The 144,179-nt window shown below is 36.6% G+C and overlaps 1 protein-coding gene and 1 pseudogene across 2 annotated transcripts; both read right to left on the bottom strand.

The window, feature by feature from the left end:
* Positions 1-50,686: 50,686 nt before the first annotated feature.
* LOC106136353 (allatostatin-A receptor) lies at positions 50,687-121,148 on the bottom strand. Of its 2 annotated transcripts, XM_013336878.2 has the most exons (6): positions 120,815-121,148; positions 95,561-95,592; positions 79,896-79,953; positions 62,845-63,700; positions 52,790-52,945; positions 50,687-51,352 (listed from the first exon to the last, which is right to left on the bottom strand). In XM_013336878.2, the coding sequence occupies exons 4-6, from the start codon at positions 63,667-63,669 to the stop codon at positions 51,248-51,250; spliced, it is 1,086 nt and encodes a 361-aa protein (XP_013192332.1). In that variant the 5' UTR covers positions 63,670-63,700; positions 79,896-79,953; positions 95,561-95,592; positions 120,815-121,148; the 3' UTR covers positions 50,687-51,247. The 2 variants fall into 2 exon arrangements, with proteins under 2 accessions (XP_013192332.1, XP_060802986.1); XM_060947003.1 differs by lacking the exon at positions 95,561-95,592.
* An 18,146-nt stretch (positions 121,149-139,294) lies between these two features.
* Positions 139,295-140,081, bottom strand: LOC132902331 (uncharacterized; annotated as a pseudogene).
* Positions 140,082-144,179: the final 4,098 nt, after the last annotated feature.

The following is a 144,179-nucleotide window of genomic DNA, read 5'->3' as shown; positions in this document are numbered from 1 at the left end:
AACCCGTCACTATTTAATTCTCAATTCTATCATTAAGCCAAATAGCTGAACGTGGCCTATAAGTCTTTCAAAACTGCTGGCCCTGTCTACTCCGCAAGGGTATTGACGTGATTATATGTACGTATACATACATATGTATGTATGTATTATGCTGTTTTGAGAGCAATTTTAGGGCAATAATTATGGCGACAAGCGTTCATTAATTATGATTAACACGGCCTATTTCATTCCGGTTAGCGATTTATCGCGTGGTAATAGGCAACCTTTAGTGTGGGAAACTTGCGTAATATGTCAAAATGTTATTGTTGCCTACAGTTAAGTAAAAGTAAATATATAAAATAGTAAATAAATACATACGGGACAAATTAATTCAAATAGTGACAGGTTGCTAGCCCATCGAGTAAAAAGGGAATCCCAAATTTGTAATTCATTTTTAGGTTCTATAGATTTTACCAGGATGAAAGGTACACTGTAAGGTCTATCATACGGTTTTAATTGCATAGTTATATTTATATATGCCGTGTGGTTACCGCCACCAATAAAAAAAGAATAGGACCACTTCATCTCTTTCCCATGGATATCGTAAAAGGCCACTAAGGAATAGGCTATTTAATTTGGGATTCTTCTTTTAGGCGATGGGCTCGCGACCTTTCACTATTTGAATCTCAATTCTATCAAGCTAAAAAGCTAAAAGCAGTCTAGCAATTCTATCAAGCCAAAAAGCTGAAAGCAGTCTAGTCAAGACTGTTGGCTCTGTCTACCCCGCAAGGGATATAGACGTGACTATTGCTATGCCATTTGAGTGTGGAGCCCTTATAAAAAACTAAACATATCGCGACGTCTTTATAATCACTGTGAATTAGCAACAAGTCTGTGGACGTAGGTATAAAATTGCACTATTGTTTAATACAGAACTATTTTATGATCTTTGTCGGACTTGTTTTGAAAGAAATTAAAACTGCACTTTCTGAAATAACTCACTGAACTTATATTTGGTTTATATGCATATGGTTACGTCTATATCCCTTACGGGTTAGACAGAGCCAACAGCCCTGAAAAGACTGAATGGCCACGTTCAGCTATTTGGCTTAATGATAGAATTGATAGAATTGAGATTCAAATAGTGACAGGTTGCTAGCCCATCGCTTAAAAAGAATCCCAAGTTTGTAAGCCTATCCCTTAGTCGCCTTTTACGACATCCATGGGAAAGAGATGGAGTGGTCCTATTCTTTTTTGTATTGGTGCCGGGAACCACACGGTTGGTTTATACATTAGGTATTAAAATCCATGAAATTATAAAAAGTGAACTAAATTATATACATTTTAACATTGTAACATACGCTCTTCGGTCTTTTTAAATATTTTGTGGCAATATTCTATTTTTGTTCTTTTTTTTTTCTTAACGGCCAGCAGTACTACTTTCAAATTACTGTACATGTACAACTATATCTAACAAGTGTGGTTCCCGGCACCAGTACAAAAAAGAATAGGACCACTCCATCTCTTTCCCATGGATGTCGTAAAAGGCGACTAAGGGATAGGCTTACAAACTTGGATTCTTTATTTTAGGCGATGGGCTAGCAACCTGTCACTATTTGAATCTCAATTCTATCATTAAGCCAAATAGCTGAGCGTGGCCTATCAGTCTTTTCAAGACTGTTGGCTCTGTCTACCCCACAAGGGATATAGACGTGACCATATGTATGTATGTAGAAGGGTTCGCGTGTCTATAAATCGCACTTGTTACATGGCCGCCGACATATTTATGACTCGAGTTGCGAGTTCTGAAGTTTGTCTCTCGCGATTATGTATTACTTTCAGTATGAAACATAGAGCAACGAACTCTCATACAAACATCACATATCCTTTGAAAGAGAGATATTTCTTTTGAAATAAGCAGAATCTTACATAGGTACGGCCCTAGAAAAACCGTATTTTTTATCTTTTTTTTTTATTTTACTCTATAGAATATTACCACATTTATTGTTAATGGTATTATGAAAATGGAACCTTATTCCTGGAAGGTTGTGGGGAAAGTTCAGCTCAGACAAGACAAGAGATACACATACATAGTCACGTCTATATCCCTTGCGAGGTAGACAAAGACAACAGCCTCGAAAACACTGAAAGGCCACGTTCAGCTGTATGGCTTGATCATGGTATTGAGATTCAAATAGTGACAGGTTGCTAGCCTATTGCCTACAAGAGGAATACTAAGACAAGCCTATCTCTTAGTCGCCTTTTACGACATCCATGAGAAAGATATGGAGTGCTTCTATTCTAAAGTAACGGAAACCACACGGCAACGCTGGGTCTAAGGATTTGAAATTTGTCATTTTACTGGAACTCCTGTTGGTAAGGAAATTGGAATAGAATAGATTTATATTCAAAATTGGATACAACTACTGCCGCTTCTAAAGCACATGTGTAAAAGAAGCGGCGGAACAAACTACACTCCAAGACCAAGACCAAGGCCAAACAAAAAAATGGCCGGAATTCGAAGCCCGGTAATAAGAAAAAAGTTTTAAAAAAATCTTTTTTTAAGGCGATGGTCTAGCAACCTGTCATTATCGAATCTCAATCTTATTATTAAAGCTGTACAGCTGAACGTGACCTTTCAGTATTTTCAAGACTTGGACTATGTATTTAATATTTGTTATTACCTTCTTTGAGATAATTTAGGAAGATGATATTAGAAAAAAGACAAGGAATAATAATTTTTATAGCAGTTCAGTTTCATTTCAGTCATTTAAGACCGTTGGCTCTGTCTACCCCTTAGGGTCAAAGACGTGACTCTATGTAAATATTTGAACTTATTTACATAGATTTATTCATAGATTAATTGATCTTGCAAATTGCACTTTAAAATCACGTGATAAACTTTGCCCCAATAATGTTGGAACAGTGCTGAGGATTCCCTCATTATCTGCAGTTTGTAAGGATTCCGAGAGCTGGATACTAGACTTCGTGTAATTTTACATAGTTATATTTATGATAACATTGCGGGTGAATTTTATATCGGTGTTATTTTTAAATTGTTATATTTTCTAAGATGTTCATTGAAATTAAGTTATATCAACGGCTAGAAAAGAATATGTTTAAGATTTTTTTTTCAAAATTGGATACAAGGTATCACTTATTGATGTCACATCACTTAAATCTAATTATAACCACTACCGCTTCCAAAGCGCATGTGTAGAAGAAGCGGCGGAACAAACTACACTGCAGCATTTTCATCGGACGTCAATTTACAAATATAGATCTCTTAAATCTAAATCGTGGACGAATGCACATTGTATACATTAAAAAACATGAATGAATGTAGAACTAATTAGTAAGTCAGGAAAAAACAGCGTTTTAATATTAATTTAAAAATTATGTATGCATATTGTAGAAAAGTACTTAGAATAAATATATGTATAATTAATCGGTGAATTAATATGAAAACGTTATTTACAATTAATTCACAAACACGCGCGAAATTTAGATTAAGTTCGTTAACGACACAATCTATATCTATCTATATCTATCTATATACTTATAATAAATCTGTAGAGAGGTCAATTCTGTACATGGAATATATTTTCAAAATAACTATCAGGGGGTGATTAGTGATCGATACTGATGCCAAAAATGCAATCAGTAAAATTTTTGTCTGTCTGTCTGTCTGTATGTTCTTTATAGAAACAAAAACTTCTTGACGGATTTTAACGAAATTTGGTACAGTTATTCTTCATACTCCTGAGCAGGTTATAGTATACTTTTCATGACGCTACAATCACTAAGAGCAGAGCAGTGAAAGGAAATAGTGGGAAAACGGGAGAAATTACTTGATTTTTTAAGCTTCCGTCGCGTGTGCACCCTTAATGGTTAAAGATACAGCGAAACCATGTACTACGGAAATATTCTACATAAAATTATTAAAAAAATATCCCAAGACAGCATAAGTCTATCTTCTATGGTTGACTCACAATAACTCGTGTAATTCCTAATAGCTTAACAGTTCGGAGATTTCTGATTATATTTCTTTACTCTGATGTTTATAATACCAATAACACTCACACTCATTCGTAATTCTTAAAAAATAATATAAGTACCTATTCAATAAAAAAAGAATCATCGAAATCGGTATAGAAACACCAAACTTATACACGTGTGGCGACATCTCTACGCCACTCGCCGCAACATCAAATCACACAACAACTGTCAATCATCGCGAAGAAATTGACGCGCTCAAACAATAGCAGCGAAGAATCTAAGACGCGATTTCAAAGACCTAGAGGTTAGAGACCTAAAGGTTAGAGGCATAACACCTAGCCTGGCGGAAGTTCTTCCCTTTGGTGGCGGTCGAGCCGAATCATCGCTCCCGCTACACATGAAATAACCCTAACAAGCCATTGTTTTTGCGTAACGGTTGCCGCGCTCGACTCGGCTAGCGGCGGCAGGGTATAAAAGGGGCAGGAGGTGAGCGCAAGTTTCATGACCAAGGCAGCCAGGGGGGCACTTCACGCAGTTCTCTCCTCCAGCCTCCCCCTGAGGACGAAGCTCGGGATCTACCAAACGTACGTCAGATCCTGCCTCACGTACGCGGCCCCAGCGTGGTACGCATTCAGCTCTGAGACCAACAGAAGAAGACTCAGAGCCCAAGAGAACCAAAGTCTCAGAGGAGTCGTCGGAGCCCCGCGCTACGTGAGGAACTCGACGATCCTCAGGGACCTGAAGTTGGAGACCTAGATATTCGAGAGGGCGGACGCGTCATCACACAGCCACCTGCGCGGCATCGCGCCGCTCCACGCCCGCCCTCCGGGCCGTCGGGTGAAACTCTCCCCTCGCTGCCTTGCGGCAGAAGTCGTCGACCAGTGACGACGCCGCCGCCGATGGGAACTCCCAGTGTATGAAGACGTGAAGACCCAGGCCGTCACGGCCGCCCCATCGACCTGCCTACAGTCGTAGGCAGCGATGATGCCATTGAAGAGGGCCAAAAGCCCTGACCAATCTACTCCGACTCCCCTAAGGGAGTATGGGAAGACCCGAAGACGGCAAGATAGTATTGCACAGGCGTTTCAACTTTATTTTCATTTATTTTTCTTTTGTAAGTTGTAGGTACATATTTATGTTATTAGAATATATTTTTTAGTTTAAATAGGCACTTAGATTTATCTATACTAATATTATAAAACTAAAGAGTTTGTTTGTTTGTTTGAATTTGTTTGCTAATCTCAAGAACTACTGGTTCAATTTGAAAGATTATTTTTGTGTTGAATAGACCGTTTATCGAGAAAGGCTTTATAACGTCTAGCTGCAACTATTAGGAGCGAAGAAATAATGGAAAATGTGAAAAAAAATCGGGGAAGGAGCATCCTTGAGGGCTTTAATGATGCCCAAAATAACTATTCCATGTGGACGAAGTCGCAGGCACAGCTAGTTGCAAATATGGCCGACCACGCTTTGCAATTAGTACCTGGGTGATCGAGCGGTGCTCGGTGGACAACCATACAAAGTAGTGAACTCAAAATCCCCTTGAAATATGTTCAAATAAGTGATCTCTCGAATTTTATATGGGAACATGTCATTGCATGCATGCATGCATGCATAAAATCACGTCCATTATTTTCAAGACTCTCTCTCTCTCGTCTTTTCAAGACTGTTGGCTCTGTCTTACCCGCAAGGAATATAGCCGTGATTATAATTATGTATGTATGTAAAAGACCTGCGCAAAAATAGATTTCGAAGTTCAATTAACGGGAGTCGCTTTGTATAAAAACCTGACTTACCCAATTCAGAATCTTGGTCGAAGGGGTACACCGGGCTTCGCTAGAAATGCTGCACTGTACTTTGTTCCGCCGCTTCTTTTACACATGCGCTTTGGAAGCGGTAATAGTTATAATTAGATTTAAGTGATGCCTTGTATCCAATTTTGAAAATAAATCTATTCTATTCTAGAGGTGTGAACGCCAGTTATAGTCACTGATAATAATTCTTGGAGACGAGGTGTGATTTAAAGTATTACACGATTAAATTAAAAATTACCCCTTTTTATACCAAGTATTGAAAAAAATGTTTGAAGTTCCCAACAGAGTTTGTCTTAATCGTGTAAAAGTGATGGCACTTTCAGACGCTGTCATAGCCGTTTTCCTTCGGGATTCATTGGATTTTTAAATTGCATTTTCCTCAAGATGTTGTGTGACGTAAATGGGATTCTTTCTTTAGTGTCACAAATTAATGAGCGTTACAGAAATGACCCGACATCAACCTTTCAATTATATTTACAAACTATCTACAATAACTTATACAAAACAATAAATACAACAACTTATATATAATCACGTTGTCAGAAATAATACCAGGGTGTGATTTTTGAAAATGTTAATGTAAAAATAAGATTCTAAGCACATTGCAATTGTTTGGAAAACCTCCACTATTTTTGAAGGTGTGTAGGACCACTTCATCTCTTTCCCGTGGATGTCGTAAAAGGCGACTAAGGGTTAGGATTATAAACTTGGGATTCTTCTTTTAGGCGACAGGCTAACAACCTGTCACTATTTGAATTTTAATTCTATCATTAAGCCAAACAGCTGAATGTGGCATTTCAGTCTTCTCAAGACTGTTGGCTTTGTCTACCCCGCAAGGGATATAGACGTGACCATATGTATGTGTGTATGTATGATGTCATATTCCTTTTTTGTATTGGTGCCGGGAACCACACGGCACTACTGACATCATACTTTTCTGTAATCTGGTTATTCTGTGTTTACGCTCGGACTGTGCCTCGGTCGCGTTAACTTTTAATCCTATTTTGCCTTTTAAAGCAGGATTAATTGTGGAAAAATTAAACTAGAATATAATTATTTGCATACGTTTTTAACTTTACTGGTTATAAGAGCTGTATTAATTGGTCGAGCTTATGATAAATATAGATTTTCTTAATCTAAGATCTTAGGTTTAAAAAATTTATTCTCATAAAAAGATTACAATAAATCTTAGTTTATATGAGAAAAGAATTTACCAATATGCTTAAACTGAGATGCAGTCACCATATCAACATTTTCGACGGCCTCTGTGGCGCAGCGGTAGTGCACTCGTCTGTGTCACCGGAGGTCCCGGGTTCGAATCCCGGCCAAGGCATGATGAGAAAAGAACTTTTTCTGATTGGCCTAGGTCTTGGATGTTTATCTATATAAGTATTTATTATTAAATATAGTATCGTTGAGTTAGTATCTCGTAACACAAGTTTCGAACTTATTTCGAGGCTAACTCAATCTGTGTAATATGTCCCGTATATATTTATTTGTTTTATTTATTTATCCCTTTTACACACACATACATAACGCCGCCTTTTCCCTGGAGGGGTAGGCAGAGACTACATCTTTCCACTTGCGACGATCCCTGCATACTTCTTTCGCTTCATCCACATTCAACACTTTCTTCATGCAAGCGCCGCCGCTAGCATGAAGTGTTTGGGTACTTTAGAACCTTTTAAGAGTTCATAACTGTCGGCTCTGTCTACCTAGCAAGGGATATAGACGTGACTATATGTATGTATTCTAATAATAAATGATTCAAAGTGAATTCTCAAAGTTTGACGTGTATCCAAAATGCGCGTTAAAATCGTGACAATTCAGCGAATATTGAGCAGCATTTATTGTCATAAAATACATGTAAATATTTTTGAAAAGCGATCCCGGATGTGAATGATCTCAGGAGGATGATACATCACAATCCATCGCTTACGTACCTGAGAGGTCGGATTGTCGAACCTTTTCAACGCATTCAAATTCAAAATGGGAGAAATATTTATGAATTTCGGAAGGAGAAACAGGTAATAGAGTTTTTGGTCGTGGGAATTTTATGGATGAAAAGTAGCCTTTGATGCTCCAGCACCCGTAGTATGAGACGCGCGACGCCGTTTTCATCGCTCGAAAAACTATCGCTGTCCCATTGCACGTCTTAATAAAAAGTGAAATAGCTATAGTTCTTCGTTGGGGGTTGCAGGTCAGTTTCATCATTGTGTTTAATTTTAGCATTATAGGTCAAATACTTTTTGAGTGAAATACATATAGTCACGTCTTTATCCCTTACGGGGTACACAGAGCCAACAGTCTTGAAAAGACTGAATGGCCATGTTCAGCTATTTGGCTTAATGATAGAATTGAGATTCAAATAGTGACAGGTTGCTAGCCAATCGCCTAAAAAAGAATCCCGAGTTTGTAAGCCTATCCCTTAGTCGCCTTTTACCACATTCATGGGAAAGAGATGGCGTGGTCCTATTCTTTTTTGTATTGGTGCCGGGAACCACACGACTCTTTTTGAGTGTACCTATTAACAATTTTTTACTATTGTTATAAATACATATAGTCACGTCTTTATCCCTTACGGGGTACACAGAGCCAAGGATCTAAAAAGACTGAAAGGCTATTATTACCCCTTATCTTTTCGCTATTTTTTCTTCTAAGTTAATCTCAAACAAGGTAATAAATAATATTAAGTACATTTAAGGTTGCCAACTCCTGCAAAATGGCCGACCTTTTAAGAGCCGTACACGCTGCGTTATTGCCTAGTACCTGGGTGACAGAGTTCAGTTCAGTTTTTTTTGTTAATTGTCTTAAATAACATCAAAAAAATAAAATAACAATGTAATAGCTCCACCTCCTGCCGAGACCTGTTCATGGACATATCGTCTATTGATATGCCCGGGAACGGGTTTTGGCAGGAGAACAACATAACATCAACTTTTCCAAAGGGCCTCTACGTGTTAGATTTATATCCCCACGCAAGCCTCTCAAAACATCTATACATATAATAAAATAGTAAAAATATTTTGTCTGTACATTTAGTATTTTTGACTGAAATGGATAGAGGGACACTTAGAATGAATAATATAAAGCAAAAATTTTTTTTTGGAATTTCTTGTCTGTCTGTATGTATGATCACGATTATCTCCAAAAGTACTGAACCGATTAACTTCAAACTTCACCAATTGCTTTGTTTTAACTCAGAAGAACATTTAAAGTTTGTTTCATCAAAATCGGTTCACTAAAAAAAAAGTTATCGACATTTGAATGAACACAAGGCATGAGTTTGCCTGCAAATAAGTTGCGAAATTTAAAATTCAAAGTCATTTATCATTATACGACAGCATTATACCTATAACATATAAATATAAGTGAAAGGCGACTAAGGGATAGGCTTACAAACTTGGGATTCTTTTTGAAGCGAGCATCCTATCACTATTTGAATCTCAATTCTATCATTAAGCCAAACATCTGAACGTGGCCATTCAGTCTTTTCAAGCCTGTTGGCTCTGTCTACCCCGCAAGGGATATAGATGTGACCATATGTATGTAGTCTACTGTAATTTCGACACCACCGCAACGGCTTCGATGGTTCAGTGGTTATCGCGTGAGACTGAAGTTGACGGTCCAAGTTTGAATCCCAACAAAAACAAGATATGTACTATTTTTTATTAAAAACATATTTTTTTTGTGTTATTTGAGTATATTATTTAAAATAAACTGAAAATCAAAATACTACATATAATCTAATAATACGGTAAAAATATTTTGTCTGTATATTTCATATTTTGACTAAAGCGGATAGAGAATTTTTTTTTTCATTTTTTGTCTGTCTGTCTGTATCTGACTGTATGATTAAGATTCAATTCAAACTTTACGCGTACGAAGTCGCGGGCAACAGCTAGTAATAAAATAAATAAGATCTTTTAGAAAACAAATAACTGAATACTGCATATAGTTGGGAATTGAACTCGGAACGCCAACGTGACAGGCGAACACTTTGACCACTAGACCGACATACAAAAGATACACGCGGAAAACCTAACCCTTTTTGTGGTCGGGACAAAAACCGTATCATCTTTTCCCGACCCAAAATTGAACCGGGCGATTCTTGACTAATAACCCAACCTCTTAACCCAGCCTTTACGTGTATTAGAAATCATTTTGTATCCGAAATTGTGCTCATCTGAGAGTGAAAGCCTCTCAACAGCTCTCAAACCACTTCACTTTCTGAAACGTCGCGATATCAAGAGATTTCGAGTGTCTCTCGGAATAATGGATGAAATGCTATTATGAGATCATGTAGATGGATTTTTCTTTTAATTACATACATATGTACATATAATCACGTCTATATCCTTTGCGGGGTAGACAGAGCCAACAGTCTTGAAAAGACTGATAGGCCACGCTCAGCTAGTTGGCTTAATGATAGAATTGAGATTCAAATAGTGACAGGTTGCTAGCCCATCGCCTAATAGAGGAATCCCAAGTTTATAAGCCTATCCCTTAGTCGCCTTTTAAAACATCCATGGGAACGAGATGGAGTGGTCCTATTCTTTTTTGTATTGGTGCCCGGAACCACACGGCACTAAAGTACATAATTTAGAACAGTGATTGGTGCAAGGCCGAGGGCCGCTTTAGAATTGAACCTGTGCCTCATCTATTTGACAACAACGTACACAATATTCAACAAGATATTTTCAATTATTGGAATGAAAAAAAATTTTTTTCCGTGTGGTTCCCGGCACCAATTCCAATAAAGAATAGGACCACTCCATCTCTTCCCCATTGATGTCGTAAAAGGCGACTAAAGGATAGGCTTACGAACCTTGGGCTTCTTTTTTTAGGCGATGGGCTAGTAACCTGTCACTATTTAAATCTCAATTCTATCATTAAGCCAAATAGCTGAATATGGCCTATCAGTCTTTTCAAGACTTCTGGCCCTGTCTACCCCGCAAGGGATATAGACGTGACGTGATATGAATGTGCATATGTAAAAATAGCTTTACACCATAGATCTTAGACAGAAAAACTAATTTACGTCAAGATAAATTATTCCGCGCTCTACGCACAATTATGGCGTCTCAATTAATCACTGTCAAATTTGCAAGCGTCTGCCTTTGCGCACCGCGGATTGATAACCACAAAATTCAAAAATTCAAAAAATTCAAAATTTTTTATTCATTATTATAGGATATTATTATATCGCTTAATAATTGTCGTATGGTTTAACAACTTGGCTGACGTCAAATAAATTACTTAAAAACTAAGTTTACTGCCGCTTCCAAGGCGTCAGTGCAGAAGAAGCGGTAACAAACTTCACTGCAGCATTTTCTTCAACAACAACAACAATTAGATTAAGTGTATATGTGGTTACACCCTTAGGTAACATGGTAAGGAATGCTGTACATTAGGGCAACTAGATTTAAAATACACATAAACACGTCTATATCCCTTGCGGGGTAGACAGAGCCAACAGTCTTGTTAAGACTGATTGGCCACGTTCAGCTGTTTGGCTTAAAGTTAGAATTGAAATTCAAATAGTGACAGGTTGCTAGTCCATCTAGGCGATGAAAAGAATCCCAAGTTTATAAGCCTTTCCCTTAGTCACCTTTTACGACTTCCATAGGAAAGAGTAATTCCATTAGTAAGCCATACATACAGATGAGCGTGTTACAGTCAACTCTGCCTTATAAATACCTTTCGGAGTGGAGTGGTCCTATTCTATTTTTTTATTAGTGCCGGAAACCACCCAGCACATTACATTTAAAAACATGATCCAATATGGGTTACGGAAAGTTTGCTCAGGTCATACAGGAGACAGTGTATTAACGCGCGATGCTGTTTTTATCGCGCTATATACTATCGCTGTTTCACTTTTTATTATGACGTGAAACGGGGCAGCGATAGTTTATTTATACTAATATTATAAAGATGAAGAGTTTGTTTGTTTGAACGCGCTAATCTCAGGAACTACTAGATCGAATTGAATTGATCGAGGAGGGCTTTAGGCTATATAACATCACGCTGCAACTATAAGGAGCAAATAAATAGTGGAATATGTGAAAAAAAAAACGGGGAAAATTATTCATCCTTAAGGGCTTCAATGATGCCTAAAATAAATATTACGCGGACGAAATATAGTATCGTTGAATTAGTATCTCGTAACACAAGTCTCGAACTGACTTCGAGGCTAACTCAATCTGTGTATATTGCCGTGTGGTTCCCGGCACGAATAGAAAAAAGAATAGGACCACTCCATCTCTTTCCCATAGATGTCGTAAAAGGTGACTAAGGGGTAGGTTTATAAATTTGGGATTCTTCTTTTAGGCGATGGGCTAGCAACCTGTCACTATTTGAATCTCAATTCCATCTTAAAGCCAAACAGCTGAACGTGGCCTATTAGTCTTTACAAGACCGTTGGCTCTGTCTAACCCGCAAGGGATATAGACGTGATTATATGTATGTATGTATGTGTAATATGTCCCTATTTATTTATTTATTATTTATTTACTCATCGCTCCGTTGTGGTGTAGTGTAGCAATTAAATGTATTCTATACTTCTATACTCATTATATTGTACCACACGTGTAACCTCATTTTAACTCTATTTAATCTTAATAATCATCAATAAATGATCAGTCATTATTCAGCTTTCTTTGTATTAATTCTCCTCCTAATACATCCCGTATAGTGGCATTGCGTCAAGAATCTATCATCGTCACATCTCAAGGGGTCTGTGTGATATCAATAACATGTCTACAATAACCCACATTGCCTAGGGGATACGCAAGCTAACTCTTCATTCACTCCGGGGAATTGTGACTTCGATACGAGGTTACTTCGATACGAGATACAATCTATATTCGATTTATTTTATTTAGAAAGAAGTGCCGTGTGGTTCCCGGCACCAACCCATGAATGTCGTAAAAGGCGACTAAGGGATAGGCTTACAAACTTGGGATTCTTTTTTAGGCGATGGGCTAGCAACCTGTCACTATTTGAATCTCAATTCTATCATTAAGCCTAATAGCTGAACGTGGTCATTCAGTCTTTTTAAGACTGTTGCCTCTGACTACCCCGCAAGGGACATAGACGTGACCATATGTATGTAGAAAGAAGTTACTGTAAATGTAAGTGTTTAAAAAAGGTTAAAAAAATTGTCATGTGATTTCTGGTCCCATGTATGTTTATTTAGCATCGTGAAAAGCGACTAAGGGAATATGCACATTCGCACACATGCCAATGATGCGAATGCGCGGATGTGTATCAGTCATTTTGAAACTGTTGGCTCTGTGAGCGATAAAGAACTGATAAATGTAATCATGTTAATATTGTTATTGTAAAAGTTGACAAAAAATACTTTAATTTATTTCTGGTTCTCCAAAATTCTCATGGAAAAATGGGCATCAGAATGTGATGATTTTATCAAGGTTCCCTTCGTGCCGTGTGGTTCCCGGCACCAATAGAAAAAGAATAGGACCACTCCATCTCTTTCCCATGGATGTCGTAAAAGGCGACTAAGGGATAGGCTTACAAACTTGGGATTCTTTTTTAGGCGATGGGCTACAACCTGTCACTATTTGAATCTCAATTCTATCATTAAGCCTAACAGCTGAACGTGGCCTATCAGTCTTTACAAGACTGTCGGCTCTGTCTATCCCGCAAGGGACATAGACGTGATTATATGTATGTATGCATGTTCCCTTCGTCTCGGCCTTCCACTACCAATATGGTATTTCTTTTATGACCTTAATTTAATACTAGTTTTACTTCGTTTCAGTCTTATATCTCGTCCGTGGGAAGTGAAGCCATTACTAGGACACATCTCCCACGGGATCCTGTAGAAATAACAAGATATTGACCATAAATTAGATCACAAGATTAATATGACGATGTAACAAAGTTTGAGTGCCGTGTGGTTCCCGGCACCAATACAAAAAAGAATAGGACCACTTCATCTCTTTCACATGGATGCCGTTAAAGGCGACTATGGGATAGGCTTATAAAATTGCGATCCTTTTTTTTAGGCGATGGGCTAGCAACCTGTCACTATTTGGATCACAATTCCATCATTAAGCTGGGCAGCTGAACGTGGCCATTCAGTCTTTTCGGAACTGTTGGCTCTGTCTACCCCACAAGGGATTTAGACGTGACCATATGTATATGTATGACGTATCAAGGGAACTTAGCAAACAAGTAATTTAGTATTGTTTTAGTTGCAATGTATGTCTCAATGTTTTGGCAAGATATATCGTTAACTTGTTTGTTAAACATTTGAGTTTGCAGAGATAGAATAATGTCTTTATGACCTCGTATGAATACATACATATATACATAAAATCACGCCTCTTTCCCGGAGGGGTAGGCAGAGACTACCTCTTTCCACTTGCCACGATCTCTGCATACTTCCTTCGCTTCATCCACATTCATAACTCTCTTCATGCAAGCTCGGCGGTTTCGGGTACTTTTGACCTGACCCTTTACCAGGACGTCCTTAATTTGATCAAGATACGTTTGTCTAGGTCTTCCCACTCGTATCAATAATTAGATTCCTGTCTGGAATTTTGACTTGGTAGCGAAAGTAGGTTTTAAAATAGTCTTTGACTGAAGTTTTTGCGTTGTTTATTCTTCTTCCTCCTGGCTTTAGTCCCGGTTGCATCACCTCTCTGGAGAGGAGCCCGGGGTATGCCTTTGACCATGGACCCTGGATTGGGTGAGTCAGGTTTTTACACTAAACGACTCCCATCTGACCTCCACAACCTTAGCAGGTAAGCCTAACCCGTATTGGATCGATCATGGTTTTACACATCCAGTTTCCTGAAGGAAGGTTTCCTAAGGGATAGGCTTACAAACTTGGGATTCTTTTTTAGGCGATGGACTAGCAACCTGTCACTATTTGAATCTCAATTCTATCATTAAGCCAAATAGCTGAACGTGGCCATTCAGTCTTTTCAAGACTGTCTACCCCGCAAGGAATATAGACGTGACCATATGTATGTATGAATGTAGTTTCCTGAATGTGTAGGTTTCCTCACAATGTTTTCCCTCACCGTAGAGCATCAGTTAGTATTCAAACTAATGTACATAACTGTCGAAAATAGTCATTGGCACATGGCCGAGGTGGGATTTAAACCTGTGACTTTCTATGCATCACGCATTTTGAGCAACTTTCCGATCTGCCCACCTATGCTCTGATGATAAAGCAGTATTTATGTTTAACTAGAGGCCGCCCGCGACTTCGTCCGCATCGAAACCCTGTCGATCCCGCTGGAACTCTGGAATAAAAAGCCTATAATGTTCTTCTGGGTCTTCAGCTACCTACATACCAAATTTAATCGTAATCGGTTCAGTAGTTTTTGCGTTAAAGAGTAACAAACATCCATACTGACATACAAACTTTCGCAATTATAATATTAGTAGGATAATGATGCTATTGACCACTCCCGAAGTCCATTGATTAAGATGGACGACCCACAAACCGCACGCTGAGTTGAATACAAACTTGTTGACAAGGATCCAAGAAGGTTGGGTACATGGATAAGACGTACATACATACATACATACATAAAATCACGCCTCTTTCCCGGAGGGGTAGGCAGAGACTACCTATTTCCACTTGCCACGATCTCTGCATACTTCCTTCGCTTCATCCACATTCATAACTCTCTTCATGTAAGCTCGGCGGTTTCGGGTACTCTTGACCTGACCCTAGGATAAGACGTGTTCAACGCAAATAACACAGGCCTCGATTTATTTTCAGCGCCATCTTATTAGTAGCTATAGTTTTCTCAAGTTGATAAAAAAATATTTGAAAACTAGGCACTGAACCTTTGTAATGGTCAACTAACTTGCAAAATTATTGCTTCTTTCATTCATTCATTCAATCATTCATTAACCTTGCAAGGTACTAAGAGTCAGCAGTCTCGAAAGACTGATAGGTCACGTTCAGCTGTTAGGGTTAATGATAGAATTCAATTTGAATTGATTTAAATAGTAACAGGTTGTTAGCCCATCGCGTAAAAGAAGAATCACAAGGTTATAAGCCTGTCCCTTAGTCGCCTTTTACGACATCCAGACAGAGATGGATTTATGATATTGCTTCTAAACTACAAGATTTCATCAAAATTAATACCTGCCTTTTATAAGATCTTTTGCCTCACCGTAAGAGTGTCGGTTAGTTCTGAAACTAATGTACGTTACTCACTAAATAGTTATTGTAAGGAAGAAAATGTATTATGCCTTATCCATATGTTAGCTAACTTAAACTTTTAAATCCTTATTTAAAGACAACAAATAATATCTTGTTTTCGTCGACGACGGGCTAGCAACCTGTCACTATTTGAATTTCAATTCTATCATCAAGCCAAAAAGTTGAGCGTGGCAATCAGTCTTTTCCAGACTGTTTGCTCTGTCTACACCGCAAGGGATGAAGACGTGACTATATGTATGTATCTAATTAATTTCGTTTCATTACACGCCACTCTACTTTACTCATTATTTCTCTTAAAATTGTTAAGGAAGAAAATGTATTATGCCTTATCCATATGTTAGCTAACTTATCCTTCCTCACGGTAAACTTTACAAGCGGTCAGTCTAACTTTAGGGCGAAACTGGTGGGAATTTCACCATGTACCATCTTATTGGATTAAAAGTTGTTACATGCGTAGAAGTTTAGCTATGGAAGTTTAATATTATGAGAATACATACATACATATAAATGTATAATAATAAATATATACGGGACAATTTACACTGATTGAGTTAGCCTCGAAGTAAGTTCGAGACTTGTGTTACGAGATACTATCTCAACGATACTATATTTTATAATGAATATATATTTATAGATAAACATCCAAGACCCAGGTCAATCAGAAAAAGTTCTTTTCTCATCATGCCCTGGCCAGGATTCGAACCCGGGACCTCCGGTATCACAGACAAGCGTACTACCGCTGCGCCATAGAGGCCGTCATATAGTCTTTATACCTTGCGGGGTAGACAAAGCCAACAATCTTGAAAAGACTGATAGGCCACGTTCAGCTGTTTGGCTTAATGATAGAATTGAGATTCAAATAGTGACAGGTTGCTAGCTTATCGCCTACAAGAAGAATCTCAAGTTTATAAACCTATCCCTTAGTCACCTTTTACGACATCCATGGGAATGAGACAGACTGGTCCCATTGTTTTTTTTTATTGGTGCTAGGAACCACACGGCACTCACTATGAGGGAATTATAACATCATTTTGCAGACAGTGTTTAAGAACATGAAAAGGAAAATTAAAAAATATGTTATTACGTTTACATATTACATGTAAGAGTGCTGTTAAATTAGATTTATTATGACACTGCACTGATTGAAAAGAATTCACGTAAATTGAAGGAGGTTATTGTTGTTTATACGATTTTATACATACATACATAAAATCATGCCTCTTTCCCGGAGCGAAGCGAAGGAAGTATGCAGAGATCGTGGCAAGTGGAAAGAGGTAGTCTCTGCCTACGATTTTATAATATTTTTTTATTTGTTATTAAAATTTCATATAAATAGATTAATCTGAACAATGTATTCTCTCGTCCACATTTCTATTCTAAGTTTGGATAATTGTACATTTGATGTTATTGAAGAAAATACTGCAGTGCAGTGTATTACCGCTTCTTCTGCACTGACACTTTGAAAGCGGCAGTCAACTAAGTTTTTAGTAATTTATTTGACGTCAACCAATGTTGTGAAATCAAAAGATTGAAGTATTCTATGATAATTAATTTTGTTCTTATAAAGATCCCCATATCGATTTTCGGGCAATATAATTCAGGACAGACATCGATCACTTAATATTAGCTGACTAAGTTATTAAAAGACTTTTTTAATATGTTTGGTTTTGAAAAAAATCTTTCAGAATCTGGCATTATATCAGCGAGTGATACAAAGGTAGGAATTTTAATCAGTTTCGCTCTTATTGCAAAAACAGGAGGAGTGAGAGCTTGAGAAGTTCAGAAAGGAAATATTTCATTAAAAAGTTTCTCACAATCTGTTCCATTTTAAGCGTCAGAGTTCAGTTCGCTTATGTCCATTTTTTTTAAATTTGTATCGGCAAGATGTTAAAGAATATTTTATTTTATAAAAAATGCAACAAAACAGACGCTAAGTAATATTATGACATGGTTTATTACGCCGGTAACGGTTTATAAACTTGGGATTTTTTAGGCGACATGCTCGCAACCTGTTAATATTTGAATCTCAATTCTATAATTAAGGTTAACAGCCGAACGGGGGTAGACAGAGCCAACAGTCTCGAAAAGAACAAAAGGCCACGTTTAGCTGTTTATCTTGAGATAGCAAAATCATTAACTATGCACGCATTCACTTGTGATGAATAAGTTTCATATTTATTTATTTTTCAATTTCCGCTGTTAGTGCACAAGACAAAAATTATAACAAGCTCACAATCACGCCCCTTGCGGGGTAGACAAAGAGACAAGTCTTGAAAATACTGAAAGGCCACGTTCAGCTGAATGGGTTATTGATAGAATTGAGTTTCAAACAGTGACAGGTTGGTAGCCTATCGCCTACAAGGGGAATGCCATGTTTATAAGTCTATCCCTTCCATGGGAAAGGTGTGAAGTGGCTCTATTCTAAAGTTTCGAAAACCACAAGGCTGATTTTAAAATATTTATAATACAACTAAAGGCTGCCCGCGACTTCGTCCGCATGGATACTCCGCGGGAACTCCGGGATAAAAAGTAGCCTAAATGTTATTCTGAGTTTCAGCTACCTACATACCAAATATCATTGTAATCGGTTCAGTAGTTTTTGCTTGAAAGAGTAACAAACATCTATACTGACATCCTGACATACTCACAAACTTACGCATTTATAATATTAGTAGGATTTCCGCTGTCAATTTCAAATACAAAAGTTGTAACATTTTTTCCTGACCGTGTTTCTGTCCGATGAATTTTGTTACCGTTTATACAAATATTCTGAAAGTCTAATTTTTTGGCAGGAAAAGTGATCGGGACAAAAATTCAAGTCATAACTAACACCTGACTCTATCCAGATTGGACGAGGAACATGTCGAAAATTTTAAAATGTCGCGTCTTACACAACTTGAGCCATTTCTAAAGTTTAAAGTAGATTTTCGAAGTGAAATTTTGTAGGTCTGTCGAATAAAAAAGTCCACTTTTGCAGCGAAAATGCAGAAAGTACCTACGTAACAAAAAAGAACAATGGATGCCCAAAATAACTATTCCACGCGGACGAAGTCGCGGGCACAGCTAGTATAAAATAAGTCACATGATTGTCCCGACATAATTTATAAAATATTAATTTCCTTCAACTCTTTTGATTCCAACGTGAAAATTGGCGCTTTCTTGAAACATTTCAATATTCTTTTCATACCTTACAATGCTGAAAAGCTCAGGTAAGTATCAATAGGCAGCTATTGAAGCCTGAATAAGCTATTGAGGTGTAGTTTGCTAGCTTGGCAACCGGCATCAATCATTCTTGTATCAGAGGTTAAACTGCAAATTATTGTAAACACACGGTTTCCAATTTCGGCGAACAAGTTTTCGAACATATTGGCCGTGTATAACATTTTAACACTCCGTCCGTTTAACACCCTTGGAATTATTACACGAAATATTTTGTAATATTGTTTTATAGTCACGTCTATATCCATTGCGGGGTAGACAAGCCAACAGTGATTTTTTCCTTTCTTGTAAATAGTGTCAATTTATTATTAAATACATCGTTAGTCAGTCACATTGTTACTTAAAACCATGACACTTCATGTAAATCAGGTAAGATATATAACCGACCTGTCTTTTTGTGAGTATCATTTTAATGGATACGGAACACTAAAAGAATTAAAAATAATTTATAACAAAACATACAGAGAGATCTGGTCCAAAATAATTTGCAGGCTGGTGTTATAAGATGCCTGCTTACTTAATTGTTCTATATTTTATAACAAATATTTATAAAGATAAACTTCAGGAATTTTCCTCTCCTCAAACAATATAGCATCTGCTGTGACAGTCACTGTAACGACGCTGTAACAATGACAGAATATTATACTGGAAAAAAATGATAATAGGATATCGACACCCCAAGAAGAAAATTAAAGGCCAACTTTTATAACTTAGAAATCGAATTCAAAATTAAGTTGGGGCAAATTATATTGTTCGTTACAATTCTGTCTCGTATATTTCACAGATTAAAAGATTATTACTGGATCATTAAGTAGGGAAGGCGTCCAGGCGTCCTGGGTGATTTATTGACCATTGATCCTGGAATGGAGAGGACGTGCGAAGGGTCCATAAAGATCCTTTATCCTTAGAAATATCTGAGGTGAAAAATATGCAAGTTTTATTTATTGTTTCGTTTTTCGGGAATAGAAAGAATAGGACAACTCCATCTCTCTCATCTCCCATGGGTGTCGTAAAAGGCTAATAAAACTTGGGATTCTAGTTTTAGGGGATGGTTGCTAGCAACCTGTCACTATTTGAATCTCAATTCTGTCATTAAGCCAAACAGCTGAACGTGGCCTATCATCCATGGGAAAGAGATGTAGTGGTCCTATTCTTTTTTATATTGGTGCCGGTAACCACACGGCACAATGTATGCAAACGGCTAAATTAACGCAAACATAGTCGTACCAATTTTTCCTGATGTTCCACACCGACCGTGTTGACAAATTTCATAAATAACAAAAAGAAGAAGAAGAGATCCCTTCATGGGATAAGTCCGCCATTGCAAGTGATTTGTTTCTTTTATAAATATGTACTTACTATTTTCTTGTTACTGTGTATTTAAGAAATTACAAACAAACAAAAGCAGTATAAGTAATTCTTGCAAACAAGCAGTCTTCATACAAAAATGACGCTTCAAAACTGAAATTACCAAGCAAATATACTTATTGTACGTACATTCGGTTGAATGACTAATATAATAAATTGTTTTGCCGTCCGTTCGTTCGTTATCTTTCCCTTTGTGGCCTCTCCACGGATTCATTGTTCGTGTTTAATGTACTTTTTTTGCGTTTCGTTTCAGCCGATTCGCATTTCGAGTGAGTGCGAAATCTGACATTTAATGTGATTAATCTTTAATACATTTGAATGTTTTGTACTTTCAGATATAAAGGAGAACCTTAGCATTTAGGCCACCCTATCTTACCGTAACGTTTTTGGCATTAACACACTCCATTTCTTTCCAATGGATGTCGTAAAAAGCGACTAAAGGATACGCTCATAAACATGGGATTCTGATGGGCTGCCAACCTGTCATTATTTGAATCTCAGTTCCATCAATTTAGCCATACAGCTGAACGTGGCTTGATTATATCTATGTATGTATGGTGTCATTGTGTTTTTGCGTACCTATACCAAATCATTAAAATTCGGAAATATGCGAAAATAAAATACAAAAGTAAAAAAGACATGTCATATTCCCTTGATCGCTTCTACGTTGTACAGAATTGAAGGTGCAGACAATCTGTTACTGTTCCAGCCTGCATATATCACTGTATTGGTGCCCGTTGGCTGTGTGATTGCTGAGAATGCAATGCGAGACATACGGGTGAAAATTACGCAGAAAACCGTTCGTTTATGTCGAAACTGTCTTTGCAGTTTACCGGTTAAAGATTTAAACATACAGTCATACATTAGTGTACTTGGAACGTGAAACAGAAGATATTTTTTCCAGTTAGAAGATTACAATGTTAGGTTTTGATAATAATGTGATTTTTTTTAACAAGCCCTCTCGCCCGCAGCTCCAGCCGCGTTAAACTAAAATTCTTGGTCAAGTAACTTAAGTCCTTTTTCAAGGTGTAAATTATATTTTGCCAAGTTTCACATTAAAACATAAACGGGCTTAGTTAGCTTAATTTTTTACACAGCTTATATTGGAACATACATCTATGTAACTTTCTGATGCCTGTCTATTTTGTATTAGTTTATCTGTATGCAAACGGGAATTAACGCGAACATACCGTATTTTACATCATTCATAAAGCCATGCAGCTGAACGTGGCCTTTCAGTCTTTTCAAGACTCTTGGCTAGGCTTTTTAATTTGACTTTTATTATGTGCCAAAAACTATCAAACCAGACTTTGAGCGTCGGAGGTCGAATTAGTAAAATGCCCTGTTAAAACGCGTGTTACGCATAAAGGCACAGGTTCGAATCACACCGCGGCCATGTACCAATGACAATTTTCGAAGTTATATAGGTACATTAGTTTAAATACTAACCGATGCTCTCGCGGCGAGGGAAGACATCGTGAGGAAACCTGTACATTCAGGCAACTGGACGTGTAACAATATGATCCAATACAAGTCAGGTTTCCTGCAAAGGTTACGGAGGTCAGACGGAAGTCGCTTCGTGTTAAAACCTGACTCACCCAATCCAGGGTCCATTGTCAAAGAGGTATGTCTTTGACAATGGACCCTGGGTTCCTCTCCAGAGTGGTGAGGATGCAACCGGGACTAAAGCCAGGGTTGAGAATACTATTAAACCAGACTACAGCAGTCATGAGCATTACATCACCCCGTATGTATACCTACCCTTCTAAAGTGACTACTCAGAGTCTGCGGTATGAAAATATGTTGTTCAATATATCTGTATGTTACTGTCACTGATTTAATGCTCTCAAGGTGGGGATGTGCCTTGAATTATATATGTGTAGAGAGACCACGATATTAGGTTTGAGACGTGATAATATGCTTCGTGTTATCATATATGATTTCAACATACTAAGAGTATTATCAATCTTTGTCGACTTAAAGCTAATAGCATTATCTAACATTCTACCATTGGGTTAAGCAGAGAATCTTTCTGTGGGTAATAAATAATATATAATAAACATAATATCTATATTATCCTAATAATATTATAAATGCGAAAGTTTTTTGAGTATGTCAGTATGGATGTTTGTTATTCTATCACGCAAAAACTAGTGAACCGATTACGATGAAATTTGGTATGTGGGTAGCTGAAGACCCAGAACAACTCATAGGCAATTTTTCATCCCGGAGTTTCCACTGGATTGATAGGGTTTCCATGCGGACGAAGTCGCGGGCGGCCTCTAGTATATACAGGGTGACTTTTAATTCAACTGCATAAATTTAACTGTCAAGTGTACTCATCTAAAGGATATTTAAAAACGTTAAAAGAAAATTATCGGTTCATATTTCAGAAAGTACGAAAAAAATAAAAGTATCAAAATCCACGATCCTAAATACGTCATATCACCCCGGCCGGCGGAAAAGCGACGCGTAAGATTCAGAGGTCAACGACACAATTCATTCAGCTGAGCGATCTCGACAACTCTGTACTTTACTTGATCTTGATACTAGAAAAATAATTTATTTTTCAGACATTTATTTACATGTTTAGTTTTAATTTCTTTTTGTAGTATTGGTTTGTATAAAAGCGTGTGACGTAGTTTTTGAGGGTATTTTAAATGTGAAAATGATGACGTTTAATTTAAATAATAAAAATAGGCTCAAACGGCTCAGAAGCATGGGTATAGTCTATGTTTAAAAGGATGCAGTTGTTTTGAATGTCACCCTGTATATTAGCAGCAGATTACATACAGAGATTATTAACTCTCTCATGCCTGAGTCATAAAGGTTCTTAGATAAAAGTCAGTTAAGTAAATAATGTTAAAATATGTTTATGTGTGCCGTATGGTTCTTTAGAATTGGACTATTTCATACTTTGCGTATGAATATCGTCAGAGGCGATTAAGGTAAGGCTAATAAATTCGAGATTCCTCTTGTAGACGATGGGCTAGCAACCTGTCACTATTTGAATCTCAATTCCATCATTAAGCCATACAGCTGATCACGGCCTATCGATCTTTACAAGACTGTTGGCTCTGTCTACCCCGCAAGGGATATAGACGTGATTGAGTGAATGATGCAGAATTTCACACTATTCTTAGAAATTTTCTCTAACACAATGCTTCTCAAACAAGAGCTTTCATTTAATACATCACGTGCGATACTCCGGAGGTAAGTACTGGCTTTAAAGAGCTTTTATTTTATGGCATATAGTCGTGCTTTATTCACAAACTTATTTATGACGAACGACGCAGCTTTCACGTGCCGTGTGGTTCCCGGCACTAAAGAATAGGAACGCTCCATCTCTTTCTAATGGATGTCGTATCCCATGGATGAATAGAATAGAATAATTATAACTACTATAGCTTCCAAAGCGCGTGTGTAGAAGAAAAGGCGGAACAAACTACACTGCAGTATTTTCACCGGACGTCAATTTACAGATATAGATCTCATCTCGCATTTTACGATATCCATGGGAAAGAGATTGTAGTGTTCCCATATTTTATTTTCTATTGGAACTACACGGCACACCTGTTAATTAGACCTGTGAATGCATTTAAATAAATCTGCAGCTTAACGGCTGCTGGAGAGAAGCCAGCTGGAACATCTGGGCCACTTTTTATCGGAGACAACTTAACTGAACAGCATTTTAAATAAACGACCAACCAGCATACTCTATTCAAAAAGGAAAAAAATATTCTATTCTATTCATCCATGGGATACGACATCCATTAGAAAGAGATGGAGTGTTCCAATTCTTTAGTGCCGGGAACCACACGGCACGTGAAAGCTACGTCGTTCGTCATAAATAAGTTTGTGAATAAAGCACGACTATATGCCATAAAATAAAAGCTCTTCAAAGCCAGTACTTACCTCCGGAGTATCGCACGTGATGTATTAAACGAAAGTTCTTGTTTGAGAAGCATTGTGTTAGAGAAATGAAATTTCTAAGAAAAGTGTAAAATTCTGTATTATTCATTTAATCACGTCTATATCCCTTGCGGGGTAGACAGAGGCAACAGTGTTGAAAACTGCTAGCTTAAAAACTGCTAATATAATTATTTTAAGAATATTTTCATATAGATCGGTCGAAATTGAATTTCTTAGTATTCCCGCGATGTTTTTTGATTCTCAATTCTGTAAGGACTTGTTTGAAAGAATCTCTTTGCGTCAAAGTGTATGGAATCCCTATAAATGTAGCTTTTCAGTAAAGTCACTGAAATAAAATTATTGGAAAATAACCACGTCTTGTTTGAGTAACATAAGACATACTTAAATTAAAATATTTAGGTACCTACTTCTTGTCAATAAATACATACATACATATGATCACGTCCTCATTCCCTACGGGGTAGACAGAGCCAACAGTTCCGAAAAGACTGACAGGCCACGTTCAGCTGTTCGGCTTAATGATAGAATTGAGATTCAAATAGTGACGGGTTGCTAGCCCATCGCCTAAAAGAAGGATCCCAAGTTTATAAGCCTATCCCTAAGTCGCCTTCTACGACATCCATGGTAACGAGATGGAGTGGTCTTATTCTTTTTTTATTGGTGCCGGGAACCACACGGTACAAATGATATAAATATGACACACGGTCAATAAATGATATAAATATTTTATTGAATGATGTACATTATATTAAACCTTTAAATATCCAATATATATAGGTAGCCAATCAGAGAAAGTTCATTTTTCATCATGGCAAGCGTACTACCGCTGCGCCACAGAGGCCGTCAAAACAAACAAAACACTATTAGCTCGACATTTAGGTTAAATATGCATTATCAGTATTTTAAGCATCGTTGAATAATAAACCAAAGTCTGCCGCGCTTCGGCCAACATTGCTCTTGATAGTGATGGGAAATTGATATTTAAATGTATCGATAATTACGTTTCCACTACTAAAATTAAACTTCATACTTATCCTAATAATATGACGGAAACAAAATTTTGTATTATAAATACAATGTTTATGTGTAAGGTACTCTATCACGCATAAACTACTCGTGGATTGAGATTAAACAAATAATATACCTTTAACTTCGGTATAACACAGGCTCTTTTATACACAAGAATGAAATCACGAACGAAAGCTACATACATACATATTATCACGTTTATATCCCTTGCGGGATAACAGAGCCAAAAGTCTTCAAAATACTGATACGTTCAGCTTTTTTGGCTTGATGATACAATTGAGATTCAAATAGTGACAGGTTGCTAGCCCATCGCCTAAAAGAAGAATCTCAAGTTTATAAACCCATCTCCTAGTCGCCTTTACGACATCCGTGGGAAAGACAAGGAGTGGTCCTATCCTATTTTCTTTATTAGTGCCGGGAACCGCACGGCACATAACAGAAATAATAATGCAAATTCCTCTTTACTGACCTCAACCGATCCGCGAGAGTGATGTCCCTTTTTCTCATCATTCCTGAGTTTTGTGCAAATACCATGGCAGATATTGTTCCGGCAAACAATCGATATTAAAGGGCCGTAGGGCGATTGATCAAATTCACAAATTCGATGAAATTTCATAGCTAATTTCATTTGGAGGAATTCGGTTATGTTTTATCAATCATTAACTGACTGACGGGGAGAATGATAAATAATCAAAATTTGATAGAAACGTAACATTGATTTATATGAAACGATTCCTGGACTGTAAATGAATTATTGCTTGCGAGATTGCCGATGTAATTAATGGCGGATTTAAAAATTCATACAATTGTATAACGTACATACATGATCAGATCTATATCTCTTGCAGGGTAGACAGAGTCAACAGCCTTTACATATAAGAATACCTCTTTCATAGCTCTGTCTATCTATCTCTGTATAGATTTATTTTAAAAACTAGCTGTGCCCGCGACTCCGTTCGCGTGGAATAGTTATTTCGGGCATCATTGAAGCCTTCAAGGGTGAATAATTTTACCCGTTTTCCATTATTTCTCCGCTACTAATAGTTGAAGCGTGATGTTATAGCTTACAGCCTTCCTCAATACCAATACCATTTATTGAATTCCATGAATTGATTCTATTCAACACAAAAATAATTTTTCAATTTCAACCAGTAGGTCCTAAAATTAGCGCGATCAATCAAACAAACAAACTCTTCAGCTTTATAATATTAGTATAGATTGGATACATGGTATCACTTATTGACGTCAAGCCACGTATGTCTAATTATATCTACTAAGTTCCGCTTCTAAAACATATGCGTAGAAGTAGCGGCGGAACAAACTACACTGAAGCATTTTCACCGGACGTCAATTTACAATAGTCGTAAAGTGTTAAAATTAATTTTATATCAACAAGAACGCCATTACATTTTTGTAAGGGTATAAAACGAATTGAGACATTAAATTAATTAATTACAAAAATGTTATGTGTCATAACTTTATAATCACTCAATTACGTCACGAACGGAAAATTAAATTTATTGAAGTATAAAGTGTGTTATTTAATTTCATGGAATTTTTGAATTACGTAAGCGTGTATGTATATTGAAATGAGAGATTAAAGTAGTACGTGTGTTTTTGGTTAAAAAGATCGAATTAGAAATAACGATGTAAGATAAATGTGTGTTGTGAAAGAGAATTTGTAGCCAAAATGAAAAGGATATTGAGTTGAGTTTGAAATATCGAGAGAATGGATATACGAAATTTATAAGGCGCAGAGCTAATTATAACACGTTTGGCGGTATGCATAGCTTAAAGATAGAATTACATATAGTGACAGGTTGCTTTATTTTGCAAATTATACTACACTATTTTATCTATAGTAGCAATTGGTTTTGGAAATAAAATACGAAATACGTAATTACATTCATTCACATAGTCATGTCTATATCTCTTGCGGGGTAGACAAAACCAACAGTTTTAAAAAGACTGATAGACACGTTCAGCTTGTTGGCTTAATGATAGAGATGCTGATTGAGATTGAGATTCAAATAGTGACAGGTTGCTAGCCCATTGCCTAAAAAAATCCCCAGTTTATAACTTATCCTTAGTCGCCTTTTACGACATCCATGGAAAAGAGATGGAGTGGTCCTATTCTTTATGGTATTGCTGCCGAGAACCACACGGCACATAAACGTAATATTTAAGCGCAATAGAGATGTGTGCGAGAAGGAGAGGGACAAACAGACGAACAAACAAGCTTTATCTGAAAACGTGTCTAAGATAAAAGAAATAATTTGTAATCGTCGGCCACTTCCAATCATTTTAATTGCATAAAACCGTTCCCTGTCAATCCAGATATCGCTGATTACACCCAAAATACAATTCTCTGGAATTTTCTGCTCCGAATAATGTATAAAACGGAATGTTATTGAGTTATAATGTTAATAATTATATTTAGATCAATGTACCTATGTAGAAGGTTGGTTAATTTGTATGTACTACTTTGATTTGTATTGTATTTGTATGAAATTTATATTAATTTACCGATTTATAAATAATGTAACGCGTAAGTTTTAAATCAGTTAAGATACTGTTATCTATGGGATAGGCTTATAAACTTGGGATTCTTCTTTTATGTAATGGGCTAGCAACCTGTCACTATTTGAATCTCAATTCTATCATTAAGCCAAACAGCTGAACATGGGGCCTTTCAGTTTTTCAAGACTGTTGACTCTGTCTGCTCTCCAAGGGATATATATATCTATTCTTTTTGCGCTTTTGATGGCGCCGTGTGGTTACCGGCACCAATAGAAAAAGAAAATAAAAAAGAAGATAAAAAAATACTGTTCATCTAGAGGTTATAACATCTATGTACGGCTTGCGGGAACAAACATTGTGTGATGTTAAGCGACCGAAGTAAAGAGGTGAATGTGTACGTTATATAAGGGTAAAGCTGGCATGTTGCGGTCTTCTCAGTTTCATGAGACAAGCCCTTATCCCGCGCTTTTGGTCCTGTGGGAATATTTCCGTTTGACCTGAAGATATTTCACATAAATATATTTATTGTCAATTGGTACATTTAATAATTTATTACGATGAAGAAATAGTACTCGTATATGTATATCTCAATTCTATCATTAAGCCAAACAGCTGAACGTGGCCTATAAGTCTTTTCAAGACTGTTGGCTCTGTCTACCCCGTCAGGGATAAAGACGTGATCATATGTATGTATGTATGTATAAATAGTAATCGAGCGTGAATTTGAAAAAAAGAAGTCTGTCTTTTTGTATGTTTGTTTTTACACACTAATCTCCGGAATTACTGAACGGATTTGTATGAAACTTTTTTGTTGTATAGCTCTGGTCAACATATAGGGTATAATTAATTGTGGTTCCCGGCACCATCAAAAGAAAGAAGAGGACCACTCCATCTCTTTCCCAAGGATTTCGTAAAAGGCCACTTAGGGATAGGCTTATAAACTTAAGATTCTTCTTCTAGGCGACAGGCTAGCAATCTGTCACTATTTAAATCTCAATTCTATCATTAAGCCATACAGCTGAACGTGGCCATTCAGTTTCAAGACTGTTGACTCTGGCCACCCCGCAAGGGATATAGACGTGATTACATGTATGTATGTAACAGCTGATGTCGAACTATAACAACTCAGCTAAACTAAACTATACTGTATATTGCAAGTATGGAGTGTCATCCTTACAGTACGAAGTTTACCACTAAAAGTTGCTAATATTTTGTTAAGTACAATCGTAAAAAAAACGTGTGCCGTGTGGTTCCCGGCACCAACATTAAAAAAGAATAGGACCACTCCATCTCATTTCCCATGGATGTCATACGAGGCGACAAAGGGATGGGCTTATAAACTTGGGATTCTCGTTTTAGGCGATGGGCTAGCAACCTGTCACTATTTGAATCTCAATTCTATCATAAAGCCAAACAGCTGAACATGGCCTACCAGTCTCTTCTGGACTTTTGGCTCTGTCTACCCCGCAAGGGATATAGACGTGACTAAATGAATAGAATAGAATAGATTTATTTTCAAAATTGCATACAAGGTATCACTTATTGACGTCACATAACTTAAATCTAATTATAACTACTACGAATGAATATATACATATGAATATGATATGTAAAAAAAGAAAAACAGCCCTTGTAAGAATACAACTTACGATATGATCCCGAAATCCCATCCCGGGACATTGCAGATGTAACGCATCCGCCGGGAATCGCATAAAATTTTACGTTCCCAACCCGGGAAGCTTAAACGGCATGCCTTATCTGCGTATATGTGGTGCTGCTTATATGTAAGACGTTAACATTTTCAAAACCTTTATTTAATATCATGTCTATATCCTTCGCGGAAAGACAGAGCCAACAGTCTTGAAAAGACTGAATTTCCACGTTCAACTGTATGGCTTTATGTTGGAATTGAGATTCAAATAGTGACAGGTTGCTAGCCCATCGCCTAAAAGAAGAATCGCAATTTTATTTCATGGAAAAAAGATGGAGTGGTCCTATTCTTTTGTTTTATTGGTGCCGGGAACCACACGGCACCAATACAAAAAGAAAATAAATATATCGTAAATTATGTCGTAATCAATTCACAAATTTATATTACAGCTTTATTATTGTTATCTTTGCTAAACGGGTATTTTGCGATGAAGGGTCTGTTTACCTTAAACACAGTTTGCCTACCACAAAGCAAAGAACCCGAGTACCTGGCTTACATGCTCTGTGTTCGGTACAAAATGATAGTCACCTCGCTTCTACTCCTTTGTTTCAATGTAATCTGTTAAAGAACCCTTTATTACAATTACCGTTAATGTATTAGACACTTTACTGAAAACTTAAAACCTTTAAGCCTATAAATACTAGTTATATATGAGCGAAATTTACCGTGTGGTTCCCGGCAACAATATACAAAAGAATAGGACCAGTCCATCTCATTTCCCCATGGATGTTGTAAGGGACGACTAAGGGATAGGCTTTGAATCTTGAATGAAATGGAGTGGTCCTATTCTTTTTTGTATTGGTGCCGGGAACCACACGGCAATTGTTGAAGCTCCTATTCATCCTCTTTTGAGTCGCATTGACGCAATGCACGCGTCCGATTGTTTTTTGTTTTTTTCTTTTCCATTTACGAATTATAGTCAAATTTTTATTCAAAAACAGCTCCGTATTTTTATTTTACAAATCCCAAAAATAATAAGCGACACTTCAAGACATGGTCCAGGATCGTAGCCGGATACCATTTTAAGGATCAGCTATTTATATATTTATTGGAAAAATCTCCATCAAGACTGGAAGTTTGGACGGAAAAATTGGCCATTACATACAATCTGCGGAGTCATTTGCAAGGAAATATTTTGTGTGGTGTTGAGCGTATTCATAAATATAGGTAGTATAACCCAACACTCTAAAGGTATTTTCATCCAGCAGGTTAGTAAATAAGTTTTTATTAATATTATATAACTTATTTAGGTCATTTTATTTCATTCAAATACCCATTACGCTGTGAACAAAAATCAATTTTGTAGTAACTTTGTTCTACAATTATTTCGTTGAATTAAGACTAAATTGTACTTGAAATAGGTATTGTGTGCATAAAAGCAACATTATTTAGTTTAATTCGTTATAAAATTTGCGAAATATTGATAATTTATATTGTTTGTTCACATTTAATTTTCGCGCGTGGGTTCATATTTTTTCGCATTCCGTTCCAATTTCAAATCAGTCTATTAACATAAATTTTCTATGTGTTGCTTAATTACAGCTGTTTTATTTTTTAATATTATCTAATTTGTGTTTAATGTCAACATAAATTTCATTGCCTCTTACGCAAAGGTAAATAAAAAAGTAAAAATTAAAAAAATATTTTACTATTCAATTGTAATAAAATGCAATATTAAGTTGCTAGGTATTTACATACTATTTACCTTGTAATAATACAGATAACTAAGTACATACATTGTGCAGTTTGCAGTTTTATAATACAGTTTTCTTTTTTACTTGATGACTAATTGTAATAATTAGATATTCTCGTAAATTTGTATTATATAACGTGATTTGTTAGCAGCTGTATAGTGATTAGTATACGTGTACTTGTGATCTTATTTATCTTTTGCATTGTATAAATTCCAGGTTGACAACACTCGTTTCCCAGAATGACGAACGAGAAGGAACTCATTAAAAAGCGAGCTAGCTTTAAAGGGCGTTTGACTTCATTTATAAATTACTTGGATTCGCTTAGAAACATTACTTTGGATGATGCGATCGCCAGAGAATTACAGTTGCGTATTGGTAAGATGGAATCGTTGTTTGAACAGTATGAATTACAATTAGAATGTGTAGTTGATAATCCTGAAGCCCAGTTTATTGAGCGACAGGAGTTTGAGTCTCAATATTATCGAGAATTAGGTAGGGCTCAAGGTATATTGCACGCGCAAACAAACTCAACGCCGCTGTTGAGCGCAGGCAGCGAGGAAGGTTCTCGTGCAAATCGCCGTCTTGTGAAGTTACCTACAATACAGCTTCCAAAATTTAGTGGTTCTTACGATAATTATTTGGAATTTCGAGACACTTTCACTAGCCTCATACATGATAACGATGATATTGATGAAATAAATAAATTTCACTATTTACGCACTTCTCTGGAGGGGTCCGCTGCTGTGGTAATCCAATCAGTTCAATTTTCCGCAAGCAACTATGCAGTTGCATGGAAGATTTTGTGTGATAGGTTTGATAACAAACGTCTTTTACTACAAAATCACGTCTCAGCTTTATTTAATATTGAATCTATCACAAAAGAGTCATCTGTTATGTTAAAGCGATTAATTGATCAAGTCAATAAAAATTTGTGTGCGCTTGAGTCTTTGAACGAACCTGTTAGGCAATGGGATACTCTTTTAATTCATATCATCACTCATAAATTAGATCAAAAGACATACAGAGAGTGGGAGGAATACAAGGGACGTATGGATCAGAACAGGTCCATTACTTTCGATGATTTTTTAACATTTATTCGCAGTCGTGCTGATTTATTAGAAACACTGGAGTTGTCACGTGGTTACCAGTCATACAATAAGTCTACACCAAAAATTAAGTCTATGGTGGCGGTACCAGGTAACTCTAATCAGCAGTTGAATGCTGAAACAACCCAAAGGACTTGTCCTATGTGCAAGGGTTATCATTTCTTATATAATTGTTCTCAGTTTTTGGCTTTGACTGCTGAGGCCCGTTTGAACTTGCTACCTGGCTATAAAGTATGTTTTAATTGTTTCCGAAGAGGGCACTTTGCCAACTCGTGTAAGAAACCAGGTTGCAAGGTATGTAAACGACGCCATAATACACTTATTCATGTAAATCAGCAGGCACGACAGGGAAATAGCTCTCCATCTGAGACATCATCGTCCGCCTCTCCTCCACAGCCCGCGTCTAACAATACGAATGACGTTGCGTTGTCAGCAAATGTACGTAACGGGCATTGCGAGGTACTGCTGTCTACTGTTTTAATTAAATTATACGATAACAATAATCGTGAGCATATTGTGCGTGCAGTGTTAGACAGTGGAAGTACATCGAGTCTTATGACTGAAAAACTGTGTCAACAGTTGAACTTACAGACTAGTCAGGTAACTAGCTCAATCCTAGGCATAAACAATTCTGTTTCTACAGTAAATAAAACGTGTCATACGCGTATGGCATCATTAGATAACAGTTTTTCTTCCGAAATTAATTGTTTCGTTTTGCCTACGATAACTAGTAGTGTGCCGCGTTCTGAAATAAATAATTTTAATTTTGAAATTCCGCCTAACATTTGTTTGGCCGACCCTATGTGGTATAAACCTGCCGAGGTTGATATATTAATTGGTTGTGATCTATTTTGGGATTTATTAGGTACACAACAGTTACGGCTAGGTAAGGGGAAGCCAGTTATATGTGGGACAAAGTTAGGTTGGGTTATCTCAGGTCCTATTTATGATAAGTACATCACTAGTAGTACGCAAGCATGTCATATCAAGTGCAACTTCACACATGTTGACTCTGAAACTACTCAATCTGCAGTTGATATTCAACATGATTTAATGCGTTGGCAGTTAGAGGAAGTAAGTGCAAAGTCACCTAATTATTCGCCTGAGGAACACATGTGTGAGGAACACTTTATCGAGAATACATCTCGTCTTAAAGACGGTAGGTTTTGCGTACGTATACCTTTAAAGGGTACTCCTGAATCTTTATGAGATTCAGTATCACGAGCAAAGCACTGTCTTATATCTTTAGAGCGTAGGTTAAAGAGAAAACCTGAATATTATTTACTTTTAAATAAGCAGAGTTTGCCTAATAAAAGTCAACTCATTAAATTAAATATTTATATAGATGAAAATAATATCATGCGAGTTGGAGGTCGCATTGAAAACTTTGATTTCCCTATTGATAAAAATCACCCTATACTTATACAGACCACTCATGTCTTTACCAAATTATTGTTTGATTATGAACACAAACGGCTTCTGCATGCAGGTCCCCAATTATTATTATCGTCTATATGGGAGACTTATTGGCCTATTGGTGGTCGAAATTTAGCAAAAGCTTGTTATCATAAATGTGTTATGTGTACGCGTATGAAGGGTAAAATTGTTACACCTTTGATGGGAAATGTACCACAGCAGCGCATCGTTCCAGACGGTTATCCATTTCAAAGTGTTGGAGTAGACTATGCCGGTTACTCATGTGTGCTAGTCGTCAAGGTCGTGGATGTAGGTTAGTGAAAGTGTATATTGCACTATTTGTTTTACCACCAAAGATAGTTGATGACCTCACAAGTAACAATTTTTTACTCGCATTGCGTCGATTTATTTCTCGTAGAGGTAAACCTACCGATCTTTATTCAAATAATGGTACCTCGTTTACTGGAGCTTATTAAGAAATTTCTGAATTTCTGAAAAATAACTGTAATTCTTTGAGTGATAGTGCAGCTTCTGCATCCATTCACTTTCATTTTATACCCGCGCACGCGCCCCATTTTGTCGGTCTCTGGGAAGCGGGTGTAAAGTCGAGTAAGTATCATTAGCATAGAGTGTTGGGCAATTGTAATTTTAATTTAACTTAGGTATGAGGAATTAAACACTACGCTCACACAAATTGAAGCTGTATTAAACTCCCGGCCGATTACACCGCTCTCATCGGATCCAACTGATCTGTCTCCGTTGACTCCAGGCCATTTTCTTATTGGACGTCCTCTTACATCCTTACCACAAGATGACTACCAAGGCTCGTTGGAGCAAAGAATATATAGCTGAACTTCAGCAAAGGACAAAGTGGCGTACTAATCAGGATAATCTGAAGCTGAACACTTTAGTAGTGGTGAAGGATGATAACCTCCCGCCGCTAAAATGGAGATTAGGACGAGTCGTGGCAATTCACCCTGGACTTGATGGCTTCGCGCACGTCGCCGATATAAGAACAGCAGCTGGTGTGATCCGCAGGGCATTTAGCAAAATATGCCCATTACCAGTATTTTCTTTGATGGGTTGAAAGCTCGAACCTATAGCTTTCAACGCCCGGGGGCATGTTGAAGCTCCTATTCATCCTCTTTTGAGTCGCATTGACGCAATGCACGCGTCCGATTGTTTTTTGTTTTTTTCTTTTCCAATTACGAATTATAGTCAAATTTTTATTCAAAAACAGCTCAGTATTTTTATTTTACAAATCCCAAAAATAATAAGCGACACTTCAAGACAGCAATCTTAATCCAAACAATTTATCAAATCTTCCCCATTCAAGATAACTATACACCGACAAAATAAAGATGTCTCATTATTATTATGGGCCTTGTATGGGCCGTATCATAACTTGACTGATAACATGCTGTGTGTGAATATGATGAAACCTGAGGGGGTGAAATTTGTCGTGTCATGATATAGAATGAGTAGGTATAATATTTTAGTAGGGTTTTACCTTACCGACGAGCTTTGGATGATACGAAAAATGTATGGATGGATCGTGGTAAGTAGGAAGATGTCTTCTTGACCTACCCCTTTTGGGAAAGATGGGTAATGTTTTATGTGACTGAGGGATCAATGCGAATTTTACAACATATAATCACGTCTACCCCTAGCGGGGTAGACTAAGCCAACAGTCTTGAAAAGGCCACGTTCAACTTTTTGGCTTGATGATAGAATTGAGATTCAAATAGTTACAGGTTGCTAGCTCATGAGTAGTCCTACATATATATGGTCACGTCTATATCCCTTGCGGAGTATTCGGAGCCAACAGTCTTGAAAAGACTGAATGGCCACGTTCAGCTATTTGGCATGAAGATTGAATTGAGATTCAAATAGTGACAGGTTGCTAGCCCATCGCCTAAAAAAGAATCACAAGTTAGTAAGCCTATCCCCTAGTCGCCTTTTACGACATCCATGGGAAGGCGATGGAGTGGTCCTATTATTTTTTTGTATTAGTGCCGGGAACCACACGGCCTATAATGAGTGCTACAAACTACAAACAACTTTCATCTCTTACACACACGTGTATTATAGGAAAATTTCCGGTCCAACAAACTAACTGCCTACCTACCTAATATATTACGTGTCATCAGAAATATTTCCATCTATATACAGTCATTACTTACCGCTGACACGCGATCTCTATGATTCCGGGAAGATATCTAATAATAATCTCATAATAGAGTTATTAAGAGGCTGGTATATATAGAAAATTCGTATCTGCGTTAATGAATGATTCATTCATCTGCTCGCTAGATTTTAGATGTGGCTTCGTTTGCAAAAATTACCATTTTCTTCATCATCCGGCACTTTGGAATAGAATCACTATCTTAACCATGGATGTCGTAAAACGCGACTAAGGAATAGGCTTATAAACTTGAGAGGCACAGCTAGTAAAATGTAGTATCGTTGAGTTAGTATCTCGTTACACAAGTCTCGGACTTACTTCGAGGCTAACTCAATCTGTGTAATTTGTCCCGTATATATTTACTTATTTATTTAATGGTACCCACTGTGTTGATAGATGACTTAATAGCCATTTGCTTTTATGCATTCATATTTTACGTTACAACAAACTTTTGTGTCTGAAATATGGTAAATTGTTGTTTTTAATCAACCAAGCGAAACGCATTGTACTTGGTCCCAACAATAGTTCATGAGAAATGTGGGACAATAAACACGGGCGGAAAACGAGATACAACGATAAAATTGTATAAAATTACAACGATGTATTAGTTATGTAGGTATCTTGATCAAATTTAGGACGTCCTGGTAAAGGGTCAGGTCAAAAGTACCCGAAACCGCCGAGTTTGCATGAAGAGAGTTATGAATGTGGATGAAGCGAAGGAAGTATGCAGAGATCGTGGCAAGTGGAAAGAGGTAGTTTCAGCCTACCCCTCCGGGAAAGAGGCATGATTTTATGTATGTATGTATTAGTTAATTCTTTTTACAAGTAAATTGTTAATTATTGTGCTGTTAGATTCCTGGCATTATAGAATAGGATATCTTTCCCATGGATGTAGTAAAAGGCGACTAAAGAAAAGGCTAATGAACTTGTGATTCTTCTTGCAGTTGATCGGCTTGCAACCTGCCACTATTTTAATCATAAAGTCATACAGCTACACGTGGCCTTTCAGTTCACGTCTGTTGGGTCTGTCTACCCCGCAAGGGATGTAGACGAGATTGTGTGTGTGTGTGACTTTTTACATACATACATACATACATACTCGTATAATCACGTCTATATCCCTTGCGGGATAGACAGAGCCAACAGTCTTTTAAAGACTGATAGGCCACGTTCAGCTATTTGGCTTAATGACAGAATTGAGATTCAAATAGTGACAGGTTGCTAGCCCATCGCCTAAAAAAGAATCCCAAGTTTTAAAGCTTATCCCTTAGTCACCTTTTACGACATCCATGGGAGAGAGATGGAGTGGTCCTATTCTTTTTTGTATTGGGGTCGGGAACCACACGTCACTTTTTTTATTTGTAATTTGAGTGCATTTACCTCAATCTGCCTGATGGCAAGTAAGATGGTGCACGTAAGTTCAAATAATCTTACTACTATTATAAAGGCGAAAGTTTGTATGGATGTTTGTTACTCTTTCACGCAAAAACTACTGAACCGATTACCATGAAATTTGGTATGTAGGTAGCTGAAGACCCAGAATAACACATAGGCTACTTTTTATCCCAGAGTTCCCGCGGGATTGATAGGGTTTCCATGCGGACGAAGTCGCGGGCGGCCTCTAGTGCCTGTATAGTCTTGCCTTGAAGATCCTGAAGTTACGTATCAAGGAACAGGAATGTCGGGAGGGAATTTTAGAGTGAGAAAAGTTAGTAAATATATACGGGACAAATTACACAGATTGAGTCAGCCTCGAAGTAAGTCCGACCCTTGTGTTATGAGATACTAACTCAACGATACTATATTTTATAATTTTATAATATTTATAATATAATAAATACTTATATAGATAACCATGCAAGACCCAGGCCAGAGAAAGTTCGATTCTCATCATGCCCTGGCCGGGATTCGAACCCGGGACCTCCGGTGACACAGACAAGCGTTCTATCGCTGCGCCACAGAGGCCGTTTATTCAACATCAAAAATAATGACCTTATCGCGAATGCCTCATTCTCATTTCTGGGTTTGTCGGGCCTCGCAAAATCCTTAAAGTACCTGAGGCGACATGATAACGCTTTCTGAAGGCGCCGTGGGTTAATTTTAATTTTATTACAACAGGGGTGAGACTTAACTTAAGAAATATTCTCGCAAAAAGCCGGGGAAATTAAGACTGTGTAAAAATATATGTATTCTTTTTTTAATCAAGATTATTATTAATATAAACATTATTTTTTTTTCAAGACGACCTTTCAGTACAACTTTAAACATTAACAGCCTTATTCATAAACGTTACTTAAATTTTAAATAACGCTTTTAGTCATATACTTAATACAAAATTCGTATTCATAAATGCTGCTTAGTGTTAAACATCTTCTTAAACAGTTTTTTTTAAATTTAATAGCTGTCAAATTAAATAGCTTCGGACGCTTGTTTATGGGATAAAGCAACAAGTTGGACCAGCCACAGCTGATAACATTTGACGTCGATAACCATTTCTCTTTCATCTGGCATCTCTCATTGAGATATTTGACGGCCTCTGTGGCGCAGCGGTAATAAGCTTGTCTGTGACACCGGAGGTCCTGGGTTCGAATCCCGGTCAGGGCACGATGAGAAACGAACTTTCTCTGATTGGCCTGGGTCTTGGATGTTTATCTATCTAAGTAATTATTATAAAATATGGTATCGTTGAGTTAGTATCTCGTAACACAAGTCTCGAACTTACTTCGAGGCGAACTCAATCTGTGTAATTTGTCCCGTACCTATATATTTATATTTATTAATTTGTTTATGATTATGACGAACAGACGAACAAACGAACAATTGCACACAGCTGTGGTGACGACCATTGCCTGTTCCGCTGAGGATGATATCACAAAACACAGTCAAGGTAATCCCTTAACAACCTTTAACGAATTCGGATCAAATATTTCACACGTCCGATTACAGTGTCCACATATTGTTTGCAAAAGGATAGTCGGCGAATCATGTTCGTCGTGTAAAAGGCACGCGCCGTTTGATTTGACGGGTTCAAATCCAGCGTAGACATACAGTTACGATAACTCAATTTTCAAAGGTTAGGATAAAACTATTTGGTGCCGTGTGGTTCCCGGCACCAATACAAAAAAGAATAGGACCACTCCATCTCTTTCCCATGGGTGTTGTAAAAGGCGACTATCGAATAGGCTTATAAACTTGGGATTCTTCTTTTAGTCGATGGACTAGCAACATGTCACTATTTGAATCTCAATTCCATCATTAAGCTTAACAGCTGAGCGTGGCCTATCAGTCTTTTCAAGACTGTTTACCCCGTCTACCTCACAAGGGATATAGCCGTGATTATATGTATGTATAAAATCCATCCACTCCAAAGTTTTAACAGATTTACATCATTATATTATGACTAAACCTAGTAATGACCATAATATTGAAGTATCTAGTTATTTATTCAAAGCACGACCGCGCCGCCCGCGGCACTAATGAATTTAAAGCGAAATCCTTACTCACCTGCCCTCCCTTGGAATTTAAAATACTATTTCATGATATTATTTATATAATTACTAGCTGTGCCCGCGACTCCATGCGCGTGGAATAGTTATTTTGGGCATCATTGAAGGACTCAAGAATGAATTATTTTCCCCGTTTTTGTTTCACATTTTCCATTATTTCTTCGCTACTTATAGTTGCAGTGTGATGTTATATAGCCTAAAGCCTTCCTCGTTAAATGGTCTATTCATCGCAACAATATTTTTTTAATTCGAACCAGTAGTTCCTGAGATTAGCGCGTTCAAACAAACAAGCTCTTCAGCTTTATAATATTGGCACAGATACAAATTTAAATGATATAACTAGGAAAAATAAGACCACTTCATCTCTTTCCCATGGATGTCGAAAAAGGCGGCTAAGGGATAGGCTTATAAACTTGAATTCTTCTTTTAGGCGATGGGCTAGCAACATGTAACTATTTGAATCTCAAATCTACCATTAAGCCAAACATCTGAACGTGGCCTTGCAATCTTTTCAAGATTATCGGCTCTGTCTACACCGCAAGGGATTATATGGTATGTACGTCTTTTACAATATACGCGGGGAGAGAACCAGCTGGTATTATTTTGTTATTTATACTAAGGAGTTATTCCCCACTTACTCAACGTCAGAGCCTTCTTAAGATGATTATTGGAAAGCGATAAAAATAAATAACATCCGTTTGCAACTGAGCCAGCCATTAGAGTTCGGATGAGGAAGATTGGAACCCGAGATCACACCATGGATTTAGGGTTCCGTAGGTATCTTAATAGGGGACACATTGAGGACTTGAAATGTAAATTCTGTCGATCTTTGCGTGTTTTTAGATATGCTCTCTGCAGCTATTTATATATGTATATCCTATCTGATAGGGATTTTTCTTAGCGAGTGTCTACATCATAGTACATACATATACTTACGTATATTTCCCTTGCGGGGTAGACAGAGCCAGTCTTGAAAATACTGAATGGCCACGTTCAGCTATTTGTCTTAACGATAGAATTGAGATTCAAATAGTGACAGGTTGCTAACCCGTCGCCTGAAAATAGAATCCCAAGTTTGTAAGCCCTTAGTCGCCTTTTACGATATCCATGGGAAAGAGATGGAGTGGTCCTATTCTTTTTTGTATTGGTGCCGGGAACCACACGGCACAAGATAGTTTTTTTTTTTACTATTTGTACTGTTCTCTCTATCCTTCTAATCTTCTAATCCAAAGTTAAAATAGAAATGTAGACGAGAGACTCCTACGGGAAATAGGCGTGCTTTTGTTTGTTTGTTTGTTTGTCTGTAATATCTTTATTGCATAGAAAATTTACACGGTAACAAGAAAATAGTAAGTACATAGTTATTAAAAGGAACAAATCACTTGCAATGGCGGACTTAGCCCATCCCGTTCCTTATGTATGTATGTATGTTATTTAGCTCGGTAACATTCTCCAGAACCTTTCATTGAAATCGTTTCGTGCTTGTCTCACCTGATTCTATAATGTTTTCTTGATTGCAAAAACGTGTCGCCAAGTCGATGTCGATTTAAATTTACGTTTTTTTTTCGGGCGTATAAATGTATTGTGCCGTGTGGTTCCCGGCACTACTAGAAAAAAAGAATAGGACTACTTATGTCTTTCCCATGGATGTCGTAAAAGGCGACTAAGGGATAGGCTTAGTAAGTTGGGAGTCCTCTTTTAGGCGATGGGCTTGTTTGTCTGTGTGCTAAATATAATCGAAATAGGTCCAGTAGTTTCTGAGTTTATTTATTACAATTAAAATAAATTAAAAACTTAATTTTAAATTTTATTGCACAAAATAGCACAACAGGCGGACTTAATGCTAGAAGCATTATCTACCAGTCGACCAGAGAACTTCATTTTAATAAAAGTAGTATGAACTAGACTTTGGACCGTGGCTTCATTTAGAGCTAACACGGACATTTTCATTCAGCCACATCATAGCCTATAATACAAAATTTTATAAAAAAATTAGTAACAAAACATAACAAAATTTCGAGATTCGAAAACAATGAAACGCAAAATTAACTAACTTAAATACTCGTAGTATATACAATTTTTCAAATACTTTTGTAACATAACAAAATTTCAAGAACTGAAATCAATTAAACGCAAAAATGCCGTGTGGTTCCCGGCACCAATACAAAAAAGAATAAGACCACTCCATCTCTTTCCCATGGATGTCGTAAAAGATGACTAAGGGTTAGGCTTACAAACTTGGGGTTCTTTTTTAGGCGATTGCCGAGCAACCTGTCACTATTTGAATCTCAATTCTATCATTAAGCCAAATAGCTGAACGTTCAGTCTTTTCAAGCCTGTTGGCTCTACCCCGCAAGGGATATAGACGTGACTATATGTATGTATGTGTATGTAGTACAATTTTTTAAAGAATTTTGTAACATAACAACATTTCGAGATTTTAAATCAATTGAACGCAAAATTAACTAAATTAAACAAAGGGGATGTTAAATTCCAACCAAAATGATCGAGTTAAGGTTGAAAAATATGAAAACCAATTGAACGCGAACTTCGAACCCTTTACAATACAAGCAAACTCCCAAAGTTCCAAGTTCGGATACTTAAAAGCTTTATTAGATACCGCTTAAGTAAGTTGTTCAGGATGTCCGGTGCTATAAAGGAAAGCTCTTAAGATATTGGCGTGAGCTTTTAGCGCGAACTGCTTGACTTTTTGTTTCATTTTGTCGAGGCGTTATAATGGCCTTGTTTTTTATTCTAACGAAATGTGTTGTGTGGTTCCAGGCACTAATAGAAAAAGTGTAAGACCACTCCATCTCTTTCCCATGGATGTCGTTAAAGGCGAGTAAGGGATAGGCTTATAAACTTTAAAATTTTATATATATACAAGCTATGCCCGCGACTTCGTCCGCGTGGAATAGTTATTTTGGGCGTCATTGAAGCCCTCAAGGATAAATGATTTCCCTTTTTTTCACATTTTCCATTATTTCTTATCTTTCTATCCTTATAGTTGCAGCGTGATGTTATATAGCCTAAAGCCTGCCTCGATAAATGGTCTATTCAAATTCAAGAATTTTTCAAATAGAACCAGTTGTTCCTGAGGTTAGCGCGTTCAACCAAACAAACAAACTCTACAGCTTTATAATATTAGTATAAATATATAAATATATATATATTATATTGTTTCCCGGCACTGAATCACTTCTTTGAAGCTTGGTTATTGAAGAGAGAATTCTTATTTTAAATTGCAATTTATCTTCAGCTGTTATGATTTATGGTACGCGTCCGCGCGATAGCTTCAGTTATAATAGGCATTAAGTATTCAATTTGAAAAACGGTTAAAAAATTACAGTCTATTTGAAGCCATTAAAGTTTTAAACATTTTTCATTCATGTATAAGTAATTTAGGGTTATAACATCCAAGACCCAGGCCAATCAGAGAAAGTTCGTTTCTCATCATGATCTGGCCGGGATTCGAACCCGGGACCTCCAGAGTCACAGACAAGCGCACTAACGCTGCGACACAGAGGCCAGAGGCGAGAACCACTCTTAAAAGGCAAATAAGGGATACACTGTTAAACTTGGGATTCCTTTTGTAGACGATGGGCTAGTAACCTATCACTATTTGAATCTCAATTCCATCATTGAGCCGTACAGCTGAACGTGACCTTTTAGTCTTAGTAAGATTGTTTATTCTTTATGAGATTCTTTTTGTTCATATTGAAACCATTAGTTTTATACCCATTCACAGTTTTTAATGTAGACAATGTGCATTCGTCCACGATTTAGATTTAAGAGATCTATATTTGTCAATTGACTTCCGTCGAACCTGTGACTTTATGATTAACCGGGCACCTTACCGATTAAACTACTGACGCTCTATTTGCCTAGGGCTTTGTCCACATTGTAAGGGGTTAAGACGTGACATATTGTATGTAATAAATAATTGTAGTGTAGTTTGTTCCATCGCTTCTTCTACACATGCGCTTTGGAAGCGGTAGTAGTTATCATTAGATTTAAGTGATGTGACGTCAATAAGTGATACCTTGTATTCAATTTTGAAAATAAATCTTTTCTATTCTATTCTATTGATAAGTCACATTATAAGAAAATTAAAAATTAAAATCGAGAACGTGTAAAGGAAATGTTGTAAAGAAAAGTGCTATTCTACATAAAACGTGTATTCCAGAACAATAGTTTTTCATTAATTTTAATGTCATTGTTAACTTTGAACCTAACCTGACTGTCGTGGTTTGCCTTACAAAGGTCAAAAGATAAGGGTTTAAGTTGTTGTAATTAGTTGGCTGGCTTTACTAACCTCACACAGAGTATATACAGTATCCAGAGTCCAAGCCACATTTTTTTTTTAATTAATTTTGTCCACACTGAATTTCTATAAATTTAACTTACTATGTTATTCCAATGTCTACGCTAAATTACTGCGTAAAAGAGTTACAAACACACAGACGTCCTTACTTTTGCATTAATTATATAAAATATGATAGGTTATGGTGTCAAAGCAGGAATTCATAAGACGACCGAGCTCTAAAGTAAGTTCGAGACTTATGAGATACTCATCGCAACTAAAGAATCCCAAAAAAAAAATGACTGCAATTCAATAATCAATATATTTTAGAATCTTGTGTAAAACTTAAACAAACTAACTTTTCCACTAAACCGAATCTTAACAAAATGTCCTGTGCGACGACGGACATCAAATTAATAGGGTTAATTATCTTTCTTTTTATTTTGACTTTATTGTACAAACTATGTTTTGATTTGATGATACCACTCCATTCCATTCCTATGGCTGTCGTAAAAGGCGACTAACGGGTAGGCTTATAAACTTAGGATACTTATTTAAGGCGATGGGTTAGCAACCTGTCAGTACTTGAATTTCAATTCTAACATAAAGCCAAACAGCAAAACAACGTGGCCTATCAGTATCTTCAAGACTGTTGGCTCTGTCTACCTCGCAAGGGGTAAAGACGTGACTATATGTATTTAAGTGTGTGTGTGTTACATGAAATTAATCGTGGCTTGGACTTCGTATTGAATTCTCCTCTGTCCTCAGAATTGTGGGACCGTTTTTATTATGTAAAGCCTTTTGTCAGGTTTAGTCGCCAAATGTCCTGGATTAGTTTTGCTCAACTGAATTAAAACGAGTATTATGTTAAGAATGTGTTTTCTAAATTTCTAAGTAACTGATTTGCTCCCGAGAGAATATTTTGAAACATCCTTCTTTTTTTTTTTTTTTTTTTTTTTTTTTTTTTTTTTTTTTTTTTTTGACAACCTTCCTTCTTTAGCTACATATAATACAGTATGTACATAGGTACATATTATTACGTCTATATCTTTTGCGGGGTAGACAGAGCCAAAAGATTGATAGGCCACGTTCAGTTTTGGGGCTTAATGATAGTCAACTTTTACGACATCTATGGGAAAGAGATGGAGTGGTCCTATTCTTTTATGTTTTGATTTTAATATAAATTTTATTATATAATATTATATACGCAAAACTTCATTCAATTTGGTTCAGAGAATAACGCGTGAAGAGAAAAAGAAACCAATAAACTTACTTTTGCATTTATACAATAGGCTATTTGACAAAGTTCTAAAAACTATCTTAGGGTATTTATTTGTTTATAAGGAGCCCTACAAAAATACTTTTCTGCCTTTATTACAGCTATTTTATTAAAAAATCGAAAAAGAAAATGAAATATTCAAATATGCCGCCAAAACGCGACTTTTAGCAATATGGCGGCCATGGCATGCAGTGACGTAAATTTCGTGTAAATATCATACAAAGCTTGTTGGTGTTTCGAAAAGTTTTGATTGTCTCTTGTTTTATTTAACTTGTGCCACGTCATATGTGTGAAAATTATTAAAATGAGTTCCTATAAATGTTGTGCCGTGCCTCAATGCACTAATACAACAATAAAATCTCCTACGAAACTGTTTTTTTCTATGCCGATGGATTTGAATATTCGTAAGAAGTGGTTTCAGATCATGATCTCAGATCAGTGGTTACCAAGATATACTTACATTGATGTTTTCACATTCCTCAGTTCGGCAGCATAGAAATCTGGATTGTCTTTGAAGAAGACAATCCAGATTTCATCTTCCAACCATTATTGCGTCCACTTTTGGTAGGTTTCAACTGTCAGCTTTCGCGGAATTGGTTTCCATTATTAAATACCTATGTTATCTGAGTAAACCTGAGCGATCAAACACTTATAAAATCTTGAAAAATAATAGCGAACACTAAGGAACGGTACGATCCACAGTCTGTTTATGGATAATTGACGTCATAATAGAAATAGCCAATCACGTTCGTTTTTAGTCACGTGACAGCTGCATATAAAAACCTAATTTTCTGAGACGGATTTTGTTTAAATAATGCAATATTTTTATCTCGCGTTATTACAAATCGCTCCACAAAAATAATATTAAGACTGATGACATAAAAGAAATGTATATTTTTAATACAGTCAAATAGCCTATACTAGAGGCCGTCCGCGTCCGTTCACCTTCCACGGACCTTAAGAAACTGATCCTTACCAAACATCCAATTCATCACTCAAGGTCTGACGGGCATTACAAAAACGGGTCAAGGCGTTTTGTACCCTCGGTACTGAATAATTGAAACTGATGGACCGTATGTAAATCTACTGGAATCACTTCGGACCCTTTAAGTGGTATTTTGTGTGTGCCGGAGTTCTGATACTTAGTTCTGAATTGTATACTAGGGTAGAGTATAGTATGATGTGTGTCTATCTTTATTATAAAGCTGAAGAGTTTGTTTGTTTGTTTGAACGCGCTTATCTCAGGAACTACTGGTTCGAATTGAAAAATTATTTTTGTGTTGAATAGACCATTTATCGAGGAAGGCTTTAGGCTATATAACATCACGCTGCAACTATTATCCCGGTCAGAGCATGATGAGAAAAGAACATTTTCTGATTGGCCTGGGTCCTAGATGGTTATGTTTATATATAAGTATTTATTATAAAATATAGTATCGTTGAGTTAGTATCTCGTTACATACACAAGTCTCGAACTTACTTTGAGGCTAACTCAATCTGTGAAATTTGTCCAGTATATACATATAAGTGAAAAAATAATGGTAAATGTGAAAAAAAAACAGGGTAGTTAAATTATTTATCTTTGAGGGCTTCAATGATGCCCTAAATAACTATTCCACGCGGACGAAGTCGCAGGCATAGCTAGAAGTAGAATATAGTATACCTATTTTATGCTAATACACGTGTTAAGATAGTTTTCTTACACGTTCAGCTGTTTTTGAGATTCAAATAGAGAATGGTAGCTAGCCTATCGCTTCAAAGAAGAAGTTTATAAGCAATCCATGGGAAAGAGATGTCGTGGTCCCATTTTTTTTCTATTGGTACGGCATCTTACCACGATCAGGACTGATATACGTAGTTAATATGCTTTCATTTATAGCTTACCTCATTATTCCTTCAAGGCGCATTAGAATAACTAAAAAGGCTTTAAAAAGAACTTCTCAACAATCTAAAAACAGCCTTAAAGTCTTTCTCGATAAATGGTCTATTCAACGCCAAAATAATTTTTCAATGCGAACCAGTAGTTGCTGAGATTAGCGCGTTCAAACAAACAAACAAACTCTTAAGCTTTATAATATTAGTATAGATAAGAACAGTTCGTACCACAAAAGTAATAATAATCCCAGAAAAAAAGTCAAATTCAAAATACTTAGCTCTTTAATATTTTTGCAACTATTCACGCCTCTTTCTGAGATTTATTTGAAATCTGAGTATTTATTGCCAGATTTACAATAGCGCAGAAAATTGCTTTCGATGCAAGACGATGACAATTCATTCGTATTGTTTCATTTCTTTCAAAACACAGACAATTGTTACGCATTTATAAAATTCAATATCAAATCATACATACATACACACGTCTATATCCCTTGTTGGGGTAGACAGAGCCAACAGTCTTGAAAAGACTGAATGGCCACGTTCAGCTATTTGGCTTAATGATAGAATTGAGATTCAAATAGTGACAGGTTGCTGACCCATCGCCTAAAAAAGAATCCCAAGTTTGTGAGTCGCCTTCCTTAGTCGTCTTTTACGATATCCGCGGGAAAGAGATGGAGTTGTCCTATATAATATCAAATCAAATCAACATGTTTCTCGCGTGCTGGGAATCGAAGCCGGGACCCCTCTTGAAATTAACTGACGCGATTACATTTACTGTAAGCTTTCCGTGACAACTATTAATCTTGTACCGTACCGCCCACGCCAAACTCGAACAAATTACCGATTTAGTTAGTTACATATTCCTTATGCACGCGATGTTTTGAACTGTAGCGCAGAGTGGTGCCGTGTGGTTTCCGGCTCTAATAGAATAAAAAGGATCACTCCATCTCTTTCCCATGGATGTCGTAAAGCGCGACTAAGGGATAGGCTTACAAAATTAGGATTCTTCTTTTAGGCGACGGGCTAGCAATTTGTCACTTTATATAAATCTCAATTCTATCATTGAGCCAAACAGCTGAACGTGGCCTATCAGTATTTTCAAGACTGTTGGCTTTGTCTACCCCGCAAGGGATATAGACGTGATTATATATATGTATATATAGCAGAGTGCTCAAAGTATCTGACTTGAAAGCGAGAGGTGTTGGATTTGAATCCATATACATATGGTCACGTCTATATCCCTTGCGTAGTAGACAGAGCCAATTGTCTTGAAAAGACTGAATGGCCACGTTTAGCTATTAGGCTTAATGATAGAATTGAGATTTAAATAGTGACAGGTTGCTAGTCCATCGCCTAAAAAATAATCCCTAGTTTGAAAGCCTATTCCTTAGTCGCTTTTGACGACATCCATGGGAAAGAGATGGAGTGGTCCTATTCTTTTTTGTATTGATGCCGGGAACCACACGGCACCGCCGGGAACCACACGGCACCGGTTTGAATCCGATTGCGATTATTCTATTATCTATGCATTGGCTTCCATGCTTCCGAGCCCGGGGTAATCATGATTCTCTCTCATTTTTGCGCAATCTCAAGGTACACTATCCAGCACACCTTGTGCTTCGGATCCTGACCTGACCTGAGCACATGCCGGGGTAAATTTAATATAGAAAATCTGTGCCGTGTGGTTCCCGGCACCAATACAAAAAAGAATAGGACCACTCCATCTCTTTCCCATGGATGTCGTAAAAGGCGACTAAGGGATAAGGGATAGGCTTACAAACTTGGGATTCTTTTTTAGGCGACAGGCTAGCAACCTGTCACTATTTGAATCTTAATTCTATCATTAAGCCATATAGCTGAACGTGGCCTTTCAGTCTTTTCAGGACTGTTGGCTCTGTCTACCCCGTAAGGGATATAGACGTGATGATATGTATGTATGTATGTAGAAAATCTGTATTTTATTCTCGGCCCGTTCACTCCGCCTTTATAGTTTCGTGCGAATTCAGAGTCATCGCGTGATCAACAGAACATAAACTAATGTCTGCGATTAAAACACAATTTCCAGTTATTACGAACGTATATTAGTTCGAGTGGTTACTACATAATGGAGATTTTCGATAAGTTTCAGTCGTGGGGGCAATTTATTTTTAATTATGGCAAACGTAATATTATGTACGTACCTATTAAGTTTGTCTTAATTAAAAGAATCTTACTAATATTATAAATGCGAAAGTTTGTATGTCAGTATGGATGTTTGTTTCTCTTTCACGCAAAAACGACTGAACCGATTACCGATTGAAATTTGGTATGTAGATAGCTGAAGACCCAGCATAACATAGGTATAGGTTTTTGGGTTAAGGATGAGTTAGGCGGGAGACGCTTCGTGTAAAAACCTGACTCACCCAATCCATGGTCAAAAGCATACCCCTGACTCTTCTCCAGAGTGGTGAGGATGCAACCGGGACTAAAGCCAGGAGCAAGGTTTTGTTAAGTTAGAAGTATAGTTTATCCAATATGGGTTAGGTTCCCCTATAATGGTTGCGGAGGTCAGACGGGAGTCGTTTCGTGTAAAAACCTGACTCACTCAATTTAAGATAATATTAAAAAGACGCACCCTGGGCTCCTCTCCAGTAGATGAGGACGTAACCAAGTTCCAGGAGGAAGAACAAGAAAAATGAACATTTTTTCCCTTAAACACCTTTAACTACTTCCGTGTTAATAAAAAATTAAACCAACAACTTTTATAATAAAAACATTTAATTTATATTAAAGCATGTCACTTAAAACATTATCGTATAACACACAATTATATTGTTTAATTATAACTACAAATGTTTATAATAAGACTTATTCAGAAATTTATTGTTGAATCTCAAAGATCAACATCTAAGTCTAGCTAAATATTTGAAGAAAATCTAGGTTTACATTTGTTATATCATATAAAGCTATGTATCATATACACATGACTTAATTATCTTTGATATTTCGATGTACAACTAACTTATTATCTTACTTTTTTATAGTATGCAACATTAATTATATAAAATTATGTTATGCAACATTTTTTATTCCTAGAATTATAAACATTCAAAAACATTATGTACAACCGCAAATTCGTCGCTTTTTTCTATATTTGGGCTCAAATATAGAAATTAGCGAGAAATGTTACAATAATAATTATAAATGTTATATTACAGCTAACTATTTACATCGCAGTACATTTATTTTTATATAATATTTATATATTCAAGTATTCGTACATCTTAATTTATTTTCAACAACTATTTTTTTATTTATCTGTTAAAATTTTAACATTAAATCCTAAATTTTAATGTTAATCCTATTCATTTATCATTAAATAAATAAATAATTTATATCAGGGTTACTTTTTTTACAGATATATAATATGCTATATATGTATATTTAAATATCGCATAAAATAGAAATTTTTTACATAAAATATTTGTGACGAAGGAAATATATTCTATATTTCCTTGCCCTTTGAAGACAAGACAAAAGATAAAAATAATTTATAAATAAAATCTTAAAATGTGCAAATATTTACTCAAATTACTTCATCATGACTAGATTATACAAATGTATATTTTTTTATTACTCATCTAAATTATATGATACAATGTTACATATCATAGACAATGTAATTAAAAAACCTTAAATATTACAAAAAATAATCTATTAAATCTACAATTTACAATTTCATACGTACGTACACTTGCTACCGTCTATACAAATCGGTCTCGCTTATTTTTCTCTCACAAAAATACTATCATGAATGAAAAGACTATAAATATCGTAAAAATACAATCATTCGCGTTTACACAGTCATACTCTATACAACAGTTGCTCAATTTATTTGAGTGCTCACTGAAAGCTCAACAAAAATTCTAACAAAGGATGAAATATTTTTGCTGTGAAAATATATTCGTGCACTGTGTTCACATTTATAATAAGATCGTATAGATCAAAAAACAATATTAATAATGAGATAGACAGTCATTCGCGGTGCGCAGCCACACTCTATACAATAGTCGCTTGGTCTATAGAGTGGAAACGCGAACGACTGCGAACCGATTCTCAGACTATATCGTGGCAGGAGTTCCCATTGCCAGTTCTGGTGGTCTTGGTGGGCTGAGGTCGGCCTGACATGCCATCGGTGTATGGTGGGGGGCAGTACATTACCTGTGGAGAAATATATATCAGTCAATATTATTATTTTTTCCCAAAATTGGCGTGCTTAGAGAGACTAATAAGGCTAATGTAATATGTGCGATCCAGAAATTTGAAAATTGTTTTTAAACTCTTTATTGCACATAAAATACTAATATAACAAATTACAGTCATTGGATTAAGAAGAATATGTACGATAGCGGACTCGTTCTAATTAGGATTTCTTCCATTCAACCAAAATGAAAAGGAAAATCCATAATCAAAGAGGCAGCGCACATGAAAAGCATTGCGGCTGGGTATAATAAAATCACTGATTAGAATCCTCTACTTGAGACTATCTCTTTGATGGGTATGTCGTGAGTTTAGGTTAGAATCAGATAGGTCAGAAGGGAGTTGTTTCATGTAAATTTCTGACTAACCCACTTCCTAAGATCATAGGACAAATTCTTATTTCTTCAGAATAACAACAAATGCATAGATGATAACATATTTAATGTTAATTCTTATGTTTCAAGTGATTTACGTGGATAGATTTGTCAGAGACCTTTATCTTATAAACACTCAGACTGAAGATAAGACAATGTCGTGGGCAGTCCTGTTTTCCAAACCTTTGACTATAGCTCCTTTCATCTGTTAAAATCTGTATTAGACAGTTTTACACAAAGAAAAAGCTACTGCTAATACGTTTCTTAGATAATAATCTTAAGAAAAACTTTTTCGTTCTAGTTACTAAAGCAAAAAAGAGCAAGGTAGATACATGTTAGGTTGTTCAATGCTCTGTTCATAGCAATTGTTTATGAGATCGCTTCCGCCACATCAAAGAGTTAATAAAAATTGATGTTGAAATGTTGTTTACGAGCTTTTCTTTGGAGTAGTACGAGTAAATTTATTTCCTTATAAATATGACAATGTTAACATCTTACAGCACTTCTTGTTCTTCCTGGAAGTAGTCCCGGTTGTATCCTCACCACTTTGAAGAGGATCCCGGGGTAAGCTCTGATCATGATCTATCCTGGATTGGGTAAGTCAGGTTTTTTATACAAGACTCCCTTGACTAGGGGAATCCCATATCGTATCATAGTTACCAAGGCTAGTGTTCTATTACTGGATTCAAATTCCACAAAACTATCCATGGCGCCATTATGTTTTGAACCATACATACAAACATAAAATCACGCCTCTTTCCCGGAGGGGTAGGCAGAGACTACCTATGACTACTTATGTTTTGAAGCGGTAGGAATAATTCGGTTTGAAAACTAACCGATGCTCTTACGTCGAGGGAAAACATCGGAAAACATGCACATTCAGCCAACTGGATGGATAACCATGATACAGGTAAGTTTCCCAGACAGAAGTCGCTTCATAGCCAGGATGAAGAAGTTCTGTGGATTTTAAATCCACTAAAACCTGCTAATTGGATGGACGAAAAGATACATGTTAAATCCATACCTTCCTAAATGCAACTCTGAAGTTTTCAGACAGGAAGGCATATAGCACTGGGTTGACGCAGCTGTTCATGTAGGCCAGCACATGCGAGACTATTTGTGCAGTCACCGTCGCGTACGTGATGTTATATTTGTCCAGCGCCTTCACCAGAAGAATTATCTGGAACAATTGAAATAGGATTTGTTTCTTTCTCTTTGACAGCCACTAATTGATCTACTGCAGGTTGTAGGCTTTTGTTTCTCGCCATTCACTTCGGTTTTGCGCAGCTTCACCAAAGCGAAATAGGTACTTTGACGATGTCATCTTTCTATGATGACTCGGGGACTATTTGAGGTTAAGGTTTTCGACTGGTAACGGATTTGTGTTAGTGATTGTAACCAATCAGGTAGAATTGAGAAAGAACTTTAGATATTATGACGACTTTTTCAGTCTTGTTAGGTGCAGTGGTAGTGTTCCTGCCTCTTTACCACAGGTACCAGATTCGACCCCGGTGAGGTCATGATGAAAATCGATTTCTTATTGGCATTTCTCTTAGATGTTTAATAAATACCAGAAACATTTCTTTTTTTCTTTATTACCAGTCCCGGAACTCGAATCCGGAACCTTGTGGCACAGAGGTAAACCCAATATAACTACGCCACTAAGACACATCAAAGGAGATTGAATTAGTTTACATTTCATCTGTTCAGCAGAGAAATCTTCAGTTATATCCATTTGAGATTGTCTAAGTCCTAAGTCAATCCTATAACTGATCTAAGGAAGGCCATTTTGTTAAATTACATTACTTCCCTTTTATCTCTGACAGAGTCGGTACTTATCAAATTATTAATTGAGTGCCATTAGGATCAAGTTCATATACAGCTAGTTGAAACGCGAGTTGGTGAGTACTGGCATTAAATGTGAAATTTCTATTAAAAAAAAAATATCAAACTCAAATTTAGAAATGAAAGTACAACTAACTACTTTGTATAAAAATATTTGATTTGAATAATTTGAATATTTGATCAATTTTGACTAATAGAAAAATAAATCAAATGTACCTATTGTGGAAAAATAAGATGATATTTTCATGATTAAGAAGAAGAAATGTATGTCAATCACACAGAATGTGTTATATATTTTTAAATTTAATCTTTGAATTGTTAAAAAAACTTACATTTCACGAGATTAAATTTCTTCTTTTGTATACATACATATGGTCACGTTTATATCCCTTGTGGGGTAGACAGAGACAACAGTCTTGAAAAGACTGATAGGCCACGCTCAGCTATTTGGTTTAATGATAGAATTGAGATTTAAATGGTGACAGGTTGCTAGCTGATCGCCTAAAAAAAGAATCCCAAGTTTGTAAGCCTATCCCTTAGTCGCCTTTTACGACATCCATAGGAAAAAGATGGAATGGTCCTATTCTTTTTTGTACTGGTGCCGGGAACCACACGGCTGCTGCAATTTCTTCTTTTGTATTTTGATTCAAAAGATATTAAAACTGGAACAATGTGAATTAAAAAAAATTATACAATGTAACATTAAGCCTGATTTAATACTGAGAATCGTTTGGAGAGATTGATTAATTAAAAGACTTACCCTTTTCCTTAAACCGGACAATTAAGAAGATATTTTTAATTCCACGAGTTACAAAATTGCTTGTAATGGGAAAAACCTTTTGCGATAACTTTAAAATCTCTTTAAGAAAAGGAATCAGTTGTCACAGACATACATACATACATTGATTAATAATTCCTGGCACTTTAAATTAGGACCACTCCATTTCTTTCCCATGGGTCGTAAAACGCGACTAAGGGACGGGCTTATATACTTGGGATTCTTCTTTCAGGCGACATGCTTGCAACCTGTCACTATTTGAGTCTCGATTCTATCATTAACCCATTCCATGCGGCGATATAATTTGACGGCCTCTGTGGCGCAGCGGTAGTGCGCGTGTCTGTGTCACCGGATGTCCCGAGTTCGAATCCCAGCCAGGGCATGATGAGAAGCGAACTTTCTCTGATTGGCCTGGGTCTTGGATGTTCATTTATATAAGTATTTATTATAAAATATAGTATCGTTGAGTTAGTATCTCGTAACACAAGTCTCGAATTTACTTCGAGGCTAACTCAATCTGTGTAATTTGTCCAGTATGTATTTATATTTATTTATTTATATTTATAATTATTAGCCAGGTGCGGAACGGTTTTCGTCCTATCAGTCTTTCAGTCTCCTATCATTCTTTTTAAGACCGTTGGCTCTGTCTACCCCGCAAGGGATATAGACGTGATTATATATCGATCTAGCCAGTTTTATAGACAAAATTTACAAATGTGAAGAAGCAGTCAGGTAATAACTTCTTCCTCCCGGCTTCAGTTCTGGTTTCATTTATGTATGTTAAAATAGAGAAATTATTATATTTTCCACTATACATACATACATACATACATACATATAGTCACGTCTATATCCCTTGCGGGGTAGACAGAGCCTTAAGTATTTTAAAGACTCATAGGCCACTTTCAGCTATTTGGCTTTAAGATAGTATTGAGATTCAAATAGTGACAGGTTGCTAGCCCATCGCCTAAATGAAGAATCCCAAGTTTATAAGTCTACCCCTTAGTCGCCTTTTACGACACCCATGGGAAAGAGATGGAGTGGTCCTATTCTTTTTTGTATTGGTGCCGGGAACCACACGGCACTTTCCACTATGATAGCAATATATGTTGTTTTATTGTTCACAAAACGAGCAGACATTAAGACGTAATGGCTTCAGAGAATTGGGACGAACAAATCAAATGGTACAAACAATTTTTAGTAGCGGGTACTTCTCTGTTTATTTAAGCGAATCACAACGGTTATAGTACACTTCGTATAGTATATGGCAAATTATTATTTAATACATACTACATATAGCTATTTCTATATCCCTTGCGGGGAAGACAGAGCCAAAAGTCTTGAAATGACTGATAGGTTGCGTTCAGCTGTTTGGCTTAATGAGAGAATTGAGATTCAAATGGTGCCCGGTTGCTAGCCTGTCGCCTTAAAGAAGAATCCCAAGTTCATAAGCCTATCCCTTAGACGTTTTTTACGACATCCATGGGAAAGATATTGAGAGGTCCTACTCTTTTCCTATTGGTGCCGGAACCACACGGCACAACTAATCAAATCGTTCTGCTTTATTAATATACAAGCTATCGCTGGCGACTCCGCCCGCGTAGAATTAGACTACACCCTTCTCCGCACGCCATGATTTCATAAAAAACGGTTCAGTGGTTTGGTTTTGGACGTGAAAGGCGAACATACAAACACAAGTACAATTTCACAATATTAGTAGAAAGAAATTACTATGTAGAACGATTAAAGTACATCACCGAATACCTATCCCGGATCGATGCTAATGTCTTGTTTTAGAGAAAACAATTTTTCTATAGGTATCGAGTCACGCAATATTTTATCAATCGATGGATTTTATATCACTAAAGCTTAATTTACAAATCAAAACGGGTAACAGATGTTACGCTTATTATAATTTACAATATTTTTAATAATACTTAGGTGAAATATTACTTTTATTATGATTTCAAAAGAATTTTAGTGTTTTTTGACATAAAATCACGTTTATAGCTCTTGCGGGGCTGACAGAGCTGACAGTCTTGAAAAGACAGCTGTTTGTCTTAATGATTGAATTAAGATTCAAATAGTGACAGGTTGCTAGCCCATCGCTTAAAAGAAGAATCCCAAGTATATAAGCCATCCATGGGAACGATATGGAGTGTTCCTATTTTTTTTATTGGTGCTGGAAACCACACAGCACCAATATTTTTTTTAAGTTTGAGCAGTTTAAGTTTTTAGTAACCTTTTTTATAGAGTGCTTAATTTTATCTAACTTACTCACTATCCAGATGTGGGTCAGTCAGTTATGGTCACAGGTATACCGTGGGCTCTTTAGGCAGTATAACTCGTAAAAGTTTCAAACATATTTTCATGTATCACACACACAAAAAACGATAGATCCAGACAAAAAGTTCCAGACATATTAATTATCTCTCCATTCTTCATTTCTGTGTGACTAAACCATCAAAGAATAAATTTCAATGAGAAAATGAAGCCTTATTGGAAATTGATACTTTCGATACCAAATCCCCTTCTAAAAGAAGTCCTGAAGGTCGGATCGTGTATGTATTGTATGAGGCTATAAAAATAACAAAAGGAAGAATAAACTCTTTTGTTATTTATTTTTAGTGTCACACACACAGCTTTTGAAAAATATATTTATTTATTTACTAATTTATTTGCACAGAAAACATCGAGACTGATAATCACAAGAAACTAAATTACAAAGGTTCTGTTTATTTCAAAAGAAATCTCTTCCAGCAGACCCGAGATAGGAGTCGTGATGGAAAGGGTGACAGGCGTGTACTCCGCTCACACTACTAATTATAGACATATCTACATAAACAAGTACATACATACATACATAAAATCACGCCTCTTTCCCGGAGGGGTAGGCAGAGACTACCTCTTTCCACTTGCCACGATCTCTGCATACTTCTTTCGCTTCGTCCACATTCATAACTCTCTTCATACAAGCTCGGCGGTTTCGGGTACTTTTGACCTGACCCTTTACCAGGACGTCCTTAATTTGATCAAGATACGTTCGTCTAGGTCTTCCCACTCCGACCTTTCCCTCCACACTATCCTTGTATATCTGCTTAGTCAACCTGCTTTCATTCATCCTCTCCACATGACCGAACCATCTTAACATACCCTTTTCTATTCCTGTAACTACATCTTCTTTCACATCACAACATTCCCTTATCACGCTGTTCCTTATCCTGTCACTCAATTTCACACCCATCATACTCCTTAACGCTCTCATTTCCACTGCATTTATTCTGCTTTCATGCTTCTTTTGCCATACCCAACTTTCACTCCCATACATTAATGTCGGGACCAACACGCCCCTGTGCACAGCCAGTCGAGCCTTTTTGGATAGTTTCTGACTGCTCATAAAGGCATGCAAAGCTCCATTCACCATGTTCCCCGCGTTCACTCTCCTTTCAATATCACTATCATACTTGCCATCTGATGTAAACTTTGATCCTAGATATACAAACTCTTTCACTTGCTCCACTTTTTCTCCTCCAATCAAAATATTACATGCTGTCATTTCTTTCTCCATTTCAAAAACCAGTGTTTTAGTTTTACTTACGTTCACTTTCATTCCTTTCTCTTTTAAAGCTTCATGCATACAGTTTACCATCTCCTGTAACTCCTCCGCTGATGACGCCAGTATAACCTGATCGTCGGCATAGAGCAGACATTTGACGAGTAACTCATTCATCCTTAATCCACTTTTAGACTCTTTCAAATCTGTCAAACAGCTATCCATAAATAGGTTGAACAGCCACGGTGACGCAACACATCCTTGCCTAACGCCTTTCTCAATCTTAAACCACTCAGTGTGCGCTCCGTTTATCCTGACACAAGCACTCGAATCCTCATATAAGGATTTCAGTGCTCGTATTAAGAGACTGCTCACCCCATGCATAGAAAGTGCTGACCACAATTCATTCCTCTCAACTCTGTCATAGGCCTTTTTCAGATCTACGAATGTGCAATAGACTTTTTGACTCTTGGCCAAAAACTTTTCGGCTATGCACCGCAAGGAAAAGACCTGATCAGTACATCCCATTCCCTTTCGAAATCCCGCTTGAGCATCCCATATTTTGTCATCAGTTTCATTCCTGACTCTATTAATCAATACCTTAGCATACAATTTGCCGACGACGCTAAGCAGGCTTATACCACGATAATTTTTGCAGTCCAGCTGTGACCCTTTTCCTTTGTAAAGTGGCACGATAACAGCCTTACACCAATCTTTTGGTACTCGGCCGCTTCTCCAACACAAATTGAAAAGGCAGTACAACTGACTAGCTACTACGCCTTTTCCTGCTTTAAGCATCTCGACCGACACTCTATCACACCCAGCAGCCTTTCCCGCTTTCATACTCTTAAGTGCTTCCACAATTTCGAACATTTCAATTTCGCCTTCCATCTTATTCTCTTTTTCTTCGCTATAGCAGAAATCTTTCTTATTTCCTTCCTTTTTTTCAAATAAACTTTCAAAATAGTCCTTCCATATCTTTAGTACACATTCTTCTCCTTTCACAACGCTACCATCCTGGCATCTGATCCTAGTCAGCTCTCTGGTTATAGTATTTCCTCGGGCTGACCTTACGGATTTCCAGAATACTTTCAGATTTGACTGAAAGTCTTCTGATAGCCTTTTATCAAAATCCTCTTTATACTCTTCTTTCTTTCTAATCACAGCTTTCTTAACCAAATCTTTCATTTTCTTATATTCCTTACGTGCTTCATTCACATCTTCATCTATAACCTCTTGCATTCTTAAGTTAGCTTTTGCTGCTAACAAATCCAGCCATGCTTTCTTCTTTAATCGCACAAGTTCTTGCACATCTTTACTCATCCACGCATTTTTGTGATTTTTTCCTTTCCTTCTTCTACTTACACCACACACTTCAACAGCTACTTTCACAATTCTTTCTTTAAATTCCTTCCATCCATCTTCAATATCGCTCATTTCCTCTAAATCTTCAAATTCATCCTTCAGTCTATTAATATACTTCTTACCTACATCCATATCTTGCAAATTTTCTACTTTTACTCTTTCCAAAGCGCTGGTTTGCTCCCTTACCCTGTGCCGCCAGCGATTGAAGATACCCCTTATCCGGGATATCACCAGTAAATGGTCCGAGTAAGTACATAAATAAAATATAATAAAATACATATTTATAGACCAAATAATAAACTTACATAAAATATATACAAAATGGGCCGTGTGGTTCCCGGCACCAGTACAAAAAAGAATAAGATCTCTCCATCTCTTTCCCATGGATGTCGTAAAAGGCGACTTAGGGAGAGGCTTACAAACTTGGGACTTTTTTTAGGCGATGGGCTAGCAACCTGTCACTATATGAATCTGAATTCTATCATTAATGCAAACAGCTGAACGTTGCCCATCAGTCTTTTCAAGACTGTTGGTTCTGTCTACCCTACAAGGGATATAGACGTGACCATTACCAAATTAGCAAGGTAATAGCTTACATTAATTTTTGAAATGGGCCTGTGATTTAGAGTCACTTATCTAATACGTAGATATAATTTATCCGAATTGAGATATATTGAACTAGTTTTTACTATATAAGCGATTAAAACTTGGGATTCCACTTTTTCAAGACTCAGTATTTCTAAGACTGTTGGTTCTATCTACCCCGCAAGGGATATAGACGTAATTATATGTATGTTTGTATTCTCTTTTAGGCGATGTGCTAGCAACTTATCAGTATTCAAATACTGATAAGTTGCTAGCACATCGCCTAAATTCTATCAGTAAGCCAAATAGCTGAACGTGGCATATCAGTCTTTTCAAGACAAGACTCAGTATTTAAAAGACTGTTGGCTCTGTCTACCCCGAAAGGGATATAAAACGTGATTATATCTATGTATATATGTAGTTTATAAATGTACATTTTCGAAAAGTTTTTCAATTAACAAGATTTTTGAAACAGGTTTGGTACAAAATGTTTGTAATGAAAAGAATGAAGGCATATAAATTCATTACTATTTGTATTTATAATTAAGATTAAAGCTATTTTCCGCCCACAAACAAACCACCAAACTGTATTTAGACCAAATTAATTTGCATAGTAAGTATTCCTTTATAAATTAACTCAATGTATGTATTCGAGGAATTACAAATGAGGTTTTAAAACAACTTAACAGTATTTTTATAGCCAAATAGTTGAACGTGGCCATTCAGTCTTTTCAAGACTGTTGGCTCTGTCTACCCCGCAAGGGATTTAGAGGTGACCGTAGGTATGTATGTATGTTATAGTATTTTTGAACATGCTTGTTGCTTCTTTTTTCGCGTAGATCGTAAAAGTCAGTCAAGAAAAAGACTTGTGTATACTTTATTTTTTCTTCTTTGAGATTCTTCTTAAAGGCGATGGGCTAGCAACCTCTCACTATTTGAATCACAATTCCATTATTGTACTAATATTATAAATGCGAAAGTTTGTGAGTAAGTCAGGATGTCAGTATGGATGTTTGTTACTCTTTCAAGCAAAAACTACTGAACCGATTACGATGAAATTCGATATGTAGGTAGGTAGCTGGATACCCAGAATAACATATAGGTAGGCTTTTTATCCCGGAGTTCCCGCGGCATTGATTCCAGGCGGACGAAGTAGCTGAACGTGGCGTTTTTGTTTTTTCAAGATTTCAAGGCTCTGACTACCCCGACAGGGATATAGACCTGATTATATGTCCTTTAAAACTAGTTTCTGCTTAAAAATCCCGATTTTATTAGCCTTTACTTTAGTCGCCTTTTACGACAGCCATTGGAAAATAAATGAGTTGTCTCTTTCTTAAGATTCGGGAGATAAATATGAAGTGATTAAATACAAGATTTAACGTTTTATAAAGACACGCTTGAGATAAACGTACGTATGTACATTGTACAGTGAAGGGCAGAAAAATTGTTCACACGAAGCACAATCATAAAGGACAGGTTACTCTGCCGTCGAGTGTACATATGTATATTACAATAGTTTTGTTATAATTTCGGTGTAGATCTGAAAATGATTACTTATTCAAATCCATTTCACTTAGAGATGTGTTTAAGACAAGCAAAATGGATTTGCATAAACACAAAACATTTACATTGAAATTGGATGAATGTCTCAGAACAAGCGTCCGACCCAGCTTCACTTGCATGTAAATTACAGCTAATAATGTTATTGTAAGTAAGCTACGTTGCTTTGATGTTTTATCCAAGTCAGTAAAGAAGTGCCATGTGGTTCCCAGCACTAATACAAAAAAGGAATAGGACCACTCCATCTCTTTCAAAAAAGGCGACTAAACGATATGTTTATAAACTTGGGATTCTTTTTTTGGGCGATGGGCTAGCAACCTGTCGCTATTTGAATCTCAACCTATCATTAAACTAAACAGCCGAATATGGTATAACAGTTTTTTAAGACTGTTTGTTGGCTCTGTCTGCCCCGCAAGGGATATAGCCGTGAGTATAAATATGTATGTATGCAGTATAAGAGATTTCACGGATAAGCTAAGCAAACGTACTTACGTTTATACATAGAATCACGTCTATATCAGTAGACAGGGCCAACAGTCTCAAAAAGACTGATAGGCCACGTTCAGCTGTTTGGCTTAATGAAAGAATTGAGATTCAAATAGTGACAGTTGTTAGCCTTGCTATACTTTAGGAATTCTTTTTGTAGGCGATGGGCTAGAAACCTGTCACTATTTGAATATCAATTCCATCATTAAGCCATAAAGCTGTACGTGGCATGTAGGTCTTTTCAATACTGTTGGCTCTGTCTACCATACAAGAGATAATAGAGAATAGAATAACTATACGTATGTATACATGAAAATAATGATTCTATAATGTCATGAAGTTAAAAGGAAAGATGAATGATAAAATTAATTGCAAAAAAGAGATGGGATATTTAAAAAATCTCTTTAATTCAGTGAGCGAAACATTCCGGTCAAAGCTTAATCTGAAATAAGCTCTGTAATAGTGAAAAAGCTCAGAGAAAAAGCGTCAAATTGAATAAGATAAATGATCTGATAGCACATTTTTAATATTAATGTTGAGAAAGTGAGGGTTCCATGTGGTTCCCAGCTCTTATAGAGAAATAGGATCACTCCATCTCTTTCCCATGGATGTCGTAAAAGGCGACTAAGGGATATGCTGACAAACTTGAGATTCTACTTTAAGGCGATGGGCTAGCAACCTGTCACTATTTAAAACTCAATCCATCATTAAGCCAAACAGCTGAACGTGGCCTATCAGTCTATTCAAGACTGTTGGCTCTGCCCACCCCGCAAGGGATATAGACGTGACTATATGTATGTACGTATAATGAATTTGTCATATATTATACACACAAACATATACATACTTTCACAATGAGAAAATATTAAAATGTTTTATTTAACAATATTAATACAGTAATAGTTACCTGTATAGGACACCAGCACACAGCGAACACCACGACGACGACCACCACCATCCTTGTGACTTTCTTCCTCCCCCTCCTGCTCTCTGCCGACACCCTGCCCCCAGGGGCGCTCTTCCACAGCCTCGTCAACATACACATGTACAGCACGCTGATCAGCGCCAAAGGAATCACGTACGATGACAAAAAAAAGGACATTTGAAACCCTAACTTGCTATAACCCTGCTCCTCTAAAAACACACACGATGAGTGATTCCTGTGGTAGTACGCGTACTCCCTCTCGCCGTGACATATTCCCACAGGAATCGCTGTCGTCAATATCACGACCCATATACAAGCTATAGCCAACAACGCATTCCTTTCAGTTCTTATAGACATTGACGCTATGGGGTGGACTACAGCCATGAATCTATCTAGAGACATCAATACTAAAGTATAAACTGACGCGTGCGCAGTCACAACTATGAAATATTGTACAACTTTACACCACCAATCTCCGAACGGCCATCTTGGCATTACATAATCTGTGGCTGTGAACGGAACGCAGAATATAACGAAAAGTAAATCGGCGACTGCTAAATTTATTATTAGGAGATTAGTGGTCGATCTCATGCCAGGGTTGGCAGCTACCACTAGAACCACTAATGCATTTCCCACTAATCCTACAATGCCAATAAACCCGAAGAAAATTGGCACAACGCGCGATACGACTTTCTCTAGTAATTCCCCATTTTCGTATTCACTACTATAATTGCACCCCCCCAAACTAGCCTCCTCGCTGGTCAAATTGAGGCAGATGTTGTAGAAGTCGTCCTCTGTGGAGTCCATCTTGGTTTATGTTATTTCATTTCTCGGGTACCTGCAACAACGAGTTATAAATTGATGAAAACCGGCTACAATGGGTGGGGTACAATACAGCAAGGTGAATGAACTTTAAGCAAGGTGAAATTGGAAGGTTCACGATTTCTTAGTGAACTTAAGTAGGTATAGAATTACTGGATTTTGTTGGGGCTCTTGAGAATTTTAGAAAACTTTGCGTGATGATGATAGCTGCCGTAGATTATTTTTATTCAAAAATTTTCAGGCCGGCAACCAATTGTAAAAAAAAATCCCACTAGGACCACTTCCCATAGATGTCGTTAAAGGTGTGTAAGGGAAAGGCTAATTGAGATTCCACTTTAGGCGATGGGCTAGCAACCTGTCACTTTTTTAATCATAATGCCATCATTAAGACATACAACTGAGTAAGGGTAAAAATATGATTATATGTACGAGTATGTATGTAATTAATTCATATTTTTCGATTTTGTTCATTATTCTCTCATTGATTAAGAATACGCAAAAAATTTTTAGGTGCTTATAACAGAGTAACCAATAACGCTTAATCATAAGAAACAACATATATAGTATATCTCTTTACAAGTTGGCAGTCCACATGTTTAAAATCTTTTTCATCGTATCTCAAAACATGATAGACCACACGCTAAATGGCCAAAAATGTACCAGGAACTCCAGAAGTATCATAATACTTCCATTATATGACACTTCTGTAGTCTATTTTCTTTACCTTATCGAAGTCTCTGACCAGAAAAAGTTTGGATTTTTTATATTCACTGTAACCAGGAGACATTAAGTTACTTCACGCGGTCTCTTAAACCAAATTTCTGGGTAATGACTCCTGGGCGAATGGTTCCCGAGATAAGGAAAAATGCTAACATATTCATGACTACATAAATCAGAACGCTGAAGAAACCTCTTAAATAAAACATCGTAGGAATAGAAGTGTGATTCCCGGCACCAATACACAAAAGAATAGGACCACTCCATCTCTTTCCCATGGATGTCGTAAAAGGCGACTAAGGGATAGGCTTACAAACTTGGGATTCTTTTTTTAGACGATGGTCTAGCAACCTGTCACTATTTGAATCTCAATTCTATACATACATACATACATACATAAAATCAATTCTATCTTAAGGCCAGATAGCTGAACGTGGCCTATCAGTCTTTGCGAGACTGTTGGTTCTGTCTACCCCGCAAGGGATAGAGACGTGATTATATGTATGTAGGAATAGAAGCTCAGTTTTATAAATGTCGCTAAAAGTAATTTAAAAATGGAATGTTATAAAATTTTACCGGTTTTTTTTTTTCAATACATCTTGACTTTTGACGTACTTATATTATCAAGCTTTACTTTTGTACTAACACTTTGTTCTATTTCAATTCAGACTCAAATTGCGTTTTTATTGCACCAATCTCCCTTGATCGTCGCTTGCATAATGTATGGTTTACATTGTCTTTGACGGCGTTGTAAGGCGGGCTCTCAACGCGATTGCTGTAAGTCTTTAAATTAAGTAGTCTATGCGCCTGTCAAGACTAGCATTCACAGTGACTTCGCTTGGGAATTTTGTAAAGGAGAAAAACAAGTTTGGGTATGAGGTAAATTTTTACATAAATACATATGGTCACGTCTATATCGCTTGCGGGGTAGACAGAGCCAACAGTCTTGAAAAGACTGAATGGCCACGGTCAGCTATTTGGCTTAATGATAGAATTGAGATTCAAATAGTGACAGGTTGTAGGACCATCGCCTACAAAAGAATCCCAAGTTTGTAAGCTTATCCCTTAGTCGCCTTTTACGACATCTATGGGAAAGAGATGGAGAGGTCCTATTCTTTTTTGTATTGGTGCCGAAAACCACTATCACTAAGCCAAACAGCTGAGCATGGCCTATCAGTCTTTTAAAGATTGGTGGCTCTGTCTACCCCGCTAGGGATATAGACGTGATCATATGAATGAATGAATGACTATCATAAATGAGTCATCTCATTTATTGTTATTTTAATGAATTACAAAAAAAAAGGTTTGGTTTTATTGCATCAAATAGCAGCCTTTGTGTATGGTTAAAATTATTTAAAGCCTTTTTCCAATACAACCTTTTCTTTGAAAGCGATCTTGGCGCCAATTTCCTGGTTCACCCAGACCCTTCCATGCACAACCTCCCTTACAATTACAGAGTAGCAGTTAATACAGAGGTCAAGTTTTATACAAACTGATAGAATTAGTGAAAATCGAAAATATGTTTTGTATATTTTTACTCGTCTTCACTATATATTAGGCGAATAAACTCTTGATCTTCTTTTTTGAGCGATGGGCTAGCAAAACTGTCACTATTTGAATCTTATTCCTATCATTGAACCATACAGCTGAACGTGTCTTTTCAGTCTGTTGGCTCTGTCTACCCCGTAACTGATGAAGACGTGATTATATATGCATTAAAACTCTGTCTTTAGTTCCTCTGTGCCGCCTTACCTGCCATGAGCGGTTTGCGGTCAATTTCCTGAAGTATATTGAACTCGTCCGTCAAATGGCTTGAGGTGACGCCAAGATGAAGCAATAAGCCCTCTCACCCTTTTTGATCTGAGGTCACAACAAGCCATTTATGGTCTAGCAAAATTATCGAGGTGTCCAAAATCTTTGTTTAATGTTAACATAATATAAGCATTATTAACCTCTTTTGTTTATATCACTGGCCACTTGTAAAAATATATATTGTTTTGTTTTTTTTTTTTTAATCAGAAAACTCTTCTGTTTACTTTAGGTACTGGCCACTTGTAAAAATAAATAATTTTCGTTTTTTTTTAATTAAGAAACAATCTTAGCTGTTTATCAACTTGTAAAACTGTGCTGTTACTGGCCAGTTGTAAAAGTATTTATTTTTATATTTTTTAAGAATCAAAGCGAGAATAATTCAAAATGTTTATCAATAGTTAATCAGCACAAAGCTTTATAATTAAAATTTCTCCTTTTTTTCTTCTGTCACACCTTATTTTCACTGCCATACATAAGTGTTGGAACCAACACGCCTCTACGCAGCGCTCGGCGACAACTTTTGACTGCTCAAAAAGGCACGCACGCTCTAATTATTGTCCTTTCAATATCACTATCACACTTTTTATCTGCTAAGAAAATTGATCCTGTTATACAAATACTTTATGTATTGCATTATATTACTGTTACATACATACATATAATCAAGTCTTTATCCCTTGCGGGGTAGACAGAGCCAATAGTCTAGAAAAGACTGAATGGCCACGTTCAGCTGCTCGGCTTAATGATGGAATTGAGATCCAAATAGTGACAGGTTGCTGGCCCATCGCCTAAAAAAAGGATTGCAATTTTATAAGCCTATCCCTTAGTCACCTTTTACGACATCCATGGGAAAGAGATGGAGTGGTCCTATTCTTTTTTGTATTGGTGCCGGGAACCACGCGGCACTGCTAATTCCTGCAATTTTACCCTGTCGTGTGGTTACCGGCACTTTCACACTGATGTCGTCAAAGGTGACATAAGGATAGGCCTTTAAACTTGGGATTCCTCTTTTAGGCGATTTGCTAACAACCTGCCCCTATTTGAATCTCAATTCAATCATAAAGCTCTACAGCTGAATGTGGCCTTTCGGTCTTTTCGAGACTGCTGGCTCTGTCTACCCCGCAAGTAATATAGATTATTATGTATGTATTTAACTCTTGTAATGTTTGCTACAATCATAAGTATTTTCCAATAATGCTTATGATATTACGTTATTTCTTTGCTCAATAACCATTTTATTTGATGTAATAACGTCTAATACGTTTTATGTACACATTATATAATGTGAGATCAAATAAAAAGGTTATTGAAATTTTCCGATAAAAACGAGTTGAACAAAAATAAATCTGATCACTATCCTCTGATAATCTGGATAGATAATCTGGTCCTATCATTAAGCCAAATAGCTGAACGTGGCCATTCAGTCTTTTCAAGACTGTTAGCTCTGTCTACCCCGCAAGGGATATAGACGTGATCATATGTATGTATGTATGTAAATCTGATCACATGAAACACTCGTTAAGATGCTTGAAAAAGTACCTACTCTCAACATTAAATAAATGTTGTGAAACCAAAAGATTTGACAATTATTAAGCGATATGAAGTATTCTATAATAATGAGTAAAAAAATAAATGTGCCGTGTGGTTCCCGGCACCAATACAAAAAAGAATAGGACCACTCCATCTCGTTCTAATGGATGTCGTAAAAGGCGACTGAGGGATAGGCTTATAAACTTGAGATTCTTCTTTTAGGTGATGGGCTAGCAACCTGTCACTATTTGAATCTCAATTCTTTCATCTAGCCAAAAAGCTGAACGTGACCTCAGTCATTTCAAGACTGTTGGCTCTGTCTATCCTGCAACTGATATGGACGTGACTATATATTTATGTATGTATGTTCATAATTTTTACTTATACAGCTGAACGCGACCTTTAAAACATTTCGGCTCTGTCTACCCCTCAAGGGTTACAGACGTGAGTTAATGTATGTATCTGTTAATTATTTAGACCAAGTAGTTAGCACACAATAAAAAAATGAAAAAAAAAACTCGAAGTAGATATTAAGTCTCAGTTTTTTTAGTCAATAAGTGAATACGCAGTAATCCTCATGGGTTTTGTATATAAACGAATCAATCAACTAAAACTATTTAAAGATTTAGCTTTGAATCTTTTAATAATTATTATTTACACAATCATGTTTATAAATTACTATCTATTTATTGACTTTGTAGATCTGGACAAAGAACATGTATGTATGCTTATAGCATTAAGTCCGCCATTTGTGCTATACATTTGTACTTATTTTGTACGTTAAAGTATAAATAAATAATTAAAAAATATTAATTTATTCAGAGAATCGGTTGTCGAATGAATGTGGTGGTGAGAATAAATAAGCGGGGTCCACTGGTTCAATTCTAATGGTTTTACTTTCTGAGTTCTTATATTGTTACAGCCGCCAACGTAAATCTTAAAATACTGTTAAATTTTCCTATGAATGAAAAACTGCAAAATGCGCCGCGTGGTTCACAGCAACTACAACAACAACATATAAAAATAGGACCACTCCATCTCTTTCTTACGGATGTCGTAAAACGCGACTAAAGGTAATGCTTTAACTTGGGACTGTCTTTTTAGGCGATGGACTAGAAAGTCACTATTTTAATTCTATCATTAAGCCTATCAGCTAAACATGGCCTATCAGTGTTTTTAGACTGCTGGCTCTGTCTAGTCTACCCCGCAAGGGATAAAGCCGTGATCATGTGATTCCTATGAATGAACACGACTTTAACAAAAAGTTATAAAATACTACTAGTAACAGTTATTGTTTTTTTGGCACGGGAACGTAAATAATGTTATTAAATGTAATAACAATACTAAATTAAAAATACCCCATACTTTAGTACGAATTAAGTATCAGAAATACCTCTAGATATTTAAGTTTACACACATACATACATAAAATCACGCCTCTTCCCCAGAGGGGTAGGCAGAGACTACATCTTTCCACTTGCCACGATCTCTGCATACTTCCTTCGCTTCATCCACATGCATAACTCTCTTCATGCAAGCTCGGCGGTTTCGGGTACCCTTGACCTGACCCTTTGCCAGGACGTCCTTAATTTGATCAAGATACGTTCGTCTAGGCCTTATATTTAGGTAAGTTTAATAACAAAAAATACTTCCAGATGAAATATTTCACGGAACTGCTGAAAAAAGAAAATAGATATTCAAGTGCTAATATTAAATTCCTCAAATGCCTTCGGGCATTTTGGTAAATGCGCAATTTTTTAATGTTGTTTTTCTAAGAATTGTTAACAAGAAAATTATTAAATTCTATCTTGAAAAAGATTGTCTTGTATGTAGGCGTCAAAATTTTTTTTTGTGTTCTACGCTAATATAAAACTTAACAGCTATAATATATACATATATACTAGAGGCCGCCCGCGACTTCGACCGCATGGAAACACTATAAATCCCGCGAGAACTCCGGGATAAAAAGTAGCCAATATGTTATTCTGGGTCTTCAGCCACCTACATACCAAATTTCATCGTAATCGGTTCAGTAGTTTTTGCGTGAAAGAGTAACAAACATCCATACATCCATACAAACTTTCGCCTTTATAATAGTAGTAGGATTATTTATATATTAGTAGGATATATAATATGTGTGTGTGCTTGTATTTATCTAGCTAAAATTTCATAAAAGATATAACTGTAATGGCTTAATGATATAATTTTGATTCAAATAGTGACAGGTGGCTAGCCCATCGCCTGTAATGAGAATCCCAAGTTCATTATCTTATCCCTTAATCGCCTTTAACGAAATCCATGGAAGACACGGAGTTGTCCTATTCTTAATTGCCGGGAACCACAAGGCACGTTACAGTCGGATATAAAAAGAAAATATTTTCGAAACACCCGTTAATATCATTCTCACTCAAGATTCTGATTTATAGACTATGAACGTATGAATCGTTCGCATATATACATATATATATATATAATGATTTCTGTGTTTGTTTGTCTGTGCGTCGAAATAGAATGTGTTGAGATGTGTGAAAGAATCCGGCTGAGAAAACGATTTTACATTTGAATTTTGCTGTTTTATTTTTCTATAACGTAAAGTACCCAATGTCCGACAGACCACCAATGATCGACACATAAATAGTAAAATAAAAAAGGGTATACTAATGTTGTGTATTTGAACGTAAACGAAGCATAGGTTATAGCCATGGTTCATCCCGCTGTCATTGCAAGTGTCACTTTCTACATTCGGTTATTTTGATAAAAATGGTGGAGCTTTAAATATCGACCGGCAGAAGTTTTTAACGCAAAGCCAGTTTTATTAGCGAAATCACTAAGGAGGTGAGTACGGTTTATTGCTCATTACTTTTTTCGGTTTAAAGCTACCATTTGAAAATTTTAGGCTGGGTGCACGATTAATGGGCCGTTAAATATTGGATGTCCATAAATAGAACATGTCGATTACTAGATCTCGATTATTGGAACATGTCGAAAACCGGTTGTCGGTAAATGGATTTCTGCAGTCGAATATTAGGCTAAAAATACCATAAATCTATATTGGTATATCTTGTAAATTTTTATATCACATTCATTTCTACTTTAATATATCATGCAAAATACCCAAAAATTTTATTCAAAACTTCAATATATGATAAAATTATAAAAATAAAACAAATAATTACTAGAGTTCGTGCGTTAAAGTGTCGATGATTGGGGGTTTTACCGTACATACATACATACATATGGTCACGTCTATATCCCTTGCGGGGTAAACAGAGCCAACAGTCTTGAAACGACGCCATCGCCAAAAATTATCCTGACCCTTAGTCGCCTTTTACGACATCCATGGGTAAAATATGGAGCGGTCCTATTATTTAGTGCCAGGTACCACACGGCACTCGGGGACATTCCGCACTATTTTGATATTTTTTATCTTTTAAACTAGAAAGTATTGTGTTAGTTTTATATTTTATCTAGTTAAGCTTGTTCGTGGTTTACTATCTCTTTAAATACGTAACTCGATTTACCAGACATCTTGTAGAATATGGTTAATCAATTTCATCTATACATATAATAAAACAAAAATAACACGGTTGACACTACTCACATTGCTGCAGGAGATTGTTTTTCGACATTTTATATAACCAGAGAAGATATCGAAGATAAGCTTAAAAGTTTAAACGTAAATAAAGGAGCTGGCCCGGATAACATCCCGCCCTCTTTTGTTGTACCGCTTTCGCTCGTGTTATCGGTTCCTTTGCATATTATATTCAACCTATCTTTGAAAGAGGGGGTATTTCCTAAAAGATGGAAGACAGCAAAAGTAGTTCCGATATTCAAATCTAACGATGATTCACTAGTCAGTAATTATAGAGGCATTTCTGTATTATCAATTTTCGGGAGAGTTTTTGAAGCTTTAATAAGTCCCTCATTGCAGAGATTTTTCCGACCACTTATATCAGATCATCAACATGGATTTGTCCCGGGCAGGTCCACCACAACAAATTTGGTATCATTTACAGAAGTTGTGGTAGAAGCCCTAGATGCAAATAAACAAGTGGATGTAATTTATACTGATTTCAGCAAGGCGTTTGATAAGGTGTCACATCAGAAACTTATTAAAAAATTGGAACTATACGGCGTATCGGGTATAATGCTAAATTGGTTGCAGTCATACCTTAGTAACCGTAGCTTTTATGTTGTAGTGGGTGGTTACTCCTCTGAATTCTGCAAGATTACTTCAGGAGTTCCCCAAGGCTCCCATTTGGGACCTATCTTGTTTAATATATTTATTAATGACATAGTACCAGTATTCAGGAACTCTCATCCATTTTTGTTTGCCGATGATCTAAAATTCTGCAGAATAATTGAATCGGTTAATGATGTTAACCTTCTGCAAACCGACCTTAACTCCTTGATGAGTTGGTGTGAAGCCAATCTGATGCACGTGAATCCTGAGAAATGCGCACATATTAAATGCACTCGCAAACATAATATTATACCTTCTTCATATAAAATCTATTCGCACGTATTGCGGGAATTGAATATGGTGAAAGACCTCGGAATAACTTTTGATAAGAAACTTACCTTCATCCCACATATAGAAAATATTACCAAAAGGGCATCGAAGCTATACGGGTTTGTCTTTCGGAACTGCAAAGATTTTCGAAAACCAAAGACCAAGATCTTGATGTATACAACTTTAATTCGTAGCATACTCGAATATTCTAGTACTGTTTGGCGTCCGCATTTTGCCACACACTCACTACGGATAGAACGACTGCAAAAACGTTTCCTAAACTACTTGTCATACTCAGTAGGTAAGCACAAGGAACTGAAATCTTATGACGAAAGGTTGACCTACTTTGGAATTACTTCTTTATCGAGGAGAAGAGATTTGCTGGACCTAAAATTCTTTTATAAGATTGTTCGTGGTAGGATTGAGTCTTCACAACTCTTGGGTGGCATCAGATTCAGGGCTCCCTCAAGATTGCCTAGAAATATGATTGCGCCATTGGTTCTGCCAATCCGTCGAACTGTTCTGGGTCAGAATTCACCTATGTGTATGATTGGTCGATTGTATAACAGAGTCAGTGTATCATGTGATGTACACCATGATTCTCTTGCGAGCTTTTGTAGGGGAGTCATGAATGGTCTGTGATGATTAATATTTTTGTTATCTTTATTGTGTCAACTGTTTAACAATATATTAATGTTTTCAACTAAGAATTTGAATATGTGGTGTTTACCTTCAATGGTTTGCACGTTTAGCAATTAAATTTAACATATGTATTAGATTATATATCATGTTTCAATGTAGCAAACAATGGTAGACCAAATAAATAAAATAAAAAAATAAAAACAGTAAAAATATTTTGTCTGTACATTTAGTATTTTTGACTGAAATGGATAGAGGGACACTTAGAATAGAAAGCAAATATATTTTTTTAATTTTGTCTGTCTGTCTGTATGTATGATCACGCTTATCTCTGACAGTACTGAACCGATAAAACTTTCACCAATTGCTTTGTTGTAACTCAGAAAAACATGTAAAGTTTGTTTTATCTAAATCGGTTCACTAAAAAAAAGTTATCGTCATTTGAATGCACTCAAGGCATGAGTTTGCCTGCAAATAAGTTTACGCGTAGAAATTCGAAATTTACGCGGACGAAGTCGCGGGCAACAGCTAGTATAAAATAGAACAGTAAAAGTAAGTAGGTACCTAAGTAAGTACTGATCACTAATGAAAAAAAGCTTCTGTTCTTTAATTTATCTAAGTGATACGCCTTTGCAAATTTCTCATCCCGGAAAAACGTTTTTAATACTCTAAAATGTACAGTTTTATCTCACAAGAGATGGCATGAATAATGCATGATTGTTAGGCATGCTTCAAGTCAATTTTTAATTCTGTTTAACGTTGAGCAAAGCGTTGTTAAGAAATTATATGATTAAACCGTTATGTCTGGATCTTGCCGTGTGGTTCCCGACACCAATACAAAAAAGAATGTGACCACTCCATCTCTTTCCCATGGATATCGTAAAAGGCGACTAAGGGATAGGCTTACATACTTGAGATTCTTTTTTAGGTGATGGGCTAGCAACCTGTCACTATTAGAATCTCAATTCTATCCTAAAGCCAAATAGCTGAACGTGGCCTATCAGTCTTTACAAGACTGTTGGCTCTGTCTACCCCGCAAGGGATATAGACGTGATTATATGTATGTATGTATGTCTGGATCTTGAACTGTTTTCTTATTCTAGTGATTCCATCATTCAACATACATACATACATAAAATCACGCCTCTTTCCCGGAGGAGGAGGCAGAGAGAGAGACATCATTCCACTTGCCACGATCTCCGCATACTTCATCCACATTCATAACTCTCTTCATGCAAGCTCGCTTAAAATAGTGACAGGTTGCTAGCCCATCGCCTAAAAAAAGAATCCCAAGTTTGTAAGCCTATCCCTTAGTCGCCTTTTACGTCATCCATAGGAAAAAGATGGAGTGGTCCTATTCTTTTTTGTACTGGTGCCGGGAACCACACGGCACAAATCATTCAAACTGAAAGATATATTATTTCAATGACGTAGTTTGAAAGTTTTATTATAATTGCTTTATCAGCAATAAAATGTGATAGATTTATGACTTGTCTTGACTGGAATATAACATCGGATTTGAGAATCCATCGCAATATATGTCAGTTGTCTTAATAAATGTTTGGTAAAAACCGGTTTTATATAAATTTATATGAATCTTTTTTCGTAGGATAATATATAAAAGAAATTTAAATTCTCGGTGGGTGGCATAGACATTGGAATAACATAATACAATAGAAGTGTCATGTTGTATTTAAAACTAAAGAAATATTGTGTCAACGTCTTGAAAGGTATGTTGTTGTTAAATATTCAAATTAATCTCAAAAGTGTGTGATGTAAATTGAGAACGATTAAATGCATACATATAATCACGTTTATATCCCTTGCGGAGTAGACAGCGCCAGCACTCTTGAAAGGAATGATAGGCCACGTTCGGCTATTCGGCTTAATGATAGGTTGTATTTATTTTAGGGATCTTTAAATAATCTCTCACTAGCTGTGCTCGCGACTTCGTCCGCGTGGAATAGTTATTTTGGGCATCATTGAAGCCCTCAAGGATGAATAATTTTCCCCGTTGTATTCACATTTACCATTATTTCTTTGCTCCTTATAGTTGCAGCGTGATGTTATATAGCCTAAAGCCTTCCTCGATAAATGGTCTATTGTTCAATGCGAACCAGTAGTTTCTGAGATCAGCGCGTTCAAACAAACAAACTCTTCAGCTTTATAATATTAGTATAGATTTCTCTTACCTGAGACTTTTGATCTAAAACGCCACATGCCGGTCAAGTAATAAAGAAAAGTTCATTTTATTTCTGCACCTTTACCGTACGACTCCAATGCATTTTGTCCTGAAACTCATCCGGCCTGATATTGGTTTTTGATTGGTGGAATCTCTCTAGCTAGTGTTGCCCATTCCAATATCGATATAGTTTCGATATTTGAATAAAGTTGAGAGCGTCGGTGGTCGAATTCGTAAGATGCCTGGTTATAATGCGTGATGCGCATAAAGGCACAGGTTCGAATCCCACCTCGGCCGTGCACTTATGACTATTTTCAAAGTTATGTACCTGCATTAGTTTGAATACTAACCGATGCTCTTACTCGTACCTATATATGGCGTATACCATATGATGCAATACGGGTTAGGTTTAGACGGGAGTCACTTCGTGTAAAAAACCTGACTCACCCAATCCAGGATCCATAGTCAAAGGCTTATCCCGGGCTCCTCATCAGAGTGGTGAGGATGCAATCAATGAAATGCAATGCAATACTATTGAAATAAGTTTCTTTGGGTAGACAAAAACTATCGATAGTATTGAAGCTTTATTTCGAAATCACTATACATACATACATAAAGTCACGTCTATATCCCTTGCAGGGTAGACAGAACCAACAGTCTTCAAGAGAATGAAAGGCCACGGTCAGCTTTGTGGCTATAAGATGGAATTGTAGTTTAATACTATTGTGCCTGAATGAGCTTTCGACAATATCGATAGGACTATCGATATATAGATGATTCCCGAGATCAAATATCGATAGTTTAACAATCGATAGTTCGGCAACTCTATGCCCTGGCGTTTGACTTATTTTCCAACCTTTTGTGTGTTTTTCGTGCATCTGAATACTACATAAAACTGTGTTAGTTTCCATGCAGTTGTTTCGGTGTCAAAAATGTTGATAAAAAAAAATATGTTCGAAATTTGAAAATATAGACGGCGCGGAATAACTGCGCACTCGAGTTATTCAAACAAAAACTCTCTAACGAATTCATTTTTAATTTTTCTCGTAACAAGACTAGTTAGTTGCCGTCGGTATTGAGGTAGCTAAAAAAATCTAAATTTGCCCGACAGCCTCCTATGACCACTCTCCTGGAGGGGGAGCGATTTTCTTCTGACCTGCATGACTCTTTTCAGATAAATCTGACCTTGACTTGGATCGGTGAGCAGTAAATAAGATAAAAAAAAAGTTAAAAATGAAATAAACTTTTATTCATTGTTATGGGGCATTTCTACATCATAATTATTTTAAATCTTTTGGTTTCACAACTGCCGTTTACAAAGCGTCAGTGCATAAATAACAAACGTCCGATGAAAATGCTGCAGTGTAGTTTGTTCCGCCGCTTCTTCTACACACGCGCTTTGGAAGCGTAGGTTGTAGTTATAATTAGATTTAAGTGATGTGACGTCAATAAGTGATACCTTGTATCCAATTTTGAAAATAAATCTATTCTATTCTAACTGCACTGCAGCATTTTCATCAACAACGTCAACTTCACAACTATCCAAACTTAGAATAGATATTTAGACGAGAGAATACATAAATAAGTATTTGTCATAGTTACAATCTGCTGTGGTATTTGAACCCGATACTCACTAACGACTAATCTTACCATTCCGCCACCTAAACTACTAATCTACTTCTGAAACAACGATTTATTCGCTAAAATCCTTGCCAATATGGATTCCGTAGTTACAGACAAATAAATCATACCCCAAAAACAATAATCTATCGGTCTATATTAATCCTATGTGCTCGCAATCAATCATACATGGATTAGTAATTGATATTAATGTCTAAACGATAAGCTGAAGCGGGTAAGGATTTGCAAAGTACGCAAAGTTCAAACTCTTCGTCTCAGTCAACAGAGGAAAGTATTTTTTTTTACTAATCTGTCCTTGTGATTCCCGGCACCAATATAAAAAAGAATAGGACCACTTCACCTCTTACCCATAAATGTCGTAAAAGGCGACTAAGACACTTGGGAATCTTCTTTTAGGCGATGGGCTATAGTAACTGTAACTATTTGAATTTCAATTCTATCATTAAGCCTAACAGCTGAACGTGGCGTATCTGTCTTTCAAGACTGCTAGCTCTGTCTACCCCGCAAGGTATATAGACGTGATTATATGAATATGTCAAGTCAAAGTGTCTGGCTGTCCATGGAGGCTAAACTGCCGCAACATTACTCTTTTAAGGGTGAATGAATGAATAAGCTCTTCAAAATATTCAGAGCTGCAAACTCTATTTTCGTTAAGAACAGAATAGAATAGATTATTTTCAAAATTGGTTAAAAGGTATCATTTAAATCTAATTACAACTAAGTACTACCGCTTCCAAAGCGCAAAGCGTACAAAAAGCGGCGGAACAAACTACACTGCAGCATTTTCATCGGACGTAAATTTACAAATATAGATCTCTTAAATATAAATCGTGGACGAATGCACATTGTCTGTCTACATTAAATTACATGAATGAATGTAAAAACTTATAAAAAGTGTGGTTTCTTTAACTTGTACCACAAGCAAACGTTTGACGAAAGAGCAATTATCTTAAATCAAGCACGAATTTCGGTATAAAGTATCAGTCTTTGATGTATCTGCGATGGAGCATATACGTATTACGAAAACGGGATTACACGCGTTTCATCGCCTCGTGTACATAACAATGAGATTTATGGCTTAAATGGGATTTTGAGAACTCATTTTGCTTTTTTGAAGCGCATTTTTGCGTTAATGCTGAGTGAATTTCGGAGATTTGTTGCAAAATTCTACGTTTCTTCGTGCCGTGTGGTTCCCGGCACCAATACAAAATAGAATAGGACCACTCCGTCTCTTTCCCATGGATGCGACTAAGGGATAGGCTTACAAACTTAGGATTCTTTTTTATGCGATGGGCTAGCAACCTGTCACTATTTAAATAAATAAATAAATAAATATATACGGGACAAATTACACTGATTGAGTTAGCGTCGAAGTAAGTTCGAAACTTGTGTTACGAGATACTAACTCAACGATAGTATATTTTATAATATATACTTATATAGATAAACATCCAAGACCCAGGCCAATCAGAAAAAGTTCTTTTCTCATCATGCCCTGACCGGGATTCGAACCCGGGACCTCCGGTGTCGCAGACAAGCGTACTACCGCTGAGCCACAGAGGCCATCAATATTTGAATCTCAATTCTATCATTAAGCCAAATAGCTGAACGTGGCCATTCAGTCCTTTCAAGGCAAGATATAGACGTGACAATATGTATGTATGTATGTTCTTCGTTTCTTCGTTCTTATCTCTCACGTTGGATATATTTTGAAAGATAGACGCTAGTAACTGTTTTTAAACTTTCGCGTTGTATTATATATACTATTTATAGAATTTATCGCTCGCAGATACTGTCTAATAAACAACATTTTTTACCTAAGTCTAATTCGAGAAGCAGATGAAATTAAAAAATATATATATGTATACGAACAATTTTAACAGGGACGGACTTAAGTTCGTCCACTTCCAAAAAAAAACCGTAACATAACTATCTTCTTAACAGTCGGATATTCAGAAAAGAGCCTCCAATTCAGCCGGGGGCGATCTCAATCGAATTTATTTTAGGAGCAATCAATAGCATCTTTGAAATCAGTGGAATCTGAACAAACACATTCTTGTAACGTCGCGCGGAAGCGTCCAATTTGGGGGGGAGACATTCTTGGCAACTAACAGATTTCCTTACCTGTTAAGCTATACTATGTATTTGTATTAACCTTTTAGTCCGTGTAATAAAATAGCTTTGTTGGAATAAAAGTTAAGAAACAATATATGAGTAAGGAAACCGCCGAGCTTGCATGAAGAGAGTTATGAATGTGGATGAAGCGAAGGAAGTATGTAGAGATCGTGGCAAGTGGAAAGATGTAGTCTCTGCCTACCTCTCCGGGAAAAAGGCGTGATTTTATGTATGTATATATGTAAACAATAAATGCTAATTATATGCTACCGTAGATACGTATAGTAGCATATAGTTAGCATAGATTGTTTTAAGACAGCTAACTTATGTTACTAAAAGAGCCTCAAATATGAAAGTGAAAGGTTCAAGAAATAGGGGAAGACCGAAAAAGAGATGGATGGACGGCGTCAAGGATAGTATGAGGAGAAAGGGTGTGACTAGTGACAGTAGTAATTGGAAAAAAAACTAACATACTGTCGTGTGGTTCCCGGAACCAACAGAAAAAAGAATAGGACCACTCCATCTATCTCCCATGGATTTCGTAAAAGGCGACTAAGGGATAGGCTTACAAACTTGGGATTCCTCTTTTAGGCGATGGGCTAGCAACCTGTCACTATTTGAATCTCGATTCTATCTTAAAGCCAAAAAGATGAACGTGGCCTATCAGTCTTTACAAGACTGTTGGGTCTGTCTACCCAGAGATATAGACGTGATTATATGTATGTATGTACTACCATACTGCCGACCCCACATAGAAAGTGGGAGAAGGTAATGACAAAGAAGAAGTTTTAAGACAGCTAACTAGACTCGATCTTCTTCCTCCTGGCTTTAGTCCTGGTTGCATCCTCACCACTCTGGAGAGGAGCCCGGGGTATGCCTTTGACCATGGATCCTGGATTGGGTGAGTCAGGTTTTTACACGAAGCGACTCCCATCTGACCTCCGCAACCTTAGCAGGTAAACCTAACCCGTATTGGATCCATGGTCTAGCAGTTTAGCTGTGAAAGCGGAACAGACAGACAGGAAGATTTTGCAAATATAATTTTTAGTTACGGATACATACCTATGTTAAATATAGCCAACAGGCATTAAGCCGGACTAGACCCCGGCGGGTTTTGTACCTGAAAAAAAAAATAAACAGCATATAATTCAACATTTGATTAAAAAACATACCTACATATGGTCCCGTCTTTATCCCTTGCGGTGTAGACAGAGTCAACAGTCATGAAATGACCGATAGGCCACGTTCAGCTACATATTTGGCTTTATGATAGAATTGAGATTCAAATAGAGATAGGTTGCTAGCCCATCGCCTAAAAAAAAGAAACCCAAGTTTGTAAACTTATCCCTTAGTCGCCTATTACGACAACCATGAGAAAGCGACGAAGTGGTCCTATTATTTTTGTACTGGTGCCAGGAACCACACGGCACTAAATATCACGGCACTAGACATCAATGATAGACCATATGTATGAATGTATGTATGTATATAAATATTTGCTAATACTTGTTAAATTCTATGAACTTCCAATTAAAAAAATAACGAGCCAGTAAATTAATTTTAACTCGAACGAAACAAAAAATATTTACAGTCATCAGTATGTTCGTTTAATTAAATTCTTTCTATTTTTACGAAAAGCTTTTAAAATCCCTACAAATTTTAAATATAAAGTTTTTAAAATAACAATATACAATCATTGGACTGAATTACAGAATTTTCAGAAACTATAACAATACTGAATTGAGATTTAAATAATGACAGGTTGCTAGCCCATCGCCTAAAAAAAAAAAGGAATCTCAAGTTTATAAGCCTATCCTTAATCGCCTTTAACGACACCCTTAGAAAGAGATGGACTAGACCAATTATTTTTCTATTGGCGCCGGGAACCACACGGCATTTTAATAGTGACACGTTTATTATCCTTTCGAAGATTTGGCTCGAGAAAATTGTCACTAATTTAAAATCTTATACATGAACTGCGCATGCGTTAACTGTACCTACAATATTGGTAAGCGTCACTGAAGGCAAAGTATTTGATGGCGACAATTTTGTTCAAGTATTTGAGTAACGATGAGAGAGGAAAGTGCTTTTATATCATACCATTGCAGTTACGACCTTACCACCCCCATTTTAAGAGGCATGTTTCTATAAAACCAAGACTTTGTCAACGTATTTTCCCAATTAGTGCTAAGATATTTAAGTGTGCCGTGTGGTTCCCGGCGCCAATACAATAAAGAATAGGACCACTCCATCTCTTTCCCATGGATGTCGTAAAAGGCGACAAAGGGATAGGCTTATAAAATTGCGATCCTTTTTTTTAGGCGATGGCCTAGCAACCTGTCACTATTTGAATCTCAATTCTATCATTAAACCAAACATCTGAACGTGGCCATTCAGTCTTTTCAAGGCTGTTGGCTCTGTCTACCCCGCAAGGGATATAGACGTGACCGTATGTATGTATGTATGTAATTATTTTATTCTCAATGACGTCACAGCACACAATGATTATCCAATTATCCCATCAATCAATTGACTTTTATTAGTTAACAGGGAACGAGTGACACTCGAAACAATATCATAAAACTAAATGTATAAAGTACATTTTTGTTTAATCGAATTTCTTTTTGGACTAAGTTAACGATATTGTAGTTAATTTGGTCGTCTGATCCATTTTTTTTTTTCAGTGACTATATTTGTAAGCTATGTTTTCTAGGTGAGGATACAATCGGGACTAAAGCCAGGAGGAAGAACGGTAAAGTTATATTTATCCTCTTGGATTTCACGGGTCTATACACCCCGGATTTTTGAGAGGCTTGCGTGGGGATATAAATCCAACACGTAGAGGCCCTTTGGAGAAGTTGATGTTATGTTGTTCTCCTGCCAAAACCCGTTCCCGGGCATATCAATAGACGACATGTCCCGGCAGGTCTCGGCAGGAGGTGGAGCTATTACAAAATAAGGAAAAGAATGATGGGTTATGCTGTTGACGTTTGGATGGATTTAAACTGGGCTATTGCTGGAGAAGTTCGGACACCTGCCATAATCATGAATACGTGACTATTATGTGGCAGGTGGTGACTCGCCACTCACTAAATGGGCCCCTCAAATCAGTCACCATGATTGGCAACAAAGGGGCAACATCGGCGTGGGTGGCTAAGGATGTCGAGAGGTGAGATTATTAATATTCTGATATCCCTTTAGAAGATTAAACTCGTTATTGCACCATAAGAGTAAAACATACAAAACATCACAAAGCAGACAGAGATGGTACAAAGGCGGACTTAACGCTAATGCAATCTCTTCCAGTCAACCTTTGGGTGGAAGGAATCCAAACAGACAAAAGACTGAGAAAGATCGTAGTATGACTGAGAGAACCATAAACTCTTGGTTTTGTCTCACAAAATTAGGCGTCGGCGGCGCGTTTTTATATAATGTCCACAATAAATACACACATAAATAAATATACAAAGATCAGGGCCAGTTTTATTACTTTCTCCAGCAACATAAATGTGTAATAATAAAATTATATTACTCTGAGCTGTCTAAATGTTTGTAACGCAAATATTCGCCACTTTCATACATATAAACGTATCACGTCTACATCCCTTGCGGGGTAGACAGAGCCAACACTCTTGAAAAGACTGATAGGCCACGATTGACCTTGGAAAAACTTAATGAAATTTATCTGAAAATGTGCAGTAACATAAGTAATAAGTGCCGTGTGGTTCCCGGCACCAATACAAAAAGAATAGGACCACTCCATCTCTCTCCCATGGATGTCGTCGATGTCGAACTTGAGATTCTTTTTTAGGCGATCGGCTAGCAACCTGTCATTATTTGAATCCCAATTCTATCATTAAGCCAAATAGCTTAACGTGGCCATTTAGTCTTTTCAAGACTGTTGGCTCTGTCTATCCATATGTATGTATGTTATATTACACTCTGCTTAAACAACAAATAAAAGTATATCTTGATTAATTTCGAATTATTTCCTTTTTATTCTTTTCATAAAAATGTAATTACTTTAATCTCATAATCGGAATCCCGATATTTCGTTTCAGTGGTTTAATAAAAAAACCATAAATATAATTTAATTCATTCACTTCATTACACATTAAGTAGTGAGTAACAGAAAATAAAATTTACATTCACCGGACGCCGTTAAAATGAAGATTTACCGCCCGTTTGTGTAATTGTGTGATTTTTATAACTTTTTTTACAACTTGTAAATCTTTTGTCGGCAATCCGTGATTAAGTCGTTAATTTAGTTTTTTTTTTGCTAGCTTTTGCATTGGGGTTCGTCAGTACTGTCAGATTTTCATTGGATTAAAAATGATTCTTAGTGAGAAGTGAGGGCGAGTAAGGGATAGGTTTGTAAACTTGAGATTCTTCTTTTAGGCGACAGGCTAGCAACCTGTCACTATTTGAATCTCAATTCTATCATTAAGCCAAACAGCTGAACGTGGCCTATCAGCCTTCCTGAGATAAGCGCGTTCAAATAAACAAACAAACTCTTCAGCTTTATAATATTAGTATAGATTTTTTTTTGCCATTCGTCAAATTGAGAGTTAATTGAAAAGGCGAAAAATGTTAAAATGTTTCCATTAGCCGACACCCATTTCCAACAGTTAAAATTCAGAGTAACAAGAGAATAGGACGGAGCCGTTCGGCCGAATTGAATAAATTTGCATAAATAGACAGATTGTTTCTGTGTATAATTGGGACAAAGAGTCGCCGGCTTTTCTAATGGCATCGCAGTGAAAATGATCTTGTACAATTTGTGTTTATTTAAATTTTGTTGTACCCAATAAGATGTCTGAATAAAAAATTCTGATTCAAATCCTATCTCGGCCATTTATATGAAAAAGACTTTACTTATTCTGTGTTTTTATGTACAATTTGAGTCCTTATCGATGATATTACATACTGTGGTGAAGCGGTACTACCTACGCTTGTCTGTGATACCGGATGTCCCGGGTTCGAATCCCGGCCAGGGCATGATGAGAAAATAACTTTTTCTGATTGGTCTGGGTCTTGGATGTTTATATATATATATAAGTATTTATTATAAAATATAGTATCGTTGAGTTAGTATCTCGTAACACAAGTCTAGAGCTTACTTCGGGGCTAACTCAATCTGTGTAATTTGTCCCGTATATATTTATTTATTATTTATTTACTGTAAAAAACGTACCAGAAACTATAATATATAAGTCTATGCCTATACCTCTGAATTGTAAAGAGGCATGATTTTATGTACCTATATATAATATTATATACAGAAAAAAACTGTGGAAAATGAATTTTGTTTATATCTACTTTATTAAATGAGCAATCGCACTAAACATAAATTTTCGAATCTTGCGACTATTGACTCTGTTTACCCCGCAAGCGATAAAAACATGTTAAGTTCATACATGTAAATAAAAATGTGTTCCGAATAAATCGTAGGTAGTATGCCTAATAATCAATTATTGAAAAAAATCATACATAAAAGTGAACAACATAACGTAAAAGGAAAATGAAGGCATTTATATCGAATATTTCGTAATATACGAAAAAAGTAATAAAAACCGGGCAAGTGCGAAGCGAACTCGCGCACGAAGGGTTCCGTACCATCATCACGTTGGTTACATACATTCAGTTAATCACGTCTATATCCCTTGCGGGGTAGACAGAGCCAACAGTCTCGAAAAGACTGATAGGCCACGTTCAGCTGTTTGGCTTGATGATAGAATTAAGATTACGTTTGTTACATAATGTATATCCCGTTTATGTAAATCACCAAAAAAATGCTTAAAAGTTACGTTTGTTATATGATAGCATCTCTTCAATAATCAGTATTTTTTTATTTTGAAAGGTAACATAGAAGTTAATATTCTGTGAAAATTTTAACCGACCTGTTGTTTCCGGTATTACATTTAACAAAAAAAAAAAAACAAAACAAAATAAAACACGTTTATTGCATAGAGTCTTTGTGCAAGATTTGTGGAAGTCTTTTTTTTTAAAAAACTATTTGACACTCGGGTGTATTAGAAACTGGATATAGGACTAAAGCATAAAGAAAATTCGCGAGGAATATAATCCTTGGGTAACCACTGAAGTACTAAATCAAGCCAACAGCAGAGCTCCAGAGGCAAAATGCTGAGTGTGCAACCTAAGGATGTAACGGAACCCTAAAAACGAACACATCAAAGCGAGAAAATAAGCAGGATTGTATATAGTGATGAATTTGAAAATGATTTGAAATAATGATTACCAAAAAACCTCCCATTTTGCAATGTTCCCATTGACATCCTTTCCGCCCGCGTTAAACGAAAAATCTGAAAGAAGCGAAAGAAGTATGCAGGGATCGCGGCGAGTGGAGAGATGTAGTCTCTGCCTACCCCTCCGAGAAAGAGGCGTGATTTAATTATTGGACTATTATGTATTTAGTCACAAGACGGAAAGGGAATTGAGATTTAACATATATACGTATAATCACGTCTATATCCCTTGCGGGATAGTCAGAGCAAACAATATTTAAAAGACTGATAGTCTTTTTAAGATTGTTTGCTCTTCAGCCACGTTCAGCTGTTTGGCTTAATGATAGAATTGAGATTCAAATAGTAACAGGTTGCTGGACCATCGCCTAAAAGGAGAATACCAAGTTTGTAAGCCTATCCTTTAGTCGCCTTTTACGACATCCATGGGAAAGAGATGAAGTGGTCCTATTCTTTTTTGTATTGGTGCCGGGAACTACACGGCACGTTTATTTATTTCAAGTAAAAATCTGAACGTGGACTTTCAGTCTTATCGAGACTTTTCACTTTGTCTACCTCGCAAGGGATATAAACGTGATATGTATGTATGTATGCAAAACCAATTTAAAAATCTATTATCAACTTTAATAAGCTTTCTTGATCGTTTAAGCTCTCAAATGAAAACGGCATCTGTTGACAAAAAGATTAACATAATTACAGATATCCATTCAATATATTCTTCGACGGGGTAAAAATATAAGCGACCTTTTTCCTTAATCCGAAAAAAAAGTAATATCCTTTGATTCGATAGAAGTAATATTTTGAATTTTTCTAAAAGTAACAAAGCTTTATTAACTGGCTGAATATATATAGATTTAACTTACTTCGACCTACGCGAATTGGTTCAATCGTAAATTAAACATTGGATGCAACACGTCTGAATTGTTCAAATCATTATCGTCACTTGAAAATTTTATTTAAAATAGAATAGAATACATTTATCTTCAAAATTGGATACAAGGTATCAACCACTTATTGACGTCACATCACTCAAATCTAATTATAACTACTACCGCTTCCAAAGTGCATTTGTAGAAGAAGCGGCGGAACAAACTGCACTGCAGCATTTCCATCGGACGTCAATTTACAATAACATATATTTAATGCGTTTATTATTATTTTAGTACATACATATCATCACGTCTATATCCCTTACGGGGATTATTTTAGTTTATGCATTTAATGCGTTATTTGAACACAATTTACTTAGTTTTATTAAAGTCTAACCCCGTTCCTGGGACGCCATTACCGGGACAATATAAATTACTTCGCTACACCATTCATTACAAGTCCCAGAGGGCGTACACAAGATTGAGGTATTAAACAATGCCGTGTGGTTCCCGGCACCAATAGAAAAAAGAATAGGACCACTCCATCTCTCTCCCATGGGTGTCGTAAAAGGCGACTAAGGGATAGGCTTATAAACTTGGGATTCTTCTTTTAGGCGATGGGCTGTCGCTATTTGAATCTCAATTCTATCATTAAGCCAAATAGCTGAACGTGGCCATTCAGTCTTTGCAAGACTGTTGGCTCTGTCTACCCCGTAAAGGATAAAGGCGTTACCATATGTATTTAAGATTGGAAAACTGATTCCGTAACTTATTTGTATTTAATATTGGTTACGGAGTCTCATATTTAGTAAGATGCTCGCTGTAGCATCGTTCAGCGCTGCCAAAGCGCCTTTATTTTGGAACGAAACGCATTACTCGTTGAAAAGCGCTACGCCGATCAAACGCGCGGTTTAGAACGCGCTGTTCAAGCCGCGTTGCACTGTGAAACATACCTAAAAGTAGTACTTTGGACACCTTAATATAATGCCGTTGGCATACAGACCTCTGAAGTCTATAGTCTGATCAACATTGATACCTAAACTACAGTCAAAGGATTCCGACATACAGTAATCCGGATATTTAGATTGTTCAGAATATGGCGTCATGTCTACGCCAAAAGTAAAATAAAAAAATCACGCGACGCTATCAGTCGAAAACAACGAAAAACCTAAAATCGTGCAAGCAAAGATTTCACGGATTGGAGCATATATACAACTTCCGACAGAACATCGTCTGTCGCGCGGTTCCCCAGGCATAAAACCTAGCATAGCGGAAGATCTTCCCTTTGGTGGCGGTCGAGTTGAATCATAGCTCGTGCTACAAGACTTTGCCTAAAATGAACGAAACAAGTGAAGTTCTCCTTTTGCAAATCACCGCGTGCGCGTCTTCCCTAACACTGTTTGTGAAATACCCAAGTCAGGGCTAATTGACGGCCTCTGTGGCGCAGCGGTAGTACGCTTGTCTGTGACACCAGAGGTCCCGGGTTCGAATCCCGGCCAGGACATGATGAGAAAAGAACTTTTTCTGATTGGCCTGGGTCTTGGATGTTTATCTATAATAATATAAGTATTTATTTTAAAATATAGTATCGTTGAGTTAGTATCTCGTAACACAAGTCTCGAACTTACTTCGAGGCTAACTCAATCAGTGTAATTTGTCCCGTATATATTTATTTATTTATTTAATTAATTTTAAGAACTCAAACCCTTGTTCTCATCGAAATAGTTTTATATGTATTAAATCTGTGTAGTGAACCAAATAAGCCATTTATCAGCATAGTGACTCTTTTTATTATCTTCAACACTACCTCATATGTGGTTGCGTTACGAGGTCGACAGTCACAATTATGTTAGGTACGTGAGGTACACCTGCGTGGGACATTAATTTGTCACGCTAATTATCGTGCCGCGCACACGCTGCTATTTATAGAGTTATTGCAATTAAATGTCGAATATCTGTGATCATTTGAGAGCTAATTTTGATTGTAATAGATATAAAATCACATGGATCGAGGCGATGAGCGTAGAATTTTATTTATTTACTAGCTATTCCCGATTTCGTCCGCGTGGAATAGATATTTTGGGCATCATTGAAGCCCTTAAGGCTTAATAATTTTCCCCGATTTTTTTCACATATTCTATTATTTCTTTGCTCGTCATAGTTGCAGCGTTATGTTATATGTATAGCCTAAAGCTTTCCTCGATAAATAGTCTATTCAACGCAAAAAGATCTTTTCAATTCGAACCAGTACTTTGTGAGGTTAGCGCATTCAAACAAACAAACAAACAAACTCTTCAGCTTTATAATATTAGTAAAAATAAAAGGTGTTGCAAGGGTCAACCTGTTAGAGGAACTAAGATTTCTTTTATAAATACATACATAGGTATGTCAAGTATAAATCCCTTACGGGGTAGACAGAGCCTACAGTCTTGAAAAGACAGATAGGCCACGTTCAGCTGTTTCGCTTAATTATAGAATTGAGACTCAAATAGTGACAGGTTGCTAGCCCATCGCCTTAAAGCAAAATCCCAAGTTTATAAGCCTACCCTTAGTCGTCCTTTACGACATCCATGGGAACGAGATGGAGTGGTCCTATTCTTTTTTTCTATTAGTGCCGGGAACCACACGGCACCTATTATTTAATTGTTTCTAATTGAGTTGCAAGTTGCAATATTGTGTATATAGCATTGGAAACCGCTGAGTAATTGATCAAAGATAAGTTTTAATTATATTCCAAGTTAGTTGTTTGCTCGGAGTTCGTCTTGATAGGGTTTCTAAGTGATGCTTAGGGGTGGATGTTTTCGATAAACAATATGTTAGATCGGTGTTCAGGGAAGAAGAGATTTTTCTTAATAGATGGCTATGAATGGGCTAGCAACCTGATAAATTCAAAATTCAATTTAAATTTTTTTATACATTATTATAGGATATTATCATATCGCTTAATAATTGTCAAAACGTTAGGTTTCACAACATTGGTTGACGTCAAATAAATTACTTAAAACTGTGTTTACTGGGGCTTCCAAGGCGTTAGTGCAGAAGAAGCGGTAACAAACTGCACTGCAGCATTCTCTTCAACAACGTCAACCAACTTCACAAATATCCAAACTTAGAATAGAATGTGGACGAGAGAATACATTGTTCAGATTAATATATTTATATGAGATTTTTTGTAGGTGGCGTTTAATTCAACAATTTTGTCACTATTTTGTTAGATGGCGTTTAATTCACGCGAGCGACGCTGCGGGTAACAATTGTTTTTAACATAAAAATAAGACTAACGTAACATACGCCACTAACTATGCTAAACGACTGAGATTAGCTTAGCGGTATTCTCAGTCCTGAATATCTAGAATTCTAGATCCAGACAAAACGAGGCTAAGTCCGCAACGGTGCTCGGTACTCAATCTCGGGCGCTAGGATATCTAGAGACTAAGCTAATCACAGTGAATAATGCTATTTCTTGACAACGAATATTTCACGGCGATAACTCCAAGACTCATACAGAAGTTTTAATATTATTCAGATTCAAGTTCCCGTGTTGATTTGGTAGCGAACCGTTATTTTATTCACAAATAGATATATAATGCCGTGTGGTTCCCGGCACCAATGCAAAAGAGAAACCACTCCATCTCTTTCCCATGGATGTCGTAAAAGGTGACTAAGGGATAGTTTTACAAACTTGGGATTCTTTTCAGGCGATGGGTTAGCAACCTGTCAATATTAGAATCTCAATTCTATCATTGAGCCAAATAGCTGAACGTGGTCATTCAGTCTTTTCAAGACTGTTGGCTCTGTCAACCCCGCAAGGGATATAGACGTGATCAAATGTATGTATGCATACATACGATCGCTTACGGGGTAGACAGAGCCAACAGTCTTGAGAAAACTAAATTATGGAATTGAGATTCAAATTTTGAGAGGTTGCTAGCCCATCGCCTACAAGAGGAAAATATACAAAAATGCTGCAGTGTAGTTTGATCCGCCGCTTCTTCTACACATGCGCTTTGGAAGCGGTAGTAGTTATAATTAGATTTAAGTAATGTGACGTCAATAAGTGATACCTTGTATCGAATTTTGAAAATAAATCTATTCTATTCTATTCTACACAAGAGAAATTTACAATTTACGCAATGCAATTTCGGATTTAACGTCCAACATAATTCTGAACTGAGTTAAGTTAATTTAATTTCGAGACTATGTGCCAGGCTATGTCGCCGTTGTCACAGAAACTTCAATGTAGTATATCTGAGAACCTGATAAATTGAAGTACTTACTTGCAACCTTACCAGATGTTGCTTTAGACAAGCAAAACATGGTACAAATTTGTACTAGAATAGAATAGAATATGAATAGAATAGAATGCCGTGTGGTTCCCGGCACCAATACAAAAAAGAATAGACCACTCCATCTATTTCCCACGGATGTCGTAAAAGGTGACTAAGGGCTTATGAACTTGGTATTTCTCTTCTAGGCGATGGGCTAGCAACCTGTCACTAATTGAATCTAAATTCTATCACTAAGCCAATCAGCTGAGCGTGGCCTATCAGTCTTTTCAAGACTGGTGGCTCTGTCTACCCCGCTAGGGATATAGACGTGATCATATGTACATATGTAGTCACCTTTTACGACATCCATGGGAAAGAGATGGAGCGGTCCTATTCTTTGTGCCGGGAACCACACGGCACAACAAATTCCCGCGAGATAACCCAAGTGAGACTTAAAGAAAAAAGCACATTGCAAATAAATCATACGAAAACCATATTGATACTGTAACAGAATAAAATTGAATGCCCGGCTAACATAAAACAACGCTTTTACTAAACACTAAGCACGTAACCCTTCGCTGCTCGGGTTCGTGAGGCCGTAATCTAATGGAGGTCAGACGCGACCTGATTCCTCATAAGAGAGGGTTGCTCTAACTTTTTTTTTATTTGCCAGTCCAAATAAGGCTGAGGTCTGGTTGATATTTTATTCTGAATTAATAATTAATTGTTGTATTTTTCATTTTCTTTCGTGCAGTGTGGTTCCCGTAACTAAATAATAGGAGCACTCTATCTCATCCCATGGATGTCGTCAAAAGCGACTAAGGGATAGGCTAATAAACTTTTATTTTAGGCTAGCTGTCACTTACCAACATTAATTTATTTATTTGCCATTGCAAATAAAAGTCTTTGTAAGAGTACAAAAAAGTTATAGTAAAATAGACTATCTAGTTTTTCATATTTTCAAGTCTAAGTAGTAATAATATGTTTAAGCCGTTTTCTCATTAAAAGAAGGCGTATCTCTGGAATACGTTTATTTTTTCTATTAAAAATAGTATTGTTTCCGGTATTCCTGATTATATATATTTTTTTTTTATCAATAGTAAAAAAATAATAATAATTTTATAAAGTTATGATTTTTAACCTTATTTTAACTAATTTTAACTATTCTACTCAATATAGATATATTTTTACTGAAAACAACATTTCACGTTTAAATTTAGAAGCCTACATAAAAAATTTTTCTATTCAATAAAGATATATTTTTTTTAAATATTTATTGTTTAAATTTAGAAGCCTACTACATAAGAAATTTTAAAACACCCAATTGTGTAGACGAACCTTTATCGTTCTCAGTCAAACCGCAGCCTTAAGGCAGGTAAAGACAGCAAATAAATTGAGGATTCGTCTAAATTGATGCGGTAAGTAAAGACAGGTAGGATTTAACTTAAAACTTTCCATACAAATCAAAGCTCAGCTGGTTTCTTAAAAAAAGCGAAAAGTTTTTTTTTCGTTTACGCCCACTAGTGTTATAAGAATGTAATATTTGTGTTAGTGTTTTTTGAGCCGTATGGTTCCCGGTACTTTAATTGAATAGGACCACTCCTACCGGTGGATGTCGTAAAAGGCGACTCAGGGATAAGCATATAAACTTAGGATACCTCTTGTAGATGATGGGCTAGCAATGACACTATTTGAATCTCAATTCCATCATAAAGCCATACCGCTGAACGTGACCTTCCAGTCTTTTCAAGACTGTTAGCTCTGTCTACGCCGCAAGGGATGCAGATGTTATTATATGTTATGTTGTTACACAAACAGACTTTCGTCTTACCTCCATAACCTAGACATGGGATCATGTCATCAAATTCTGTTGCCTGAATGTGCAGGTCATTGGTCTTTTCGAGACCGTTGGCTCTGTCTACCCCGCAAGGTAAGACGTGATTATATGTATGTACGGCGGCCAATCAGCTTTAAATCAACATAACTACAGAGTCACAATCGTACATTTACTGGAATGTAAATATTATAGCAATCATAGAGTTTGTGACTCCCAAAATACGATGGGAATTGATTTAGTAAACACGTCTACGAGTGGACTGCTATGACGTCATACACTTAGCGAGGATAAACAGACGAATTTACGACCGATTCACTGTTGATTGAAGTGCTAACCTTTCACACGACTTCATTAAACCTATGAGTTTTTTGATAGTTCAGACGTGGTTGAAAAATATGTTTAAATGTACCTATATGTAGTACGAGTATGAAGAACGGTAAATTTGTGTAATATAACAGGCCGTGTGGTTCCCGGCAGCAATACAAAAAAGAATAGGACCACCCCATCTCTTTCCCGTGGATGTCGTAAAGGCGACTAAGGGATAGGCTTACAAATTTGGGATCCTTTTTAGGCGATGGATTAGCAACCTGTCACTATTTGAATCTCAATTCTATCATTAAGCCAAACAGCTGAACGTGGCCATTCAGTCTGTCCAAGACTGTTGAGCGATATAGACGTGACCATATGTTTGTATGTTGGTATGTATTATAGTGGTAAAACGGTAAAAATCAACTCGTAACAAGCAATTAACCTTAATGGCGGACGCACGATACTCGAAATCTTTCCTTGACATTTTAATTTTTAATTTTTCACGACTCCCCCTCGTTAAAAAACCTGACAACGAAAGACAATGGAGGTCATTATGAGCTAATAAAAGAAAAAAACAATAGTATTTCCTGGAGTTTCCGCGCTTTTTTCCAGCGAATCGTTTCGCACTGGAACAAAAATATGTTTTATTTTGAGGCTAATGCTGCAGTGCAGTTTTGTTGCCGCGTCTTCTGCACTAACGCTTTGGAAGAGGCGGTACTTAAACTTAGTTTTAAATAATTTATTTGACATCTATAAGCTATATTTAGAATAAGCTTTTTAAATTTGGAATTCTTCACTATTTGAATCTCAATTCTATCATTAAGCCAAACAGCTGAATGTGGCCTAACAGTGTTTTCAAGACTGTTGGCTCTGTCTGCCCCGCAAGGGATATGTGACGTGATTATATATATGTACGGTACATAACCGCGGTTTCCCAACTCCGATATTCGGTATTAGGTACGTCAACGACGAAATGTTATTGAATTCAAATTCAAAATTTACAAAATTTTTTTCATTACTACAGGATACTATATATCGCTTAATAATTGTCAAAACGTATGGTTTAACAACATTGGTTGACGTCAAATAAATTACTTAAAAACTAAGTTTACTGCCGCTTCCAAGGCGTCAGTGCAGAAGAAGCGGTAACAAACAATTGTTTGTCGGCTTCAAATCCTACTGGTTGTTTTTTTCCTTGACAAAATAAAAAACCATTCAAACAAACACTCTGTTTTGTCTCTTATTAAAAACGAACTGAGGTGGCACTCGGAAGACTTGCTCGTAACTTGTTTAATAAGAAATACTCGTATATAGCTTGTAGCTATTGGGAAGTTTTTAATAATTTCGCGTAAACAACCTGTTTTGAAGTGGATCAAATGATCTTTGACGCTGGTATGGAAGGGATGATAAATATAATATTTATATACATACATATAATTTTGTCCATATCCCTTGCGGGGTAGACAGAGCCAACAGTATACATAAGACATAAGAGATTCATATAGTGACAGGTTGCTAGCCCATCGCCTAAAAGAAGAATCCCAAGTTTATAAGCCTATCCCTTAGTCGCTTTTTACGACATCCATGGGAAAGAGATGGAGTGGTCCTATTCTTTTTTCTATTGGTGCCGGGAACCACACGGTTTTAACGACATAAGAGATTCATATAGTGACAGGTTGCTAGCCCATCGCCTAAAAAAGAATTCCAAGTTTATTAGCCTGTTCCTTAGTCGCCTTTTACGACATCCAAGGTAAAGAGATGGAGTGGTCCTATTCTTTTTTATATTGGTGCCGGGAACCACACGGCACGCAGATTGTTTTCACGCAGATTGTTAAGGTCGACTAAGGAATAGGTGTGTGATTTGTCTTTTAGGCGATGGACTGTCAATCTTGGCCTATATTTGAATCTCAATTCTATTACTAAGCTAAACGCAGCCTTCGAGTCAAGTAACTCTGTTTACCCCATAAGGAATAAAAACGTGATAAAGTATGAGTGATACTTAAGCAAAGACAATTTTTATAAAAAGAGCCCAATATCCTCCTTTTTCACAATCCTGTAAACCGCATTCAAATCGGTTCAGCGAAACGCTAGATAATCAGGGACAGACATACATACATACAGGCAGTTCTAATTGAGAACCAGCTTTTTTATTGGAATGTTGTTAAAAATCATAGAAACATCTACAATCCAAGATCATTGCATATTTTTCTAGACCCAAAGGTCACACTCAATTTCTCCTATACTAATATACTACCGTGTGGTTCCCGGCACCAAAAAGTCCAACAAACTTGAGATACTTTTTTAAGCGATGGGCTAGCAACCTGTCACTATTTGAATCTCAATTCTATCAGTAATTTCAAGACTGTTGGCTCTGTCTACCCCACAAGGTATATGCACGTGACCGTATGTATGTACTAATGTACTGTTCCGACTTTATAAGTTAAACTCTAAGAGTTTCGACTCTAGCGCAAGTTTCTTGTTGAACTTTCGTGTGAAAGTTTAATCATTTCCGTAACCGGCAACCGAGTATATTGTTGGTTATTTTATGACCCTTTTACAAATATTCATATTCAGAACTAGCTGTGCGCGGACGAAGTCGCGGTCGTCCGCGTAAATTTCGAGTTGAATCTACACTACAATAATGTGAAATAAAAAAAAATATCTTGTATTTATATTTTACTAGAGGCCGCCCGCGACTTCGTCCGCATGGAAACCCTATCAATCCCGCGGGAACTCTGGGATAAAAAGTAGCCTATGTGTTATTCTGGGTCTTCAGCTACCTACATACCAAATTTCATGGTAATAGGTTCAGTAGTTTTTGCGTGAAAGAGTAACAAACATCCATACATCCATACAAACTTTCGCCTTTAGGTATAATAGTAGTAGGATTTTGTCTTCTGAGTTAAAACAAAGCAATTGGTGAAAGTCTTAAGTAAATCGGTTCAGTACTTTTGGAGATAATCGTGATCATACATACAGACAGACAGACAAAATATTAAAAAAAAAATTGCTTTCTATTATTCATTCTAAGTGTCCCTCTATCCATTTCAGTCAATAATACAAAATGTACAGACAAAATATTTTTACTGTTTTATTATATGTATATAGATGAATTGAATTAATGTAAGAATCTTATCTTTAATCAACAGAATCAGGTCATCAAGTAATTTAAGATACTTACATTATACATTACTCGATGACTGGATGAACTACCTAGAAAAGATATAATTACAGTTTAGTGATATTATCTACCATTTTGCCTTCTATAATAATTTAAAAATAAATTACCGCTTTGCCGTGTGGATCCCGGCACTTAAGAATAGTAACATACATACATATAATCATGTTCATATCCCTTGCGGGGTAGACGGAGCCTCGGAAAGACTGAAACGCCACGTTCAACTGTTCGGCTCAATGATAAAATTGAGATTCAAATAATGACAAGTTGTTAGCCCATCGTCTACGAGAAGAATCCCAAGTATATAAGCCTATAGTATAGTACCACTCCATATGTTTCCCATGGATGTCGTAAAAGGCGACTAAGGAGAAGGCTAATAAACTTGCGGTTCTACTTTTCGATAGCTACATCCTAACACTATTTGAATCTCAATTCCATCAAGCCACACAGCTGTACGTCATCTTTTTAGTCTCTTCAAGACTTTTGGCTCTGTCTGCCACCCAAGGGATAAAGACGTGGTTATAGCACAAAATAAATATGTTCTTCTATTGGGAATTCCCATAGGAGCCCCTAGCTAAGATGTAATCATATAGAAACTTCTCAATAACAACAGCTGATTAATTGTACATGGTGCCGTGTGGTTCCCGGCACCAATACAAAAAAGAATAAGACCACTCCATCTCTTTCCCATGGATGTCGTAAAAGGCGACTAAAGAATTGGCTTACAAACTTGGGATTCTTTTTTAGGCGATGGGCTAGCAACCAATATTATAATCTCAATTTTGTCATTAATCCAAATAGCTGAACGTGGTCTTTTCAAGACTATGGCTCTGTCTGCCCCGCAAGGGATATAGACGTGACTATATGCATGTTATTTTACATTCAGGTCTGTTCCTCAACCTCCCAGGGTGTATGGTAATGATGGAGAGACCGAACTCATGGAGATACCGGGACGACTTTTAGATTAGCATTGCGCACTCCGAATGGGTTTAGAAACTTTATAATTTCATTTGGGCGGTATGAATTATTATTGTATGGGGTATATTCTATATACGAGTATTACTAGCTTTTACCCGCGTCTACAACCGCGCTATATATTACAGTAAAAAAAATTGTCTGTACATTATGTAAGTATATTTAAAAAAATATATTTTTTACAATATTAAAAAAAAAGTAACGAGCATAAATTTGAAAAAAAAAATCTGTCTGTTTGTATGTTTGTTTGTACACGCTCAACTCCAGAACTAACACGCAAACGGAGTTGCGGGCGTCAACTAGTATCTAATAAATAAATAAATATAAAAATTTGGATATTAATTTTATATATATATCTATAAATTTTATAATTTTCTAAAATTGATAATGAATAGATAATATTCAATTTTTTCTCAAATAACTCATACTTTGCGGAAATCATTATAATCTAGCTAACTTTGTTTTACGGTAAATATGATTCCGCTTAATTTTCCCGTTTAATTACTGAAAAATGATTTTTCCGGTCGGCCGAACGGGAATAAAGACCAGCGGGTGGGTACAGTCAGTAAAAAAGTCGTCTTACACTTCGCCGCTTCAGCTGTGTAGCGTTGGAAGAAAAAATAAGAAATTAAGACAGATTGTTCTAGATACAAGCTTAGTTACCATGCGTGTTTCATTTTCTTTAAGCAAACAATCACGCTTTTGGATAAAAGAAACACATACACTCCATCTCTTTCCCATGGAAAGCGTAAAAGAGGACTTGAGGATAGGCTCATAAACTTGGGATTTTTTCGTGGGCGATGGACTAGCAACCTGTCACTGTTTGAATCTTAATTCCGAAAACTGGGCTAGCAACTTCCCACTATTTGTATCTAAGTCAATATTCATTTTTATGGGACATTTTAAATAAAAAGGCGACTAAGGGGTAGGCTTATAAACTTGGGATTCTTCTTTTAGGCGATGGTCTAGCAACCTGTCACTATTTGAATCTCAATTCTATCTTAAAGCCAAATAGCTGAACGTAGCCAATATATGAATGTGAATTCAGCAATGTTTTTATTTTATATTCAAACAAAACATGCACCCTTATACATGCAACGGCAAAGTCTAATAGCAGTTAAATGCTACTTTTCTTAGAAACGCTATACAAAGAAGCGTTTTAACGTAGAGTTGGCGCTAATGGCTGCTTGTATTTTTGTGTCGTGGAGCTTAGAAACTTATGGAGTGAGAGGTCCCTTTTTCTTCGAATAATTAAAATTCGAATTCTAAATATCTTCAAATGATATGCTGCAGTGTAGTTTGATCCGCCGCTTCTTTTACACATGCGCTTTGGAAGCGGTAGTAGTTATAATTAGGTTAAAGTGATGTGACGTCAATAAATGATACATAATATCCAATTTTAAAAATAAATCTATTCTATTTGATTAGTTCTAATATGATTTTAGCATAGGGTTTTGAAATTAAATATTTTGCCATAACATTTAATACGTATTATTTGCTTGTACACAGTTAATTTTGGCATAAATAATTTCAATGCTATGCTATGCTTGACGGCCTCTGTGGCGCAGCGGTAGTTCGCTTGTCTGTGACACAGGAGGTCCCGGGTTCGAAATCCTGGCCAGGGCATATTGAGAAAAGCACTTTTTCTGATTTGCCTGGGTCTTGAATGTTTATCTATATAAGTATTTATTATAAAATATATTAACGTTGAGTTAGTATCTCGTAACACAATTCTCGAACTTACTTCGAGGCTAACTCAATATGTGTCATTTGTCCTGTATATATTTATACTAGCTGTTGCCCGCGACTACGTCCGCGTAACCCACACTAAAAATTACGAAGTTTCATACAAACTTGCAACCCCTATTTCACCCCCTTAGGAATAGAATTTCCAAAAATCCTTTCTTAGTGGATCTCTCCTAATTAAAATCTACCTTCCTGCCAAATTTAATCTTTATTGGCTCATTAGATTTCGAGATTTCGTGATTCCTAAGTGAGTGTTTTTCGTTTTTATATACATATATAGAATATAGATATAGATTTATTTATTTATTAAATTGTACAACATCTGGACACTATAGGTACTTCACGTCTTTGTAGGCTGTGTAGGGCTGACATCACATAAGAAATTACTTTTGTATAAAAAAAAGAACCACCTCCAATCGATTGTAACGTTTTAGTAAAACGTCACAGGTAAGAAAATACATACATACATATAATCACGTCTACATCCCTTGCGGGGTAGACAGAGCGAACAATCTTGAGAAGACTGATAGGACACGTTCAGCTGTTTGGCTTGAAGACAGAATTGAGATTGAAGGTAAGATGAATGAGGGATAATTAAAAAAAATATGATAGAATAAAGAAAAACTTTATTTGGACTATCTACAACTATTTTGACGGCCTCCGTGGCAAAGCGGTAATACGTTTGTCTGTGACACCGGAAGTCCTGGTATCGAATCCCGGCCAGGGCATGATGAGAAACAAACTTTTTCTGATTGGCCTGGGTCTTGGATGTTTATCTATATAAGTATTTATTATAAAATATAATACCGTTGAGTTAGTATCTCGTAACACAAGTCTCGAACTTACTTCGAGGCTAACTCAACCAGTGTAATAATTTGTACAAGGAAAAGAGGTCATGGGTTCAGCTATAGACACGAGACCCAGCAAGTAGCCACTAAAGGATAGCAAGCTAGTCAACTCGGTGAACAATGATAGTCCAAAAGAAGACGAAGACGAAGGGTGCGTGTGCGCATTTTTATATGGCTCCCGGGCCGGGGAGACCGAAGCGGCACGACGTCATACGATACCCTCCTTTTTTGAAGTCAGTTTTATTTCTAAAACCTTCTCCTGAGTGCACACAAACACTTCAAGACCGAATCAAAAACGGTTCAGCGAAACGCGAGATAATCGCGGACATACATACATACATACATACGTACATAGTGCCGTGTGGTTCCCGGCACCATTACAAAAAAGAATAGGACCACTCCATCTCTTTCCCACGGATGTCGTAAAAGGCGACTAAGGGATAGGCTTATAAACTTGGGATTCCTCTTTTAGGCGCTGGGCTAGCAACCTGTCACTATTTGAATCTCAATTCTATCACTAAGCCAAACAGCTGAGCGTGGCCTATCAGTCTTTTCAAAACTGGTGGCTCTGTCTACCCCGCTAGGGATATAGACGTGATCATATGTGTGTATGTATACGTACATACATAACTGAGAACCATCTTTCTTTCGAAGGCGGTTAAAACATCAGCCAGCCATCTAAAATGTCGGATTCACAAAATCATTTCTATACCCCTTCCGGACCCCACGTTCAGTCGGAACTAGGATGAATTCCGTGTGTTCGGTTACAACATCAGCCAGCCATCTAAAATGTCAGAGTCACAAAATCATTTCTATACTAGGATTTCTACATCTAGGATGAATTCCGTGTGTTTGACAACCCTGGGTTTATGTCACGTACAGGGCCGATTTAATAAAAAGTCCATGACGTGTTGTGGATACCCGGAACACCCTGGTAACCAGGACAAATAGAGGATATTTGACCAAAATGCTGATTTCACACGACATATTGCTATTGACACACGCGTTATTGCAACTTGATTGCGTTAAATCTCAATTTATTCGTGTTATATGAAACACTAGCCGTGCCCGCGACTCCGTCCGCGTGGAATAGTTATTTTGGACATTGTAGGAAGTATAATTATTAATTATTTATTCATTTTTTTATTATTCCGTTGCTATGGCGTATACCAAGAAGCTTGGCTACAGGCATCAATGAAGCCCTCAAGAGTGAATAATTTTTAGCGTTATTTAACATTATTTTTTCGCTCTTAATAGTTGCAGCGTGATGTTTTATAGCCTAAAGCCTTCTTCGATAAATGGTCAATTCGAACTAACAGTTCCTGAGATTAGCGCGTTCAAACAAACAAACTCTTCAGCTTTATAATATTAGTATAGATCATCGTATGGCTTACACAGCTGAATGTGGCCTATCAGTGTTTTCAAGACATTATTTTTCTTTTTTTATTATCGGTAATAGATTTGACTGCGTTTGACCTCCATCTGTATGGTAGTAAACAAGGTGAAGCCTAAGGTTGTGCATGCAAGCTCAAAGAACACCTATTCAGACTGTTAACTCTGTCTACCCCGCAAGGGATATAGACGTGACTTTATGTGCACCAAATTCTCTCTCACGTTCCCGAAGGCCGCTATCTATCTTTCTATGTATGTATACATAGTACATACATACATACATAAAATCACGCCTCTATGTATGTATAAATGTATGTATATAAGAAAATATTCCGCACAAATAGTTTGTCGTATAATTTAAGATGCAATAAACGACGAAGTGGTATGGCTTTATGAAATTCAATTTATTTAAAGATGTCTGTCTGCATACTTCAAAGTGTATGAGGATATGTCATGATGTCGTTTCATAGGAATACAACCTCGGAATTATTTATATGTTCTCGGATATTACGCATATAGTATACAAGCTGCTGCCCGCGAGTTCGTTCGCTTTAAACTACAAATTTTAACTGATGATGTTATTCCAATGTCTGAGTCATCTTACTGCAAAATTATATGAAAATCCGTTCAGTATTTTTTGCATAAAAGGGTAAAAAATCCACATCCATACATCCTTACAAACTGAGTAGTAATTAGTAGGCTAATAAATAAATTTAGGATACCTCTTGTAGGCGATGGGCTAGCAACCTGTCACTATTTAAATCTCAATTCTATAATTAAGTTAAACAGCTGAAAGTGGCCTATCAGTCTTGAAAAGACTGTTGGCTCTGTCCACCCTGCAAGGGATATAGACGTGATTATATATATGTATGTATAAAACTTCAGAGATAGGGTAGATACAAAGATAAATTAGTGACACGAATTAATTAAAAATTAATTAAACTCGCTTGTATTTACAAAGGACACTTGAGAAACAAAATTAATAATGTGCTTGAGACAGAACAGTCTCGTTAAATTTCTAAATTAAATTGTGTTAGGCTTGACCTAGGGACTACAAGTTGACAAATGTGACTGAGCTAAGAGTTCTGTCTTCATTTTAAGGCATAAATTTATGTCAATTTAAATTGTACGCTAAGGAAGTTAGGTAGTGAAAGAAGTTAACCTGAATTGCGTTTTCAGGGTTACCAGCGAGCAATATTAAGTTATAGAATTAAACTAAGACCTATGAATTTTTTTCTTAAATTTTTTATACATATAACGGCTTCTTGTGGCGCAGCGGTAGAACGCTTGTCTGTGACACCGGAGGTCCCGGGTTCGACTCCCGGCCAGTTCATGATGAGAAAAGAACTTTTTCTGATTAGTCTGGGTCTTGGATGTTTATCTATATAAGTATTTATTGTAAAATATAGTATTGTTGAGTTAGTATCTTGTAACACAAGTCTCGAACTTACTTCGAGGCTAACTCAATATGTGTAATTTGTCCCGTATATATATATTTATATATACCTACATTACATACATTCATAGAATCACGTCACTTACCCGGAGGGGTAGGCAGAGGCTGCATCTTTCTATACTCATACTAGCGGACCCGACAGACTTCGTTCTGTCAAAAAGATTTGTAATATGACAGTTTTTTGTTTCTATCTATTAGACCTACCTACATTGCTTAGACAACAGTGAACTTTATATATTAGCAATAAAGCTCAAATTGACTATACGTATTAGTTAAAAAACGTTTGTATGGGATAAAGAAAAGCACTGTTTTTAAGGCTTTTCAGGCAATTATTTGGTATTTTTTCGCCGTAAAAACCTTCCTTGAGCTTCGACGAATATTTAAAAAAAAAGAATTGACCAAATTGGTCTGGTTCAGTTATGCGCTTACCAACACATTTAGCGATTCATTTTTATATTATAGATTATAACTTACATGAAAGAAAAAATAGTAATTTCAGTTTCGGGTAGTCTTGATCTAAGCAGAAAACTGAGGCTAATAAACTTAGGATTCTTTTTTTAGACGATGGGCTACAGGTGCAGACCAGATCTTTCGCCAAAATTTCCCCATTCAACGTTTCAATTTACACTCGCCTCGCATAAATCTCGAATGAAAATTAAAATGAAACTCGTCATGATTCTAGCTAAAATAAAAGACAAACAACAATTTGGGGTCAGATTACGCCCTGAATCAACTTGGGAGTCAGTCAACGAGCTTCACAAACATTCAAATTTTAATGCAAACAAAACTTCCATTATTTTCCTTCCCTGTTTTAATTAAATACTTGGCTATCAACTCAATGAAGACACGGTCAAGACTGCGCTGTTGCCACGGACATAGAAATAGTTAGACACGCACAGGAACATATCACATCTTTATCCCTAAAAGAGATTCTGACTAAACCAAGACTATATTTATCTGGATTATGATGATTAGTTACCGGTTCTAAGCCCATCGTCTAAAATAAAATTCCAAAGTTTAAGCATTAAATTTGCATGCTTAAACATGCGCGCGCATCTTTAAAATACAAAGCATTCGTGTCCGTCCAAGCTATCCTGTGGTTTTATTGCATGAATATTTATATATATCTATACAAATACAAATCTCTTTATTGCGGAAACATTGGTAGAAAAGATGGTATAGTTAGTTCGTGTCACTGTGATCTGTCTTCACAAAACGTACAATAATTGAGTCAGTAAATTTTTTTTTTCATTAAAATCTATAAATATATTATTAACACATAAATTTACTAACACTATGTCTAAGTTTACTGTTTTAATAACAAAGTAGATCATTTTATCTGAATAATAAACGAATCTTATCTAATCTACAAGCTTGTTCTGTATACTTTGATAAAAGCAAGAAAGAAAAGAAAATATATTGTAAAATTATTGTCATCGGTGACTGTCATTAAGGTCATCCCGGATGATGGATACATTCTGTTGAATTTGGCGTATCTATCGGGATTTATGTCTGTGACTAACTTACTATGACAGCTTCAAATTGTTTAAGTGTGTTGTTGGTTATGGCGACTGAGGAGGGGGAGGGGGGGGAGAGTCATGGCGTAATTTGATTCAAATAACTTGATAAGAGCACCATAATGTAAAGGCCCACAGACGTAATTAGCTTTGAATTTTCAATGTGGGCCGAATTTTTTAGGAAACAAGGAAAAATGTGGAGGAAAAGCGATAATTTGCAAAACATTTTCTTCATAAACACGAAATGGAATATAAAAAAAACGTGGGAAATAAAATAAATAAAAGTGCCGTGTGGTCCCCAGCACCATTTTAAAAAAGAATAGGATCACTCCTTCTCTTTCCCTTGGATGTCGAAAAAGACGACTGAGGGATAGACTTATAAACTTGGGATTCTTCTTATAGGCGATGGGCTAGCAATCTGTCACTATTTATTGTCAGCTAACCGTGGCCTATCAGTATTTCAAGACTGCTGGCTCTGTCTACCTCGCAAGGGATATAGACGTGATTATAAAATTTTGTGGGAGGAAACAAAATTAATCGTGATTGATTTGTTTTGGTAAATTTTAATTTGACATACAAACATATAATCACGTCTTCATCCTTTACGAGGGAGACAGAGCCGACAGTCTCGAAAATATTGAAAGTCCACGTTCAGCTGTACGTCTTAATATAAATTGAAATACAAATAGTGACAGGTTGTTTGACCTTCGCCTAAAAAGAAGAATTCCAAATTTATAAGCATTACTTTAACTGACTTTTACGCACGATACATACCTTTCAGAAAAGAAATAATAATTTGTTTTTATTGAATTTGTGTTAAATTACTTTATTGACAAGCAAAACCGCAGTTTAATGTAGCAGAATTTAAGGGAGTTACTTTATGAAGTGGAAAATTTTTATGTTATCGTTAATGCGATGTCAATCACTGGGTAACCAAATTTATCTGACATGTAATCAATGGACTTGTCCAACACACGTCTAAGTGATTATTATAGATAATACTAGCTGTGCCAGCGACTTCGTCCGCGTGGAATAGTTATTATGGGCATCATTGACTATGATTAATGTTTTTCACCTTTTCCATTATTTCTTTGCTATTTATAGTTGCAGCGTGATTTTATATAGCCTAAAGCCTTCTTCGATAAATGGTCTACCTATTTGACGCAAATAGAATTTTTCAATTCGGACCAGTAGTACCTGAGATTAGCGCGTTCAAACCAACAAACAAACTCTTCAGCTTTATAATATTAGTATAGATATTGACGGCCTCTGTGACGCAGCGGTGGTACGCTTGTCTATGCCCGGGTTCGAATCCCGGTGAGGGCATGATGAGAAAATAGTGGATGGATGAGGAATTGAGATTTAAATAGTGACAATTTGTGTACAATCGCTTAAAATAAGAATCCCAAGTTTGTAATTCTTTTAACTTAATTGATAACATAACATATAGTCACGTCTAAATACGTTACAGAGTAGACAGAGCCAACAGTCTCGAAAAGTCTGAAATGCGACGTTCAGTTCAATGATGGAATTGAGATTCAAATAGTGACAGATAGCTTGCCAACTAATTATATCTAGAGAAATGTCTTACTTAATACTTTAAGAGATGTACTACTACCGATGTATTATTGGAGTAAATAAATAAATAAATATTTATTTAAAAAGCTGAAAGGCTCTTGCCAGCTAATTGCTTTTATTTAGCACAGTATGTAGTCCATATTGAGTTAAAAGCTCCCACGAATGCGAGGTAATGGAAAAATGAATTCAATTACTGTCATGAATCAACCGTTTTATAACGATATATTGTTATATAAATTACTACATACATATAGTCACGTCAATATCGCTTAAGTTGTAGACAGAGCCAACAGTCTTAAAAGGTCACGTTCAGCTTTTTGGCTTGATAGAATTGAGATTCAAATAGTGACAGGTTACTAGCGCATCGCCTAACAAAAGAATCTCAAGTTTGTAAGCCTATCCCTTAGTCGCCTATTACGACATCCATGGGAAAAAGAAGGAGTGGTCCTATTATTATTTTTATTGGTGCCGGGAACCACACGACACAAATATATATTACTACTATGTATATTAAACTTATCTACTTGACTTAGGTACTACGTATAGTAAATTATGCCCGCGGCTTCGTCCTGCTTAGATCTCTATAAATGCAAAGATAATATCTCTGTCTACCCCGCAAGGGCTATAGACGTGATTCAATGTATGTATGTGAAAGATTAAAAGTATAAAAGCGAGCACTGAAACTTTTATACAGGGTATAAAATGCTCGCATGAAAAATCTTATAAACAGGTTATTTTTCAGTTATCAAGTGAAGCATTAAGCCGTTTCTCACAAAATTTGACGACTCATAAAAAAAGGAACGATTCTCTCGTCATTTCGCAACGATTTCTGCGCGAAAGCAAAAAAAAACCGGCCAAGTGCGAGTCGGGATTGCGCACCAAGGGTTCCGTACCTACATCACGTTTGTTACTTAAATTCATATATGCATATAATCACGTCTATATCCCTTGCGAGGTAGACAGAGCCGACAGTCTTAAAAAGACTGATAGGCCACGTACAGCTAGTTACTTTAGCTAGTTTTTTTTTTACATTCACGTTTCTATCTGTTTATTAAAATCGACCAAAAATTGTTTAGAAATTACGTTTGTTTATATAAAAGCATCCCTTTAATAATAACTTTATTGTTATTTCATTACGAAAGGTAATATACCATTAAAGATAATTTGTATTGTATTGTATTGTAATGTTGTAATATTATTACCGTTATTAATATTGAGAAAAAAAAAACACACACACATTTATTATGTACCTAACCCTTTATATTATGTTAGTTTTTTAATACTCTTAAATAATATGTAACCCTATATAAATATATTTTTTTAAATATTGTTTATTATTTTTAAAGGTAAATAAAACGTCAACTAAAACACATAATTTATCAAAATTTCAGCTTTCTAGCTATCATAGTTTATGAGATAAGTGCAGCCTAGTGTCAAACAGATAGACAGAAGGCAGAGGCTTAGAAATAGTCTCGTTTTTACTTTTTAGACAGGGAACCCTAAAAAGAGTGATAATAAAAATGGCGGATATTAAAATGGCGGCGAACGTATGATTCTGTGGATGTGAGTTACCGGATTTCGATTGAATTTAGGTACCACAGGTTATTAATTTTTGTGGAAATTAATTTTTTTTTCTTTTATCTATAAATGCAGTGATACTGACAATCATGAAGTTAGGTTAAAATGTCCTATATTAATGAATAAAATTCTGAATTTTAATTTGGAAGATGGACTTTAGATACTTGTGGCAAGTTGCTAGCCCATCAACTACAAGAAGAATCCCAAGTTTATTAGCCAATCCCTTAGTCACCTTTTACGATATCTATTGGGAACGAGACGGAGTGGTCCTATTCTTTTGTTTTATTGGTGCCGGGAACCACACGGCACTGCAGTCGCAATCCATGGAAAAGTCTATTTTAAGCCACGAAATGGCTATTTCTATCGGATTATTGAGCCGTGTGCATAGATTACGATGCATCCGTTGAAATATTTAGCATTATCTTCAATTAAATCTGTTTGGTTTTCCAAAGTTTATACTGTACTAGCTGTGCCCGCGACTCCGTCCGCGTGGATAGTAATTTCGGGCATCATTGAAGCCCTCAAGGATGAATAATTTCCCCCGATTTTTTCACATTCTCCATTATTTCTTCGCTCCTTATAGTTGTAGAGTGATGATATATAGCCTAAAGCCTTACTCGATAAATGGTCTTATCAACACAAAAATAATTTTTCAATTCGAACTACTAGTTACTGAGATTAGCGCGTCCAAACAAACAAACTCTTCAGCTTTATAATATTAGTATAAATTTACACATACATACATACATATAATCACGTATATATCCTTTGCGGGGTAGACAGAGCATACAATATCCTTTGCAGGGTAGACAGAGCATACAGTCTTGAAAAGACTGATATCATACTATCATACTGTATTTACACACATAATATAAACTGTTTTTAAAGATTTAGTTACATAATGTTTGTATTGAATTTCAAATCCATACGATCCGAAGAACGAAATGTTTTATTGAAATTCAAAAACATGCCTACGGATTCAATGTTACTAGATATCTTTATCAAACCGTACAATATGAAACTTGAGATTCTTCTTTCAGGCGATGGGCTAGCAACCTGTCACTATTTGAATCTCATTTCATCAGCCTTACAGCTGAACGTGACCTTTCAGTCTTTTCAAGACTGTTTGGCTCTGTATACTCCACAAGGGTACATACATACACGTGATTATAATGTATTTATATATTGTACTAAATTTCAGAAAAAAATTAAAAAAATTCTTATGCCCTTTTTGTTAAGTAAGTGTGGAAGAGGCGTCTTTGTGTAACTTTCAGAGATAAGTATATCACATCTTAACTTGTATACGTGTCTAGTTTTTGTAACTTCTGCCTTTTGATGTTTTTCTCTTTTGAAAAGAAATAAAGGTAGAAACTGTAATGCCGTTTGATGTTCCGACTTGAAAAAGAAATAATTTATATAAAAACAAGTAAGGTTCTCTTAATAATGATTATTCTTTTAAGGTAAGTACTACTTGATGGTAGAATTGAGATTTAAATGGTGACAGGTTGCTAGCCAATAGCCTTAATGGGGAATCCCATTTTTATAAGCCTTTTCCTTAGTCGCCTTTTGCGACATCCATGGGAAATGGGATGAAGTGGTCCTATTCTTTTTTATATTGGTTCCGGGAACCAGACTGCATTTGAATCTCAATTCTATCATTTAACCGTGGCCTATCAAACTTTTTAGAGCCGTTGGCTCTGTCCACCCCGCAATAGATATGGACGTAATTATATGTATTTATGTATTATGTAAGAACTTCTTGTTATTTTCTTTCGCAATTTTGAAAATCTCACTGTTGAATACTAACTTCTTACAGAGTGAAATTACCAGAGGTTTATCTTTATAAGTATTTATTATAAAATATAGTATCGTTGAGTTAGTATCTCGTAACACAAGTCTCGAACTTACTTCGAGACTAACTCAATCTGTGTAATTTGTCCCGTATATATTTATTTATTATATTTATCTGCGCGTAAAGAGACCCAGCAATCACACACAACGTTTTTTGAATGGACACCTATACTTATTAAATGCTCCCTTAGTCATCTTTTCAGACTTCCACAAGAAAGTCGAGTCCGTGGCTTGCACCTCGGTTATTTGCTAAAAATAAAAAGAGAAGCTAACATTTTTAATACTGACAAAGTGTGTTAATTAAGTTGAAAGAACTTACGAAGTAACAAAACTTACCAATTTATAGGGCTGCTAACTAACACATTCTTTTATTTATTTATTCTTAACTAGCTGTGCCCGCAACTTCGTCCGCGTGGAATAGTTATTTTGGTCATTATTGAAGCACTCAAGGATGAATTATTTTCCCCGTTTTATTTTCACATTTTCCATTATTGCTTTGCTTCTTATAGTTGCAGCGTAATGTTATATAGTCCAAAGTCTTCCTCGATAAATGGTTTATTCAACGCAAAAAAAAATCAATTCGAACCAGAAGTTCCAGAGATTTGCACGTTCAAACAAACAAACTTTTCAGCTTTATAATATTACTATAGATTATAACAATTACAACTTGTAAAGTACAATAGGCGGACTTAATGCTTATAGCATTATCTAAAAGTCTACCATTGGGTTAAGCGGAGAACCTTTGTGTGGGTGATAATAAAAAATGTTTAATAAACAAACTTACTTATATTAAATGGTTGGTAACATTGGTTGACGATAAATAAATTATTTAAAACTTAAGTTTACTTCCGCTTCCAAAGCGTCAGTGCAGCAGAAGCGGTTACAAACTGCACTGCAGCATTTTCTTTGATAACGTCAATTTCGGTCATTGTCAAAAGGCCCCGGGCTCCTCTCCAGAGAGGTGATTATGTAACCGGGACTAAACGGTTTCAACGGCCTCTGTGGCGCAGCGGTAGTGCGCTTGTCTGTGACAACGGAGGTCCCTGGTTTGAATCCCGGCCAGGGCATGGAATAAACGTTCTTTCTCTGATTAGCCTGGCTCTTGAATGTTTATCTATATAATTTTGTTATCAAATATATTATCGTTGACTTAGTATCTCGTAACACAAGTTTCAACTTAAATCAAGGCTAACTCATACATACATACATACATATGGAGCAGGCGCTCACAAGACTTAAGCCAAAGCGATCGGCCGGGCCGGACGGGATTCCTACATTCTTACTCAAAGACTGTAGATTTGTACTTGCCCAGCCATTATTGTATATATATAATACCTGTTTAGAACAAGCAGCCTTTCCAGATGTATGGAAACTGACTAGAGTTGTTCCCGTTCCAAAAAGTGGAGGTGGTCATACCGTGGAACAGTTTAGACCAGTGGCAGTTTTGTCTGCTCCGGCAAAAGTATTCGATTCGGCAATACAAAGAAGTATGTTGGAGCAAGTAAGTTCTCAACTTTGCGACCAGCAACATGGATTTAGGCCTGGTCGCAGCACCACGAGCAACCTACTTAACCATGTAGTGCGAGTCATGCCGGTAGTAGATGAGGGCGGGCAGGTGGACGTAGCTTACTTTGACTACAGAAAAGCTTTCGATTTAGTGGACAACGATGTACTTCTAAGAAAGTTGGCTGGAGTCGGATGTACCCCCCACCTGCTCAGGTTCTTGGTTGATTATATGCGAAATAGGCAGCAGTATGTGGAGTACGATGGATGTCAGTCTAAGCCGTATGTAGTTAGATCAGGAGTGAGTCAAGGAAGTAATCTCGGTCCCCTTCAGTTTCTCATATTGATCAATGACTTACCCTCTGTTATCCAGCACTCCGACTGTTTATTGTTTGCCGATGACCTAAAGCTGTCCCTTAGAGTCAATGAGGTAAGAGACTGTGAGCGCTTGCAGGAAGACATTGACAGGATTGTGTTATGGGCTTACGAAAACAGACTTGAATTCAATAAATCGAAATGTGTTACAGTCAGTTTTACCAAAAAACGTAAACCCATTGAGTACGAGTACAAGGTAGAAAATGTGACTATGAAAAGAGTATCAGAGGTAAAAGATCTAGGAGTTACTTTTGCAGCTGACTTATCGTTCAAAACACATATTCAAAATTTAATAAAAAAAGCATTTAGAAATTTAGGATTCATATTACGTAGAGTACATGGGTTCACTAACACAAAAGCCATTGAGTCCTTATACAATGCTTTAGTCAGAAGCCATCTAGAGAGTAACGCAGTGATTTGGGCTCCACATGAAGCTAAATATAGTCTCATGCTGGAGCGCATACAGAATAAATTCATAAGGTATTTATATATGAGGTTGTATGGTGTCTATCCATACTATCCTTTAATGTATCCCACCTTATTTGTTCTTGGTATGGTGGGATATACTGAACTGCGTGCGCGGAGAGACGTTTCGCTTGCCTCATATATATTTAAGCTACTTCGTGGCAGATCTCACAACCCCGAATTACTATCTCTGCTGAGGCTGTGTGTTCCCGAAGGGTACGTAGGGCGCCGCCGCCGGCCGCCGCTGCTGGAGGTGCCCCGGGCTCGCACCGGGTTGCTGCGCGGGGCCCCGCTCGCGCGCGCGATTCGTAATGTCAATCGGATTTCCGAAAATATTGACCTGTTTGCATGTTCTCTGAGCGAATTCATAACAACAGCGTTATATATTGTATGCTACAGTAATAATAATAATTAAAATGTATTGCTTCTCTATCGCATTGGTGCAAACTGTAAAGATAGAATTAAGCTTCTGAAATAAATAAATAAATAAATAAATATGATCACGTCTATATCCCTAGCGGGGTAGACAGAGCCACCAGTCTTGAAAAGACTGAAAGGCCACGCTCAGCTGTTTGGCTTTGTGATAGAATTGAGATTCAAATAGTGACAGGTTGCTAGCCCACCGCCTAAAAGAGGAATCCCAAGTTTATAAGCCTATCCCTTAGTCGTCTTTTACGACATCCGTGGGAAAGAGATGGAGTAGTCCTATTCTTTTTTGTAATGGTGCCGGGAACCACACGGCTAACTCAATCTGTGTAATTTGTAAAAAAAATAAAAAATAAAACAAAGCCAGAAGAACGAAGTATGTATGTGTATAAAATTGTGCCTTGTAGCAACCCTATTATTTTGTTCCCTCTATTTCTTGGTAAAGCTGGGAGCTTTAACAAAATGGCCGCGGGCCGCAACTAAAACAATAATGTATAAACTTGCGCTTATTATCTGTTTTTGCACCTTTACTTTGTAAATAATAATAAGTCTCTCATAAATTTCGGATGTATTTTATAGGCTTCTAACTTATTTTAAGTTTCTTAGTAAATCATGCAGTTTTTGTAACGTAAGAAAACACTCTTATAATAATATATATAATGTGTTTTATAATTATCCTTGGATTATTTATTTATTTATTTTAACTTCATTGCACAAAATACAAATGTATAGCACAATTGGCGGACTTAATGCTAGAAGCATTATTTACCAGTCAACCATTGGGTCTGACAGAGAACTTTATGTGGGGTCAAACTAAATAAATATTTTTACCTATACCTTCACAAAATATAAAATAAAATAATTATAATATACATACATAAAAACAACAATAGATAAACAATAAACATAAATAAATAGGTGCAGCGATTACCGAAATGAGTGAATATGATGAACAGTAACAATATAACCAGAATTGTGTTGATCTGAAAAGAAAAACACAATTTACAGCTAATGTTTCACCAGTTTTTATTAATAATGTATTAAAATAATTAAATTATAAATCTACCTTGTTTTAAAATTTTAACTTTTTACAAATTGTAACGCTGTATCATGTCAATGTGACAGTGACAGCCGTCATACTATCACACATAGATTATGCACAGAATACTGATAGAATTAAGATTCATATAAAGTGCCAGGTTGCAAGCCCGTCGCATAAAAGAAGAATCCAAAGTATAAGCCTATATATATTGTATGGATGTAGATATATTACTCTTTCACGCAAATACTACTAAACCGAGTGTAATCGATCGTAATCGGTTTAGTAGTATTTGCTAAGTTAGTAGTTAAATACCTAAAACAACACATAGGCTACTTTTTATCTCGGAGTTCCCGCGAAATCGACTGTTACTTTAAGATAATTTCCAAACGCACAAAATCGCGGGCGGCCTCTAGTTACTTACTAAAGTTGAAAAATAAATCGTAGATCCGATAAATCTTATCTATGTGACTTGAAATGAAGATGTTCACTCATTTCGTATCACAATGGAATGCGAAGTGAAAGAATCGTTTACCGAAACAAGCAGGAAGACTCAATCAAACTCACATTTGTTCAATCGAATCAGACTGGAATATATGTATTGTAATGTACGAAAGACGCACGCTCAAATTGAATAAGTTTAAATTATATTTTCTACGTATGTAGTGCCGTGTGGTTCCCGACATGTAAGTATTAGCATTTTTTTTAATTAGTGCCATAAGGTTCCCGGCACCAATAAAAAAAACCAATAAGACCACTCCGTCTCGTTGATGTCGTAAACGACGACTAAGGGATAGGCTTATAGACTTGCGATTCTTCTTTTAGGCGGTGGGCTAGCAACCTGTCACTATTTGAATCTCAAATCTATCATTAAACCAAACGGCTGAACGGAGCCTATCAGTCTTTCCGAGACTATTGGCTCTTTCTACCCCGCAAGGGATAAAGTATAAAAAACGTGATTATATGTATTAGTAGATATTTATGCACACGCCATACCGCTCCAAAATTCATCTCTCCTCTCATGAGTCTACTGGAAGAGATTTCTTTTGAAATAAGTAGCACCTTTGTACTAGAATTACTGTATTAAATGCTCCTGTATATAACTTTGTGTACATAACTAAATAAATATCTTTAAACCATACAGATGAACGTGATCTTTCACTGTTTTCGAGACTGTCGACTCTGTCTACCCCATAATTATTAAAAACATAACTATATGTATGTTTTTGTATTATTTCGCCCTAGCATATGAGAATAATTCTTTTATCTTCTTCTATTCTTTTTTGTATTGGTGCCGGGAACCACACGACATACCATCTCTTTCCCATGGATGTCGTAAAAGGCGACTAAGGGATAGGCTTACAAACTTGGGATTCTTTTTTAGGCGATGTGCCAGCAACCTGTCTCTAGTTGAATCTCAATTCTATCATTAAGCCAAATAGCTGAACGTGGCCATTCAGCCTTTTTAAGACTGTTGGCCCTGTCTACCCCGCAAGGGATATAGACGTGACCATATGTATGTATGTATCTTCTTCTACATTGTACGAGTAGAGACTTGAACAGTTGAACAATCAGCGTTAGCAATAACACTAGAAAAATCCGCTCTCAAACGACCGATTCTGATGAGAAACCGCGCGCTGTAAAACGGAACGATGTATGCAATATTGCACAAGTGGATTAGAGAAGGAATGTCTGGCAAATAGTTTTATTTTAGTGCTCACTGTGGCGGTCGCCGACCGTGGGAGCATTTCTGTAGATGTCTTCGTGTGGCGGGTGAACTCTGTTTTAACCGCTTTAAAAAAAAAGGGGACAAGTGCGAGTTGAACCCGCGTGAAGAGGGTTCCGTACGATGTTACCTATCATAAGTTGGTACGCACAATATTGATTGATTTACCATGTTATTTTAATATCATGGACTTCTTATAGGTTTTCCTATAATCTATAAGGAGAAAACTAATTTCTGTATTTTTTTTCAAAATTTTAGATTCAGTAGTTTCGGAGATAAGGGGGGGGGGGGGGGGGGGGGAATGGTCAATTTTTGTCTATTTTCTTGAATTACTTGGAAACTGTTTATTTTAAAATTACAAAAAAATATATTTAAGATCTTCTCAACAGGTCTTGTTAAGAAGATCTTAAATATATGTATTTTTTTATATGATATGCCACACAATGCAGTTTTCAGAATTTTTTTTTTAATTTTCCCCTTCCCCCCCAAAAATGACCCCCCATATACAGATTTCATCTGCTCACGTCACACCTCTGTGTTTGGGTCACAGGAATTGATATGTGTACCAAATTTCAACTTAATCGGTCTAATAGATTCGGAGATAATTGACTGTAAGCGACGGACGGACAGACACACGAGTGATCCTATAAGAGTTCCGTTTTTGTATTCAGACGTACGGAACCCTAAAAAGAGAGAAAACATGTGTGTATGTATGTTTGTTCGCGATTAACACGCATTTCGCTAAATTGATTTGATGTTGTTTTATCATTCAATACTTATTTGTTTAGTGATATATTTATAGAGACATATATACATACATACATAAAATCACGCCCGGAGGGGTAGGCAAAGACCACATCTTTCCACTTGCCAGACCCCTGCATACTTCTTTCGCTTCGTCCACATTCATTACTCTCTTCATGCAAGCTCGTCGGTTTCGGGTACTGTTGACTTGACCTTTTGCTAGAACGTCTCCGATCTGATCAAGGTACGTTCGTCTAGGCCTGCCCACTCCAACAGTTCCATTCACACTCCCTTTGTATATTTGCTTAGTCAACCTGCTTTTATTCATCCTCCCGACACGACCAAACCTTCTAAGCATTCGCTTCTCTATTCCTGTTCATTTGTGTAATTTGTACAGTATATATTTAATTCACTTATAGACGTATCAAACGTATATTTTTCTATGAGGCCCACTGTACATAATCTATACTAATAATATAAAGCTGAAGAGTTTGTTTGTTTGAACGCGCAAATCTCAGGAACTACTGGTTCGAATTGAAAAATTATTTTTGATTTGAATAGCCCATTGATCGAGGAAGGCTTTAGGTTATACAACATCACGCTACAACTATTAGGAGCGAAGAAATAATGGAGAATGTGAAAAAGAAAACATCGATAATTATTCATCCTTGAGGGCTTCAATGGTGCCCAAACAATTCTACGCGAACGAAGTCGCGGGCACAGCTAATGTATTGATAAAGAAAATGCTTCATTCTGTCAATGCTTTTAACTCAAGCGTTTCAGCATCCAGTTTGTTTACGACGAACTTGTCTCAAAGATGAAATATCGCCTAAACAAGTTTTACGAAGGAGATTGAAATTTTCTGAAGTGCTACGATCATTGTTTGTGTAGGTAACACTTGCTTATCCCGCGGGTTAGTCTCAATTTAAATTTTCTTTTTTATCAACTTTCCGTGTGGTTCCCGGCACCAATACAAAAAAGAATAGGACCACTCCATCTCTTTCCCATGGATGACGTAAAAGGCGACTAAGGGATAGGCTTAAAAACTTGGGATTCCTTTTTTAGGCGATGGGCTAGCAACCTGTCACTATTTGGATCTCAAATCTATCAGCAAGCCAAATAGCTGAACGTGGCCGATCAGTCTTTTCAAGACTATTAGCTCTGTCTACCCCACAAGGGATATAGACGTGACCATATATATGTATGTATCAACTTGTGTAAGATCGCGTGAATTGAAAAATGCCGTTGATTTTTGTTAGCGTGACAATTTCGGAATTCTCACCAATTTAATTTGCTAATCTTATAATAATAAATAAATATATACGGAACAAATTACACAGATTGAGTTAGCCACCAAGTTAGTTCGAGACTTGTGTTACGAGATACTAACTCAACGATACTATATTTTATAATAAATACTTATATAGATAAACATCCAAGAACCAGGCCAATCAGAAAAAGTTCTTTTCTCATCACGCCCTGGCCGGGATTCGAACCCGGGACCTCCGGTGTCACAGGCAAGCGTATTACCGCTGCGCCACAGAGGCCGTTAAATCATAACCTCTGACAACCATATACTACAGAATCCTGTGTAATATAAAATGAATTATATGTTAGATACTTTGAAATCTACTTAATGTATTTTTTTTATATTCAGATTCAAAATTTATTATATTCATTATTATGGTACATTTCAAACATCACTTAATAATTGTCATATCTTTTGGTTTTACAATATTGGGTGGCGTCAAATTTTACTTAAAAATAAGTTTCTTCTACTTCTACTTAAGCTGTCACAAACTGCACTACAGCATTTTATTCAATAACGTCAACTTTCTATAAATATTGTGAACTAAGTTATTCTGCGAGGCTACCGTAACACGCGCGACGCCGTTTTTATGTTTTCAAGTTATGTTATACGTTATAATAACAACCTAACAGCGATATTTTTATAGCGCGATACAAACGGCGTCGCGCTGATGTGATCATTTCATCCTCCCTCTAAGTAAAGACGTATTTTAGCGAAATCCTTTTTAAAGTATTTAACTGCCATGAATAACCATTATTTGGAGCTCTTTTTGATTACATTAAATCTCTTTAGTAATATCAAGGTTAATGTCCCTATTTTTATTGAATTTAGGCATCGATTTCTAAAATTGATATTTGAATACGATGTCACTATAACATACAATTACGTCTACATCCCCTGCGGGTAGACAGATTCAACAGTCATCAAAATACTAAAAGGTTCAGGTGTTTAACTCAATAATTGAATAGAGATTCAAATAGAGACAGGTTGCTAGCTCATCACCTATCCCTTAGTCGCCTCTCACGACATTCACGTGAAAGAGATGGAGTGGTCCTATTCTTTTTTTATCTTGTTCCGGGAACATACATACATAAAACATTCCCTTGCTAAATTCAGACGCGCCACACTGCTTGCAAAGTGCGTATCATCGCCTCAAATAAGAGTCCCAAGTTTATAAGCCTATCCCTTAGTCGCCTTTTACGACATCCACGGAAAAGAGGTGGAGTGGTTCTATTCTTTTTTACTACGCTTTTATTAGCTTGGGTTGTATGTATGTAACGGAATCTTTGAGCTTAATTTTCACTGGTTTCTAAACGTCTGATCAACTTGGAACTTTGCACACGTATCAAGGACCGATGACAGTGCAATATTTTGATAAGAGTTTCTCATTATCCTTATTAAAACTGCCAGGATTAATAAATTCATTTTTAGATTCTTCGTAAGAGAGTAAAAGAGACATATATAATCTTTCAGCTATTTTATGTGTATATATAAATATAAATACATATATCATAATGTCTTTTCAACTGGGTTTAACAATCATCATTATGAGAATATTATGAGATTTATTCCAATCAGGCCACGTATAACTTATTAAGAAATTTAGTTGTGAAAACCTCCGGCGATGGGCGCATGGTTGCGAAAGTCTTTTCCAGTAAGATAGTTATACTAGAAAACTTCCAAAAAATAATCGTATAAAAAAACTACGCTTTTATTGCTAATCGAACTAAAAAATATTTCTCTTGTTCCGGGAACATACATACATAAAATATTCCCCTGATAAATTTAGAAGCGTCACACTGCTTGCAAAGTATCGTACATTGTCATCTTATACCGTCATATTTCAAGACACTTCAACGCTGATGTAAATTTTACGAGCGTTATACTGTTTTACTTAGCAGTATATTTTATAGAACACACCTCATATTGGTACGTTAGGTAACTTCTTATATATAAAATTCTCGTGACACAATATTCGGCCAATATTCAATATATTTTGACGGCCTCTGTGGCGCAACGGTAATACGCTTGTCTGTGACATCGGAGGTCCGGGGATCGGGTTGGAATCCCGGCCAGGGCATGACTAGAAAAAAAAAACATTTCTGATTGGCCTGGGTCTTGGATGTTTATCTATAAGTATAAAATATTTATTATAAAACATAGTATCGTTGAGTTAGTATCTCGTACTTTCGGAAAATAAATATCCTTTATCTTATACTGTGCTGTGTGATTCCCGGCACCAATATATAAAAGAATAGGAACACTGCATCTCTTTCGAATGGATGTCGTAAAAGGCGACTAAGGGGTAGGCTTATAGACTTGGGATTCTTCTTTTAGGCGATGGGCTAGCAACCTGTCACTATTTGAATCTCAATGTTATCATTATGCATAACAACTGAACGTGGCCTATCAGTTTATCAAGATTTTTGACTCTGTCTACCCCGCAAGGGATAAAGACGTGATTGTATAATTGAAAGAATATATCTAATAAATGAGTCTACCATTTTTTGGTTGGACCAAGTCACAGGCAACGGCTAGTATCAAAGTTTAACAAAAGGCTTTCTTCCCACACAATAGAAATATTGAATGAAAATCATTAACGATAATTTCAGGTAGCTCATTCTTGTACAAATGTGTTTTTTATTGTAACAAAGGTTGACTTGTTAGATATTTTTTTTAACATCAAGCCCGCCTATTGTACTGTAAATATTGTACTGAGTTCATAATTCCACTGGTCTTCTTTCCCTTTACTTAAGACCCTGTTACATCCTGAACAACATGGATGTCGTAAAAGGCGACTAAAGGATAGGCTTACAAACTTGGGATTCTTTTTTAAGGCGAATTAAGAATTAAGATTCAAATAGTGACGGGCTAGCAACCTGTCACTATTTGAATCTCAATTCTATCATTAAGCCAAATAGCTGAACGTGGCCTATCAGTCTTTTCAAGACTGTTGGCTCTGTCTACCCCGCAAGGGATATAGACGTGACCATGTGTATTTATGTAGATGGCTGACATATCTTTTAACGCCTGAGTGAATCACCATGCAAATAGCTGTATTGTGGGCGTAAGAAATTCCCACTTGGGAGAAGGCTCCAATGAACGCATTATTTGAAGTGGAAATTGTAATTTTACTTAATTTTGCAACTGAAAGTAGTGAGTGTTGTGTGGTTCCCGGCACCAATACAAAAAAGAATAGGACCACTCCATCTTTTTCCCATGGATGTTGTTAAAGGCGACTAAGGGATAGGATAACCGGTCTAAGTTTTATGGGGAAAAGGTTCATTAAATAAAACCTGACTCCCCAATTTTCAAATCATGGTCAAGGGCTTACCCCGGCACCTCTCCAGAGTGGTGAGGATGCTGGACTGGAGGAACTGGGACTAAAGTCAGGGAGACGAAGACGATGTAGTTCAATTAGTAAAACTACTCGGTAGGACTACTGGGAGGAATTTCTCTCACAAACGCGTGCAAGATTGACATATTTTCTGACTTACTAAGCTTCACTACTTTCATACATACATATGGTCACGTCTATATCCCTTGCGGGGTAGACAGATCCAACAGTCTTGAAAAGACTGAATGGCCACGTTCTGCTATTTGGCTTAATGATAGAATTGAGATTCCAAATAGTGACAGGTTGCTAGCCCAACGTCTTAAAGAAGAATACCAAGTTTATACCCCAAAAATCTTGATTTGGCATTAACGAATAATTTATCACTTTACTTGAGACACGCGGACGGATTCGCCGGCTAAAACTATGTCCAAATAATGACAGAAACGTCCAGACATTGAAGTTTTAATTAAAAGCAGATGGTTCACGCCACGTACAAATTTTCCTCGCGTCCAACGTACAAGCTGAATGTTAATCGTGATAATTTGCATAGGTAGATACCTACGAAATTTGACAAATTCGCAATGTAATTTAATAATTTTGGTACGAGTGTAAATTTTTTAGGAACAAATTTCCAGGTTTTCATTTTCATTTCCATTTTAAACGATTATCTATCTACTAAAAATCAATTATACCGCGTTATAAAAAAAAAAAAAACTGTTTATCCAACAGTTTTTTTTTATCTCTGGCAAGACACATATATATGTAAAGAAGTGACATACATACAATATAGAATATACATTACATACATTATTGTATTATGGTATAGAATGGTACAGAATGGATTTTTTTTTTAATTTATATATGAAAAAAATTTTATACAAACAATTAATGTATTTTATTAAACCCATGTCCAATGAAATTAATAAGGCCCCAGGTACTTTTATAATTCATAAGAAAATCTTAGATTTTAGAAAAAACAGAAACTATATTATAGTAAGGCGATATTAATATTAGGGATCGGCTTATATACTTGGGATTCCTCTTTTAGGCAACTTTTAGGCAATGGGCTAGCAACTTGTGATTATTTGAATTTTAATTCTATCATTAAGCGGAGAAGCTGAGCGTGGCCTTTCAGTCTTTTTATGACTGTTGGCCCTGTCTACCCCGCGGGGGATGTAGACGTAATTATATGTTTATAATTTATATAATAATGAGCTAAAATCTACAATTTTCAAATTAATTCATAACACAAAATTAAATTACATTGCGCAGTAAAACGTAAAATTAATTCTTAATAAAAAGTTTTTATATACGAAGTTGGCTAAAGGAAAAACGCGGAAAATCTCAGACTCAGAATGAAATAGGAGAGTAACAACGCATTAATATACTTACATTTCAATGAAGAATGTCAAGAAGCCATCAGGCCCCCATTAGGGGCTCTTGCCCCGGATAATTACTGCCGCCAAAAATTAAAAACGTTTTCCCTTCAAACCGCACTAACACAATTTCCTTCGCAGCAACTTTAAAAAAAAAATCAACACAGATAATAAGAAAAAAAAAGTAGAAAACAACACAGTCACACTTTTGGAAGTTAATAAAAAAAAAAACAATATTAACAACCAGTACGAGTTCAGTTCGAATATTTTTGTTTTCTATACCAAATTGAAATTCGAATTATCACGTTCGAAACTTCGTTGAGCTGAGCGAGCGGGCGGCAGTTCCCTATGGCATTCCGAACGCGACTGATCCGATCGGCTGAACGGAACGCTCAGAGGGGTGACGTTACAAAAATCAGAAAGTTTGATACAAAATCCGATTTTCCCCCCCAAATATTTGAGACTGGAAATAATGGATTGTTTGCCGAGGGTCCAAAAATGAGCAGAAAATATATAACTCTGTCTAGTGGACGCTTGGGTTCCGTAAACAATGATAGTATTGTTATAGGATATGAAAAGGTATCTGTCATGCGTCGTTTCGGGATGGCCGGTAAATCATTATGGCCGGACGCTTTGGTTTATATCATTTTTCCTCTTATACGTAAGTATAATCACGTACGTCTATATCACTTGCGGGGTAGACAGAGCCAACAGTCTTGATAATACTGATAGGCAACATTGAGCTGTTTGGCTTACTGATAGAATTGAGATTCATATAAAGTGACAGGTTGCCAGCCTGTCGCCTAAAAGATGATTTCCAAGTTTATAATCCTATCCCTTAGTCGCCTTGGTATTCTTCTTGTAGGCGATGGACTATTAACTATTTGAAGCTCACTCCATAATTCAAGTTCATTCCATGTCATTCTTATAAATGTTGTTAAAGGCGACTAAGGAAAATAATAATAAGCTTCTTGTAGAGGATGGGAAATTCCATCTTTAAGCCGTACAGCGTGGCCTTCCAGTGTTTGCGAGACTGTAGGCTTTGTCTACCCTTAAGGATGGCAAAGACGTGATTATATGTTTAGAAACGTGTTGTTATAACAAGGAAAATATATAAGGAGAGTTGAATCATATCTAAATAAATCCAGCGTAAGGGTGCGTTCACACGCGTGGGCAGTTACTGGAAAAATATTATAATGAACTGGAAATAAACCCGAAGGCGGTGGCACCAATAACATTTCGAGTAACTCGTTTAATTATAATTCAATTCGCGACTTGAAAACTTACTTTAATTTATCATTATATTTATTTATAGCGCACGAAACAGATAACAGAAAAAAATAAACCTTACATAGTTGTTATTCTAAATCGCAATCCTTACATATGTATATGCTTTACATACATACATACATACATACATAAAATCACGCCTCTTTCCCGGAGGGGTAGGCAGAGACTACCTCTTTCCACTTGCCACGATCTCTGCATACTTCTTTCGCTTCGTCCACATTCATAACTCTCTTCATACAAGCTCGGCGGTTTCGGGTACTTTTGACCTGACCCTTTACCAGGACGTCCTTAATTTGATCAAGATACGTTCGTCTAGGTCTTCCCACTCCGACCTTTCCCTCCACACTCTCCTTGTATATCTGCTTAGTCAACCTGCTTTCATTCATCCTCTCCACATGACCGAACCATCTTAACATACCCTTTTCTATTCCTGTAACTACATCTTCTTTCACATCACAACATTCCCTTATCACGCTGTTCCTTATCCTGTCACTCAATTTCACACCCATCATACTCCTTAACGCTCTCATTTCCACTGCATTTATTCTGCTTTCATGCTTCTTTTGCCATACCCAACTTTCACTCCCATACATTAATGTCGGGACCAACACGCCCCTGTGCACAGCCAGTCGAGCCTTTTTGGATAGTTTCTGACTGCTCATAAAGGCATGCAAAGCTCCATTCACCATGTTCCCCGCGTTCACTCTCCTTTCAATATCACTATCATACTTGCCATCTGATGTAAACTTTGATCCTAGATATACAAACTCTTTCACTTGCTCCACTTTTTCTCCTCCAATCAAAATATTACATGCTGTCATTTCTTTCTCCATTTCAAAAACCAGTGTTTTAGTTTTACTTACGTTCACTTTCATTCCTTTCTCTTTTAAAGCTTCATGCATACAGTTTACCATCTCCTGTAACTCCTCCGCTGATGACGCCAGTATAACCTGATCGTCGGCATAGAGCAGACATTTGACGAGTAACTCATTCATCCTTAATCCACTTTTAGACTCTTTCAAATCTGTCAAACAGCTATCCATAAATAGGTTGAACAGCCACGGTGACGCAACACATCCTTGCCTAACGCCTTTCTCAATCTTAAACCACTCAGTGTGCGCTCCGTTTATCCTGACACAAGCACTCGAATCCTCATATAAGGATTTCAGTGCTCGTATTAAGAGACTGCTCACACCATGCATAGAAAGTGCTGACCACAATTCATTCCTCTCAACTCTGTCATAGGCCTTTTCCAGATCTACGAATGTGCAATAGACTTTTTGACTCTTGGCCAAAAACTTTTCGGCTATGCACCGCAAGGAAAAGACCTGATCAGTACATCCCATTCCCTTTCGAAATCCCGCTTGAGCATCCCATATTTTGTCATCAGTTGCTTTACATACATACATATTATTACGTCTGTATCCCTTGCGAGGTAGACAGAGCCAACAGTCTTGAAAAGACTTAATGGCCACGTTCAGCTATTTAGCTAAATGATAGAATTGAAATGATAGAACTCAGTCTGTGTAATTTGTCCCGTATATATTTATTGTCCCGTATATGTTTATTCATAAAGAAAAGGGTATGTTAAGATGGTTCGGTCATGTGGAGAGGATGAATGAAAGCAGGTTGACTAAGCAGATATACAAGGAGAGTGTGGAGGGAAAGGTCGGAGTGGGAAGACCTAGACGAACGTATCTTGATCAAATTAAGGACGTCCTGGTAAAGGGTCAGGTCAAAAGTACCCGAAACCGCCGAGCTTGTATGAAGAGAGTTATGAATGTGGACGAAGCGAAAGAAGTATGCAGAGATCGTGGCAAGTGGAAAGAGGTAGTCTCTGCCTACCCCTCCGGGAAAGAGGCGTGATTTTATGTATGTATGTATGTATGTATGTATGTTTATTCATTTATCTTATAAACTCATTGTTTTATCGTGTGAACCTGCCTTAAGGTGTTCGCTTTCGTCTCATCCTATGTAATCAATCCTCACGCCCAATTGTAAAGATAATCCTGAGGAAAGTATCTTTTTATTTTCTCAGTCCAGTTTTGATCAATAATAATATATAATACTATGTTCTGATATTTATGTTGTAGGTATTAACCGTGTGCGGTGTGCAAAGAATCGCAAGTTTACAAGCCTATCCCTTAGTCGCCTTGTACGACATCCACGGGAAATAGATAGAGTGGGCCTTTTTTTTCTATTGGTGCCTGGAACCACACGGCACAATTAACTTACATTCGTATTTATTATATTAGTTGGTATTGATCAATATTTGATTCGGTTTGACTTTCAGACATTGAAAGGGAAGCTTGTAAGAAAATATTGATGAATATGGACCAAGTATACAAATAGAATTATATGTAACTACTTACTATAACATAACATTTATACGTCTATATCCCTTGCGGGGTAGACGGAGCCAACAGTCATCAAAAGTCTGAAAGTCCACGTTCAGCTGTATGGCTTTATGATAGAATTGAGATTCATAATTCATTTATAAGCATAACCCTTAGTCGCCTTTTACCACATCCATGGGTAAAATATGGAGTGGTTCTATTCTATAGTGCCAGAAATCACACGGCACACTTAATTCACTTTGTAATTATGTGATACTAGAGGCCGCCCGCGACTTCGTCCGCTTGGAAACCCTATCAATCCCGCGGGAACTCCGGGATAAAAAGTAGCCTATATATTATTCTGAGTCTACAGCTACCTACATACCAAATTACATCGTAATCGGTCCAGTAGTTTTTTCGTGAAAGAGTACCTAACAAACATCCATATTGACATACTTACAAACTTTCGCATTTATATAGGATGTATGATGATATTATACATATCATACTCCAGAATCCAAAGTTTATAAGCCTATCGCGGTGTTAACGGGAACTTTATTTCGACGCGAGTGAGGTTGCGGGCGAAAGTTAGTATAAGAAAGTGGAGTAAAATCCGTAGCAACCAAAATCACCGTCACAACCCAAACGGTTAAGCTGACTGAAGTGCCAATGAACAAGGTACTTTGCGGGGATAATACAGGGTCCATGGGAAGAAAGGTCTTAGAATAGCTATCACGAACCAACGACTGCTATGTACATACATATACATATATGTATATGTACGTATATATGTATGTACATACATACATATATACATACGTGAGACAGATAGAACCCCGAAAAAAGCACAAAAACTTATTTATTTTACTCAGAAAATAGGAATCCGAAAACACTTTTTCACGTAATTTTACGTTTTAGTAGGAAAATTTAATTATAGTTATACCTACCGTGGTGTGTGAATAGGACCACTCTATCTCTTTCCCATGGATGTCGTAAAAAGCGACTAAGGGATAAGCTATGCTTGGGAGTCTTCGTTTTAGGCGATGGTCTAGCAAACTGTCACTATTTGAATCTCAATTCTATCATTAAGCCTAACAGCTGAACGTGGCCTATCGGTCTTTTCAAGACTGTTGGCTCTGTCTACCCCGTAAGGGATATAGACGTGATTGTATGTATGAATGTTTGTACGTCATTAAACACTCCAATCGAATCTTGTAACTTTCGGTTCTATCGGCACGGTAAAGGATTAAATATTTTTGTGCGAGATAATATGTTGTAGTTTAATAAAAAAAAATAACACAAAAAGTTGACAGATAAAATAAGTTTAACCAAATAAAATATTTGTTTTTATTTACATTTATTCGTATCAAAGGGCTGTCAGTTACTCGTACCGACCGGTGCCGGGATGAGGCCCCAAGGGTAAAGTTGTACATAATATTTACATCGGCACAAGTTTATAAAAAAAGTCACGTGGAAGGTGAAGTGCCGTGTGGTTCCCGGCACCATCAGAAAAAAGAATAAGACCACTCCATCTGTTTCCTACGGATGTCGTAAAAGGCGAATAAGGAAAAGGCTTATAAACTTGGGATTCTTCTTTTAGGCGATTGGCTAGCAATCTGTCATTATTTCAATCTCAATTCTATCACTAAGCCAAACAGCTGATCGTATCTTATCAGTCTTTTGACGACTGGTGGCTCTGTCTACTCCGTCAGGGATAAAGACGTGATTATATGTATGTATGTAAGGTGACATCGTTTATTGAAATAATTTTATTATCTATATTTTGTACAAATTTATGCCCAAGACATGAAAAAAGTCTTCTTCTTCATAGCTATAGTCCCGGTTGCATCCTCACCATTCTGGAGAGGAGCCCGGGATAAGGCCTTGACCATGGATCCTGGATTGGGTGAGTCATGTTTGTTACACGAAGCGACCCATCCCATTTGACCTCCACAACTTTTGCAGAAGAACTAAACCCGTATTGGATATGGTTACACATCCAGTTGCCTGAATGTGCAGGTTGCCTCACGATGTTCCTCCTGAATTGTAGGGGAAACTTACCCATATAAGATCATGGTTACTCATCTAGTTACCTGTATATAGAGGTTTCCTCACGACATCGTCATAAAGACGATAAGATTCATTGGTATTGTCTTATTTTTAATTTGTTACAACCTTAATAATGTGGTGCCCGGGACCGATAAAAAAATAACAGGACCACTCCGTCTCGTTCCCATGGGTGTAGTAAAAGATAGGGATAAGCGAGTAAGGGATAGGCTTACAAACAGTTCATTTCTTTCTTAGTCGTAAGACTAAGAGTACATATGTACACTTTGTTTTTTATTTATTAAATTTTATTCTCTACAATTAATCTAAAATAGTTATTCATTCTAAATTTAATATATATAATTGTCAATCAAAAATTCCACCCCGAATCGTACCCGGCTCAAAGGTACCCATCACACTAGCTGCGTTTCCTCTTTGGATGGCATATGTACATACATACATACATAAAATCACGCCTCTTTCCCGGAGGGGTAGGCAGAGACTACCTCTTTCCACTTGCCACGATCTCTGCATACTTCCTTCGCTTCATCCACATTCATAACTCTCTTCATGCAAGCTGTAGTAAGGTTTCGGGTACTTTTGACTTACGAGTATATGTGAAATTACAAGAACATTAGTTATGCATTTACATTAGATGAAGCGTAAAGATGTAATAAACAAATAAACATACAAAAAAATACATAAACCCGGCAACATTTTTAAAATAGTTATTTCTTTTGTTTCCAATACTCTCAACAGGTATTGGGAATACAATTTTATTTATTCTACCTGCACAATAAATATTCTTTTGTACAGTTAATTCGTTTACAGTTTTCGAATACATTTACTGTTAATTAATTGTAATAAAAGTTTTTGAGTTATCCTGTAATCGAAGAACCTTTAAAAACTCACGCCGGTTTTCATATTTTATTTTATTTACTAAAGCATTAATATTTTCGACGTAAATGATATTAAATTATAACTTTGTTCATTGTAGGCGTGTCATTATGAGCTTCGCTCTTTCGACTTAAGTATTTTAATAACGTTGTTGCTATCAAAAATGTTGTACTTACGATTTTAATATATTTCTAAACGTATAAGATACATATTTACATACAAGCACGTTTATTTCCCTTCCAGGGGTACAGAGCTAACAGTCTTAAAAAGACTGAAAGGCTACGTTCAGCTGTATGGCTTATTTCGATTCAAATAGTGACAGGTTGCTAGCTCATCGCCTACAATAAGGATCTCAAGCTATTCTTTACTCGCATTTTACATATACATTTACCTGACTGTGCAAGTTCTCACGATGTTTTCCCTCGCCGTAAGAGCATCGGTTGGTGTTCAAACTAATGTTAATAACTTCGAAAATAGTCATTGGCCGAGATGGGAACATAGCGTATTTTTTGTATGCACTATCCAGGGGTGTACAGAATCACAAGACTTAAAATCGAAGGCATTAAATGAATATTCAGACACTGACAGGTTGCTAGCCCATCGCATAAAATAATGATGCCAAAATCTTTATTAGCGAAGTCAACATTTAAATTGCTTTTCATAATACTTTACGTAAAAGTACTTCATAAAAGAATATTTTGAAAGCTCCTTGATGAACCGAACCAATAAAATTACCAAAAAGTTTTGTCGTAAAAGGCGACTAAGGGAAAGGCTTACAAACTTGGGATTCCTTTTTAGGCTATTGGTTAGCAACCTGTCACTATTTGAATCTCAATTCTATCATTAAGCCAAATAGCTAAACGTGGCCATTCAGTCTTTTCAAGACTGTTTTGGCTCTATCTACCCCGCAAGGCATATGCCGTCAAACAGCCTTCAGACAGAGCCAATCAAAAACGTCTATATAGACGTGACCATATATATGTGTGTATGTAATATTTAAATTGCTTTTCATAATACTTTACGTAAAAGTACATTATAAAAGAATATTTTGAAAGCTCCTTGATGAACCAATAAAATCCAAAAAGTTTTGAAAGGAAATCTTTGGCGTACACAGTAAATTTAGGAAAAAGAAATTTTCGTTTCATGGAATCACAATGTCCTAACCAAACAGGAAATAACTTGTGAAAGTATATCCTGTAGGACCTTTCCACCCTAAATCACAAAGTAAAAATATCTTTGAACTATTATTTTAGTTTCATATATTTATAAAAATCTACATACCTACATACATATATGATCAATACATATATGATACATACATATATGATCAATACATATATGATCAAATTAAGGACGTCTTGGCAAAGGGTCAGGTCAAAAGTGCCCGAAAACGCCGAGCTTGCATGAAGAGAGTTATGAATGTGGATGAAGCGAAGGAAGTATGCAGAAATCGTGGCAAGAGGAAGGAGGTAGTCTCTGCCTACCCCTCCGGGAAAGAGGCGTGATTTTATGTATGTACCTATGTATGTACATACATATAGTCAGGTCTGTAACCATTGCGGGGTAGAGCCATCAGTCTTTAAAAGACTGAAGGCCACGTTTATCTGTCAGACTTAATGATAGAATTTATATAATAATGATAGAACTATATGAATGTTACTCTAATGATATTATCGATTAGGTATATGCGTATCTATATGATAGAAAATTCAAAAAGTACATTAAATTAAGCTTTGTAGGAAAGCCTATTACAGTACGGAGGATTATATTAATGACAGCTGTGCCCGCGACTCCGTTCGCGTGGAATAGTTATTTTGGGCATCATTGAAGCCCTCAAGGGTGAACAATTTTCCCCGTTTTTTTTTCACATTTACCATTATTTCTTCGCTCCTTATAGTTGCATCGTGATATAATATAGCCTAAAGCCTTCCTCGATAAATGGTCTATTCAACAAAAAAATATTTTTTCAATTCGAACCAGTAGTTCCTGAGATTAGCACGTTCAAACAAACAAACTCATATTAGTATAGATAAACATGTGTGGACACAATGGCCCTTTAAATGCTTGTGCTTTTTTGACATGGTGTTGACATAATTTGTACAGTGTGTCTATCTTATTTTATCTTTATTTATTTAACAAAATACTCGTATTGAAATAATTAATTAAACATATATTAATGTTTCTTAATGTACTTAACCAATGTGCATACGTCCACGATTTAGATTTAAGAAATCTATATTTGTAAATTGACGTCCGGTGAAAACGCTGCAGTGTAGTTTGTTCCGTCGCTTCTTCTACACATGCGCTTTGGAAGCGATAGCCAATTAACCGACAAGAGTTAGCTCTTAAATTTAAATAGAAGAATATTCATTGCACAAAAGATGAAAGATTAAGGCGGTATTTTGTAACAAATAAAGAGTTATGAGTAAGCAATATATATCTCAGGTGGCACTTCAGATCTTCAGACGAGGAATATTCTTCTTAACGAGAACGAGGGAATTCTTTATTATGGACTAAGCAGACGAGCGGGCGAAACGATTAGTGAACAAATATAAATTCAAAAATTTTATTTATTACTAGCTGTCCCGGCAAACGTTGTTTTGTCAAATAAATATTTTTTATGTGCCGTGTGGTTCCCGGCACCAATACAAAAAAGAATAGGACCGTTCCATCCGTTTCCCATGGATGTCGTAAAAGGTGACTAAGGGATAGCCTTACAAACTTGGGATTCTTTTTTAGGCGACGGGCTAGCTACCTGTCACTATTTGAATCTCAATTCTATCATTAGGCTAAATAGCTGAACGTGGCCATTTAGTCTTTTCAAGACTGTTGGCTTTGTCTACCCCGCAAGGGATATAGACGTTACCATAAATAAACCGTATCTACCGTATGTAAATAATTTTTAAGTAATTAAAAAAATATGTAAAGTGTGGACAACCCTTATCACTAAGGGATATGAAAAATAGATGTTGACTGATTCGCAGACCTACTCAATATGCTCACAAAATTTCATGAGAATCAAGTCATTTCGGAGGAGTACTGGAACGAACATAGTGACACAAGAATTTTATATATAAGATTACATGACATTTTAACATCACTTAAAAATTTACATATCTTTAGAGTTTTGGCTCTGTCTTCCCCGCAAGGGATATAGATGTGATTTTAGGTATGTATAAAAAAACATTGTAGAAGGAAATGTAACCATTTTATAGTTTTTTTAGACTTGGTAACTTTACTCGTAGAACCAGCTACGGCGTAGCTACGTCTCGTAGAGCCTTCTACGCCGTAGCAACACTGACTATGTCGAAAAGCTACAATAGAGTTAAGAATGTGGACGAAGCGACAGAAGTGTACAGTATATCATGCCAAATGAAAAGTCTCTCTGCCTACCCCACCGGGAAAGAGGTTCGGATTTGTGTATCTATTTATTTCATTTTAAAACCGCCGTGTGGTTCCCGGCAATAATACAAAAAAAAAATAGCACCACTCCATCTCTTACCCATGGATGTCGTAAAAGTCGACTAAGGGATAGGCTTACAAACTTGGGATTCTTTTTTTTTAGGCGATGGGCTAGCAACCTATTTAAATCTCAATTCTATCATTAAGCCAAACAGCTGAACGTGTCCATTCAGTCTTTTCAAGACTGTTGGCTCTGTCTACCTCGCAAGGGATATAGACGTGACCATATGTATGTATGTAAAACCGCTCGCCGCCGCGTGTCCTACGTGAATTTTAATAAGAATTTTTAATATTACCGCCTTTTTGCTCGACTTTGAACGTGCCGATGCGATGTTGGTGGAAAGATCCCTTCAAAATGGCCGTTCCGGGACCCTTGATTTAATGATCTCGTGGTTTTCGGGAATTTATTATGGCAGTTTGTTTATTGTGCCGTGTGGTTCCTGGCATCAATAAAAGGAATGGGGTTACTCCGTTTCGTTCTAGCGGTAGTCGTAAAAAGCGACTAAGGGATAGAGAAGGTAAAAAGAGTGCGTTCGTCCGACCCACCTATTCCATTGTTTTCGTATGATGGTGACTATAGTTTGTGAGAATGTCAGTATGGATGTTTGTTGCTCTTTCACGCAAAAACTACTGAACCGATAACGATGAAATTTGGTATGTAGATAGCTGAAGACCCAGAATAATATATAGGCTTTTTATCACGGAGTTCCCGCGGCATTGATAGGGTTTCCATGCAGGCGAAGTTGCGGGCGGCCTCTAGTACTATATAAACAGACAAAAAAAGGGGGACTTCATAATATGTGGTGATATTGACGAAACAACGTTTTATTTAACAAATTACAGCTTAAATTTCAGACTCAAATAAACAAATTAATTTAAAATCACTCATTATCCACAATACATTATATTAATTAGCGGTTTTGTACCGCGAATTTACATTAAATTACTAATCAGACGGACAGTCTTACAACAAAACATTGTTCTTACGTTACATACAACACAAACAACCTATAATAACGACAATAAGGCTAGTAACTATTATGTTAAAGCTCTATTTGCGTCCGCAACGAAATTAATTATTGTGTTAGCACCACGGATTTATATCATCAACGTATAGAGCTGACGCGACGTTACCACTAACTTTAATGAATAAGTAAACGCTCCTAATCAACGTACATACATATGGTCACGTCTATATCCCTTGCGGGCTAGACAGAGCCAACAGCTAGCCCATCGCCTAAAAAGAATCCCAAGTTTGTAAGCCTATCCCTTAGTCGCTTTTTACGACATCCATGGGAAAGAGATGGAGTGGTCCTATTCTTTTTTGTATTGGTGCCGGGAGGCACACGGCACTAGTCATTTATGCAACTAATGTACATACATTTACTTTACTTGAATGTATGAAATGAATGAATGAATGAAAATATATTTGAACAATATTCCTTAATGCCCATCTCGCATTTTAACCTTATCGATTCCACCACCGACGCTTTCCAGTTGCCTACTCTAGACCGTGACGTAGTATCTCAATGGGTGAGCAACTATTGTTTCCTTTACCGTTTACGAAAACAGCCTGGAGTAATAAGCTCTTGCCTCGCAATTTCAGGACATTTGGCTTACAATAATTTCTCACAGTTCATCTCACTCACGATAGAGAAATCCCCATTTAATTGTGTAAATATTTAAGGAATGTACATTTATCTGGGTTTTTTTTAGAAAGAAAACGATATGCGTTTGTGGAGAAAAATCATTGTTTATAATGACACTGATCACCGTATAAATACGATACGTTAATTAATTAATAACTAATCTATACTGAAGAGTTTGTTTGTTTGTTTGAACGCGCTTATCTCAAGAACTACTGGTTCGAATTAAAAAATCCTTTTTGCGTCTAATAGACCATTTATCGAGGAAGACTTTAGGCTATATCTTTAACTAGTTTTTGACACAATATTTATAAAAAATTAAAATGTTCGCGAGGTCTGAGTTCAAATTAATAGTAGAATTTTATGTTTTACCAGAGCGGGACGTACTTTAGTTTTTTAATACGTTTTAATTGTGATTTTTTTTACATAGTGAAAACTGACTACAAAATTCCTGGAGTTCTGTTAAATCCAGCTTAATGTTTTTTTGTTTTTGTATGACAAATGTGTCTTGTTTTTGTATAACAAATATAAACATGATATTCTTGTTTTCCTTACAAGTAAAGGAATGCGCTGCTTACTAATAAAGTTACAGTTACCGCCTGGCTTTTGTCATGGGGTACTATAGCTAAAAGCTTCTCCATGACAAAGCTTAGTGTACACATGCCGATTTTACGCGTAATAAACCAAATTTATACGTATCACCACTATATTTCCAGCTATAAATATCAATAAGGATGTAAGATATATATATAATTGGGATTCTTCTTTTAGGCGATGGGCAAGCAACCTGTCACTATTTGAATCTGAATTCTAAAAAATAATCACATCGCCTTAATAAGGAATCCTAAGTTTATAAGCCTATTCCTGTTGTTGTTGTCCCTTAGTCGTCTTTTACACCTTCCATGGGAAAGAGATGGATTGGTCCTATTCTATTTTGCATTAGTGCCGGGAACCACACGGCACAAATAGTAAATCTTACCTAATCGAATTAAGCGAGATTGTTAGATCTCATGAGCGGATTTTCGGAATATAATAACCGTATCATAAGTAATTACAAGTGAGTACTCGAATCGGTAACAAGTGCGTAATATTCTACTTATCTTATAAACATACATGCATACATATAAACACGTCTATAACCCTTGCGGGGTAGACAGAGCCAACAGTCTTGAAAAGACTGATAGGCCATGTTCAGCTATTTGGCTTCAAGATAGAATTGAGATTCAAATAGTGAAAGGCTGGCCAACAGTCTTGAAAAGACTGCTAGCCCATGTTCAGCTATTTGGCTTCAAGATAGAATTGAGATTCAAATAGTGAAAGGTTGCTAGCCCATCACCTAAAAGAAGTATCTCAAGTTTAGAAGCCTACCCCTTAGTCGCCTTATACGACATCCGTGGGAGAGAGATGGAGTGGTCCTATTCTTTTTTCTATTGGTGCCGGGAACCACACGGCGCGATCCAATCTTATAAATGCCTAAGTTTATTAGTGTGTATTGGTGCCGTGTGGTTCCCGGCACTTTTTTACTTACAAATATAAAACAGTATTACGGTACAAAGGCTTATCCCTAAGTGGGATCTCTTCCAGCCAACCTGACAATGAGAGGATCGCATGCAAAATTGAGGCAAGGGTGAACAACAGTTCATTTACGAGGTGTGATGCTTAAGACTTAAAGAATAATTAATAAGTCATCATCCTTTTTTTATATTGGAGGAGAAATTGTACGGATGATACGGAGAGACCGTGGGACTCCCTAAAACCCCTCCGGCGCTGCCTTCCTGCCATTTTGAAGGCATTATGGGAACGCAGAGCATTCTACCATGACATCGTCTGGCTCCCCCCCCCCCCCCATCGCCTTGACTTAACCAGGATCTTACCGTTGCCAGTAAGTTGTTGGACCACCCAGGACTTAGGTAAGTCATCATCCCTTGGTTTAAGTTCGGATTGCATCCTCACATATCTGGATGAGCTTCAGATCCGCTTTTGCGCAGAGGAACCTTACCTGTATTGGATCAAGGTTCAATCAAGGTCTGAATGTGCAAAATTTCCTCGAAAATTTCGTTCTTCATTACTGTAAATTTTCATCATAATTATTTCATGAGTACTTTTTACGTAAAAAAGTTACGTTTCACAAACGTTGTAGTTATAATGTCTGTCTAGTCTTTTGTAGAATTCATTTATCAGAGTTTATAATATAAGTCCTAGATTTAAAGTATCAGATATAAAATCATCCATCTAAATCAGATTAATAGTCCAAGCACAATTAATTATGTATTTGCTTACAATTCTGTTAAACTCATGACTCGTCTGTTTGACATGAAGTAGGAAAAATGTTTTACCATTGAAAAGGGGAAAATATTCTTGGCAGAATGCCTCATTTCCCATGCCTCCGTCAGTGTCCTATTGGAAACAATATGGAGACCATGTCTCCATACACCACCATCTTGGCATATTTCGGAGTAAGTGTTCCAATTTCAAATTTATAAAAAACATTAACTGTTTAAAAACTAGCGGTGAATATTTTTTCTTTTTTTTTTTGTATTGCCTTTTTTTAATTCCTTATTTGATTTTGCTCAACGCATGCGTAGATTCCTTGTTTTTCGCGCGATGATGTCACCGCATGAATGTTTACACTGCCGGATTAAATAGGTCAGTGGTTATTTGACGCGATGTGTCGAGTGCGTGCCATTATATTTTGTCGCTTGTTTGCACGTGGTACTTTGATGCGGGTTTTTTATTTGCATCTGTGGCTTCAAATTTTTAGATACCGTTCAATTTAATTTGGTGAATTCTGTTCAGTTTTGCGATTGGTTGTTCAAGTTCACGTAAAAGTATTATTTGTGCTACTTATAACTAACAAAAATGGGTATGTCTTTGTTAAACAAAATCCTGCCTCTTTCGACGGGGTAGGCACTAGATCTTTCCACTTCCCATAATCCAGCGTACTCCTTTTTGTTCAATCATCAAATTATTGAAGAAAAAGAATACAAGCTCAATGATATCATGAAATGATACAAGGAGAGAGTACTTATAAGGTTAGTTGTGCTTGACTGGAACTTTTATCAAAATGTTCTTGATATGATAAGATACATTCGTCTCAGCATTTCCAAATTAACAATTGCATTGGTATTGCATAACATACATACATACCTATGTACAATGGTCACATCTATATCCCTTGTGGGGTAGACAGAGCCAACAGTATTGACTGATAGGTCACGTTCAGCTATTTGGCTAAATGATAGAATTGAGATTCAAATAGTGACAGGTTGCTATCCCATCGCCTTAAAAAAAAGAATCCCTAGTTTGCCTATTCCTGAGTCGCCTTTAACGACATCCATGGGAAAGAGATGAAGTCGTCCTATTCTTTTTTGTATTGGTGCCGGGAACCACACGGCGCTATTATTGCATAAATTGAACAAAATACCTACATACGTAAAAGTACATATTTTTTTATCTCAATAATAATATTTTTTCATATTTTTTTGCTAACTTTATCATCTCATTTCAGCTATACCTCCTTTTCATGCTGATATTCTTCGTTATATTATGTCTGCTTTGCGGATGCATCCTTTTATGGTACTACAGGAGACACAGTCCAGAATTCGTGTCCGGGACAAGAGAAGACACGCCTATACGAAGACCATGTCATAATGATTTCTAACGACTGTGATTATAAGTGTACCTATTAACAGTGCCAAATTTAAATGTTTTAGAAAGTGAATTATAAAATAATACATACATATGGTCACGTCTATATCCCCTGCGGGGTAGACAGAGCCAACAGTCTTGAAAAGACTGAATGGCCACGTTCAGCTATTTGGCTTAACGATAGAATTAAGATTCAAATAGTGACAGGTTGCTAGCCCATCGCCTAAAAAAGAATCCCATGTTTGTAAGCCTATCCCTTAGTCGCCTTTTACGACATCAATGGGAAAGAGATGTAGTGGTCCTATTCTTTTTTGTATTGGTGCCGGGAGCCACACGGCACATAAAATAATATAAAATAATATTGCTAAATTAAAAACTTTGAAATTTATAATTTTTATGTATTTATGAGTATGCTTGAATGTCCATATTTAATCCATTGAACTTATTAAATATTATATTAATGTGTATAAATTTGAAAAATAGAAATTATTTTTACCTTTAAGTAATAAAGTAATTTAAGATGTATCTACCTATGTAGTATTGAAAAGTGCCACTTAAATAAATTTTAGAATATATTTACAAATTTTAAAAATGTTCGAACTGTAATTATAATTCGCAAATTTATTTCCATTACATTTAAGTAAGATACAGTTTAAATGTAGCATGCTAATTAAATTTATTTTAAGGAGTGCCGTTTAATTAGACTACAATAATTTTCACAGAATTCAACGTTCATATTTTTAGTTCTTAAAGTAAAATAAAATATTTGTAACTTACGTATTAATAGCTTTATCGTATTAAGTGATAAAAAACAAGTGCCGAAATCTTTAATCATGATAAATGAATAAATATATACGTAGAAGTTCGAGACTTGTGTTATGTGATAATAACTCAACGATACTATATTTTATAATAAATACTAAAGATAAACATCCAAGACCCAGGCCAATCAGAAAAAGTTCTTTTCTCATAATGCCCTGGCCGGGATTCGAACCCGGGACCTTCTATGACACAGACAAGCGTACTACCGCTGCGCCACAGAGGCCGTCCCTGTAGATAGAGATGAACTAACTGATTGTCCATTTTAATATGATAAAATGATATTTTATCATTCATATTATATAATCACGTCTATAACCCTTGCGGGGTAGACAGAGCCGGCAGTTTTGATAGACCGTAGTTTTGTGGCCTATCAGCCACATTATATACTACTAATTTACTTAAACCAAATACAACAAATAAATATATTAATATTAACGCTGATTTATTTTTATTACTTAATATTTTACCCTCACCGTCCTTAAGACATCTACCAATAGAAAAAGATTAGGACCACTTTCCGTAATTAGGAGTATTTTTCCGTCATTCGAATGTCGTTAAAGGCGACTAAAGGATAGGTTTATAAACTTGGGATTCTTCTTTTAGGCGACGGGCTAGATACCTCTCACTATATGAATCTCAATTCTATCAGTTTATTCAAAACTGTTTGCTCCGTCTACCTCGCAAGGTATTCAGACGTGATTATATGTATGTTATATGCCTACTCAAAGTCGCTTATTACAACGATGAAAAAGAGATGAAGAAAAATTAGCGCCAGGTACCACGGGGCAGAAGAGAATTCTTACTTACATAAAATCACGCCTCTTTCCCGGAGGGGTAGGCAGAGACTACATCTTTCCACTTGCCACGATCTCTGCATACTTCCTTCGCTTCATCCACATTCATAACTCTCTTCATGCAAGCTTTTCGGTTTCGGGTACTCTTGACCTGACTTTTTACCGGGACGTCCTTAATTTGATCATGATACGTTCGTCTAGGCCTTCCCACCCCGACCTTTCCCTCCACGCACTCCTTGTATATCTGCTTAGTCATCCTGCTTTCATTCATCCTATCCACATGACCGAACCATCTTAAAAAGAAGAAGAGAATATCTTAACAAATATTTAACATAAATAAAATATTATGACGAATGTTTTAAATTACAAAGTTCTTAATGACTGATTACAATCTTGGGCCGAATTCAAATTAATTTCATTGTAATTTATTTCGGGCATAAATTGTGTGGAGGCGAGAACATTCTTCTAATTTCGCGAGGATTACATGGATTTCACAACGTTTTTGAAATATTGCTTGATTATTATTTCGAGCATTCTATCCTGACAGCCATTAAAATATTGGTAGGCCACGTTCGGCTTAATGATAGAATTGAGATTCAAATAGTGACAGGTTGCTAGCCCATCGCCTAAAAAAGAATACTTTAGTTTATAAGGCTATCCCTTTGTCGCCTTTTAAGACATCCATGGGAAAGAGATGTAATGGTCAAATATTTTTATTTTTATTACAGAAACATATATTATACTAGAGGCCTTTCTTCATCTCTTTTTCATCGTTGTAATAAGCGACTTTGAGTAGGCATATAGGTACATACATATAATCACTTCTGAATACCTTGCGAGGTAGACGGAGCCATCAGTTTTGAAAAGACTGATAGAATTGAGATTCAAATAGTGACAGGTTGCTAGCCCATCGCCTTAAAGAAGTATCCCTTAGTTTATTGGGCTATCCCTTAGTCGTCGTTTACGACACCAATGAGCAAGAGATGGAATGGTCACATTTTTTTATTTTTATTACAGAAACATATTACTAGAGGCCGCCCGCGACTTCGTCCCCGTGGAAACCCTATCAATACCGCAGGAACTCCGGGATAAAAAGTAGCCTATATGTTATTCTGGGTCTTCAGCTACCTACACACCAAATTTCATCGTAATCAGTTCAGTAGTTTTTGCGTGAAAGAGTAACAAACATCCATACTGACATCCTGACATACAAACTTTCGCATTTATAATATTAGTAGGATTTCATATTTAGATCAAAAAAAGGATTGAGCGACATTTTGAAGACTATACACTAGGGTGTCCCAGGCTATAAGGGCGATTTTTTTTTTTGGGAATTTGGGTACGCATACCCTCTATTTTTTTTCGATTTGACCCATAAGTCTTAAATATGAAGTATTATTGCAATCTGATAATAGAAACCCGTGCCGACTTAGCTTCAAAGTTTGAATCTGAAAGCTAGTATGGAGAAATAGGGAAGATAAGGGAGATTTAAGAACTTAATTTCAATCCAATAAATAAAACATAGTAACATCAGTAATAAATAGTAATAAGGGCTTTATTTTTCATATTTCCTTTTCAGAGTTTGCTTTTCTGTCTGGATATATCTGCCTATGTTCTTGTACGCAACGTAATAAAACTTGTTTCTGTTCCTCTTCGACAGTGATCAAGCCATGAAAGTCTTGCATCAACTTGACTGCTCTTTCGTCGGTATCGTTTACTGCTCTTAAGTTCTGTACTTTCATTTAGCTTGTTGAAATGAAGCATTATTTGACCACAAAGAAGGAGACTCGTTGAGAAAGCTATCGTCAAGTTTCAGCCGAGTGAACAAAGATTTGCTTTTGGCGGAAACGAAGTCTTCGAGTTTTTTTTCATAGAGTGGGCCACAGAGTTCTTCTTTTGATGGCATGTACCGTTTCCCAAGAGCTGATGGAATCGTTTTGGACAAGTTAGTAACCTAGATTACTCTCTTGGTCTACACTATCATCAAAGGGAGACAAGATAGACACCTCGTCGGTCAAATACCACAAGTGCTGACAGAACTTCTGTAAAGCTGCCTTTGAGATACTTTTGTCAATTGCCTCGTAAGCCTTCATGGCTTTTAAAACGCAGGTCCTGGTAAGGAGCATTCACTGCCAAAATACATTGCAGCCAGGGTTTGACGTAAGATGTGACGATGAATAGGCAGACGTCAAGGAGGGCTTCCTTTTCCTTCTTTGCGATTCTGAATTGCGAGCTTATAAATGATATTTTTAGAGAGTAAATAACTCTTGCCATCCACCTAGCTTGGTGCATGGTGCCTGGAGGCCGTATCTTAAATTTATCTGTATCACCACCAAGAAACTTTATTGAAAGCTCTATTAATTCGCGATAGTCGTCTCTAACAATATCTTTAGTTAACTCACTCCGGTAAAACTCTAGCAGTTCATTAATATTTGCGTCACTCAGACAAGAAAGCTTTTCTTTATGACTCTTTATTTTCTCAGAGTTTATGTTTTTCCAGTTTTTTTGGAATTTTTTGGACAATTGGATGTCAGGGCTCGTCGTAATTTGGTTAATTTCAGTTTCGAATACGCCTTTCAATACTAATTCGTATACATGATGGCGACATGCAAATATAAGCATTTCCCTGTCTTATGTTTTCCAGGAGCATACAGGCGCCATTAATGCGACCTGTGTTTGAAGCAGTAGTATCACAGCACAGCATCTGCACTTTGTCTTCAAGATTCCAGTCTAAAAGAGCATTCCAAACAGCTTCTGCCTGTTCACGACCTGAAGAGTTGTCCTATTTAGGTACAGCAAGTAGTTGTTCTTTATCATCATATGTAATAAGTATCGGAAGACGTTCTTCTTTACATTTGCGTGAATCTAAAGCGAGCAACAGCTTCCCATCCCAGTGGACGGTTACAGTATCTGTTATCTTGTTCTGGAAATCAACTTTAATTGCTTCTGCGCGCTCTGTTCGCTTTTCCGTACGAACTCTTTGAATTGTTAACTTACTTATTAGAAATTCGTCAATGTTATGTCCAAGAGCTTCAATTGTTGCTTGTATTATATAAACAGAATTCCTCATACTTATCTAACACCGATCTAATGCAGCAACCAATTTTGGAGTTATGAAACTTTTCCTTTCAGAAATATAAGACTCGGGTCGTGTGCTCTCAACGGATATAGGAATTATTTCTTGTGTACTTTTTTTTCAGAATCAGATGATGAACCTTCTTGAGGAACATGAGATGAAGTTGAAGGCAACAGAGTTGAAAAGTGTTTAGCACGCCGTTTTTGCTCTTCAATGCTCATAACTCGCGCCTTTTCTTCTTTTTCGGCCAGTTTTTTGTCTACTCCGGCTAAGTGACCAGGCCGACCTGGCTCTCTCTGTCGCTGTAAGAAGATCCTATCTTCGTCAATCTTTATTAATTGAAGCGCATCGGCATGTGCAATATCAAATAAGTTGTCTAAGTTCGTAACAAAATCTTGTCGACGCTTCTGATACACATTTTGCGTCTTTTTAGAATTTTTTTGTAAATCCCTCCAAACTTGGTATAAATTAACTAATTTCTTAACGCAGTTAGGAAAAGATTTAGTTGGAATACGTGCCTTTTCCCAATAAATAATGCACTCACGAATAGCTAGATTTGCACTTTCATTTACACTTAAATTCACTTCACGAATATTGTAGAATAGAACTGCGAGTATTTGTCCATTTGAGGGAAGTTTTGAACCAGTAATTTGATGTTTTACGTTCCCTATTAAGAAAATATCCTTTTTTGAACTGCGTTACTCCACCGACATCTTGATTGAAAGAAAACAATGCGTTCACTCATAAAACAAACAAGTAATCACATGAATGTCGGTACGCGCGCTGCCGCGCGCCTAGTAAACAAGTACCCACATTTCCCGATGTAAGTCGGCACGGGTTGCCGTGGTTCTAAGTAGATGAAATTTTATATACGATAGTTTTGACATCATTCTAACAAAATTAGAGGGTATGCGTTATAAAAAAACAACTTTGATTTTTTTGGGACACCCTACTATACACGGGCTGAAGCTATAAAACTTTCAAAGTTCTCGCAACTTATGACCGAGGATAATATCAAAAACTTTGGCACATTAAAAAGACATTTTCGGATTTCAACAACAACATCATAATTCTATAAAGTTTTATCGTTTCTCGCGCTTCAGAACTTAAATATTCAGCTGTTATAAATGTTATGGAGTCTTTGTGGCAAATTCAACATATACCTACATACATATAATCACGTCGCTATAAAAACGTTTTACTAAAAAATCCTCGGAGTCTAAAACATCGCTCAAACTACCTTTTTCACACTGTGTGAAATTGCCATCCCTCACGGGGTAGACAGAGCCAACAGTCCTGAAGAGACTGATAGGCCACGTTCAGCTATTTGGCTTAATGATAGAATTGAGATTCAAATAGTGACAGGTTGCCAGCCCATCGCTAAAAGAAGAATCCCAAGTTTGTAATCATCATTTTAATCATCATTTATTTATTCCTTGAATATGTTCACAATATACATAGGTAAGCCTATCCCTTAAGCGCCTTTTACGACATCCATGGGAAAGAGATGGAGTGGTGCTATTTTTTTTTGTATTGGTGTCGGGAACCACACGGCGCGATCCATTCTATAAATGCGAAAGTTTATTAGTGTGAATTGGTGCCGTGTGGTTCCCGGCACAAATTACATTACAAATATAAAAGCACATCGGATATAATTTCGAAATTAGTCATAAGTAACATGGCTGAATTGGACTTTGAAAGTGTACACCGCCTTATCTAAATCAAACATGTCCGCCAAATCAACTAAGTTAATGTTGATCAGTGTGTTTGGTATAATGTCAATATGACCTATTTAACTGAGCAATTGCGTAAATCAAATTAACTGTACCACTTTGAAGTTACAAGTTGTACTTCCTCATCCTAAAGGAGGGCTGGTATTATTCCTTACGTACGAATATACAGTAATTAACTGTCTTAATTGAAAATTTTGTGCCGTGTGGTTCCCGGCACCAATACAAAAAAGAATAGGACCACTTCATCTCTTTCTCATGGATGTCGTAAAAGGCGACTAAGGGATAGGCTTATAAACTTGGGATTCTTCTTTTAGGCGATGGGCTAGCAACCTGTCACTATTTGAATCTCAATTCTATCATTAAGCCAAATAGCTGAACGTGGCTATTTAGTCTTCAAGACTGTTGGCTCTGCCTACCCCGCATGGGATATAGACGTGACCATAGATATGTATGTATGTAATTGAAAATTTGGCGAGATCACTGCTTACCGTTCACATAGTTTTCTTTTAAAATATTTTATTTTATATTGCATCGGCTGGCTAAGGTAGGGAAGTCATTTCTGATTAATTGTATAAGATATTATAATAAATTACCAAAAAATGTTCTTGAAATTAATGATAGATAATTTAAAAAGTACATTAAAGATGAGCTTTGTAGGAAAGCCGATTACAGTACGGAGGATTACATTAATGATAAACATGTGTGGCCCGAGCTTGACATAATAGCCTCTTAAATGCTTGTGCATTTTTGACATGGTGTTGACATAATTCGTACAGTGTGTACCTACATATTTTGTTTTATCTTTATTTATTTGACGAAATATTGTTATTGAAATAACTAGTTTTTTAATGTAGACAATGTGCATTCGTCCATGATTTAGATTTAAGAAAGCTATATTTGTATATTGATCTTTCTGTAAGAGCATTGGATACATACATATGGTCACGTCTATATCCCTTGTTGGCTTTCAATGATGCCCAAAATAACTACTCCACGCGGACGAAGTCGCGGGCGCAGTTAGTTAACTAATATTTAAAAAAAAACCCTGAAAAGTGAGAGTTACCTTTGCCAAAGTTAACGAGGTGAAAAGTTGTAAATTGTGTTTCTGAACGATACAAAATCAGGCGATAGGCACGGAGGGCCACTTGGGCGGCATAAATTTACAAGTCATTATGTCATATTGAAGAAATTGTTAAATTTAATGAAAATTCTTTTTTTCACTCCCCCTTTGATGGAATTTCCGAATATATTTGATACGACTTTAATTTAAGTGCCGTGTGGTTCCCAGCACCAATAGGAAAAAGAATAAGACCACTCCATCTCTTTCCCATGGATGTCGTAAAAGGCGACTAAGGGATAGGCTTACGAACTTGGGATTCTTTTTTAAGGTGACGGGCTAGCAACCTGTCACTATTTGAATCTCAATTCTATCATTAAGCCAAACAGCTGAACGTGGTCATTAGTGGTATGTATATTTATTTAGATGAAGTGCTCCTGCTAGAAAATAGACAAATCTTTTCTATAAATGTCTTAAGAGTACATTAAGACCTTGCTTTTATATATAGATTCCATGGTTTCCTGGTAACGAACGTTTTGCATCGCTAATGGTCCGCCCGAGTGACGTGTTTATC

This window comes from Amyelois transitella, chromosome 12 (assembly GCF_032362555.1).
Source record: "Amyelois transitella isolate CPQ chromosome 12, ilAmyTran1.1, whole genome shotgun sequence".
NCBI lineage: Eukaryota > Metazoa > Arthropoda > Insecta > Lepidoptera > Pyralidae > Amyelois > Amyelois transitella.
This window is presented reverse-complemented; position numbering and strand designations above follow the sequence as displayed.

What these genes read in the sequence shown, in the direction of transcription:
- LOC106136353 (XM_013336878.2), bottom strand. Translation starts at nt 63,669, where the DNA reads ATGGACTCCACAGAGGACGACTTCTACAACATCTGCCTCAATTTGACC. An exon ending in TGTGCTGGTGTCCTATACAG is followed by an intron (nt 52,946 to 62,844) that starts GTAACTATTACT and finishes CAATTGTTCCAG; the next exon opens with ATAATTCTTCTGGTGAAGGC. An exon ending in TCAGAGTTGCATTTAGGAAG is followed by an intron (nt 51,353 to 52,789) that starts GTATGGATTTAA and finishes ATTTCTCCACAG; the next exon opens with GTAATGTACTGCCCCCCACC.